This window comes from Heloderma suspectum, chromosome 2 (genome assembly GCF_057233095.1).
Source record: "Heloderma suspectum isolate Gila_16-S chromosome 2, 16-S_ref, whole genome shotgun sequence".
Classification (NCBI taxonomy): Eukaryota; Metazoa; Chordata; class Lepidosauria; order Squamata; family Helodermatidae; genus Heloderma; species Heloderma suspectum.
Window position 1 is genome coordinate 368015198 of NC_139459.1, and position 121896 is coordinate 368137093.

A 121896-nucleotide genomic window follows, 5' to 3' on the forward strand; every position below is an offset into this window, starting at 1 on the left:
GCCGTATGTGGGAACGTTACTCCCGGTGTCAGCTCTTGCACGGGGGGGGGGGAGAAGCGGGCCTTGGCTCGCCTCCCCCTCGGACTGGGCCCACCTGCTGGCCGGCCTCCGCGCTCCCCCGCCTTCTCCCCCGGCTCAGCCTGCCTCGCAGAAGAGAACAAGGCCAGGGAGGTGGCTGCTGCTCCGTCTCTCTGCTCCTGCAGCTGCTCCACCCTTGGACAGGGCCCCGGAGGAGGCCTACAGAGCAAGGGGAAGAGGAGGAGCCGGGCCGAGGGCTTGGCAGGAGCTCCGGTAGGACGTGGCCATGACAGCCGCCCGACAGTCCAGGTGCTGGCGGACTGGATAATGGCAGTGAGAGGCGGTGGCTCGGGGCAGGCGGGCCGGTGTCTCCAGCCCTGGAAGAGGAGGGCCCAGCCCAGGAGCGCTCCTGCGCCCTCTTGCTCCTGGGAACCTGGGGCGACAGCATGACGGAGTGCCTTTGCCCTGCAGCGGAAACATCCCGCTCGCGTTGCTGGCATGTGGATGTGCTGCGGAGGTGCTGAGGGTCACATAGGCGCTGAAGGTCATGTAGGCAAAAGGACTGGAGGGAGTGGCTGGATTGGCGCCGGAGGACGGTGGCGGATTAACTTCCTGTGCGTGAGCCAGAGTGCCTCGCAGGGCCCTTGTCTCTGGGGGCCGGGAGACTTCCTCCGAAGGAAGGGCGCAGCCCCCGACTCCGCACTGCCCAAGTGCCAAGCAAAGATTACGTCACGTGCCGTGTTCACTGGCTTGTAGAGATACCAGCGTCGCCTCCTGTTCGGGGTCCAGACCCGAGGGGCCACGTGGCAACTCTTGACTGCACCACGCCTTGATGTTCTGGCAGTAAACATCCGCCCAAACATCCGCCGAGCCCAGCAGAAGGGTGAAATTCTGCAACACCCCCAGCAGGTACCTCCGATAAGATGGCTGCAACGTCTGCTGGAGGCCTGGCGCCTGGCCTGTGTTGTCCCTGCTAAAGGAAGGCTTTTGATGCAGGGCTGCCTGTAAATATGTTCCAGAAATGTCTGACTCTGCAGGATGAGCTATCCAGAGAGCACAGGACAGTGCAGTTGACTAAGTGGGACGGTGCAGAGATCTGGCAAGTGCTGCTGCCCCGTCTCCTGTTGCCGTGACCAAAGACAGGTTCTGGACACAGTGTCAGTGCAAGACATCCCTCTGCCTGATGCCGGAGGAGGCCTGCTGCCGCTGCCGCAACACAGGACAATAAAGCAATGCCCCAGAAACATTAAGTGTTCGTCCCGTCACTTCACTAAGAACGCAGAGTACAGCCCTCCAGAACACCTTGACCACCGAGCAATTAAGGCACATAAGTGTTTGTGTGCGTCTCTCCCTACACCTATCCTAGGGATGCTGGAATGCCAACGTTGTGCCATTTTTACTGATGTTCCCTGAGTTGTGCTGAGATTAGAGATGTGAAGACCAGAGGGAAAAAGCGCTATTTTCCCATTTTTTTCCAAATGCCTTAAAAAAAAAAATATTTGAACAGTCTTGGACTTTGAAATATTTTCTTTTAGAATGAAATTTAATAGGGATAAATGCCAAGTTCTGCACCTAGGGAAAAGTAACCAAATGCGCAGTTACAAGATGGGGGATACGTGGCTCAACATCACTACAAGCGAGAAGGAACTTGGAATTGTTGTCTATCACAAGCTGAATATGAGCCAACAATGTAATGTGGCTGCTAAAAGGCAAATGCTATTTTGGGCTGCATTAATAGAAACATCGCTTCCAAATCCCAGGAAGTACTAGTTCCCCTCTACTCAGCACTGGTTAGGCCTCATCTGGAGTACTGTGCCCTGTTCTGGGCACCGCACTTTAAGAAGGATGCAGACAAGCTGGAGAGGGTTCAGAGGAGGGCAACAGGGATGATCAGGGGACTGGAAACAAAGCCCTATGAAGAGAGACTGAAAGAACTGGGCATGTTTAGCCTTGAGAAGAGAAGACTGAGCGGAGATATGATAGAGCTCTTCAAGTACTTGAAAGGTTGTCCCAGAGAGGAAGGCCAGGATCTCTTCTTGATCATCCGAGAATGCAGGACACAGAATAATGGGCTGAGGTTCCAGGAAGCCAGATTCCGGCTGAACATCAGGAAAACTTCCTGACTGTTAGAGCAATACGACAATGGAACCAATTCCCTAGGGAGGTAGTGGGCTCTCCCACACTGGAGGTGTTCAAGACAAGGCTGGACAGCCATCTGTCAGGGATGCTCTGACTTGGAATCCTGCATTGAGCAGGGGGTTGGACTCGATGGCCTTGTAGGCCCCTTCCAACCCTGCTATTCTATGATTCTATGAACCGCTCTACCAGCTCCTGCCATTTCTTTCTCTTACTCTCCAAAGATGGTATGAGGCCCATTTGCCATAAAATAACTCGGGTAATAACATCATTCTGTTGAAGGGTTCTACCCACCAGGGGCAGCTTCTGTTTTCCTAGTTTTGTAGTTCAGGTTTAGTACCTGTAATTCCTGGGTTACAATTTATGTTGACCAGCTGGCGAATACCTTTAGGGATAAGCAAACCTCAGTATCTCAAGGAAGACAGCTGAAGAATCACACGAAACGTATTCTGAATCATCGGCAGGGTTTCCTGAGGCACATTTACACACAGCAATGTTGATTTACTTTAGTTGAATAGGAGTCCCTGGGACTTGTGGCATAATCTTATGTCATCAGCAAAGAGGTTTACCAAGTGTTCCTGATCGCAGTTTAAACCTTTCCAGACTGGGATCCTGCCTGGTCATGACTGCTGTAAAGATTTTTGCATCCTGGTTTTTCATCTATTAAAGAGCAAAATCAGGCATTATGATCCCATGTCTTGTGGAACTTTCCCTTGCTTATGAAGGTGCATAACCCTGGCCTTGCTCCATGTATCTAGTAACTTCTGTCCTGCTAGACGATCATATAATATCTGATAAAGCTGCCCAATTCCTGCCATAAAACACTCTCCACATCCCCATGACAGCAATAACTGAAGAATATAAGGCCATTCCATTTGGTCGAAGGCCTTAAAGGCCAGTGACAAAAAGGAAATTTGTGTTTTAGCATATATTGAGAGGGTGGACTTGATTTAGCATTCTGCCTATCGGCATCCCCATATGTCTCCCAAGTATGAAACCTGTTTGATCAGAATATACATATTCATGAATAACTGAGTTCAAACGGTCAGTCGTTACAACCATAAAGCTCATCGCATCCTGTCGGAGATGCAAATCAGGCATTATGATCCCACCTGCTGTAATCTTCCTGTGCTTCTGAAGAAGCATCACTCTGGCCTCCATGCATCTGGCAAGTCCTGTCCTACTACAATATCACTTACCAGGCATTGAAAATGTGGCAGAATGTTGCCACCAAAGATTCTTAAAAAGTCTCCTGTGAACCCATCCATTCCAGGTGACTTTCCTGGCTTAAGTTTCATCATACCCTCTTTCATCTCCTGATCAGAGATTGGTCAGGGTAGATACGCCCTGTGAGCGAATTAATTTTTTGGGGTCACTAATGCACCTGTCTTGTTGTCGACAGTTAGAGTATGATTTCCAGCCTTTTCTGTTTTAGTGCACTGGCCAGCAGTCGAGAGCATTTGTTTCCAAACTCGTAATACCTACAGTTAAGAAAGGCTAGTGACGTTCAGGAGTCATCCGAATCCAGTGCTTGGAGCTCTGCACTTTGGGCCTTCAGGTCTCTACATGGTTGCCACTTGCCTGCCCTCTTGTGTGCAGTTGACAGATGTTCCATCTCTTCAGCAATCTGCTTCTTTGCCTGAGCGTTTTGCATGTTGAGAGGGAATTTTCCTCCAATACAGGAGCCCCTCAGGACCACTCCCAGAGCGATCCCTGAAGAGCCATGGCGGGAATATTCTGAGGAAAATTCTCCTATGGGGGTCTAAACGTATCCACTACTGGTTGGCAGGTAAGCATCCAGTCTCCATACTGCGTTCTGAGTTCGCGAATCACCAAGTTTAAACGTTACCCTTCCCCCTCTCTGCCGTCTGCCTGCCAGAGCAGTGCCTTTCCTCCCCCCCGCTTCTTCTCCTTCTCTGCCCTCCATCTTTCCACTGCCCGTCTCCCCCCACACCTGTTTCGCTGTTTGTCACGATACAGACACCTGCGGTCCTAGGCAGGGTCTGCCCCACCTGGGAAGCTCCGCAGCTCCTCCTGGTGGCCACATACAGAAGGCAGCCTGGTCCACACTGCAGCCCTTGCAGGCCTAGTGCTTAATCCTGCAGGTGCTCACAGGTCCCCTAAGGCGGACCAGGTGGGAGCCTCAGGAAGCCCTGTAAAGGGCTCCCTCTTCCCTCCAAGCTTCGCCGCAGCAACACGAGCCTTCGTGGCGGCAGCATGGTGCTTTCGCCCCTTGTGCCTGATCTTGCTATGCCTTGCCGATACTCGACCCTTGCCTGTCCCCGACGACGCCTTTGCCTCTGGCCTCGCAGCCCCTTGCCGGTAACCGACCTCTGCCTGCTCTGGACACTGCTCTCGCCTCTGGCCCTGCTACGCCGCGCCAGTGGCTGGCCCTCGCCCGAGGAGCCGTGGTTCTCCGCCACCGCCATCCCCCTGGCCCCAGTGTTCTAGTCGAGGCACTTGCCGCTCCCATCCCATCCCATCCCATCCCGGACCTCAGACCCCTGCCCGAACTGGTCGATTCTGCTAGCGAGGTGTCCGGAGGTTTCCTTGCCAGTAATGAAGCATCCTGCCACTCTGCTTGTTGCCGCGCCCCCAGACCAATGGATCCTTCTCTTAAAGAATTCCCCACCCCACCACCGTGCCCCGTTGTGTCAGTCACGGTCGACTCTTCAGTTGTGATGGGATCCCCCTCCCTCCCCTGAGAGAGACCACATATATAATGTGTGCGAGAGTGGTTCCGCTGAAAACAAGCACTTGACACAGGTTTCCATTGGTAGTAAAAAAAATGTACTGGCTAACAGAGCTTACAGACCCCCAATAGGCATCTTTTAAAACATTCTTGCAGCATGAAAGGTCGCAAGACAGATGAGGTAGGGAAGCCCCTTGTCTGTGAATATGGGGGGCAGGCGCTACTAGGCCTAAGTATGCTGCTGGCAGGGAAGTACTAGAGGCTCACCCTGCACGGGAGGTGACCCAGCTAGTGGTACAGGGGGTGAAAATGAGGGGTGCGGCTACAGCGGGGATGCTGATATGGGGCATGCTGCCAAGGGAGTGAAACGGGGAGGGGGCATGCTAGCTCGTGCCACGATTGTAGGGAGGATGCTTATACGGGTTGTGCTACCGCGTGGGCGGGATGGGCAGTGCTCATATGGACTATGCTGACACGTCAGCTGCCTCTGCTGGGGACCAGCACTTATGGAGTAGGCCCTCCAGGAAAAGGAATGCGCAGCACGCTAGACGGGGGTGTGCAATGGTCCCAGACACAGTCAGCGGTAGCTGAGTGGACGTCTCAAACCTCATAGCACAACACAGTTTCTGACGGGGGGATTCAGAGGCACGGAGCGAGGTGGTCTTGCCAGGCGTCGATGGAGCCTGCGTTGTTCTCAGCCCCGAGTCTGAGGAATGGGGGAGTTGTGCTGCAGGAGCGTGTCACCCCTGGATCCACAGGTGTTGCGGAGGGTGCAGCCAGCAACTGTGACATAGGACACGAGGTCTTCCTCCACAACCAGAAGCATGTACAGGGAGCTGCAGTGTGCTCCTATGTGCCCCAACCCTCACTCCACCAGGAGTCTCACTCGGTTGTGTTTGCAGTTATTTGGTTGGGTGTCCTTGGAGTGCACGAACGTGGCATGAGCCACAGTAGCAGCATGTCAGCCTGGGTGCTCAGGATGAGGGGGTGCAAGGGGACGCCATTCACCATGGCAGGGGGCTGCTGAGGAAAGTGCCTGAGTCTAGCTCATCTGCCGCTGCAGAATTCCAGAAGATGGCAGTGTCATGGCTTCCCCTGGAAACACTTATGCACACATCCGTGAGCGAGCCCTTGGTGTTCGCAACTGCCTGCAAGACCATGCTGTGAAAACACTTCTGGTGTGGAACTCAGGACCCCTCCTTTCACGGGTCCAAAAGCGCATGTGCGAAGAACCAAGCCCCTCTACCCCTATCCCCCTGGCTCAAGAAAATGGATATTTTTCATTCAAAAACCCGACCCATCCTATCCCAACCAAGCATCTCAGGTTCCAAAGCAACCCCAAGCCTCTTGCAGCATGGCTGCTGATGGAAATCTCAATGTAGTGGTGAATGAAGGTTTTTCTCTCATTCATCATGGTGCAGTTCAGAAGAAGAAACTTCCACACTCATGCAATGCAGTCTTACTCCAGGGCCACAAAAACTAGCATTAGGATTGTGCAAGCTGCTAGAAGAGGGCTCCCTCTCATTCTTTAACCCCTCCTGCCAGCAACAGATGGAAGCAACAAAGAGGCCTGGATCAACACACAGGAGGATTCCTTCAGCATTGCAGTAAGGCTCAGATATTTCACGAGGCAATACAAAATGGGGCATCTTTGCTAGTCCCAGGGACTCCATCCTGCCCATCTGGATTTGGGCATGAAAGACCAACGGAAAGTGTGGGTGCATGGAGGGCAAGTAGTCAGAAAGCACAATTTGTGGCTCTTCACAACGTCATCACCGATCCTGTGGTATGTCAGTTAAGCTGTGGGCCTTAGATTCCAGTTTTCTGGCTTTGTGGAGCTGGACCCAGCCTGAGAAAGGCTCAACTCTGGTCTTAAGCTAGCAGGTTTTGTGATCGATAAATATATCTTGGCTGAAGCCACACAGGCTGGAAGTACAGGCATGCCCCGTCATCAGCGAAGATGTTGTGCCGTGTCACAAACTCAGCTTGCTATTTAGTCTTCCCCACCCTCAAATACACACACAACTTTCCATATTCTCTCAGGCCCAAATTGAGGTGGGATCAAGCGCCTGGAAGCAGAAAAGATGCCCCATGCTGCCTCCAATTCATTGCATTATAGGTGAGCATTTATCCTTCCACTGTTGCATAATCAACATCTGAATCTGAATCATCATCTACTGCAGTACTAGAAGAAATTTCCATTGCCTCTTTTACGTGTAGAAACATGTGCTTTCTGACAACATAAAATCACGTCTCAAAACTAGAGAAATAGGCATTGCACACAGAATGCACTGGATTTCCTCTGCAACATCACATCCATCTGAAACCAGCTTCACTGGCAGCTTGAGAACGATACCGAGCACGCTTGACTTCACTGGACTGCAGTTGCTGCCATGGGCTTTAATGGTGCAGGAAAACCTTAACAACTTTTGACTTGCTAATTAGAACATCATGAAACCAATGAAAGGCTCCCTTTTTTAATACGCCAAACTACAATGCATGTTTCTGCCTAAGATGGGCAAAAATTTATGGTCTCGCCTTTTCAAAAACTGGAGTTTTACCATTTCTCACCTGTGTGATTTGTTTGATGTCACATGAGATGTTTCTTCTGACTCAAGCTCTTTTCACACTCCAGGAATTTATATGGTTTCTCCCCTGTGTGAGTCCTTTGATGTCGACTCAGACTTTGACTCATATTGAAGCTCCTTCCACACTCCATACAATTATAAGGTTTCTCTCCTTTGTGAGTTCTCTGATGTTGAGTAAGACCTGCCTTTAGTCTGAAGCTCTTTCCACATTTTAAACAAGGATATGGTTTCTCCCCCGTGTGAGTTCTTTGATGTCGATGGAGAGTGACCTTCCAACTGAAGCTCTTTCCACATTCCAAACAGTGATATAGTTTCTCCCCCATGTGAGTCCTTTGATGCTGAATGAGATGAGCCTTCTCAATGAAGCTCTTTCCACATTCCAAACAATGATATGGTTTTTCCCCAGAATGAGTTCTCTGATGTCGACTCAGATTTTGACTCATACTGAAGCTCTTTCCACACTCCAAACAATGATATGTTTTCTCCCCTCTGTGAGTTATCTGATGCTGAATAAGATGAGCCTTCTGATCGAAGCTCTTTCCACATTCCAAACAATGATAAGGTTTCTCTCCTGTGTGAGTTCTTTGATGTTGAGTGAGAGTGATCTTCTGCAGGAAGCTCTTTCCACATTCCAAACGATGAGGTTTCTCCCCTGTGTGAGTTCTTTGATGTAAAGTAAGATGTTCCTTCCTTACAAAGCTATTTCCACTTTCCCAACAATAGGGTGTGAGTTGTTTGATGCCGAGTGAGATTTCCCCACTTAAACTCTTTCCACACTCCAAACAATGATATGGTTTCTTCCCTGTGTGAGTCCTTTGATGACAAGTGAGAATTATCCTCAGAGTGAAGCTCTTTCCACAATCCAAACAATGATATGGTTTCTCCCCTGTATGAGTTCTTTGATGTAAAGTAAGATGTTCCTTCCTTACAAAGCTATTTCCACTTTCCCAACAATAGGGTTCCTCCCCTGTATCAGTTCTTTGATGGTGAGTGAGACTTTCCCTCTTAATGAAGCTCTTTCCACATTCTAAGCTTTTACATGGTTTCTTCAATGTGTGAATTTTGCAATTGGCTTTAACGTTTGATTCGGAACTGAAAGTTTTCCTACACATATGGAATCTATATTTTCCCAGTTTTTTATGTATTCTTTCTTCAATTGTGAAATGTTGGTAGCCATGGCCCTGAGAAGCAAAGGATTTCTTCCTGCTATTGGAATTTACTTCAGCTTTCCTTCTCTGCTGTTTGCTGTTTCTACATTTGTCCCTTTTTGGTGACATCCAACATGGTTCTCTCTTATTCTCACCTTCCCACCTGTCACCTTTTGCAATAAAGGCATGAAATTGGTAGAAGACTGAGTTAGCCATAGAACCTCAAAGAACTGAGCAACCCCAATTAATGATGTCGATAAAGGTAAGAATGGAAAAGACTTAGATGGGATGCAGCTCTTACCATGGAAATGACCGGCTCAGGTGCTCGACTAGGAATTTCTGGGCCTTTCAGGAAAGAGGCAATCCCAAACCATGGCAGGCTTAGCACCTCCTTTACTGGGCACCCATCCCAAATCACCCACTGTTGCATTTGAGATGGCTCTAGCAAGCAGTTGTCAGAACCTCATTGTTTTCAGCCCAGAACAGTTCTTGTCACCACCCGGGAATCTTCCTGTAACTCCTTTGTGGCTTCGGAATATCTGACCTGGGTCCACACTATTGAACCCTCCTTCATTTCCTGCCCATTATCAGCAGGATGCCATCTGCTTTTCAGGGTGTGGCAAACCCCAGAGTTCTGTTGCTCTCAGGCAGAGAGAAAAAGCTCTTTCCCATCGCTGCACCCAGCTAAGGAGCACGTATCCTGGGTGTCTATGTGCGAAATGGGACCGCAGTTTGAGAGAGAGACCAAGAGAGAAAGAGCTGGGCTTGGGCTCTTTAAACTGATGTCATTTTGGGGTGCTGGCTGCTGGGAGTCTATGTTGGGTCTGTTCTGTTTGTATTTGTTGCAGCTCTTAATGTTTCCTGCTGATCTGTTGACCGGATGCTGGCAGTAGTTTTGATTCTGTTGTGATATTTAAAAAAATTGTATTGATGTCTCATCAGTATTAGTTCCTGTGTGGATTGTTATTTAAGGGGATGGCAGGATTATGCCCCTTCATGGATCACTGCCTTGTTGTGGCGAAAAAGCTTGCGTAACTCAGTGTAGCCATAAGCTATGCCGTGCAGGGCCACCCAAGACAGACAGGTCATGGCGGAGAGTTCTGACAAAATGTGGTCCACTGGAGAAGGAAATGGCAACCCACTCCAGTATTCTCGCCAAGAAAACCCCATGAAATATATCACAAGGCTAAAAGATATGACGCCGGAAGATGAGCCCCTCAGGTTGGAAGATGTCCAGTATACTACTGGGGAAGAGCAGAGGGAATTTCCAAGTAGCGCCAGAAAGAGTGAAGCGGCTGGGCCAAAGCCGAAAGGGCACTCAGCTGTGGATGTGTCTGGTGGTGAAAAGAACGAGTCCCATATGCTATGGGTCTTAGATTCCAGGTTTTTTGGCTTTGTGGAGCTTGAGCCAACCTGAGAAAGGCTTACCTCTGGTCTTAAAACTAGCAGGTTTTAGAATACAGTCTTACCCTAGCGCCACACTCACAAAAAGCATAAAGATGGTGAGAGTTGCTGGAAGAGGGCTCCCTCTCAGTTCACCCCATCCTACCAACACCAGATGGAAGCAACAAAGAGGCCTCGGTCAACACACAGGAGGATTCCTCTAGTGTTACAGTAAGGCTGAGATGCTTCATAAGACCATCTTTGCTTCTCCCAGGAACGCCACCCTCCCCCTCTGGATTTGGGCATGGAAGACCGACGGAAAGTGTGGGCGCAGGCAAGGGTGTAGTGACCAGGGGGCAAATGAGCTCATTGCTCCCGCCATTATAATTCTGCCCCCCCCCCCATGAAATTTTCCTTCAGTCACCAAATTTCTAGCATTGCAGTAGCTTAAAACTTCAGTTGAGCTTTTAGAAATACAGTTTAGGCATCCAAAGAGAGGGGGCAAGGCAACGTTACCAAGGGAATGTGAACACAGAAAATGTTTGGTGTCTGTATCAATACCAGGTGGTCTTTAGTTACAACACAGTACAATGAGAATTACATGTAAGTAACGGTAACATGAAGTCGGACTATGTACATTCAGAGAGATAAGAATAATCCACGCACCCATAGTTGAGGCAGAAAACAAACTGGAACATTCCTACAGAAAGACAGCAGGAAAAGTGATGAGCTTGGAATTAATCTGGCCCATTCAGATGAACAGGTGTGAACACAAATCCTGATGGATGGGAGTTTGCAACGGGAGGGAGGAAAGGCGGGAAGGACAGCATCCTTATGCGCTGCAGAGCGTCTCCCCCTCCGCTGTCGTGCTCAGCCAGCCTCAGTTGGAGGTGGGTGTTACTGGTGCATCTGGTGGGTGAGCCGAGGCTCTTGGGCCTACACTGTGCAGCAGCCTAACCGAGTCCAGTGCAGGCCCTGAGAAGCAGAGAGGGGAGTGAACTCACCAGGGCCCAGGACGCCCGATGAGAACCTTACTAACTTAGACCAGGCAATGGGGAGCTGGAATATGACGTGCGAGTACTGGAAGGCGTTTCTTTCCTGGTTTGTTAAAAAGAGGTTGAAAAAAACGTTTGAAAGTTGAACCTCCTTTCAAGCCAGTTCCATTTCAAAATAGTTCTGAAGACCATAATATGGCTTGACCCTTAGTGGCTGTAGTTTCAGGCCTCCACGCAACCGTGCAAGTGAGCATTACAATTCCCCTTATTTAGCTTTTCTCATGCGAACGTATGTACTGCCAAAATAGGGTGTGTGAGATTCGCCGGTGGAGCCATCAGAAGCAGCATTAGTTGGCTGGCCCACGGCCTTTCTGTAGAACAGAGATTGTGTGCTTGTACAACTAATTCTGGCACCTGTAATTGGGCGAGACATACAGTTCCTATGTGACATGCTGTCAAGCGTTTCCTTATGAAAAGTGATGTCTATAGGTATTAATTTTTAAAGTGAAACTTCTTAACTGCTTTCCTGGCATGGCAAAGGAGACCACGGTAGTTAGTTCTGGGAAGCAGCTGCCCCAGGAGAAATGAACTCCCGGTTGTGGGGCAGTTGAGGCCTAGTGGAAAACAGCCAGAATGTGCATTGCTCACAAAATCCACCTTGGGTGCAATCCTGTGGCCGCTAGACAGCGTTTAGATGGCCATAGGGTTTTTTATTTTCGGTTCCCAGAAAACTGCCCCCCTGCCCCCTCCCCCTCATAGGCAGCGCAGTTCGTACCCAGCTCTGTGCTTGTCAGAGCAGTGTGGAGCAGCTGAAAAGGGGGCATTCCTGGGGGTGGGGAGAGGAGGGGACGGCAGAAGCGCCATTACGACGCTTCCTATGCGCCGTCCAGCCTCCCCCCCGCCCCCCGCTCTGAGGCACCCTGGCTAGACAGCTGAAATCTAGCCGCAAATGCAGGGCGGTCGGAGTGCGGGGGAGAAGATCCCCTCCGCATTCCACCCGCCCTGCACTGGATAGTCAGTCACCTCCAAGTTCGGAGGCGGCCAACTATCTCCATAGGATCGCGCCCCTTACAGATTTTTACTACAGAGGCAGATTGCTGCCTTGTGTTGCCCTTGCACTAGTGGCAACAGAATGCAGGACTATATGGAATAACCCTGTGGGCTGTTCCTTTTTAAAATTAAGAATTAAAGTACATTTAATTAAAATTGTTCAACTGTTAAAATTGATACAGCCAGCAAATACGATTCTGCAGTCATTTTCAGTAGATATTTCCCAAACCCTTGATGTCATAGCAGCGGTTTCAGAAGAAATTACATCACTGCAAAATGATGGCAGTTTTCAAAGCATTCTTGAAGAAGCAAGACTGAAGACTATAGATGGAGACCAATCGCATCATGTGAATGAAATAAGACCAATGCCAAAGAGGGTTTGTAAATCATAGAATAGTAGGGTTGGAAGGGGCCTACAAGGCCATCGAGTCCAACCCCCTGCTCAATGCAGGAATCCAAGTCAGAGCATCCCCGACAGATGGCTGTCCAGCCTCGTCTTGAAGGCCTCCAGTATGGGAGAGCCCACCACCTCCCTAGGTAAATCTAGCTCTCTGTACATCAATATGCTGATGTACAAAGGCAACATTGTCCAGGCTGAGAATAAGACCCGTTCCACGGATGATGAGACTTTTAAGAGAATATATTTCAGTGTAATTGATATAGTGAAAGGTGAAATGGCAGCTTGATTTTGTGAAAGGAATATGCACATTTCAGCTGCCATACAAACTCTAAAGAATATGGACACAGATAACTTTCTTGATCCAAGCAAGCTGATATCACTGTGTGAACTTTCCTGATGCACTCCAGAAATCATGGAACTTCAAATAAATCTACTGAAAAAGTATAAGGATATGGCAGAATCCTGCAAAACCACAACACTTCAGAGCTTACTAAAAACATTGTACCTGTACAAAGCCTTTCCACACATGTAGACTTTGTACGCTGCAGGTCTCACCTTTGGCGCATCTACAGCTGTGTGTGAAAATTCATTCTCAGCTTTGACACATATGCTGACACCATACAGGCGTTCAGTGGTTCATCAGAGAAAAGCAAACTTTGTAATCTTGGCTTTTGAAAGTAACATATTTAAAGGAATTCCAAGTAAACAGTTCCTCTGCAAGTTTGCAGAGAAATCATGGTGCATTAGATTTTATTAACAGTTGAGATCATTGTGGCACTTGTACAATATACATTTACTTCCTAGGCACTGTTATTTAGTTTACACAACCATTTTGCATGTGGAAAATATGGCATTTTTAATTATTTGCTTTTTAGTAAACTTCACAACCTAATTACAGTGTAAAAAATTGGGGTCTATTTTTGTCATTGCCTATTTATCTCCAGAAACCTCGTTTATAGTGACTGCTGCCGTAACCATTTTGCCCCCCAATTATTGTCTCTGCGCACCCAATGAAAGTTGTCTCACTACGCCAGTGGGCACATGTAGGGTAAGTTGTAAGAAAGCACAATTTGTGACACTGCACAACATCACTGATCACAGGGCATGTCAGTTAAGCTATGGGTCTTAGATTCCAATTTTTTGGCTTTGTGAAGCTTGAGCCTACGTGAGAAAGGCTTAACTCTGGTCTTAAATTAGCAGGTTTTTTGATCAATGAATATATATTGGCTGAAGCTACACAGATTGGAAGCAAAGGCTGCTGCCTTAACAGACACACCCCGTGATCAGTGAGAATGTTGTGCACTCTCACAAACTGTGCTTGCTTATAATGGCAAGCCCCGCCCCGCCCCGCCCCACCCCAAATGGACACACAATTTTCCATATTCCTTCAGGCCCAAATCGAGATGGGGAGGATTGAGTGCCTGGAAGCAGCAAAGATGCCCCATGTTGTTCTGGTTCTGTGTTGCCTTATGAAGCATCTGGGCCTTACCGTCTTGCAGGAGGAATCCTCAATGAGTTGACCCATGCCTGCTTGTTGTGTGCATCAGTAGCAGACCTGTACATGAAGTACTGTCTGACCTCATGAAATCACATTTCAAAATTGAAGGAACAGGCACTGCACACAGAATCCACTAGTTTTCCTCTGCAAACTGCCAGCTTTCTTGTTGTTGTTCAGTCGTTAAGTCGTGTCCGACTCTTCGTGACCCCATGGACCATAGCACATCAGGCCTTCCTGTCCTCCACTCTCTCCCGGAGTGTGCTCAAGTTCATATTCATTGCATCGGTGATGCTATCTAGCTATCTCATCCTCTGTCGTCCCCTTTTCCTTTTGCCTTCAGTCTTTCCTAACATCAGGGTCTTCTCCAGGGAGTTTTCCCTTCGCATTAGGTGGCCAAAATATTTGAGCTTCAGTATCTGTCCTTCCAATGAGCAGTCAGGGTTGATTTCCTTTAGGATTGACTGATTTGACCTCCTTGCAGTCCAGGGGACTCGTAAGAGTCTTCTCCATCACCACAGTTCGAAAGCATCGATTCTTCGGTGCTCAGCCTTCCTTATAGTCCAGCTCTCGCAGCCATACGTTGCTACTGGGAAAACCATAGCTTTGATTATGCGGACCTTTGTCGGCAAGGTGATGTCTCTGCTTCTTACTATGCTGTCTAGGTTTGCCATAGCTTTCCTCCCAAGGAGCAAGCGTCTTTTAATTTCATGGCTACAGTCACCGTCTGCGGTGATCTTGGAGCCCAAGAAAATAAAATCTGTCACAGCTTCCATTTCTTCCCCTTCTATATGCCAGGAAGTGATGGGGCCAGATGCCATGATCTTCGTTTTTTTTAATGTTGAGTTTCAAACCAGCTTTTGCACTCTCCACTTTCAACCTCAACAAGGGCTCTTTAGATCTTCTTTGCTTTCTTCCATTAGGGTGGTATCGTCTGCGTATCTGAGGTTGTTCATCATTGAGTCTGTTTCCCGCCTCCCAGCTGAGCAGAGCAGAGCAGAGCGAGCTGCTCCAGCTGGTCCAGGGACTACAGAAGCAGGCAAGCTCCCAGAGAGCGAGCGAACAGAGCGAGCGAACAGGGGGAGCAAACAGGAGTTGGCCAGGGGAGTACGGCAGGGGAGGTCAAGGGGGAGGCCCCTAACATTTTTTTTTTTTATTATTTTATTTTTTTTTACTAACTTTTTTTCATTTATTTGTCTTGTAACACACACTTCCACACCAGTGGGACTCTGCTTTTAACCTCTACTGAGTAGAGGAGCAGGCACAGGCTAGTCTAGAACAATCACAAAGCTAGACACAAAAAGGGAAAAGAGGCTATGGAAGGACAAGACTCTCCAGTGGTGGTGACCTGCAAGGTGTGTGCAATGTTTGTTTTCTTGCCTGAGAACAACATGGCCTACACCTGCAACAAGTGCAAGTTGATCACGCTGCTGGAGGAAAAAGTAAGTGGACTGGAGCAGCGACTGTCAACCCTCCGGGGAATAAGAGAACACGAAGAGTTCTTGGACAGAATGGGGGAACTACAGCAGCAAAGGGCAGACCACAAGCTTGAAGAGCAACAGCAAGATGAGGCAGTGGGAAATTCTGAGGTGAAGAAAAATGGAGTAGAGGATACTCCTTGGAAAACGGTGACAGTTAGGAGAAGAAGAACTAGACGACACTCTGCACCAGTGGAAGCGGTGGAGCTGTGGAACCGATTCCAGGTACTTGCAGATGAGACTGGAGGACAGCCTGCAGAGGAAGAATCACAGGGGAACCTGCATGAGAGTGAGCAAGAGGCTAAAGGTCAGTCAAACAGAGGCGATGAAACCCAGGCCTACAAGAAGAAGAAGAGAAGAGTGGTAGTAGTGGGAGACTCCTTGCTGCGTGGGATCGAGACCCAAGTATGTCGCGAAGACCCGTGGACTCGCCAGGTATGTTGTCTCCCGGGAGGACAGATTAGAGACGTGACTGAAAGGTTGCCTGCACTCATAAAGCCCACTGACAGGTATCCCTTTCTTCTCATCCATGTGGGAACAAATGATACCGCCAAGCGGAGCTACGAAGAGATCACGTCAGACTTTGAAGCTTTGGGAAGGAAACTCAAGAACTTTGGGGCCCAGATAGTTTTCTCATCCATCCTTCCAGTAGTTAGAAGAGGGATAGAAAGGGAACGAAAAATACTCCGGGTGAATGACTGGCTACGAAGGTGGTGCCGACGAGAGAGATTTGGATTCTGGGACCACGGGCTATACTTCCTGGAAGATGGGCTGTTGGCTAGGGATGGGTTGCACCTCACAAAGGCTGGGAAGAATGTGTTTGGCCACAGCATGAAGAACTTCATCAGGAGGGCTTTAAACTGAATCCTACGGGGAAGGGAGATGTAACGTTGGGGGTAACAATGGACGTAGGCGCATGCACTGCAATGGAGAGAACAGCTCTGATAGCGTCCAATAATAGTCTTCAGACACAGGTAGGAAGAAAGCCAGACTATGAAGCACATGGTCTTCGATGTCTATATACTAATGCCCAGAGTATGGGAAACAAACAGAACGAACTTGAACTCTTAATACAGGAGGGAAATTATGACTTGATAGGTATAACTGAGACTTGGTGGGATGACTCTCATGACTGGAATACAGCAGTTGAAGGATATAACTTGTTCAAAAAGAACAGGAGGAACAGAAAGGGAGGCGGGGTTGCACTGTATGTGAAAAATACATATCTCTGCACAGAAATACAGGAGGAGGAGCTTGGTAGCCCCATCGAGAGCATCTGGGTTGAAATAAATGGAGCAAAGAATAAAAGGAACCTGGTGGTCGGAGTCTACTACCGGCCACCCAATCAAGGAGAAGACAAGGATGAAACTTTTGAAAAGCAAATAGCCAATGTTTTAAGGAAGCATGATGTAGTAGTAATGGGGGACTTCAATTTCCCCGATATTTGTTGGGAGACAAATTCTGCAAAACATGGCCCCTCCAGGAAATTCCTGACTTGTGTGGCGGATAACTTCCTCCTACAGAAAGTAGAGGAAGGAACTAGAGGATCGGCTATCCTTGACTTGATCCTAACCAACAGAGATGACTTAGTGGATAAAGTAGCAGTTACAGGAACTCTGGGGGAAAGCGACCATGTTGTACTTGAGTTCTTGGTTCTAAGGGAAGCAAAAGCCGAGTGTACTCAAACGCGTACCCTGGATTTTAGGAAAGCTGATTTTAATAAACTCAGAACAATGATCAGTAAGGTCCCATGGCAAGCAATGCTAGCGAGAAAAGGAGTCCAAGATGGGTGGGAACTTTTAAAAAAGGAAATTCTCAAGGCACAATCACAAACAATTCCAACAAGAAGAAAAGGTGGAAGACAACAGAAGAAGCCAATGTGGCTTCACAAAAAGCTTAGGGATGACCTGAAAACAAAAAAGGACACATATAGGAAGTGGAAAGAAGGCCAAGTAACAAAGGAAGAGTACAGGCAGGTAGCACAGAATTGCAGGGATGGCGTCAGGAAGGCTAAAGCGGAGAACGAGGTGAGGTTAGCGAGGGATGCTAAAAACAACAAAAAGGCTTTCTTCAGCTACGTGCATAGTAAAAGGCAGAGGAAAGAAATGGTGGTTCAGCTATTAAATAAGGATGGCAAAATGATAACAGAGGACAAAGAAAAGGCAGAGGTGCTCAATTCCTACTTTGGCTCAGTCTTCTCCCAAAAGAGGGTCTATGACCCCCCTGGCAAAGGCGAAATACAGGCTGAAGGGGCAGGATTGCAGCTTGAGATCGACAGGCATATGGTCAAGGAACACCTCATTACTTTGAATGAGTTCAAATCTCCAGGGCCAGATGAACTGCATCCTAGAGTCATAAAGGAACTGGCAGAAGAACTCTCAGAACCGCTGTCTATTCTCTTTGAGAAATCATGGAGGACCGGGGAAGTGCCAGATGACTGGAGGAGGGCTAACGTTGTCCCTATCTTCAAAAAGGGTAAAAAGGAGGAACCTGGGAACTACAGACCAGTCAGTCTGACATCAATCCCTGGGAAAATTCTGGAGCAGATCATAAAGCAATCCATCTGGAAGCACCTTGACAACAATGCCGTGATTACTCGAAGCCAACATGGATTTGTCAAAAACAAGTCCTGCCAGACAAATCTGATCTCATTTTTTGATCAAGTCACCTCCCTTGTAGACCGTGGGAATGCTGTAGACATCATATACCTCGACTTCAGCAAAGCTTTCGACAAAGTGCCCCATGATATCCTGATGAGCAAACTAGCTCGAAGTGGGCTAGATGAAACAACGATCATGTGGATCCACAGTTGGCTACAGAATCGGACTCAAAGAGTGCTTATCAATGGGACCTTCTCAAGCTGGGGAGAGGTAACGAGTGGGGTACCGCAGGGCTCAGTCCTGGGCCCAGTGCTCTTCAATATTTTTATTAATGACTTGGAGGAGGAGGTGCAGGGAATGCTGATCAAATTTGCAGATGACACAAAATTGGGAGGGATAGCTAATACTTTGGAAGACAGAAACAAAATTCAAAGTGATCTGGATAGACTGGAGTGCTGGGCAGAAAACAACAGAATGGCATTTAATAGGGACAAATGCCAAGTTCTGCACCTAGGAAAAAGAAACCAAATGCGCAGTTACAAGATGGGGGATACGTGGCTCAACCACACTACGAGCGAGAAGGATCTTGGAATTGTCGTCGATCACAAGCTGAATATGAGCCAACAATGTGATGTGGCTGCAAAAAAGGCAAATGCTATTTTGGGCTGCATTCATAGAAGCATTGCTTCCAAATCCCGGGAAGTACTAGTTCCCCTCTACTCAGCACTGGTTAGGCCTCATCTGGAGTACTGTGTCCAGTTCTGGGCACCACACTTTAAGAAGGATGCAGACAAGCTGGAGAGGGTTCAAAGGAGGGCAACAAAGATGATCAGGGGACTGGAAACAAAGCCCTATGAAGAGAGACTGAAAGAACTGGGCATGTTTAGCCTTGAGAAGAGAAGACTGAGGGGAGATATGATAGCACTCTTCAAGTACTTGAAAGGTTGTCACAGAGAAGAAGGCCAGGATCTCTTCTTGATCATCCCAGAGTGCAGGACACGGAATAATGGGCTCAAGTTACAGGAAGCCAGATTCCGACTGAACATCAGGAAAAACTTCCTGAGTGTCAGAGCAATACGGCAATGGAACCAATTACCTGGGGAGGTGGTGGGCTCTCCCACACTGGAGGCCTTCAAGACGAGGCTGGACAGCCATTTGTCAGGGATGCTCTGACTTGGATTCCTGCATTGAGCAGGGGGTTGGACTCGATGGCCTTGTAGGCCCCTTCCAACCCTACTATTCTATGATACTATTCTATGATACTCCCGGCAATCTTAATTCTGAGCTGTGATTCATCCAACCCGGCGTTTCTCATGATGTACTCTGCATATAAGTTAAATAAGCAGGACGACAATATGCAGCCTTGTCGTACTTCTTTCCCAATTTTGAACCAATCAGTTTTTCCTTGTCTGGTTCTTACTGTTGCTTCTTGACCCTCATTCAGGTTTCTCAGGAGACAGGTAAGGTGGTCTGGTACTCCCATCTCTTTCAGAATTTGCCAGAGTTTGTTGCGATCCACACAATCAAAGAATTTAGTGTAATCAATGAAGCAGAAATATACGTTTTTCTGGAATCCTCTTGCTTTCTCCATGATCCAGCGAATGTTGGCAATTTGATCTCTAGTTCCTCTGCCTCTTCGAAACCCAGCTTGTACTTCCAGTAGTTCTTGGTTCACATACTACTGAAGCCTAGCTTTTAGGATTTTGAGCATAACCCAGAGAGCTTCGGCTACTGGATGGTACAGAAATGAAATAAATAAAATAAAACCTTGCTGGCATGTGAAATGAGCACAATTGTACGGTAGTTTGAACACTCTTTGGCACTGCCCTTCTTTGGAACTGGAATGTAAACTGACCTTTTCCAGTCTTGTGGCCATTGTTGAGTGTTCCAAATTTGTTGGCATATTGAGTGCAGCACTTTAACAGCATCATCTTTTAGGATCTTAAATAGCTCAGCTGGAATACTGTCATCTCTGCTAGCTTTGTTGTTACTAATGCTTCCTAAGGCCCACTTGACTTCACTCTCGAGGATGTCCGGCTCAAGTTCAGTGACCGCACTATCATGGCTATCGGGGACATTAAGATCTTTCCTGTATAATTCTTCTGTGTATTCTTTCCACCTCTTCTTAATCTCATCTGCTTCTGTTAGGTCCCTGCCTTCTTTGTCCTTTATCATGCCCGTCTTTGCACAAAATGTTCCCTTGATATCTCCGATTTTCTTCAAGAGATCCCTAGTCTTTCCCATTCTGTTGTTTTCCTCGATTTCTTTGCATTGTTCATTTAAGAAGGCCTTCTTGTCTCTCCTTGCTATTCTCTGGAACTCTGCATTCAGTTGGATATATCTTCCCCTTTCTCCCTTGCTTTTCGCTTCCCTTCTTTCCTCAGCTACTTGTAAAGCCTCATCAGACAGCCACTTTGCTTTCTTGCATTTCCTTTTCTTTGGGATGGATGGAGTTGCTGCCTCCTGAACAATGTTACGGACCTCCGTCCATAGTTCCTGAGGCACTCTGTCTATCAAGTCTAATCCCTGAAATCTATTCACCTCCACTGTATATTCATAAGAGATATGATTTAGGTCATACCTGAATGGTTTAGTGGTTTTCCCTACGTTCTTCAATTTAAGCCGAAATTTTGCAAGAAGCAGCTCATGATCTGAGCCACAGTCAGCTCCAGGTCTTGTTTTTACTGACTGTATAGAGCTTCTCCATCTTTGACTGCAAAGGACATAATCAATCTGATTTCAATATTGACCATCTGGTGATGTCCATGTGTAAAGTCACCTCTTGTGCTGTTGGAAAAGCGTGTTTGCTGTGATCAGCGTGTTCTCTTGGCAAAACTCTATTAGCCTTCATCCTGCTTCATTTTGTACACCAAGGCCATGCTTGCCTGTTATCCCGGTGATTTCTTGACTTCCTGCTTTAGCATTCCAATCCCGTATGATGAAGAGGACATCTGTTTTTGGTGTTAGTTCTAGAAGGTGTTGTAGGTCTTCATAGAACCGATCAACCTCAGCTTCTTTGGCCTCAATGGTCAAGGCATATACATGAATTACTGTGATGTTGAATGGTTTGCCTTGGATTTTTACTGAGATCATTGTATCGTTTTTGAGATTGTACCCGAGTACTGCTTTTCCCACCCTTTTGTTGACTATGAGTGCTACTCCATTTCTTCTAAGGGATTCTTGCCCACAGTAGTAGATATGATGGTCACCTGAATTAAATTCGCCCATGCCTGTTCATTTTAGTTCGCTTGATTCCCAAGATGTCGACGTTCAATCTTGCCATCTCATGTTTGACCACCTCCAGCTTACCTTGATTCATTGGCCTTACATTCCAGGTTCCTAAACGATATTGTTCTTTACAGCATCAGATTTTCTTTTCACCACCAGACACATCCACAACTGAGTGTCCTTTCGGCTTTGGCCCAGCCGCTTCACTCTTTCTGGCGCTACTTGGAAATACCCTCTGCTCTTCCCCAGTAGTATATTGGACACCTTCCGACCTGAGGGGCTTATCTTCCGGCATAATATCTTTTAGCCTTGTGATACGGTCTATGGGGTTTTCTTGGCAAGAATACTGGAGTGGGTTGCCATTTCCTTCTCCAGTGGACCACATTTTGTCAGAACTCTCCGCCATGACCTGTCCGTCTTGGGTGGCCCTGCACGGCATAGCTTATGGCTTCACTGAGTTACGCAAGCCCCTTCGCCACAACAAGGCAGTGATCCATGAAGGGGGCCAGCTTTCTAGCTTTAGAATAATATAGAGCATCCACGACATAAGTTCGACAGCAGTTATCGCCATATGCATTAATGGCGCAGAAAAACATTTAATAATTTTTGATCCCTACTTAGAAAATCACCAAAATAATAAAAACTTCCCATCCTTAATAAGCCAAAGCACAGTGCATACATTTTCACCAAAGTTTTACAAAAATATGATTTTGCCTTTTCAAAAATTGGAGATTTACCATTTCTCCCCTGTATGAGTTCTTTGATGCAGAATGAGGTGTTCCTTCATCCTGAAGCTCTTTTCACACTCCATACCACAATATGGTTTCTCCCTTGTGTGAGTTCTTTGATGACAAGATTTTTCTTCTCACTGAAGCTCTTTCTGCATTTCATACAACGATACATTTTCTCCCTTGTGGGAGTTATTTGATGACAAGTGAGATTTTGATTGTTGCTGAAGCTCTTTCCACACTCCAACAATGATTTGATTTCTTCCTTAGATATATGAAGGCCAGGAAAAACATGGAAAAATTTGGTAAAAAGGGGTTTTCCTCGTTTTTTTCTGAGGACTGTTTTTGTTTTTTACGAAACACTGGAAAAAATTTGAGAAGCTTTGGATTATGAAATACTTCCTCTTATAATTTAAAACAAAGTATTTATATATTGTTACCCAGTCTTTACTCCCCATAAAATGATTTCTAAAAATGATTAAGTTTTTAATTAAGAATACTTTTAAAGAAGGACTAGAGATGTAAAACGTCTGGAAATAATGAAGCCATGGGGAAAAATATTTTTATAATCCTCTCTGTAAGATTCTCAGCATACTTAGTTCTTTCATTCATTATTAAAATTATTGATCTAAACTATATTTTACTGGTAGATATTTATGTTCACTTTCCCAACATGTAAGTAGAATCACCATTGTGCATTCTTGACATTAAATGTGCATTCTTGACAGCTTCAATTTTGTTCTATACAGTCCTGTGTTTCTGATGCTATAGCTGTTATGTAATGGAGTTCTAATTTATTCAGACAATAATTACACATTTAATGAGTTTACTTTTTAAAGTTTTAAAATATAATGACAATTTTATGAGCAAACTAAGTCATACATAAAATAACCTTAGGAACAGAAAGGCTGCTTTATGTTCCTAAAGGAGTCCTCCCCAACCTGGAGCCCTCCAGAAGTTTTGGACTACAGTGCCCAGCATTCCTGACTACTGGCCATGCTGCCTGAGGCTGAAGTCCAAAATATCTGGAGGGTGCCAGGTGGGGAAGGCTATCTCAAAGCAAGAAAGTGACTTCAGATCTGTAAAGAACACCAACAAAAAGTAATGCTTCTTTTTCAATTTTTCCAAAACTTTCCAATTTTTCCACAACTCCCCCACCGGTTTTTTTCAATGGCCTCAAAATTTCCAGAAATGTTAAGCCTCTATTTCTCCCCTGTGTGAGTTCTTTGGTGAAAAGTGAAATCATGATTGTTCCTGAAGCTCTTTCCACACTCCAATCAATGATATAGTAGTCGTCCGACCTCATGAAATCACATTTCAAAACTAAAGGATAGGTATTGCACACAGAATCCATTAGATTTCCTCTGCAACATGAAATACATCTGAAAACAGTAGAGTACTGGCACCACTCTAGTTTTAGAATGATACGGAGCATACATGGCATAACTTCGACAACAATTGCTGCCACAGGCATTAATGGGGCAGGAAAATCTTAATAACTTTTGGCCTGCTTCTTAGAACCCCATTAAACGAATGACAGCCTTCCTTCTGTAATAACCCAGCACACGATGCATAGGTTTTGACCAACGTGGGACAAAAACATATGATCATACATTTCAAAAATTGGAGATTTACAGTCTCTACCCTGTGTGATTAGTCTGATGTTGAGTGAGATGTTTCTTCTGACTGAAGCTATTTCCACACTCCAAACAATGATATGGTTTCTCCTTTGTGTGAGTTGTTTGATGCCGAGTGAGATGTTCCTTCCTCCTGAAGCTCTTTTCACACGCCAAACAATGGTACGGTTTCTCCCTTGTGTGGGTTCTTTGATGTTTAGTGAGATTTGTCTTTGTTATGAAGGCCTTTTCACACTCCAGGCATTTATATGGTTTCTCCCCTGTGTGAGTTCTTTGATGAGTTGTGAGATCTATCTTCCGACTGAAGTTTTTTCCACACTCCAAACAATGATATGGTTTCTGCCCTGTGTGAGTTCTCTGATGTTGAGTGAGACTGATCTTCTGACGGAAGTTCTTTCCACACTCCAAACAATGATATGGTTTCTCCCCTGTGTGAATTCTTTGATGACAAGTAAGAGTGTTCTTCTCTCTGAAGCTCTTTCCACACTCTAAACAATGGTATGGTTTTTGCCCTGTGTGAGTTCTTTGATGTCGACTGAGATTGATCTTGCACCTGAAGCTCTTTCCACACTCTAAACAATGGTATGGTTTCTCCCCTGTATGAATTCTTTGATGCCGAGTTAGAAGTTCCCTGTCCCTGAAGCTCTTTCCGCACTCCAAACAATGATATGGTTTCTCCCCTGTGTGAGTTCTTTGATGTTCAGTAAGATATTTCTTCCAACTGAAGCTCTTTCCACACTCCAAGCATTGATATGGTTTCTCCCCTGTGTGAGTTCTTTGATGCTGAGTCAAAGTGATCTTCCAACGGAAATCCTTTCCACACTCCAAACAATGATATGGTTTCTCCCTTGTGTGAGTTCTTTGATGTTCAGTAAGATTTTTCTTCCAACTGAAGCTCTTTCCACACTCCAAGCATTTATATGGTTTCTCCCCTGTGTGAGTTCTTTGATGTTGAGTCAAAGTCATCTTCCAACGGAAATCCTTTCCACACTCCAAACACTGATATGGTTTCTCCCCTGTGTGAGTTCTTTGATGTTCAGTAAGATTTTTCTTCCAACTGAAGCTCTTTCCACACTCCAAGCATTTATATGGTTTCTCCCCTGTGTGAGTTCTTTGATGTTGAGTCAAAGTCATCTTCCAACGGAAATCTTTTCCACACTCCAAACACTGATATGGTTTCTCCCCTGTGTGAGTTCTTTGATGTTGAGTCAAAGTGATCTTCCAACGGAAATCCTTTCCACAGTCCAAACAATGATATGGTTTCTCCCCTGTGTGAGTTCTTTGATGCTGAGTCAAAGTCATCTTCCAACGGAATTCCTTTCCACACTCCAAACATTGATATGGTTTCTCCCCTGTGTGAGTTCTTTGATGTTGAGTCAAAGTCATCTTCCAACGGAAATCCTTTCCACACTCCAAACATTGATATGGTTTCTCCCCGGTGTGAGTTCTTTGATGTTGAGTCAAAGTGATCTTCCAACGGAAATCCTTTCCACACTCCAAACAATGATATGGTTTCTCCCCTGTGTGAGTTCTTTGATGAGAAGTAAGAAATTTCTTCCGATTGAAATTCTTTCCACACTCCAAACATTGATATGGTTTCTCCCCGGTGTGAGTTCTTTGATGTTGAGTAAGTTGGTCCTTCTTCCTGAAGCTCTTTCCACACTCCAAACAATGATATGGTTTTTCCCTTGTGTGAGTTCTTCGATGACAAGGGAGATTTATCTTGCGACGGAAGCACTTTCCACATTCTAGGCATTTATATGGCTTCTTCAGTGTGTGAATTTTGCAATGAGATTTAACGTTTGATTCAAAATTGAAAGTTTTCCTACATATATACAACCTATTCTTTTCCGGTCTTTTGTGTCTTTTTTCTTGGATTGTGATATCATGGGAGCCAGTGCCCTGAGAAGCAAAGGAATTCTTCCTCCTACTGCAACTTGCTTGAGTTTTCCTTCCCTGCAGTTTGCTATTTTTACATTTTTCTCTTTTCAGTGACAGCCCACATAGTTCTCTCTTATTCTCCCTTTCCCTCCTGTCACCTCCTGAAACGAAAACATGAAATTGGTAAAAGACTGAGGTAGCCATAGGACTTCAGACAATTGAGAACCCTCCATTAATGATTTTGATAAAGGGAAGAACTGAAAAGACCTAGATGGGATGCATTTCTTACCATGGAAATTCCCAGGTCAGGTGTTCAAAAAGGAATTTCTGAACCTTTCAGGTAAGAAGGAATCCTAAATCGCTGCAGGTTCAGCACCTCCTTTACTGAGCACTCCCAAATTGTCCACTTTTGAGATGACTCTGGCAAGCAGTTGTCAGAACCCCATTGTTTTTAGCCCAGAACAACTCTTGTCACCACCCAGGAATCTTCCTTTAACTGCTTTGGGGCTTTGTAATATCAGACCTGGGTCCACACGACTGAGCCCTCCTTGGTCTCCTGGCCTGTCCACTATCAGCTGGGTGAAGAGAGACTCCAATTTGAGAGAAAGAGACTCAGAGAGAAACAGCTGGGTTTGGGTTCTGCTACGTTCATTTTGGGGTGCTGGCTTATATGGCGGGTCAGTTCAGTGTTTGTATTTGTTGCAACTCTTAATGTTTCCTGGTGAACTGAAAGAAGGGATCTGGGGGTGCTGAAAGAACTGCACATGCCCCCCTCCAAGTGGAGTGTTAATTATTTGATGATTTTAATATGACACGGTGTATCCTATTTTATTTTTTTAATTCTGCCTTCTGAGAGCGGTTGCCTAAAAGACAGCCTCAAAATGCTAAATAAATGCGTAATATTGGATATGTGCACAAAACTGCTAATATTATCTTCCTCATCATTATTGCATTTGAAATGCAACAGAAACATTATCAGGAAAACAGGGATCCTTACCCAGAGAGGCCACGATCCCACAGTTGTCCTCCATGGTTTGCCGGTGCAGGGCTCTCTGGTCAGGATCCAGCAGTGCCCACTCCTCCTCCGTGAAGCACACGGCAACCTCCTCAAAAGTCACCAGACCCTGGAGGAAAAAAGAAAATGTTTGCTTCTCGAGGAGAACATAAAGTGAAATGGGCTGGGGATTATACTGAAGGATTTAAACTTGCTTGCTCTGAAAACCAGTTGCTGGGGAAACAAGGGCAAAAAAGAGCTATAGCCCCCTGTCCTCCTTGTGGGCTTCCCAAAAGGCATCTGGTCAGCCATTGTGAGAAACGGGTTGATGGACCAGAGGGGCCTTTGTTCCCATCCAGCAGGGCTCTCCTTAGGATCTTTGTTTGCGAGAAGGGAAACTAAGAATACAGGTTCATTTCGGCCCAGGAGGTGAGCAGGGAACAGATGGATCCAGGCTGCCCCCTGCCTGTGTTCACAGTGATCCTTCTGCCTACCTGATCCGGTTCCACTCCATTACAAAGAAAAATAGATGCCTCAGTATCCATTCCAGGTGTCATTCCAGCCCCTGCGAGAGACAAAAGTAATGGGAAGCCAGGAGTCCATGGTGTCTCAGAGACGGAGATTACAGTCCTACCCGCCTCAGAAGTAAGCCCCTTGGAACACAAGAGGACTTACCGCCAATTCAGATAGATAGAATTGCACTGGAAGTAATGCAATCTTAAGTACATTTGGGCGTTACAATATATACGCCTTATCTTCAATTTGCATGTTGGCAGTTCAGTTGGGTAAAAATGCGTATGTTCCCCTTTGTGCTCTTAGCTACAAATCACACTGTTGGTTTCCATGTCTAAAGTCGTCAAGTGTTGAAAAATAAACATAGTTTTGAATTGTGGAAAAGGCTGGAGACAAGCGTCTTCTCCCTGAAACGATCTGGGGCGGGGACATATAAGGAGCCCAAGGTTCTCTTCTCCAGAGAGCAAGGCCAGGTTGAACTGCACCCACCCCAAATTAATCCTCACCCTGCAGGGCAACGTGTCCAGCCCCATCCTGCCTGCTCCCTCTTCGTGGGGGGCTCTGCCTGGTGTCTGATGGAGCCTGCTGTGCCGCAGGGAAATCGGGTCCCACTTCTGCAAACAGACTCTGCACCTGAAACAGCAATGAAAATGTTGGGCATGAGATATGGGGCAACCGTCCATGGGTGGCTTCCAGAACAGCTTGTGCACTTAACAGAGTTTTAGACTATCGCCCCTCACATTCCCATCCCCTTGGATGCAATGCTCTCACCTGCTGCTGTTCCTGCTTCTCCTCTTCTGCCTGGCTCAGGAGGAAGCCTTCTGCCAGGGCCACCGCCTGGGAACTGGTCTCCACTCCACATTCGCTCACCCAGCTCGCCACCTCCACGGGCAGGATGGCCAGGAACTGCTCCAGGATCACCAGGTCCAGGATTTGGTTTTTGGTGTGTCGCTCTGGCTTCAGCCACCGACGGGAAAGATCGTGGAGTTGGCTGCAGACCTCTCGGGGCCCCTCAGCCTCCTGGTAGCGAAACTGTCTGAAACGCTGGAGCGGCAGCGGCACGTCTGAGCTGACCATGTCCTCACCTAGGATCTTCTGCCCTGTCCTTTCCCAGAACTCCCCGCTGCTCCTGGTATTCATGGCATCGGGGTCTCTTTGTGCTTCAGGGCCAGCGGAGCCTTGCTTGGCCATCTTTGACCTGTGTTCCAAAAAAACTTCAAAGAAAGTCTGCCTTGTTCTGTATCTGGGCAAAGACTGCTGTACGAGGCAGTGCTACCAAGGCTCTGTAAAGGCAGAACATGGTTCTGTTCAAGTATTATTACACTGTCAGGAAGAGATGAAATGTGCAGGGCTGCAACAGGAAGCAGTCTTGTCCCAGAAGGAAAGGCAGGCAAATGCCAAGACTGAAGGAGAAACTAGAGACTTTGAGAAGATCCTTAACCTGAGAGCCACTGAGCAAAATCCTTCACTTGCGCAAGTATCAGAACATGTCTCCTCCCCTCCCCACACACAGGTCCATCTCTCACCATTCATCCCCCTAAAACTACATTCCTTCTCTCGGCCTCTCTCTTCCCTGTTCTTCATCCTAAAGCTCCCAACTACACACCCCCTCTGTGACACCTTCTGCTGCTGCCATCTTCTCCTTATGCCTCTCTTTCATTAATCTACCTTAAAATTGGTTTAAATTAAGGCTGTCAGTCCTTCATGGAAAGCTTTGTTGATTAGCCATCTCATTTTTAAAGGTCAATGTATTAATCAACAGAATTCATGAATGCATACAAACTAAAAATTCTGATGAACACATTCATTTCTCTTTACTTTAGGCAGACGTTGTTTTACATGATACAATTTAAAAGGACCCATAACATTTCTCCCTGATTTTCTTAGGTATACTGCCTCAGCAGATGGAGGCTCCATTCATAACTATCTTAGCTAGGAGCTGCTTCACTGGAACAGATCAAGTTTTGTGCCCCACAGTAAGCTCGAGTCATTGCTCTGTTGGGGTTTCCTTTTTTTTTGTTCAGACTTTCTAACACCACTTTTCATTCTCTCTTATTTCCCTGCACCCCTTTTTCTAACTCAGTTATTATCAGCTTTCTCCTCCTTCTCAAAAGGACTCCTCCCCAGCCGCCTTCCTCTGCAGGACTGCATCACAGGGTTGGCCCAAGATCTTTTGCTGCCTTTAGCAAAAAAATCCCAGTGGAAGAAGAGTCGCTGGAACCTTGTGTGAGTGAGTTTTCCTCCCTCCTTCCATGATATGAGCTAGTCTGTAAGGCAAGACACCCTGAATAAGCCATTCCTGAATGAGCGGAGATTGCAGTGAGCGATCAAACCCTTTCCTTCACTCCCTGCCACGGTATGAGCTCCCTTGACCGTGAGTGACTGATTGTGTCTCCAATTTAGTGAGAGTCGGTCTCTGACTGTACCTTGGAATTTGGCAGTGCCTTTCGTTTCTCGCAACCTGTGGAGACCTCCTGATTGTTTTCCTATGTGTCCTGGTGTGAATTGAGGATGGGGTCAGATTCTTCCAAAGAAATTCCACAGCCCCCAAAAGGGACACCTGCAGTCTACATGTGCAGGAATTACGGACCTAAGACTTGCAAGTTTTGGAGAAATGGAACTTGACCTATCCAAACAATTTCCCTTGGTTGGACCTTGGATTTGGACAGAACTGTGCATTTAAGGGGAGTCTTGGAATCTCAGGGTTCCAAGGTGGCACAGGGTCCATGGGAATGCATTGTTTGATGGCATGCCGAGAAATCAAAGAGGTCACCTAAGTCTCGGGGAGCGGAGTCTTAAGGACTCCCAAGAAAAACTGAAAGACCAGGTCAAATTTTGGAACATCAGAAAAGAGCCCATGAAAGTTAGAGAAGAATTGCAAACAGTGATCACTTGTTATAATCCAAATTGGGCTGGCATAAGCCAACTCATGTGAGTTATTGTGCCCCAAGAAGTGCACATTAGATTAAAGGAACAAGCAAACTAGACAAATCAAGAACCCGTTGATCTTGATACTTTAGACCAAGCATGCATCAGACTCCTAGGAGCAAACCATGAAATTTGTCTGCAGAAAACTGATGAGGCTAAAATCAACAACTGTAAAGAAAACAAAAGTGAGACTCCAGCAGACTACATGGATCATCTAAAAGACACTTTTGAAAATCATTCTGGCATTGCTGCCACTTTTGGAGGACCAAGTTGGGCATTAGAAAAATAAGTGTCTTATTTCCATCCACAGCCTGGCTAGTGGATGGAAACACTTCACACACCCCAGCCGCTTCCCCCTCTTCCCCTTCCTCCTCAGAACTTTTGTGACTTCATCAATGCCCCTTTTCTTCCTATTTTCACCAGAGACCTTTTGTGTAAACTTGGCTGCACTATCTGTGTTCCCCTGACAGATATATTTAGATTTTCCTGAGCCACTTCCCTGATCTTCCGAGCTGAATCTGCTTCCACTGCTCCAAAGCTAGCACTGTTCTAAAACAAATTGGGCTTCTTGATTACTCTGTTCACTCTCTTGTTATGAAAAAAAATTATTGTGCTCTTAGTGTGCTTACCCAAAAGCACGGAGATAAGAACTGACCGGTGGCATATTACAGTACTTTCCTTGATTCTGTAGCCACAGGATTTTCTCCCTGCCTGCAAGCAGTTGCAGCCGCTGCCCCCCTTGTTCAAGCTTCTGAAAATATTGTGCTGCGTTCTCCTTTAACTCTTTGTGTGCCTCACTCAGTGGCAGCTCTTTTACCTATGACAAGGACTCAGCACCTATCTCAATCACACCTCTCCAGGTATGAAGTTTTGCTTCTTTCTAGCAGCCATACTACAGTGCAACGTTGTTCCACTATATTTCCTGGTGCTTTGCTGCCTGATCTTTCTAAATGTATCCATTATGATGGTTTGAAAGCAGATGAGCACCTAGCAAAGCCATATCCAGTCTTGTCAGACGCATATTTTGTAGATGGGTCTTGACAAAGAAATGCTGAAGGGATATGCTGTCGGTACTTCCCATATTGTAAAGAACAAAATCTTTTGCCTATCTGTACTTCTGCTCAAGTGGCAGAACTTTTGGCCTTAATGAGGCTGCTGCTTTATTCCTTTCAGCAATAAAATAGTCTCCCGTGGCAACTTTTGAAGATGTTGCACAACTCTCCAATCAAGCCCAAATATTGAAAAAGAAAAGTGGAGACTGGCTGGTTGTTCCCCAGACAGTTGCCTGGTAGCACCCATGGTCCTTCCCCACCTTGTAGTAGCAGATGGGAAAGGGAGAATTGACTTGAGTGATTCCCTGGGGGTGAAGGTGCCACATTAATTTAGATCAGGCAAGTTGCATAAACACGAATGTGTGCAATGTACCCAGTAACTGTGTTTTAGTTTTGCTTTAGAGAAATGTCTTCATATCTGTATTTGCGCCTATGATTCCTGCCATTTGGGGGGGTAAAATTTCTTATTCCTCTTAGTCATCAAATGCCTGTCCTTTGGGTCAGCTAGACAGATGGTCCTATGTGACACCCGAAAGTTACAATAGCAGAAACTTCTCCCATGCAAAGACAAGATGCGATGTCTGCCAATGTGACTAGCAATGAGAGGTGGGTGCCGGCTAGAGACCATCTGTATTGTTATGTGTTGGCTAATGTGTTTGAACATGTATCATAGCTTAGGCCCAACCTTCTGTGTGTACCAGTAAGTGTTGCTTCACAAAGAAGAAAATGCAACCTCAGCTGAATGTTTGCTGAGGGATGCTGTATGTGCTAAAGTGATGCTTTCGAGATGGGAATGACAGACAGAGCCAAACTGAAGGATTACAACACCTGCCATCAGCCTCTTTTATGCAGTATGGCTGGGGCACCACTTTTTAAAGTGGTCTAAGCAAGTGTAAACTTTTATTGAAAGTCACTGGTGGGAAACAGTTGTACTCTGAGCTAACAGTGGATTTAAAATCCTATGTATTATGCTTTATCCCATTGTAATGGTTAGTTATTTTCTTGCTTTGTCTTTTTACTTTGTATGTAGCCTAGTAAGCTTCATAGAATCATAGAATAGTAAGGTTGGAAGAGCCTACAAGGCCATTGAGTCCAACCGCCTGCTCAGTGCAGGAATCCAAGTCAGAGCATCCCTGACAGATGGCTGTCCAGCCTCATCTTGAACGCCTCCAGTGTGGGAGAGCCCACCACCTCCCTAGGGAATTGGTTCCATTGTCGTATTGCTGTAACAGTCAGGAAGCACGGGAGGGTGCTGTTGTGCTCATGTCCTGCTTGTTGGTTCCTGGTCAACAGCTGGTTAGCCATTGTGTGAACAGAATGCTGGACTAGATGGACACTTCATCTGATCCAGCGTGGCTCTTATGTTCTTATGATATGATTTGGGACCATTAGTGAGGGGATGGTGTTCGCCCCATTTTTGGGCTGCGACTGGGAGCAGCTGGAGGTTAGAAACTGCAGTTTCCGAATGGAGGTGGTGGCAGAGCTACCCCTCGCACAACGCGGACCAATCAGGAAGTGGCTGCTGCTGCGGCAGTTGCACAAGGGATGGCAGGAGCTGTTTTCCACTGCAAGAGCTGCTGGGATGTGTGGTTGGCCAGCCGGGAGGACTACAGAGGGGGTGGGGCGAGGGGTGGGTAAGTGAACCGTGCTGGTCACAGTTGCATGATGGTCAGTACGGAGCATGGGGCGTTGTTTGTGTTCCCCTCTTCGCAGAGTGGCTACCTAACCACCATGGATTTCCGTAACACGCCAACACGCTCAATGTCATCTAAGGTGCATTAACATAAACTGAAAGGGATTTATATTAAGGACAGAATCTACCCACACCAAGCATTATGTGTGTGTGTGTGTATAATACACACACACACACACACACACGCATACATGTAAGAATTTATCAATTTGCAAATCTCTCTCTCTCACATACACACACACATACACCCAAACTACAAAGCATGTCAGCACAAACTTCAAATTATTCCTCTAAACCCTACTTATTCAGTCACAACCCCAATGGAAAGGTTTTTAATCAATTAATTGGGCTCTGATGGGAATGGATTTTTAAAACAAAATTATTTGTGCTGAGGGAAACAATCCACCACTGCAGGAAAATGATCTCCTACCCACCCAGAAATGAACAAACGAGATCAGCAAGAAATATTAAAGAGGAGCAGTAAGATAATCCCTGGATGATGATGATATTCATGAAATTGTCTGAGCCGCCCCGCCCCGCCCCGCCGCCTTGAGGAGTCAGTGTACACTGCTGCTACAGCAGCCAGGCACTCGCAGAGCACTGGCCCAGACTGAGCTGGCCAGGCCGGCAAAGACTACGGGAGATGGTCAGGGCACTGATTCACTCTTTCCTTGCCCAGAAGGGCTCCTTGCCCACAGCCCTTCTGACCCTCGCGGTTTTACAGGGGGCAGGGTGGCATTTGATTGGCTGCCCAGCAGTGCTCCCTCAAAGCTGCTGCTGCCATCTTCTCCTTGAACCTTTATTTCATTAATCTACCTTGATTATTTATCTGATTTTTAAAGGTATTAATAAACAGAATTCATGAATGCATGGAAGCCAGAAATTCTGACGAATGCACACATTTGTTTCCCGCCTCCCAGCTGAGCAGAGCAGAGCAGAGCAAGCTGCTCCAGCTGGTCCAGGGACTACAGAAGCAGGCAAGCTCCCAGAGAGCGAGCGAACAGAGCGAGCGAACAGGGGGAGCAAACAGGAGTTGGCCAGGGGAGTTGCAGTGGTTGAAGAGACAAAGGAGACAAAGGAGACAGAGGCTAAGAGGTAAGTGGGTTGCAGGAAGCCCAGGGCACTGCCCTTTATCCTTCTGACTGGCTGTGAGCTCACCAGGAGCTTCTGAGAGCTCCAACTGAATTGGAGGGGTGTGGCCTGAGTACTCCCAGCAGCTGACTGGGCGGGAAGCTTCAGTCTGTTTCCCGCCTCCCAGCTGAGCAGAGCAGAGCAGAGCAAGCTGCTCCAGCTGGTCCAGGGACTACAGAAGCAGGCAAGCTCCCAGAGAGCGAGCGAACAGGGGGAGCAAACAGGGGGAGCAAACAGGAGTTGGCCAGGGGAGTTCGGCAGGGGAGGTCAAGGGGGAGGCCCCTAACATTTTTTTTTTTTTTACTAACTTTTTTTCATTTATTTGTCTTGTAACACACACTTCCACACCAGTGGGACTCTGCTTTTAACCTCTACTGAGTAGAGGAGCAGGCACAGGCTAGTCTAGAACAATCACAAAGCTAGACACAAAAAGGGAAAAGAGGCAATGGAAGGACAAGACTCTCCAGTGGTGGTGACCTGCAAGGTGTGTGCAATGTTTGTTTTCTTGCCTGAGAACAACATGGCCTACACCTGCAACAAGTGCAAGTTGATCACGCTGCTGGAAGAGAAAGTAAGTGGACTGGAGCGGCGACTGTCAACCCTCCGGGGAATAAGAGAACACGAAGAGTTCTTGGACAGAATGGGAGAACTACAGCAGCAAAGGGCAGACCAGAAGCTTGAAGAGCAACAGCAAGATGAGGCAGTGGGAAATGCTGAGGTGAAAAAAAATGGAGTAGAGGATACTCCTTGGAAAACGGTGACAGTTAGGAGAAGAAGAACTAGACGCCACTCTGCACCAGTGGAAGCGGTGGAGCTGTGGAACCGATTCCAGGTACTTGCAGATGAGACTGGAGGACAGCCTGCAGAGGAAGAATCACAGGGGAACCTGCATGAGAGTGAGCAAGAGGCTAAAGGTCAGTCAAACAGAGGCGATGAAACCCAGGCCTACAAGAAGAAGAAGAGAAGAGTGGTAGTAGTGGGAGACTCCTTGCTGCGTGGGATCGAGACCCAAGTATGTCGCGAAGACCCGTGGACTCACCAGGTATGTTGTCTCCCGGGAGGACAGATTAGAGACGTGACTGAAAGGTTGCCTGCACTCATAAAGCCCACTGACAGGTATCCCTTTCTTCTCATCCATGTGGGAACAAATGATACCGCCAAGCGGAGCTACGAAGAGATCACGTCAGACTTTGAAGCTTTGGGAAGGAAACTCAAGAACTTTGGGGCCCAGATAGTTTTCTCATCCATCCTTCCAGTAGTTAGAAGAGGGATAGAAAGGGAACGAAAAATACTCCGGGTGAATGACTGGCTACGAAGGTGGTGCCGACGAGAGAGATTTGGATTCTGGGACCACGGGCTATACTTCCTGGAAGATGGGCTGTTGGCTAGGGATGGGTTGCACCTCACAAAGGCTGGGAAGAATGTGTTTGGCCACAGCATGAAGAACTTCATCAGGAGGGCTTTAAACTGAATCCTACGGGGAAGGGAGATGTAATGTTGGGGGTAACAATGGACGTAGGCGCATGCACTGCAATGGAGAGAACAGCTCTGATAGCGTCCAATAATAGTCTTCAGACACAGGTAGGAAGAAAGCCAGACTATGAAGCACATGGTCTTCGATGTCTATATACTAATGCCCAGAGTATGGGAAACAAACAGAACGAACTTGAACTCTTAATACAGGAGGGAAATTATGACTTGATAGGTATAACTGAGACTTGGTGGGATGACTCTCATGACTGGAATACAGCAATTGAAGGATATAACTTGTTCAAAAAGAACAGGAGGAACAGAAAGGGAGGCGGGGTTGCACTGTATGTGAAAAATACATATCTCTGCACAGAAATACAGGAGGAGGAGCTTGGTAGCCCCATCGAGAGCATCTGGGTTGAAATAAATGGAGCAAAGAATAAAAGGAACCTGGTGGTCGGAGTCTACTACCGGCCACCCAATCAAGGAGAAGACAAGGATGAAACTTTTGAAAAGCAAATAGCCAATGTTTTAAGGAAGCATGATGTAGTAGTAATGGGGGACTTCAATTTCCCCGATATTTGTTGGGAGACAAATTCTGCAAAACATGGCCCCTCCAGGAAATTCCTGACTTGTGTGGCGGATAACTTCCTCCTACAGAAAGTAGAGGAAGGAACTAGAGGATCGGCTATCCTTGACTTGATCCTAACCAACAGAGATGACTTAGTGGATAAAGTAGCAGTTACAGGAACTCTGGGGGAAAGCGACCATGTTGTACTTGAGTTCTTGGTTCTAAGGGAAGCAAAAGCCGAGTGTACTCAAACGCGTACCCTGGATTTTAGGAAAGCTGATTTTAATAAACTCAGAACAATGATCAGTAAGGTCCCATGGCAAGCAATGCTAGCGAGAAAAGGAGTCCAAGATGGGTGGGAACTTTTAAAAAAGGAAATTCTCAAGGCACAATCACAAACAATTCCAACAAGAAGAAAAGGTGGAAGACAACAGAAGAAGCCAATGTGGCTTCACAAAAAGCTTAGGGATGACCTGAAAACAAAAAAGGACACATATAGGAAGTGGAAAGAAGGCCAAGTAACAAAGGAAGAGTACAGGCAGGTAGCACAGAATTGCAGGGATAGCGTCAGGAAGGCTAAAGCGGACAACGAGGTGAGGTTAGCGAGGGATGCTAAAAACAACAAAAAGGCTTTCTTCAGCTACGTGCATAGTAAAAGGCAGAGGAAAGAAATGGTTGTTCAGCTATTAAATAAGGATGGCAAAATGATAACAGAGGACAAAGAAAAGGCAGAGGTGCTCAATTCCTACTTTGGCTCAGTCTTCTCCCAAAAGAGGGTCTATGACCCCCCTGGCAAAGGCGAAGTACAGGCTGAAGGGGCAGGATTGCAGCTTGAGATCGACAGGCATATGGTCAAGGAACACCTCATTACTTTGAATGAGTTCAAATCTCCAGGGCCAGATGAACTGCATCCTAGAGTCATAAAGGAACTGGCAGAAGAACTCTCAGAACCGCTGTCTATTCTCTTTGAGAAATCATGGAGGACCGGGGAAGTGCCAGATGACTGGAGGAGGGCTAACGTTGTCCCTATCTTCAAAAAGGGTAAAAAGGAGGAACCTGGGAACTACAGACCAGTCAGTCTGACATCAATCCCTGGGAAAATTCTGGAGCAGATCATAAAGCAATCCATCTGGAAGCACCTTGACAACAATGCCGTGATTACTCGAAGCCAACATGGATTTGTCAAAAACAAGTCCTGCCAGACAAATCTGATCTCATTTTTTGATCAAGTCACCTCCCTTGTAGACCGTGGGAATGCTGTAGACATCATATACCTCGACTTCAGCAAAGCTTTCGACAAAGTACCCCATGATATCCTGATGAGCAAACTAGCTCGAAGTGGGCTAGATGAAACAACGATCCGGTGGATCCACAGTTGGCTACAGAATCGGACTCAAAGAGTGCTTATCAATGGGACCTTCTCAAGCTGGGGAGAGGTAACGAGTGGGGTACCGCAGGGCTCAGTCCTGGGCCCAGTGCTCTTCAATATTTTTATTAATGACTTGGAGGAGGAGGTGCAGGGAATGCTGATCAAATTTGCAGATGACACAAAATTGGGAGGGATAGCTAATACTTTGGAAGACAGAAACAAAATTCAAAGTGATCTGGATAGACTGGAGTGCTGGGCAGAAAACAACAGAATGGCATTTAATAGGGACAAATGCCAAGTTCTGCACCTAGGAAAAAGAAACCAAATGCACAGTTACAAGATGGGGGATACGTGGCTCAACCACACTACGAGCGAGAAGGATCTTGGAATTGTCGTCGATCACAAGCTGAATATGAGCCAACAATGTGATGTGGCTGCAAAAAAGGCAAATGCTATTTTGGGCTGCATTCATAGAAGCATCGCTTCCAAATCCCGGGAAGTACTAGTTCCCCTCTACTCAGCACTGGTTAGGCCTCATCTGGAGTACTGTGTCCAGTTCTGGGCACCACACTTTAAGAAGGATGCAGACAAACTGGAGAGGGTTCAAAGGAGGGCAACAAAGATGATCAGGGGACTGGAAACAAAGCCCTATGAAGAGAGACTGAAAGAACTGGGCATGTTTAGCCTTGAGAAGAGAAGACTGAGGGGAGATATGATAGCACTCTTCAAGTACTTGAAAGGTTGTCACAGAGAAGAAGGCCAGGATCTCTTCTCGATCATCCCAGAGTGCAGGACACGGAATAATGGGCTCAAGTTACAGGAAGCCAGATTCCGACTGAACATCAGGAAAAACTTCCTGAGTGTCAGAGCAATACGGCAATGGAACCAATTACCTGGGGAGGTGGTGGGCTCTCCCACACTGGAGGCCTTCAAGACGAGGCTGGACAGCCATTTGTCAGGGATGCTCTGACTTGGGTTCCTGCATTGAGCGGGGGGTTGGACTCGATGGCCTTGTAGGCCCCTTCCAACCCTACTATTCTATGATTCTATGATTCTATGATTTCTCCCGACTTAGAAAGGCTGTGTCTTACATTACGTAATTAAGAAGACCCATAGCATTTCTCCAGTTTTGGGAGATACACTGCTGCCGCAGATGGAGTCTCCACTGCTGTCATATCTAGGAGCTGCCTCACTGGAGCCGAGCAAAAGTTCTCCCAGGACGAGACACACGTCTGGTGCCCCGCAGAAGCCCGGGCTCGCCGGCTGCGAGGGCTGCTCGTTGCCTGGCCGGGCGCATCAACCCCTCTCTTCCGTGCCCGCTTCTTCCCCCCTCCCCATTCTCTTCCCGCTGTCCGCCGCCCCCTGCTTCCCGAGGGGCCTTCCCCCAGCTGCCCCTGCTCGGACGCGCGTTGCAGGGCTGCCCAGCCCAACCCCGCCGGCGCCTCGCCGCGCAGCCCGCCGGCAGTGCGGGGCCAAGCCCGCCGCGCGCAGGCTGCGGCTTCGCTGCCCGCGCAGGGCGCCCGACGCCAGCTGTCCCGCGGGCCCGGCGAGGCCCCTCCGCCCTCCGCCCGCGCGTGCTTGCCCCGGCCAGCCGGCCAGGGGCGCCCCGGCCGCACGCGGAAGGCACGGGGGCCCGCTCCGGCCGACTGCGGCAGGGAGGGTTTGGGCGCGCACGGGGGAGGGCGACGCACGGACCAGCTCGGCGGACCGCCTCGCCGCTTCGGCCCTGCGGCCCCCGGCCCGAGGGGCCCGGGCTGCTGGGAGGACGGCGGGAGCCCCGCGTCTGGGCCCGATCGGATCGGCGCCGGGCGCCTCCCGCTGCGGAGGTGCGGGGTCCAGCGCCCCCGCCCGGAACCAGGTGCGCCCCGACGCGCGGGGGGAATCGGCGCCTCCCGGATCTCCCCCCTCTGCCCGTGCCCCGCCGCCCGGGAGCCCCCTCCCCACGGCGCGCCAGGCGGGGCGGGGCGGGGTCTCACCTGATCCCTCGGCGGGCGCGGAGCAGCGCCGGCGGGCCGCCAAAGCCCCTTCGCCGGGCCGGGGGAGGCGGGGCAGGAAAGGGCCCGGGGAAGTGCCTCTCCCGCGGAGGGCGCGGCCCTCCCCCCCTCCCCTGCTTCCCGAGCCCCCTTCCTTTCTAGGAATCGCGTTCGCTTCTTTAACCCTCGGCTGCCTCTCCGCGCCCCCGCGCGCCAGCGGGCAGGACCTTGCTCGCGCCGCGCTGGGCCGGGCTCCCCTCGGCTGCCCGCGCAATGATTTCTTCGTTAGGTTCCGGGCGTTCCCTCTCCCTGCGGAATGGCATGAGAAGGAGCGGCTCCCTGAGGCAAGGGGCGCGGGTCCCGCGCGAGGAAAGCATGGGGACAGGCAGCATCCAGCCGAGCCACGCTGGGGGACCCATTTGGCTCCGGGCCTTCCCCAGCAAAACCGGACTCGGGGGCTTGAGGGGGAGGAAGCCGCTCTCTCTTGCCTCTGATGCTTCCTTTGTGGTCGGTGCTGGGCCGAGGGATGAGGCAGGGAAGAAATACATGGGATGGATAAGGAGGAAGCAGAGGAGAAGAAATGCTGTTGGCCCTATGAAGAATCATAGAATAGAATCATAGAATATTAGGGTTGGAAGGGGCCTACAAGGCCATCGAGTCCAACCCCCTGCTCAATGCAGGAATCCAAGTCAGAGCATCCCTCACAGATGGCTGTCCAGCCTCGTCTTGAACGCCTCCAGTGTGGGAGAGTGGTTCCATTGTCGTATTGCTCTAACAGTCAGGACGTTTGTCCTGATGTTCAGCCGGAATCTGGCTTCCTGTCACTTGAGCCCATGATTCCGTGTCCTGCACTCTGGGATGATCGAGAAGAGATCCTGGCCTCCTTCTCTGTGACAACCTTTCAAGTACTTGAAGAGTGCTATCATATCTCCCCTCAGTCTTCTCTTCTCAAGGCTAAACATGCCCAGTTCTTTCAGGCTCTCTTCATAGGGCTTTGTTTCCAGTCCCCTGATCATCCTCGTTGCCCTCCTCTGAACCCTCTCCAGTTTGTCTGCATCCTTCTTAAAGTGTGGCGCCCAGAACTGGACACAGTACTCCAGATGAAGCCTAACCAGTGCTGAGTAGAGGGGAACTAGTACTTCCCGGGATTTGGAAACAATGCTTCTATTAATGCAGCCCAAAATAGCATTTGCCTTTCTTGTAGCCACATCACATTGTTGGCTCATCTTCAGCTTGTGATCGACAACAGTTCCAAGATCTTTTTCACTTGTAGTGTTGTTGGGCCACGTATCCCCCATCTTGTAACTGTGCCTTTGGTTTCTTTTTCCTAGGTGCAGAACTTGGTATTTATCCCTATTAAATGTCATTCTGTTGTTTGCTGCCCAGTGCTCCAGTCTATCCGGATCACTTTGAATTTTGTTTCTGTCTTCCAAAGTATTAGCTATCCCGCCCAATTTTGTGTCATCTGCAAATTTGATCAGCATTCCCTGCACCTCCTCCTCCAAGTCATTAATAAAAATGTTGAAGAGCACTGGGCCCAGGACTGAGCCCTGCGGTACCCCACTCGTTACCTCTCCCCAGTTTGAGAAGGTCCCATTGATAAGCACTCTTTGAGTCCGATTCTGTAGCCAACTGTGGATCCACCGGATCGTTGTTTCATCTCGCCCACTTTGAGCTAGTTTGCTCGTCAGGATATCATGGGGCACTTTGTCGAAAGCTTTGCTGAAGTCGAGGTATATGATGTCTACAGCATTCCCACGGTCCACAAGGGAGGTTACTTGATCAAAAAATGAGATCAGATTTGTCTGGCAGGACTTGTTTTTGACAAATCCATGTTGGCTTCGAGTAATCACGGCATTGTTTTCAAGGTGCTTACAAATGGATTGCTTGATCATCTGCTCCAGAATTTTCCCAGGGATTGATGTCAGACTGACTGGTGTGTAGTTCCCAGGTTCCTCCTTTTTACCCTTTTTGAAGATAGGGACAACATTAGCCCTCCTCCAGTCATCTGGCACTTCCCCCGTCCTCCATGATTCTCAAAGAGAATAGACAGCGGTTCTGAGAGTTCTTCTGCCAGTTCCTTTATGACTCTAGGATGCAGTTCATCTGGCCCTGGAGATTTGAACTCATTCCAAGTAATGAGGTGTTCCTTGACCATATGCCTGTCGATCTCAAGCTGCAATCCTGCCCCTTCAGCCTGTACTTTGCCTTTGCCAGGGTGGTCATAGACCCTCTTTTGGGAGAAGACTGAGCCAAAGTAGGAATTGAGCACCTCTGCCTTTTCTTTGTCATCTGCTATCGTTTTGCCATCCTTATTTAATAGCTGAACCACCATTTCTTTCCTCTGCCTTTTACTATGCACGTAGCTGAAGAAAGCCTTTTGTTGTTTTTAGCATCCCTCGCTAACAGCTCTCGTTCTCAGCTTTAGCCTTCCTGAGACATCCCTGCAATTATGTGCTACCTGCCTGTACTCTTCCTTTGTTACTTGGCCTTCTTTCCACTTCCTATATGTGCCTTTTTTTGTTTTCAGGTCATCCCTAAGCTTTTTGTGAAGGCACATTGGCTTCTTCTGTTGACTTCCACCTTTTCTTCTTTTTAGAATTGTATGTGATTGTGCCTGGAGAATTTCCTTTCTTAAAAGCTCCCACCCATCTTGGACTCCTTTTCTAGTTAGTGTCGCTTGCCATGGGACCTAAGAGAGAACACATACCTGAGATTATCATTATTTCAATTATATGGAATTCAAAATAATATATGTGTGTCTTTGTAATCCTTAGAACAAGCTTGTAAAGTAATCCAGAATTATTATATCCATATATCAGATAGGGAGACTGAGGGTGAGAGATTGATGAAGACCACTTAGTAAGTGTATGGTTGAGGTGAGATTTGAAGTAGGTCCTTCCTGGTTCAACATTTGACCACTATGCTAAGCTAAAACCACATATGTTATATTTCCTTTTAACTCCCTTTAAACAGCAGCATAGTCATGACTAGAGATCGCAGCCTTGTGCAGTAATAGCTATGTGCCAGGCAGGTATTTAAAAACTACGCTTTACCCATCATTATGTTATCATTTTAGGAAAGGCACTCCAGGAGAGAGCAGAGGACAGGAAGGCCTGGCATGCTATGGTCCATGGGGTCACGAAGAGTCGGACATGACTTCACGACTGAACAACAAATACCTGCTCATATTCTGCCTTGCATCCAGTGTGGCAGATCAAGCAAATCTTTCATATTTGCATCATCTTACCCCTGCTGCTCAATTAAGACATTCTATAATCAAATGCCTCCAAGGGAAGTCTGGAATTAGAAATGAGATCCCAATTGCTAATACCACCTATTATGACCTTCTGACCCATGAGTAATTAAAATGCCTCATCTTTGAGATTTGCCAGATGAGAGGCAGTAGTACCAGGCCATTAGAAATAGATCATGGACACCCTTTTACTGATTAGAAAGGAATCCAGATAGCGTTAAATGTAGGGTTAAATCCAATGTTAAATTTAGGGTTACGACTTTCACTCAGCAGAGCACCATAAAACAATCAGGCCAGATGGGCTATCAGATAAGTGACAAGAGGCCTTATTCCAGACTTTAAATATGTTTTAAAAACAGCTTACAAGACAGGATGTTATCAAGGAAATACGTTTGTGTCAAAAGCATACCTGTAGCATGTCAAAGGAAGCTAAAATGTTTGGCTAACTATGTTAGTATGTGGATTAATCTCAATAAGATGCTTCAAAAGTCAGTAATTTATTTATACATATGAAGATTTAAAGTAGAAAGGTTATCATTGGAATTCTTAGGGAAAAAATATAAATTGTAGTAAAAATAGTTTGGACATATTTTATAGCATCCACAAAAAAGTATATAAAGGAGACTCAGAACATGCAACACTGGAAGCTATCCTTTAGGATCAGCTTTTCTTAATGTGTTGTCTGTAGAATCAACCTGGTAACCTTGAAATTGATTCCGATTGAGAATCAATTCCTCAATAAAAACTAACAAATGTACTTGACTCTGCTTAGAAGCCTTGTTTAAGAATGATGTTAGATGTTTCATGCGTTTGAATTTATGTATGCATAAGCTCCTGTATTTAGTGCTGTTATGCTAATACTTGGTAGTAAAAAGACAACTCTTGTCTGAGAGAGTGTTTCTTAAGAAACAGAATTCTGTATCACCTGTATCAAGAGTGAACTATTGAGCTTGTTGTTGTTCAGTCGTTGAGTCATGTCCAACTCTTCGTGACCCCAATGGACCATAGCACGCCAGGCCTTCCTGTCCTGCACTCTCTCCCGGAGTGTGCTCAAGTCCATATTCATTGCATCGGTGATGCTATCTAGCCATCTCATCCTCTGCCGTCCCCTTCTCGATATCTAGTTTTAAGGGAAATCTGACTGTATACACAGTAAACAGGTGATCCAGTGGTTGCCAACGTACTGATAATATAGTTTGAGAGAATCTCTGAACCAGGGCATATGCCAGAGCAGTTGTTAAGAACAGAGGAGCCAAGCCAGCAAAGATGGTGGCAACCAGGTGTCTTTGTTAAGATTTCAAGGTGAGAAAAGGAGACTGTCAGGAAACTTTAAAGACTTTGTCTTGGATATAGTAATGACAAGTGGGGAGCTATAAAAAGCTTCTCTGTTTTACCTACCTTTTTTGTTTATATCCCACCTAATCCCATATATATACAGTGCATATAGATAGATAGATAGATAGATAGATAGATAGATAGGGAGAGAGAGAGGGAGAGAGAGAGAGAGGGAGAGAGAGAGAGAGAGTGTGTATGTAACATGGAGGGGGGGGAATCAAACCATTGATTAGGCTGGCACAGATTCTTCAACACATTATGTTTGCTATGTTATGACACATTATTTCCTGTATTCAGAAACAATGTACTCCTCAAGGTTACGGTCTAAAAGATAAGACATAAAAAGAAGGAAAACTCAGGTGCCAGTTCTTCGTTTTGAAGTTCTTACAGGTGTTCTTTCTGGTAGGGTAGGGCAAAACAAGCTCCCTACGGCTTCCTTCTGTGGTCCCCCCCTTGCTGTGACTTTTATCCTGCGGGGCGGCGGTGGTGGTGGTGAAGTCTTCCAATGGCACTTGGTTCATCTATATGGTGGCCACTTACGATGAGATATGATGAATACCTGCTGTAAAGTTACAAATTTAGTACAAATTGTACTAAAGAGTGATGACACAGTGTGATTTTATTTTTCCTATTTTTCTTCAAGTTGTCTTTCTAATGTCTCCTCATATCCACTTATATTTCCCTTACATATTTAAGTTTACATCTTCTACTATCTTATCACTTTTATTAATTTTCCTCATTTCTTAAATCCACTTTTGTCAATGAAGATTGCTTCCCTCTATAACTTCTCTCCCTGCTCCTAGTAGGTAACCTTGTAGACTTCAGGTGCCACAATGAACTCTTGTTTTCTTTTGCAATGTAACAAATGTGGCGGGAAAAGAAATAGAATGCAAAGTTTGACCCTGAATGCAAGCCTGAATTGTAAACATCCTGAAATGTATTTTGTAACCCAAAAACGTTTAAGTGTCCATTGAGAACATTATGAAATGTGAAAAGGTTAACTTTTAACCATTCCATGTCATGTGCATATGAAGTATTCTAGCCCAGGTCAGGAAGGGGGTGTGTGAATGGAGAATGAATGGCTTTGTTGCAGGAAGGCCAAACAGGGGTGCTCTGGTATGTGCTGAAGATTGCCAAAGTATCAGTTACAGAAGATGGAAACGGGCTAATAAAAGAGAAGGACGGCACGTTATGACCACAGAAACAACCTTGAGAAATGTTGGAGAATCGGAAGGAGATGTCAATCTGTCAGTAACAACGTCAGTCCTGGAATTGGGAACATGATGTATTATCGACAAAGAACATAATGAGCCCCTCTTTGCTCTCATGAGCCCCAACGAGGGAAAAGGGGTATAACCCCCCCATCTTTCCATTGTTCAGGAGGGGCGTGGTTGCATCTGGATCGTTTGTATGTGCACATACCAACAGTACCCTCAATCCACGGGACACGTATTAAGTGCTCTGGCCAAGTATTGGATAATGCTGTGGTATGTGTTGAGTAAAATTCAGGGAAAGGATTTTACTGTCCGGGGCTTAGATAAGGGCCAGTTATCTTTGTTCTGTCATATTTAACCATTTGGGTTTAAGATGTAAGACAGCAGGCTCAGGCTTGGGCCTGGCTGACACCGTATCACTGTTGTCTCAGTGGGCCATTTGTGGCATGGACCGATCGGGAGCTGAGCAACAAACAGGGACTAACTGTATATGTAGTCAATTAATGCACCACATTTGGGTAACCAAGTTCCTACCTAAGAGGCGTGCACCTCTTAAACCTCAGAGAAGGGCGCATCTTCTTGAGGATTGTTAGTTTTGGGCTCTTATCTAAGAGGCGTGCAACCTCTTGCGCTTCAGAGAGCCTGAAACTCTTTGAGATTCCTTTATAATTAAGTTTGTACCTGAGAGGCGCGTAACCTCTTCAGCCTCAGAGAGCATGCAGCTCTCTGGGGAGATTCTACTTTTGCTTATTTCTTTTATTTCAATAAATCTCCTTTTCTTTCATCAACATTGGTTGTGTGCATGTTCTCCACCTCATAAGATCCCAAACCTCTCAGCCTGATCAAGTGAGTGGTCCTGGGTAAATACGGTAAATCCGTATTTCACAGTGATCTTCCCAGTATGACAGCATATTATGTAATGGTCTCCACTTTTATCACACAGGAAAAGTTTGGTTGAACAATGTTGATCCTTAGGTTCCAAACTGCCTATGCCAACTTTGTGTGTGGCTTCTGAAGAGCTCTAGGTTTCTCTTTAGGTGTCTCTTTTAAAAAAAAAATAGCAAAAATCTACTGCAGGCTCCAGCAATTCTTTCTATAAACTCATTCTAAACGCATCGATTTTCTACCTTGTCGTGTTTTTTACTCAATGACATCAAATCTGTTCAACTCTTTTTCTTTTCTCCTTTTCATAATAAATCTGAGTTCTTATCCTCCCCTTTGTCAGTGACGTTGTGGTTAGAGTGTTTGTCTGGGACTGGGGATACCTGAGTTCAAGTCTCCACGTGTCCATGAAGCTCACTGGATAACTCTGGGCCAGTGACTGACTCTCTGTTTAATCTACCTCGCAGGTTGTTGTAAGGATAAAATGGAGAGGAGGAGGATCATGTTCATTACCTTGGGGGAAAAGGTGGGATATACGGGTAAGAAACAAAACAAATGCACACCTTGGATATCCCCTCTTCTTCACTGGTGACATTTCCTGCCTTTTTTACCATGCTTTTGGGACATAAAAAGCTGCTTTAACTTCCTGTGCTACCCTCAGTTTATTATATAAACACTTCTATATGGTTGCCTAACGTTTACAGTCTGTATGAAAATGCGGTTTTAATGTTTTTCCTCAGTCTATTTCAGAAATGCCCATCCTTATTTTTCCCCCCCACATCTTTATATCACTCTGTTCTGAACGGTGATTAATGCCTGGTGCCTTAACATTAGGCTTTTTGCTCTATGTTCCCGCCTTTTTTGTGGGTATGAAAACACCAAATCTTACATTTGCTTTATTGGACTGCTTATGGATTTCTCCCACTTCTTTTTGTTTTCATGATATGTCTCTTCATTGCTTCTTCCTGCTTCTCTTCTTAGTACCATATGAACTTTTACATTGTTGTTGGTATTTCTCGTTGTTGTTTATCCTCTTTTTAATACATTTTGTTCTGTCACTGGTCCTCAGTACATTTCCTACATTGCTAGCTTTTACTTTTCTTCAGCGCAGGCACTGCAGTCTGTTGTATGTCCTCTGGCAAAATGTCTGTTCACATTCACAGTCATCGCTTTCATTTCTCTCTTCTTGCATTCTTTTACTAATTAAAGAAAAAAAACTTGGGACATTGGATGCATAGTTTTCTAACTGCCAGTGCCTAATTTTCCTCCCTTTCTTCTTAGAGATAATTCTCATGGAAGTCTCTCCGTATGGCTTTTCATTCTCCTTTCTTACTACCTATATTAGTTTGCTGCTACGTTTTTCCTTCAGTCTAGGAATTGGTCTGTACTTCAGTCTGTCTCCCACTTTTCTCTCGGAGGAAAACTGTCTGGGACAGTTCTGAACAGTCAGCGGCAGTTTTTCACACCAACAGCCATTTTCAGCTGTCACAGCAGGCTCCCAACTGCCAACCCCATCCATCATCTTTCTTTTATGTTGCTTCAGTTATTTCTAATTTCCCCCAGAAGGGCTTCGCTCAAGCACTTCGCGTTTAATTTTTAAAACAAAGGGTGTTTCTTTCATACCTACAGAATCCTCTAACTTTGCCAAATCCCAGCATCCTCCCCTGGTCTGCATTTGGCCCTGGTTAATGGCCCCGGTTAATGGCCCCAGTAGCTCAGAGGCCTGTCTAGAGCGGGAAAGTTTAAAAGAGGCTTGTCTAGAAGAGGTGAAAATCACCTATGTCACTCCTCCTGCCTTGCTGGAAGCCTTCGAGTGCCGCTTGTGCACATTACTGTGGGAAAAGATATGCTAGGGCCAGATGCAGAAATATGTGTGATAACAGCAAACGACAAAAAGGGTTGAGTTTCTGCCGCAGGAAGTTTACAAATGGTGTTTTTATTGTGAGGAGTGAATGGGTGGAAAGCTAACAAAATGGTTTCTCTGGGCTGTGTTTGTGGGTCACTTGAAAGTGTTAAACTTTGATTTCTAGTACTCTGGGAAAAATTGAGAGGGGGGTTGGCATGTCGAAAGGGACAGCCCCTCTTTTTTTGCAGGGAATTTTGCTTCTCAGTGGCTGCAGGAGAGGTGAGTTAAAGGGGCCTTTTGGGGAAAAGAGGGGGAGCCGTCAATGGAGATGTATAGGCTGAGTATGAAATAAGAGGTGCATTCACTAGCCCCCAGATAAAGGGCAATGGGGAAGTTTGTTTTAATTCAAACTCTCCTATTCCATGCAGCCGTTGGCTTAACCCTTTAGTGTCCCTATTCTGCCACAGGAAATCTAATGTGGATATTTTCTTGCATCGATGCCATCCCTTCTCTCCCCACCCCCACCCCGCCAAAATTTCATAAGGTCCTTGAGGCAAAGACCAGCTGGATTTCCTGGTTAGCACCCAAAACCCCCTATGTTGTTCTTTCCTTTCAGCTACTGCTGACATCCAAGAACATCACAGTAGGGGATTCTTCCACCACTAGTCCGGAGAATTGCATTCTTGACCATAATTCTCTTTGTGTTTGCTCGGGTCATTTGCTAAGAACCCCTTCCCTACTGGATATGGCAAGTATACACTTGTAGGTGGCAGCAGAAACTTGGGGTTTGTGGCAAAACCAGCATACTAATAGCACAAAGCTGGTGCTGGGGCTGTGAGGCGACACGATAAGAATGTCAGTGTTTGGGGTGTTATCTAGGGAACCTGACAGGATGTATCAGGTAGGTGGTGACAGAAACGTCCAGGTTTGTGGCATGTCACACAGGCTCAGCCAGTGTGTTTTTCCTTGTAAAACTTTGTTCTCTGTTTAGAGGCTGTTCTTGCCTGGAGGCTCAAAAGGTCGCAAGAGCTTCAACAAGTCAGTCCAGGGCTCTGAAACCTGAAGGGGTTTGGGGGAGAAAGGGAGAAAGCTACAGTACCATCCTGTACGTGTATCCTCACAAATAAAGCCCTTTCAGTTCTATGGGGCTCATTCCCCTGTAAAAGCATATAGCAGCCATTCTCAACACATAAATGTTTTTATGTTGCCATTATTGAGATGTGTATTTTTACCTTTAAAATTGTTTTATGATTTTAACGTGAACCACCTGAGAAGACATTCTGCCCTGACAGGCTGTATAGAAATACTTAATTTATGTATGGGACTTGCTTTAGAAAAATAATCCCAATCGAAATACAAAGTTAAAGGCTTTTAGTGTCCTGTTTACTTCCCTGAAATCGACTTGGATTACCCATTTAATTGTCTTGTCTGAAAAGGTGGTTAATATCGACTCAGTTGTATCCCAAGTATGATTATTACACTCATTGTTGGCTCTAAAGGGGGGGGGGGGTCAAATAAGAGGCCTCAGTGTGCCTCCCCCTCAGATTGGGCCCACCTGCTTGCTGGAATCTGCACTCTCTTGCTTTCTTCCCTGGGTCCAATCTGCCTAAGATAAGAGAGCAAGGCAAGGGGAGGCGATGGCTGCTCCCTCCCTCTGCTCTTGTGGCTGTTCCATGCTTGGAAAGGGCCAGGACTGGGCCTAAAGAGCAAGAGGAAAGAGGAGGAGCTGGGCCAGAGGGCTTGGAGGGAGTTCCCTGCTAGGGTGGGGCCTCAGCAATTGCCAGACAATCCAGGCATTGGTGGAATGGCTAAGAGCGGTCAAAGGTGGTGATGCAGGGCAGGTAGATTTGTGTCTCCTAGGAAGGGTCACGCTCCATCCCTGAATGAAGAGTGGCCAGTCCAGCAGGGCTCCTGTTCCCACTCTTGCTCCTGGGAATGAGGTGGCAGCAGCGTCATGGAGTGTATTCCCCCCCTCCCCAGCAGGTGCCTCTGATAAGATGGCTGCAACTTCTCCTAGAGGACTGAGATCAGGCCTACGTCAGCCCTGCTCAAAGAAGGCAAAAACAATCCCAACACAGAAAACTCCCACCCGAAATGACCCAGTCAGGGCTTAAGGCTGGGAGACGGTCCCTAAATATGGAGAACTCACATCCCTGGTCTTTCTGAAGGGAAGACGTGGAGAGGGCCAGTAAGCAAACCCAACCGCCCTCCCCACATCCGTCATAAGCTGAGAGCCCCAAAATACTTGCAGGTGACCCCACAGAAGGGATTGACTAGGCCTCAAGCCCCTGAAGATGGAGTACCAAAGGCCAGAGTCACAAAGAAAAGGGCTTGAGGGCTGAGATCCGGAGCACGAATATGGCCACTCTCCCATCAATGATCATGTTCGCTGGAGACATGCAGTTGTTAGGGTTGTTACAAGATGGCTGATTCATCTTTTCCTTTCACCTAAGAAGTGGTTCCATGTTCTCACACTGCCCAGGCAGTGGAGGATTGTTCCTCCCTCCCTATTTCTTCTTCCTCCCAGTGTCCCAAACATTTTGCCAGCCCACATCTGTTTGATGGTACAGTAAGTGACTTTCCTCATTATCATCTTCGGAAATTTCTTCTGCTTTCTTTACAAATGGCTGCCGTTCTCCTGTAGACTGTGGTGAAAAGGCCTTTCACAGTAGCTGACAATGCCATTTTGGGGGGAGAATTAATATTATTATGTATTTATTTGAACAACAATCCACAACAATCCATTAGAAAAATACAAAAACGACAACATTATAAACATTATAATACAATAGTATAATAAAATGTCATCTAAAACGGCCAATATAAAAAATTTAAAACTAACAGCTAAAACCAATTTCAGTACACTATTTCAACAACAGATCTAGTCAAGACAGTTGACATAAGTGCCCCATCATACGGCATGAAATGCCTGGGAATAGAGGGCAGTGTTAACACACAAGCGGGGCTAAAGCGCCTCACCCAGTATCAAACCCTGCTGTTAGAAGCCATGAGGGCAAGTATGAAGAAGTCAGTTAATATGACCAAAGTGTCTAAAGTGCTGCAAGGTGCCACCGAGGCCCCAGAGTGTACTTGGAGCGTCTTTTAAATGCCTATTGCCAGTATACCCCCCTCGACCCAGAGGCCCCAGATAATATGAAAATGGTCAATATGACCTTGGTAGCTCAAAGCTGTTCCGATATTCAGAGAAAACTACAGAAGCTCGATGGCTTTGCAAGAAAGAATCTAACGAAATTATTGGAAGTAGCTCAGAAGGTATACGTGAACAGAGATCAAGAAGAAAAAAAAAGATCAAAGAATGTCCAAAAAGGCGGAATTGCTCGCTGCAGCGTTAGCGGAGCAGCGTGGTGAAAGACGAGGAAGAGGTAGATGCCCAAAAGGACGTGGACGAAAAAATAGAAGACCCGGCAGAGGCAGAAGATTCTTAGGAAAGAACCAGTGTGCCCAGTGCGGACAAGATAGACATTGGTGGCATAAATGCCCAAATGAAATGAATCAAATACATAAAGGAGAAAACCAAAGAGGCCTGAACGGGCAAGGGAGGGGACAGCTTGGTTGGCAACCAAACTGGCAAAAGCAGGGGTCTGTAGAAATGTATGAAGTAGCCCCCTTCATTAAAATGGCTAAAGCCAAAAGTCTTAAATAAGACAGACCGGGCCCCCTTAATCTCAGCCCCGGGGAGCCCCTCGTCACTGCCACTGTGGGGGGCTGTTACATTGCCTTCATGATTGACACTGGAGCGGCATCAAGAGCAAGCAAACCTTAGCCTTAGACAAGAGGTCCAAGCACTAGGCAAAGTTCTTCAAGCCCAGCGTCGCTTTGTCTTAAAAAATAGGCCCCCAATTCCCATCACAGAAGTTCATCCTTTCCAACCAGGAGATGAAGTATGGGTTAAAGAGTGGAAAAATGACCCTTTAACTCCCAGGTGGAGAGGACCAAAAACTGTCATACTTTCCACCCCCACAGCTGTGAAGGTAGCTGGAATTAAACCCTGGATACATTAGACTCGAGTCAAGAAAGCAAAGGGGGGGGGGGTGGACCGTAGCTGAAAATCCTTTAAAAGTCATTCTGAAGAAACAGTAAGAAAACTCAGGCTAGACCCTACCGTGGGCGCACCTAGAGACCGCCCACCCGGCGTACGGTCAGACCTGCAACTGGAGAGAATTGAAGAACGGGACTAGACCCTACTGCAGCTAGCCAGGTGATAGCTGCCCGGTGTACGGTCAGATCTCAAAGAAAACCAAACACTTTGATCAGCACTGGCTGATGGTATAAAAATTAACAAGTTAGCCTGCGCCTTAGTCAAAAACATAAACGCCACCTCACGAGCACTGTCACTATTAAATAAAGAGTTGCGTGACCTAAGAGGTGCCATCCTAGAAAATAGAACCAGTATAAATTATCTTTTTCTCCTCCATCATTTAGGCTGTGAAGTACACCAGACACTTTGTTGTTTTAATTTGACTAATAATAGTAATGCTATAAATGTTCAAATCAATAATCTGCATAATATAGTAGCTGACATAACAATGAGACAAAACAATTAGCTAAATTGGTTAACCTCTTGGCTCCCAAATTTTAGCTGGCTTAAAGCATTGTTCATCCTAATTCTACCAGTGTTATTCATAGGGGTACTGTTATGCCTTTGCATTCCTTGTTTTATGCGCTGTTTAACCAATCTATTTTATGTCTCAGCTAGTAAAACTGCCGCCCTCTACACTCTAATAGCCCAACAGAAAATTAAGTAATATGTCTGTTATAAAAAGTTTGTATTGTGCTTCGCAGACTATCATGAGCATTCGCTTATCAGAAATGCTATAATTGTAATAAAATTATGCATTTAAGGGGGGCAATGTAGTAGCAATGTAGAGGGTCAGACTAAGTAGCCTCATGCCTCATGTTTTTGCTGAGCTCTTTCTCTCTCTAATACATTTTGCAAGCTAAAGAGACGCAGGAATTTCTTATCTTGTCAACAAGGCTAAGGTCAGAGTTGTTTATCATGTTCTCTGCTTATCATGTCCTATAACCCATTTTCTGTGCTATAAACAATTGTGCTAGAAAAAGAAATGCTGAATACTGCAAAACCACACGGAGGGGGGCGGAGGAGTTTTTTCCTGTCTGTCACAAAATCTATAAAAACAATTTGATGATGTACTTCGGGGCTTTTTGGCACTTTGGAAGTTATTCCAGCCATAAAGCCCGCGCGTTAAATAAAGAAAAACTCTTTTTCCTTCACTCCGTGATCTCTCAGACTCTGATTTCTGCAACACACCCAAAAGATGATAGTGTTGGTGCCAGGCGGGCCTCGGTAGGGAGCTCGTTCCATATCGGGGGGGGGGGGCACTGAGAAGGCCCTCTCCTTTGCTGCCACCTTCTGAATCTCCCTTGGAGAGGCATTCAGAGGAAGCCCCAGATATTGATCAAAGTATCCGTTTAGGTTTATGTCAGGAGAGGTGTTCAGTCAGGAACTGAGGTCCCGACCACTGTAAGGCTTTATAGATTAAAACCAGCACCTTCAGTCAGGCTTGGAAGCATATAGGCAGCCAATGCAAGAGGGCCAGAATCGGTCCTACATGCTCAGACTTCTAGTCCCACTTATTAATCTGCCTGCTGTATTTTGCACAAGCTACAGCTTCTGAACAGCCTTCGAAGGCAGCCCCACACAGACTGCATGGCAGTAATCTACCTTGAAGATGACCAGAGCATAGATTACTGAAACCAGGATTGGAAGCAGAGGCTGCTGCCTTAACTGACATGCACCATGACCAGTGATGATGTCACAGTGTCACTGATGTTGCTGTGTCCCAACTTATGCTTACTTACATCTTAGCCTCCCTAACACCAAATTCACACACAATGTTCCATATTCTTTCAGACCCAAATCGAGATGTGGAAGATCAAGTCTTATGAAGCACCTGAGCCTTAGCGTTTTGCTAGAGGAATCCTTGACGAGTTGACCCATGCCTGCTTGTTGTCTACATCAGTAGCAGACCTGTACATGAAGTGTTGTCTGACCTCATGAAATCACATTTCAAAGCTGAAGGAATAGGCACTGCGCATTGAATCCACTGGAGTTCCTCTGCAACATGAGATGCATGCAAAAACAGTGGAGTACTGCCAGCTTTCTAGCTTTAGAATAATATAGAGCATACATGACATAAGTTCGAAGCCACGATATGCTTTAATGGAGCAGAAAAAGCTTAATAACTTTTGACCTGCTACTTAGAAACTCACCAAAACAATGAAAGCCTCCCTTCCTTAATAAGCCAAAACATGATGCATACATTTTCACCAAACTTTTACAAAACATATGATTTTGCCTTTTCAAAAATTGGGAGATTTACCACTTCTCCCCTGTATGAGTTCTTTGATGCAGAGTGAGGTGTTCCTTCATCCTGACACTCTTTCCACACTCCAAACCACGATATGGTTTCTCCCTTGTGTGGGTTCTTTGATGACAAGATTTTTCTTCTCACTGAAGCTCTTTCTGCACTTCATACAATGATACAGTTTCTCCCTTGTATGAGTTCTCTGATGACAAGTAAGATTTTGATTGTTGCTGAAGCTCTTTCCACACTCCAAACAATGATATGGTTTCTTCCTAGAGATATGAAGGCCCAGGAAAAACCCGGAAAAATTCAGAAAAAAAGGTTTCCCCCCATTTTTTTCTGAGGACTGTTTTTATTTTTTTCCCCCAAAACTGGAAAAAATTGAATAGCTTTGGATTATGAAATACTTTCTTTTAGAATTTAAGACAAATTATTTATATATTTTACCCAGCCTTTACTCCCCATAAAATGATTTCTAAAAACTATGTATTAAGACCACTCTTAAAGAAGGACTAGAGATGTAAAATGTCTGGAACTAATAAAGCGATGAGTAAAAATATTTTTTATAATACTCTGTAAGATTTTCAGCATAGTTCTTTCATTCATTATTAAAATTATTGATCTAAAATATATTTTACTGGTAGATATTTATGCTCACTTTCCCAACATGTTTAAGTGGAATCACCATTGTGCATTCTTGACGGTAAATGTGCATTCTTGACAGCTTTGGTTTTGTTTCACAGAGTCCTGTGTTTCTGATGCTGTAGCAGTCATTTAATGGAGTTCTAATCTATTCAGACAATTACAAATTTACTGAGTTTACTTTTTAAAGTTTTAAAATATAATGATAATTTTATGAGCAAACTAAGTCATACATAAAATAACTTTAGGAACAGAAAGGCTGCTCTGTGTTCCTAATGAAGCCCACCCCAACCTGGAGCCCTCCAGATGTTTTGGACTACAGTGCACAGCATTCCTGACCATTGGCCATGCTGCCTGAGGCTGATGGGAGCTGAAGTCCAAAATATCTCGAGGGTACTGAGCTGGGGAAGGCTGTCTTAAAGCTACGAAGTGACGTTCGATTTGTAAAGAGTGCTAAAAAAATAAATGCTTATTTTTCAATTTTCCCAACATTTCCAATTTTCAAAAACAAACGAACAAAACCAGTTCTTTTTGATGGCCTCAAAATGTTCAGAAATTTATACCTCTATTTCTCCCCTGTGTGAGTTCTTTGATGAAAAGCGAGACATGTCTTCTGACTGAAGCTCTTTCCGCACCCCAAACAATGATATGGTTTCTCCCCCATGTGAGTTCTTTGATGAGAAGTGAAATTATGATTGTTCCTGAAGCTCTTTCCACACTCCAAACAATGATATGGTTTCTCCCCTGTGTGAATTCTTTGATGACAAGTGAGATATTTCTTCTGACTGAAGTTCCTTCCACAGTCCAAACAATGATATGGTTTCTCCCCTGTGTGGGTTATTTGATGTTGAGTGAGATATTTCTTCGGATTGAAGCTCTTTCCACACTCCAAACAATGACATGGTTTCTCCCGTGTGAATTCTTTGATGACAGGTTAGAGTTATCTCCTGATGGAAGCTTTTTCTGCACTCCAAACAATGATATGGTTTCTCCCCTGTATGAGATCTTTGATGCAGAATGAGACATTTCTTTTGACGGAAGCTCTTTCCGCATGCCAAACAATGATATGGTTTCTCCCTGTCTGAGTTCTTCAATGACAAGAGAGTTATTGTTGGATGGAAGCTCTTTCCACACTCCAGGCATTTATATGGTTTCTTCAATATTTGAATTTTGCAATGGCCTTTAACACTTGATTCAGAATTGGAGGTTTTTGTACACATAAGGAACCTATACGTTTCCAGTCTATTATCTATTGTTTCTTGGATTGTGATATGGTGGGAGACACTGACCTGAGAGGAAAAGGAATTATTCCTCATATTCTGATTTGCTTGAGTTTTCCTTCTCTGCTGTTTGCTATTTATGCGTCTTTCTCTTTTTGGTGACATCCCACATGGCTCTCTCTTATTCTTCCCGTTCCACATGTCACCTTCTGCAATGAAGACATGAAGTTTGTAAAAAATTGAGTTAGCAATCGAACTTCAGATAACTGAGCAAGCCCAATAAATGATTTCAAAAAAGGGAAGCACAGAAAAGATCTATATGGGATGCAGTTCTTACCATGAAAATCGCCAGCTCAGGTGCTTGATTAGGAATTTCTGAGCCTTTCAGGAAAGAAAGAACCCTGAATTGCTGCAGGCTTAGTACCTCCTTTACGGAGCACCTTGCCCAAATCACCAACTTTTATATTTGAGTTGGCTCTGGCAAGGAGTTGCCAGAACCCCATTGTTTTCAGCCTGGTCACCACCAAGGAATGTTCCTGTAACCCCTTTGTGGCTTTGTAATATCAGACCTGGGTCAACACTACTGAAGCCTCCTTGGTTTCCTGGCCTACCCATATGGTCAGGATTCCACCTGCTTTTCAGAATGTGGCAAACCCTGGAGTTCCTCTGCTCTGAGGCAGATGGAATCAGTTCTCTTTCCCATCCCTCCACAAGTCCTAAGGAGGACTTATCTGGATGTCTATGTGGAAAGAGACTGCAGTTTGAGAGGGAGACTAAGTGAGAAAGAGCTGGGTTTGGGTTCTGCAAACTAATGTCATTTTGGGGTGCTGGCTGCTGGGATTCTATGTTGGGTCAGTTCTGTGTTTGTATTTGTTGCAACTCTTAATGCTTCCTGATGATTTGTTGACCAGTATTAGGTCCTGTGTGGATTGTTCTTGAAGGAATGGCAGGATTATGAATGTTTTAGTACATAAAAATAGATCCTGGTAGACTGGAAGAAGAGATGCGGAGGTGCTGGAATACGCAGTCCAACTCCACATGGCACCTGCAGGGCAGGCCTTCAAGTATGCCTTGGAAATGTGCCTGTTTTAGGCTGCCTTTCCCTAATCAGTGTTTTACTGATGCTGTTTTGGGGGGACTGAGCTGCCTTAATGTGTCTTGTGAGAATTTTATGGCATCTTTGAGGACTGTGTCTTTTAGCTGCTGCCTTAAAATAGTGTTAAGTATTTGATGATTTAAATATGACTCAATGTATCTTATTTTCTTTTTGAACTGTTCCATCTGAGGGCAGTTTCCTCAGAAGTAGCCTCAAAATACTAAGTAAACGAATAATATAGGATATGTATCCAAAATGGTAATATTAGCTTCCTCATCATCATTGCATTTGGAACCTGATATTATCGTGATCAGGAAAACAGGGAGCCTTACCAAGTGAGGCCATGATCCCACGGGTCTCCTCCATGATTTGCCTGTACAGGACTCTCTGGTCAGGATCCAGCAGTGCCCGCTCCTCCTCAGTGAAGCACACAGCAACCTCCTCAAAAGTCCTGGGACCCTGGAGGAAAAAAGAAAATGTTTCCTTCTCAAAGATGACGTAACGTGAGGTGGCTGGGCATTATACTGCAGGCTTTAAATTTGCTTTGGGTGAAAACGACTTGCTGGGGATCAACAGCAAGAAAGGCTGTGGCCCTCCTGTCCTGCTTGTGGGCTTCCCAGGAGGCATCTGGTTGGCCACTGTAAGAAACTGGACTAGAGGGGCCTTTGGTCTGATCCAGCAGGGCTCTTCTTAGGATCGTAGCTTTGCTAGAAGCAAACAGAAGGAGACAGATGTATTCTGGCCCTGGGAGGAGAGTAAGAGATGAAGGCCCATAGGCTGCTGCCTGCCTGTCATCCTTCTGCCTACCTGATCCGCTTCCGCTCCATCAAAAAGAAAGAGAGATGGCTCTGCGCTTATTGCCAACATCGTTGCTGTCCCTGTGTGAGACAATGAGGATGGGAAGCTAGTAGAACATGTTTGTTCAAGAGATTGAGATTACAAAATCCCAAGGTCCTGGGAAGTGAACCCCTTGGGACACAAAAGGACTCACTTCCCAGCCAAATAGATTGAAGTGCACTGAAAGTGATGCAAGTGTAAGTACCCCTGGTCATAACAAGACGTCTCGTCTTCAGTTTGTATCGTGATAGTTCAGTTGGCAAAAATGCGTATTTCCCCGTTTGGGCTCCTGGCCACAAACCACACTGTTGGTTTCCATGTACAGAGTCTTCAAGTGTTGAGAAATAAACATAGTTTTGAATTGTGGAAAAGGCTGGAGACAAGGCCCTCTCCCCCTGAAACAATCTGGGCATACACATAAAGGGAGCCCCAGGATCTCTTAAATTCTCCAGACAGCAAGACCAAGTTGAACTATAGCCACCCGCAAATGAATCCCTACCCTGCAAGGCAACATGTTTGACACCCTCCTGCCTGATCCCTCTATGAGGGGGGCTCTGTCTGGTGTCTGAAGGAAACTTCTCTGCTACTGGGAAATCCGATCCCACGTCTGCAAACAGACTCTGTACCTGAAAGAGCAATGAAGATCCAAGACATGCAACGAGGAGAAGGAACAGAAAAGGAATGAGGCAAAAATGTTGGAAGCAAGCTATGGGACATCTCTCTTCGGGTGACTTCTAGAACAGTTGGGCAATTAGTCGAGAGGTTTAGGATAACCTCCCTCACATGGGATGAAATGTTCTCACCTGCTGCTCTTCCTGCTTGTCTTCTGCCCGGCTCAGGAGGAAGCCTAGTTTAGGCAGGCTTTGTTTTACATGATATAATTAAAAAGACCCATTCATGCAGTCATTCATTATGTTTCTATACCACCTTATAGCCGAAGTTCTGTGGACGGTTCACAAAAATTAAAAAACCATTAAAATACATTATATAAGTATAAAACCATTCACATAATGCCATCAAACACACAGCACACACAACAAGATATATCTAAAACAATTTAAAGCAATTGGTTATTATCAGCCTTCTCCTCCTTGAAAGGACTCCTCTCAGCCGCCTTTCTCTGCCAGACTGCATCACAGGGCTGGAGCAAGAACTTTTGCTGCCTTTAGTAAAAAAAAACCCACCTGCGTCTCTCCCCTGCAGCTCCCCCATCATAAAATGTCAATAATAGTTATTTAAGTAATGGAGGGAACAATCCTGTGGCTAGACAGCCATAGGATATCCTGATTTCTGGGAACCGACCTCCCCCTACGTCTGTGCTGCCTCTGAGGCAGTGCGGAACAGCCCCATCCTCCGCGCTCGCATGAGGAGCGCAGAGCAGCTGAAAAGGGGTGTGTCTGGCGGTGTTCCGTGTGGGGAGGGCGGAAATGCCTGTATGACACATCCAATGTATCGTACAGCAGCCTCCTCCCCTGCTCAGCCCTCCTGCAGCTAGACAGCCGCAATTGGCTGTCTAGCCAAAAATGCAGGGCTGGAGAAGCATGGAGGGAATGATCCCGTCCGTGCTTCTCCTGCCCTGCTTTGGATAGGTGGTCGCCTCCGAATTCGGAGGCGGCCGCCCATCTGGATAGGATTGCGCCCTAAGAATCTTTGATCTGGGTTCCAAAAAAACTTAAAAAGGGGTTCAAAAAAAGTCTTCCCTCTTCTGTATGTGGGCAAAGATTGCTCGATGAGTCAGTGCTTCTAATGACAATTATGGATATGTGTGCAGAAAGACTGGACTCAAAATGCTACAGTCAGGGCCAGAAATATTGGAACAAGGATAACTGTTTTGGCAGTTGGTCTCTGCACACCACCACATTGAAGCTGAAAGGAAGCACACCCAGATGGGAGTGAAGTCAGGACTTCAGCTGTAATCAAGGGGTTTGGCAAAAGTGGGGCACCAACCATGCAGGAAGGACAGCCAGTGGCATACACTGCCATCGTTGGTGGCTCATAAGTAATGGAACGAATGGCTGACAAGCAGCTGCATGGCCAGGTGTTGCCTGTTTCCTGGGTGCCCCATGACCAATCAAGCAGATAAAAGGCCTGGAGGTGGTTCTGAGTGTTACATTTGCATTTGGTAGCTGTTCACTGGAACCCCCAACATGAGGTCCAAAGAGGTGTCCATGCGAGTGAAGGAGGCCATCATTAGGCCGAGGAAACAAAATAAACCCATCAGAGAGAGAGCAAAAACATTGAGAATGGCCAGCACAACAGTTTGGAACATCCTGAAAAAGAAGGAATTAACTAGCAAGCTCAGCAACAGCAAAAGGCCTGGAAGACCACAGAAGACAACTAAAGTGGATGACCGCAGAATTCTGCTCATGGTGAAGAGGAACCCTTTCACAACATCTAGCCAGGTCAAGAATGCTCTTGAGGAGGTAGGCATGTCATTGTCAACATCTACAGTCAAGAGATGGCTTTATGTATGTAAATACAGAGGCTTCACAACAAGGTGCAAACCACTGGTAATGCTCAAGAACAGACAAGCCAGATTAGCCTTTGCCAGCAAACACCTAAAAAGATTCTTTGGACTGATGAAGCCAAGATTAACTTGTACCAGAATGATGGGAAGAGAAAAGTATGGAGAAGGAAAGGAACAGCTCATGATCCAAAGCATACCACATCATCTGTCAAACATGGTGGAGGGAGTGTTATGGCATGGGCATGTATGGCTGCCTATGGGACCGGGTCACTGGTGTTATTGATGACCTGACTGCTGATAAAAGCAGCAGGATGAATTCTGAAATGTATAGGGCTATACTTTCTGCTCAGATTCAGCCAAATGCTGCCAAACTGATAGGATGCCATTTCATATTGCAGATGGAGAATGACCCAAAATGTACAGCAAAAGCTACCCAAGAGTTTCTCAAGGCAAAGAAGTGGACTGTTCTTCAATGGCCAAGTCAGTCACCTGATCTCAACCCAACAGAGCATGCTTTTCACTTACTGAAGACAAGACTGAAGGCAGAAAGACCCACAAACAAGCAGCAGCTGAAAGCAGCTGCAGTAAGGGCCTGGCCAAGCATCTCAAGGGAGGAAACTCCGCATTTCGTCATGTCCGTGGGTTCCAGACTTCAGGCAGTCACTGACTGCAAAGGATTTTCATCCAGGTATTACAGGCGATCCTTAAGTTTGAAATGATGTTGGTTTGTTCCATTACTTATGGGCCACCAACGATGGGTGTGTGTGTGTGCCACTGGCTGTCCTTCCTGAATGGTTAGTGCCCCACTTTTGTCAAACCCCTTGAATTACAGCTGAAAGTCCTGACTTCCCTCCCATCTGGGTGTGTTTCAACTTCAGTGTGGTGGTGCCAAAACAGTTATCCTTGTTCCAATATTTCTGGCCCTGACTCTATATGCCCCAACTCTTTGAATTGCTTTTCTTAATACTGTTTTATATATTATTTCATGTGTACTCTTTCATTCACCTAATCAAACTTTCTTACTATCAATAAAGATTGCTTCCTACTGAAATCCTTTCTAAAAGCTTGCTATCTATCCCCTCCTCCTTCTTTCTAATCCATGGAATTGGCCTGGATCACTGTAACAGCAAAAGTGATCCTTTTAGCCAAAATCAATGGAAACATTGTAGCCTAGGTCAGGAAAGCAGGGAGGGAGAGTGTGAATGGAGAGTGGATGGTTTTAATACAGGAAGGCCTAATGGAGGGTGCTTTGGTATGTGCTGGAAGATTGCCAAAGTATCAGTTACAAAAGATGGAGATGAACCAATAAAGAGGGGCATCAGCAGATGTTTTAATAACAAAGGACAGTACTTTATGACCAGGGAAACAACCTTGAGAGGTGTTGGGAAATCAGAAGAGTCAGTCTGTCAGTAAACAACCATCAATCTTGCTGGTTTTCAGGTAGGTCGGTAAAATGAGTACCAAGCTTGCTGGGGGAAATGTAGTCATGACTGGGGAAGGCAATGGCAAACCACCCCACTATACAGTCTGCCAGGAAACCGCCAAGGAAAAACGGCATCCCTCTAGGGGTCAGTAATGACTCGGTGCTTGCACAAGAAGAACCTTTCCTTTCCTAACAAAGAACACATCAAACCAGTCTTTGATGCCATAGGCCCCAAAGAAGGAAAAGAGTGTAAAACCACTAAACCATTCAGGTATGACCTAAATCATATCTCTTATGAATATACAGTGGAGGTGAATAGATTTCAGGGATTAGACCTGACAGACCGAGTGCCTGAGGAACTATGGACGGAGGTCCGTAACATTGTTCAGGAGGCAGCAACTCCATCCATCCCAAAGAAAAGGAAATGCAAGAAAGCAAAGTGGCTGTCTGATGAGGCTTTACAAGTAGCTGAGGAAAGAAGGGAAGCGAAAAGCAAGGGAGAAAGGGGAAGATATATCCAACTGAATGCAGAGTTCCAGAGAATAGCAAGGAGACACATGAAGGCCTTTTTAAATGAACAATGCAAAGAAATCGAGGAAAACAACAGAATGGGAAAGACTAGAGATCTCTTCAAGAAAATCGGAGATCTCAAGGGAACATTTTGTGCAAAGACGGGCATGATAAAGGACAAAGAAGGCAGGGACCTAACAGAAGCAGATGAGATTAAGAAGAGGTGAAAAGAATACACAGAAGAACAAAGAGGAAAGATCTGAATGTCCCTGATAGCCATGACAGTGCGGTCACTGAACTTGAGCCGGACATCCTAGAGAGTGAAGTCAAGTGGGCCTTAGGAAGCATTAGTAACAACAAAGCTAGCGGAGATGACAGTATTCCAGCTGAGCTATTTAAAATCCTAAAAGATGATGCTGTTAAAGTGCTGCACTCAATATGCCAACAAATTTGGAACACTCAACAGTGGCCACAAGACTGGAAAAGGTCAGTTTACATTCCAATTCCAAAGAAGGGCAACGCCAAAGAGTGTTCAAACTACCATACAATTGCGCTCATTTCACATGCCAGCAAGGTTATGCGCAAAATCCTACAAGCTAGGCTTCAGCAGTATGCAAACCGAGAACTACCGTAAGTAGTTCAGGAGGATGAGCTTGGTAGCCCCATCGAGAGCATCTGGATCAAAATAAATGGAGCAAAGAATAAAAGGAACCTGGTGGTCGGAGTCTACTACCAGCCACCCAACCAAGGAGAAGACGAGGATGAAACTTTTGAAAAGCAAATAGCCAATGTTTCAAGGAAGCATGATGTAGTAGTAATGGGGGACTTCAATTTCCCCGATATTTGTTGGGAGGCAAATTCTGCAAAACATGGCCCCTCCAGGAAATTCCTGATTTGTGTGGCGGATAACTTCCTCCTACAGAAAGTAGAAGAAGGAACTAGAGGATCGGCTATCCTTGACTTGATCCTAACCAACAGAGATGACTTAGTGGATAAAGTAGCAGTTACAGGAACTCTGGGGGAAAGCGACCATGTTGCACTTGAGTTCTTGGTTCTAAGAGAAGCAAAAGCCCAGTGTAGTCAAACGCATACCCTGGATTTTAGGAAAGCTGATTTTAACAAACACAGAACAATGATCAGTAAGGTCCCATGGCAAGCGACGCTAACAAGAAAAGGAGTCCAAGATGGGTGGGAGCTTTTAAGAAAGGAAATTCTCCAGGCACAATCACATGCAATTCCAACAAGAAGAAAAGGTGGAAGTCAACAGAAGAAGCCAATGTGCCTTCACAAAAAGCTTAGGGATGACCTGAAAACAAAAAAGGACCCATATAGGAAGTGGAAAGAAGGCCAAGTAACAAAGGAAGAGTACAGGCAGGTAGCACATAATTGCAGGGATGGCGTCAGGAAGGCTAAAGCTGAGAACGAGCTGAGGTTAGCGAGGGATGCTAAAAACAACAAAAGGCTTTCTTCAGCTACATGCATAGTAAAAGGCAGAGGAAAGAAATGGTGGTTCAGCTATTAAATAAGGATGGCAAAACGATAGCAGATGACAAAGAAAAGGCAGAGGTGCTCAATTCCTACTTTGTCTCAGTCTTCTCCCAAAAGAAGGTCTATGACCCCCCTGGCAAAGGCGAAGTACAGGCTGAAGGGGCAGGACTGCAGCTTGAGATCGATAGGCATATGGTCAAAGAACACCTAATTACTCTGAATGAGTTCAAATCTCCAGGGCCAGATGAACTGCATCCTAGAGTAATAAAGGAAGAACCGCTGTCTATTCTCTTTGAGAATCATGGAGGACGGGGGAAGTGCCAGATGACTGGAGGAGGGCTAATGTTGTGCCTATCTTCAAAAAGGGTAAAAAGGAGGAACCTGGGAACTACACACCAGTCAGTCTGACATCATGTCAAGGGCTCCTTGGAGGGCTGTCTCAGTCTAATCCAGTAGCCAAGTCCAGACGCAGACAAAGGGATTCTTTTCAAAGCTTTATTCTTCTTTTACAACTTACAACTCTACAGGTAGCAACTAGATCTGAGCAGCAGCATCCCTATGCCCTAAGTTGGAACAGTTGGTCCCCGTCTGAAAAGCAATTACTGGCAGACCCCTGAATATAAGGACTAGGGAGAATCCCTCCCCTTTTCCCTTGGATCCTCTGGGCGCAACCGTTCTTTGAGCACCAACCGGGCGCTACGCCTCCTTTCCGTGCTCTCCATTTGGCGCCGCTCTCTGCGTCTGCGCCGTGCATCCAACCAGTCTGCTATCGGTGCTGGGACACTCCCTGGACTGCTTTCTAATCTAGGAATGTGGGTGGGAGGAATCTCTGTCAGCTGCGGGCCCTGGGAAAAAGGGGCGCGCTCCTCTCCCAGGAGCGACTGCTCTTCCTCCGAATCAGAACCACTCTGGGATTCTATGGGCTCAGTGTCCACCCTGACACATCAATCCCTGGGAAAATTCTGGAGCAGATGATAAAGCAATCCATCTGGAAGCACCTTGAAAACAATGCAGTGATTACTCGAAGCCAACATGGATTTGTCAAGAACAAGTCCTGCCAGACGAATCTGATCTCATTTTTTGTTCAAGTAATCTCCCTTGTAGACCATGGGAATGCTGTGGACTTCAGCAAAGCTTTCGACAAAGTGCCCCATGATATCCTGATGAGCAAACTAGCTCAAAGTGGGCTAGATGAAACAATGATCCGGTGGATCCACAGTTGGCTACAGAATCGGACTCAAAGAGTGCTTATCAATGGGACCTTCTCAAACTGGGGAGAGGTAACGAGTGGGGTACCGCAGGGCTCAGTCCTGGGCCCAGTGCTCTTCAACATTTTTATTAATGACTTGGAGGAGGAGGTGCAGGGAATGCTGATCAGATTTGCAGATGACACAAAACTGGGCGGGATAGCTAATACTTTGGAAGACAGAAACAAAATTCAAAGTGATCTGGATAGACTGGAGCGCTGGGCAGAAAACAACAGAATGACATTTAATAGGGATAAATGCCAAGTTCTGCACCTAGGAAAAAGAAACCAAATGCCCAGTTACAAGATGGCTCAACAACACTACAAGCGAGAAAGATCTTGGAATTGTTGTCAATCACAAGCTGAATGTGAGCCAACAATGTGATCGGGCTGCAAAAAAGGCAAATGCTATTTTGGGCTGCATTAATAGAAGCATAGCTTCCAAATCCTGGGAAGTACTAGTTCCCCTCTACTCAGCACTGGTTAGGCCTCATCTGGAGTACTGTGTCCAGTTCTGGGCACCACACTTTAAGAAGGATGCAGACAAACTGGAGAGGGTTCAGAGGAGGGCAACAAAGATGATCAGAGGACTGGAAACAAAGCCCTGTGAAGAGAGACTGAAAGAACTGGGCATGTTTAGCCTTGCGAAGAGAAGACTGAGGGGAGATATATCCTGTCTTCTCATGATGTGGCCAAAGTACTTCAGTTTTGCCTTTAATATCATTCCCTTAAGTGAGCAGTCTGGCTTTATTTCCTGGAGCATGGACTGGTTTGATCTTCTTGCAGTCCAAGGCACTCTCAGAATTTTCCTCCAGCACCACAGTTCAAAAGCAACTATCTTCCTTCGCTCAGCCTTCCTTATGGTCCAGCTCTAGCAGCCATAGGTTACTATGGGGAATACCATTGCTTTAACTATGCGGACCTTTGTTGTCAGTGTGATGTCTCTGCTCTTAACTATTTTATCAAGATTTGTCATTGCTGTCCTCCCAAGAAGTAAACGTCTTCTGATCTCCTGGCTGCAGTCAGTGTCTGCAGTAATAATCTTTGCGCCTAGAAAGACAAAGTCTGTCACTGCCTCACCGTTTTCTCCCTCTATTTGCCAGTTATCAATCAAGCTGGTCACCATAATCTTGGTTTTTTTGAGGTTTAACTGCAACCCAGCTTTTGCACTTTCTTCTTTCACCTTCGTCATAAGGTTCCTTAGCTCCTCCTCGCTTTCAGCCATCAAAGTGGTATCATCTGCATATCTGAGATTGTTAATGTTCCTTCCAGTGATTTTAACTCCAGCCTTGGATTCATCAAGCCCAGCCCGTCGCATGGTGTGTTCTGCATACAGGTTGAATAGGTAGGGGGAGAGTATACAACCCTGCCGTACTCCTTTCCCAATCTTAAACCAGTCCATTGTTCCGTGGTCTGTTCTTACCGTTGCTACTTGGTCGTTATACAGATTCCTCAGGAGGCAGACAAGATGATTTGGTATCCCCATACCACCAAGAACTTGCCACAATTTGTTATGATCCACACAGTCAAAGGCTTTAGAAGAGTCAATAAAACAGAAATAGATGTTTTTCTGAAACTCCCTGGCTTTCTCCATTATCCAGTGGATATTGGCAATTTGGTCTCTAGTTCCTCTGCCTTTTCTAAACCCAGCTTGTACATCTGGCAATTCTCGTTCCATGAATTGCTGGATTCTACCTTTCAAGATCCTGAGCATTACCTTACTGGCATGTGAAATAAGTGCCACTATTCGATAGTTTGAACATTCTTTGGTGCTTCCCTTTTTTGGTATGGGGATATAAGTTGATTTTTTCCAAACTGTTGGCCATTCTTGTCTTTTCCAAATTTGCTGGCATATGGCATGCATCAGCTTGACAGCATCATCTTACAAGATTTTAAACAGTTCAGCTGGGATACCGTCATCTCCTGCTGCCTTGTTATTAGCAATGCTTCTTAAGGCCCATTCAACCTCACTCTTCAGGATGTCTGGCTCTAGCTCACTGACCACACCGTCAAATCTATCCCCGATATTATTATCCTTCCTATACAGATCTTCTGTATATTCTTGCCACCTTTTCTTGATCTCTTCTGCTTTTGTTAGGTCCTTGCCATCTTTGTTTTTGATCATACCCATTTTTGCCTGGAATTTACCTCCGATGTTTCTAATTTTCTGGAAGAGGTCTCTTGTCCTTCCTATTCTATTATCTTCTTCTGCTTCCGCGCACTGCTTGTCTAAAAATAATTCCTTATCTCTTCTGGCTAACCTCTGGAATTTTGCATTTAATTGGGCATATCTCCCCCGATCACTGTTGCCTTTTGCTTTCCTTCTTTCTTGGGCTGCTTCCAGTGTCTCAGCAGACAGCCATCTTGCTTTCTTGCTTTCCTTTTTCTTTGGGACGTTTTTTGTTGCCGCCTCCTGAACAATGTTGCGAACTTCTGTCCATAGTTCTTCCGGGACCCTATCTACTAAATCTAGTCCCTTAAATCTAGTCTTCACCTCCACTGCATATTCATGAGGAATATTCGTGAGCTCATATCTAACTGATCTGTGGGTCTTCCCTATTCTCTTTAGTCTGATTCTAAATTGTGCAATAAAGGTGACCATTAGGGGGTCACTATCCCTAATCTCTGATGCAGATTTTTTTTGAGGTGCAAAAAACCTCTCTTCCCCCTACTTTTCTTATCTGCTCTTACATGCCCACTGTTGGAAGCTTGCCTGCAATGAAATTTTGAAGAGGGAGAAGGAAGGGAAGAAAGAGCTCCACCGCATCTGATTTTACTGCCCCAACCTGGAACCTTTGGATTGTGCAGAAGTTTGGTAGCTTTAGTACAGCAAAGGATCCAAGCAGCCTCCACAAATGTCTTTCTCCCCCTCCACTTTAATTTATCCTAAATAGCTGTAGGACTCAAATAATCTGAAAGGGAGGGTTAGGACTATGTGGTGGCATGATCGAGAAACTGCTGGGGCTTTTAAATAGGTTCTACAGTTTAAAAAAAAGCTAGAAAAAGCCCACAGCCACCTCACCTCCTAAAGTTCATTTAAGTATGTGCAATCCTTACAAACCCTCCACAGCCTCCTAAATTCCTCTAGCTCTCTGAAGTACTACCGCTCTGAAAGGAGCCACTTGGCTTAGGGAATTCTCTCTGCCCCCCACCCCCATGCACATTTCCAATCACCATTCTTCTTCCCTCCCCTAGCCTTTTCTTTCTTTCTTTTTCTTTCTTTCTTTCTTTTTCTTTCTCTCTCTCTCTCTTTCTCTCTCTCTCTCTCTCCCTCCCTCCCTCTCTCTCTCTCTTTCTTTCTTTCTCTTCTTTATTCCACCCAGAGCATCTCTTGGGGAATTCTTAAGGAGAATTCTCTTTGGTGGGCAAGAAAAGTTCTGAACTGTATTTGACTTTATAAAACAGACAAGAGGGTTGGTTTTTCTCCTTCTCACTCAAGCCTTGGAGAAAAGTGGGTTCACGTGGTTGCAGAGAAACAAATCTGGGGCTGTTCTGTTTGTCAGTTGCCATTACCCAGCAATAGGAAGGGCTGCAGCTCAGTGGCAGAGCACACGCTCGGCATGCAGAAGGTCCCGGGTTCAATCCCTGGCATCTCCAGGTAGGGCCAGGAAAGAACGCTGCCTGAAGCCCTGGAGGGCCGCTGCTGCCAGTCAGCATCAACGATACTGCGCTAGATGGACCCAGGGTCTGACTCAATATAAGGCAGCTTCCTGTGTTCCTCTGAACAGAAAGCTTTAATAAAAACAGGAGTTTGGGGTTTGTTTTTTAAGTGGAGGGAAGACAAATATTGCTAATTTATGCAATCCTATGTATGCCTACTGAGAAGTCCCATTATGTTTAATGGGGCTTACCCTCAGGAAAGTGTGCATAGGATTCCAGCACGAGTTACTTTTGCAGGGAGGTTTGCACCTTGATGTTCTGCATGTTTACTCAGAAATAAGTCCTGAGTTGTGAGCATGGTACTGCAGGCTTAATACAGTGCCTATCCAATTCCGTCTAATGAATTGACTGCCCTTTCAGCTCAGTCCTGTGCATGTTTTGTCATTTGTGGGTCTGGGTTCATTTGGTTTTTTGCATGAACTCTAGCTTCAGTGGTGAGGGAAAGGCACTTAGTGCATGCTCAGAGTTTCTCCATAACTTAGCCCTAGTTTTGAAGACAGGCTCATTGGCTGAATCCTGGTGAAGTCTTGGCACAAATGAAGTTATGGGGAGGAAGATACAGTGAGAGCTTGTGCATAACAAGGAGGAGGTAGAGAGGAGTTGCACAAAACAAGACATCTGTTTTTATGAAGAGTTGCTGGGGGATGGTAGGATGAGGAGGGATGGTTGCATGGATGGAGGGGAATAGAGTTGGTAGGGGGAGAATGTAAGTGCTCAGTGGTGAAAGAAAAACAAAGAAGTGCTCCCAGGTCCTCTAATGCAGACCAGCTGGGAGCTTCAGGGAGCCCTATAAAGAGCTTCCTCTTACTTTCAGACTTTGCCACAGCAACGTGAGTCATCCTGGTGGCAGCACTGTGTTTCAGTTGCTTGCCCCAGATCTTTGCCACACCTTTCCGGTTCTGGTAACTGACCCCTGCCTGTTTGGACTCTGTTTTTGCCTTTTCCCCTGCTATGCCTTGTTTGGGTCTGACCCTTGCCCGGGGAACCTCTGCTCTCTGCCCATCTCCATCCCTCCTGGTCCCAGTGTTCTTGCCAAGGACACCTGCCGCCTACGCCCCGGACCTGACAGGACTGACCTTGGAGCCCATGCTTGGAGGTCAGTTCCTAAAAAATCGCCTCACTGCCCCCACCTTGTAGGCAGCGTGGTTCACCTCCTGCTTGGAAGTGCAGTATGGAGCAGGGCAAAGGGGGCTTTCCTGGGGGCAGGGAGGGCGGAAGTGCCAGTACGGCACTTCCTATGTATCATCTGTCCTTCCCCCCACACACACCACTGTCCTGTGGCTAGACAACCAAAATCAGTCATCTAGCCACAAAGGTAAGGTAGCCAGAGCATGGAGGAGAGGTTCCCCTCCGTGTTCCACTCACCCTGCAATGGATAGTTGGTCGCCTGAGTTCAGAGGTGGCCGACTATCTGCATAGGATTGCGCTCTAAAGCAGCCTTCCTCAACCTGGTGCACTCCAGATGTTTTGGACTACAATGGCCATCATTCCTGACCATTGGCCAGCATGCCTGAGGCTGACAGGAGCTGAAGTCCAAAACATCTGGAGGGCACCAAGTTGGGAAAGGCTGTTCTACAGCAACAAAGTGACTTTAAATCTGTTGTTCTTGTTGTTCAGTCATTAAGTTGTGTCCGACTCTTCATGACCCCATGGACCATAGCACGCCAGGCCTTCCTGTCCTCTGCTCTCTCCCGGAGTGTGCTCAAATTCATACTCATTGCATCGGTGATGCTATCTAGCCATCTCATCCTCTGCCGTCCCCTTCTCCTTTCGCCATCAATCTTTCCCAGCATCAGGGTCTTTTCCAGAGAGTTTTCCCTTCGCATTAGGTGGCCAAAATATTTGAGCTTCAGCTTCAGTATCTGTCCTTCCAATGAGCAGTCAGGGTTGATTTCCTTTAGGATTCACTGATTTGACCTCCTTGCAGTCCAAGGGACTCGTAAGAGTCTTCTCCAGCACCACAGTTCGAAGGCATCAATTCTTCAATGCTCAGCCTTCCTTATAGTCCAGCTCTCACAGCCATACGTTGCTACGGGGAAAACCATAGCTTTGATTATAGGAATTTTTGTTGGCAAGGTGATGTCTCTGCTTCTTACTATGCTGTCTAGGTTTGCCATAGCTTTCCTCCCAAGGAGCAAGCGTCTTTTAATTTCATGGCTACAGTCACCGTCTGCGGTGATCTTGGAGCCCAAGAAAATAAAATCTGTCACAGCTTCCATTTCTTCCCCTTCTATATGGCAGGAAGTGATGGGGCCAGATGCCATAATCTTAGTTTTTTTATGTTGAGTTTCAAACCAGCTTTTGCACTCTCTATTTTCACCCTCAACAAGAGGCTCTTTAGATCCTCTTCGCTTTCTGCCATAAGGGTGGTATCGTCTGCGTACCTGAGATTGTTGATAATTCTCCCAGCAATCTTAATTCCAACCGGTGATTCATCCAACCCGGCGTTTCTCATGATGTTCTCTGCATATGAATTAAATAAGCAGGGCGACAATATACAGCCTTGTCCTACTCCTTTCCCAATTTTGAACCAATCGGTTGTTCCATGTCCAGTTCTTACTGTTGCTTCTTGACCCTCATTCAGGTTTCTCAGGAGACAGGTAAGGTGGTCTGGTACTCCCATCTCTTTAAGAATTTGCCACAGTTTGTTGTGATCTGCACAATCAAAGGCTTTAGGGTAGTCAATGAAGCAGAAATAGACGTTTTTCTGGAATTCTCTTGCTTTCTCCATGATGCAGCGAATGTTGGCGATTTGATCTCTAGTTCCTCTGCCTCTTCGAAACCCAGCTTGTACTTCCGGTAGTTCTCGGTTCGCATACTGCTGAAACCTAGCTTGTAGGATTTTGAGCATCACCTTGCTGGCATGTGAAATGAGTGCAATTGTGCGGTAGTTTGAACACTCTTTGGCGTTACCCTTCTTTGGAATTTGAATGTAAACTGACCTTTTCCAGTCTTGTGGCCACCGTTGAGTGTTCCAAATTTGTTGGCATATTGAGTGCAGCACTTTAACAGCATCATCTTTTAGGATGTTAAATAGCTCAGCTGGAATACTGTCATCTCCACTAGCTTTGTTGTTACTAATGCTTCCTAAGGCCCACTTGACTTCACTCTCTAGGATGTCCGGCTCAAGTTCAGTGGCCACACTATCATGGCTATCAGGGACATTCAGATCTTTCCTGTATAGTTCTTCTGAGTATTCTTTCCACCTCTTCTTAATCTCATCTGCTTCTGTTAGGTCCCTGCCTTCTTTGTCATTTATCATGCCTGTCTTTGCACAAAACGTTCCCTTGAGATCTCTGATTTTCTTAAAAAGATCTCTAGTCTTTCCCATTCTATTGTTTTCCTCGATTTCTTTGCATTGTTCATTTAAGAAGGCCTTCTTGTCACTCCTTGCTATTCTCTGGAAATCTGCATTCAGTTGGGTTTATCTTCCCCTTTCTCCCTTGCTTTTCGCTTCCCTTCTTTCCTCAGCAACTTGTAAAGCCTCCTCAGACAGCCACTTGGCTTTCTTGCATTTCTTTTTCTTTGGGATGGATTGAGTTGCTGCCTCCTGAACAATGTTACGGACCTCCGTCCATAGTTCCTCAGGCATTCCCTTAAATCTATTCCTCACCTCCACTGTATATTCATAAGGGATATGATTTAGGTCATACCTGAATGCTTTAGTGGTTTTCCCTACGTTCTTCAATTTAAGCCGAAATTTTGCAACAAGAAGCTCATGATCTGAGCCACAGTCAGCTCCAGGTCTTGCTTTTACTGACTGTATAGAGCTTCTCCATCTTTGGCTGCAAAGGACATAATCAATCTGATTTCGATATTGACCATCTGGTGATGTCCATGTGTAGAGTTGCCTCTTGTGCTGTTGGAAAAGCGTGTTTGCTATGATCAGCGTGTTCTCTTTGCAAAACTCAATTAGCCTTTGTCCTGCTTCATTTTGTACACCAAGGCCATGCTTGCCTGTTATCCCAGTGTTTTCTTGACTTCCTGCTTTAGCATTCCAATCCCCTATGATGAAGAGGACATCTTTTTTTGGTGTTAGTTCTAGAAGGTGTTGTAGGTCTTCATAGAACCGATCAACCTCCGCTTCTTCGGCCTCAGTGGTTGGGGCATAGACTTGAATTACTGTGATGTTGAATGGTTTGCCTTGGATTCGTACTGAGATCATTCTATCGTTTTTGAGATTGTACCCCAGTACTGCTTTTCCCACTCTTTTGTTGACTATGAGTGCTACTCCATTAAGGGTTTTTTGCCCACAGTAGTAGATATGAGGGTCACCTGAATTAAATTTGCCCATGCCTGTCCATTTTAGTTTGCTGATTCCCAAGATGTCGATGTTCAATCTTGCCATCTCATGTTTGACCACCTCCAGCTTGCCTTGATTCGTTGTTCTTACATTCCAGGTTCCTAAACAATATTGTTCTTTACAGCATCGGATTTTCTTTTCACCACCAGACACATCCACAGCTGAGTGTCCTTTCAGCTTTGGCCCAGCCGCTTCACTCTTTCTGGCGCTACTTGGAAATACCCTCTGCTCTTCCCCAGTTGCATATTGGACACCTTCCGACCTGAGCTATCTGGCAACTCCTGCCCTATTAGAGTATCATTTAAGCAACACTGTGTTTATGTGTGCCCAAAATTGGGGATGATCCACAAAAGGAATTAGAGGTAAGAAGGGGGCGAAGAATATCTTGGCCCAAGATCTCCATGATCTGCATGGGGTTTTCTTAAAAGTATTCTCTACGTTGGCCATGGGTAATTTTGTAGTGTTCATAAATTGATTAGCCTCACAGTGTGGGATGTTCCGCAGTATCTCCATTTCCACCCATGGGACTGAGACATTGCCCTTGAGAGCCTGTTCCTTTTACCGGTATTACTAAACCACCCTGCCAGCTCCTGCCATTCTTTCTCTTACTCTCAGAAGGTGGTATGGGGACCATTTGAGATAAAAACAACTTGGGTAATAACATCATTTTGCTGAAGGGTCCTACCCAACAGGGGCAGCTTCTGATGCAAAATCAGGTGTTATGATCCCACCTGCTGTAGATCTTCCCATGCTTATGAAGAAGCGGCACCCTGGCCTTCCTCCACGCACCTGGCAAGTCCTGTCCTACTAGAATATCATTTAACAGGTGTTTAAAATGTGGCAGAATGTTGCCACCAAAGATTCTTAAAAAGTCTCCCGTGAACCCATCCATTCCAGGTGACTTTCCTGGTTTAAGTTTCATTATAGCCCCTTTTATCTCCTGATAAAGTTTGGTCAGGGTAGATACTCCTTGCGACCTAATTATTTTTGAGGGGGTCACTAATACTCCTGTCTTGTTATCGATAGTTACAGTATGATTTCTAGCCCTTTCTGTTTGAGTGCACTGGCCAGCAGTCGAGAGCGTTTGTTTCCAAACTCGTAATACCTACAGTTAAGAAAAGCTAGTGACGTTCGGGAGTCATCCGAATCCAGTGCTTGGAGCTCTTCACTTTGGGCCTTCAGTTCTCTACATGGTTGGCTCTTGCCTGCCCTCTCGTGCGCAGTTGACAGATGTTCCATCTCTTCAGCAATCTGCTTCTTTGCCTGAGCTTTTTGCATGTTGGGAAGGAACTTTCCTCCAATACAGGAGCCCCTCAGGACCACTCCCAGAGCGATATCCCTGAAGAGCCATGGCAGGAATATTCTGAAGATTATTGGAGACCCCCTCACCACACGTATCCCACAGGCCTTTGCAGCACAACTCACATCAGGCAAGTCTTTGTGGTCGCATTATGTCAACGGCCTTTCCGCTACTGGTCTGCTGTGTGTTCTGGGCATGTTCTGCCTTTGCCAGCTCCTCAGGGGAATTTCTCAGCTGCCTTCCACCCCCCTGACTGAGTGCTGCCAGAAGAGAATGCTCTGAGCAACAAAGAAGAGTTAAACCCAACGTGCCCCTTCATTTTTCACTTAAGGTCGTCTTGCACTATGATCTGGGTCAGCACAGGGCTTGCTGCGCTGGCCGGAGAAGTGGCTTTTGTTCACTCCCCCTCTTTGCCGTCTGCCTGCCAGAGCAGCGCCTTTCCTCCCCTCTGCTTCTTCTCCTTCTCTGCCCTCCATCTTTCCACTGCCCGTCTCCCCCGCACCATCTGTTTCCCTACGTTTGTTGCCATATAGACACTGTGCCCCTAGGCAGGGTCTGCTCCACCTGGGAAGCTCTGCAGATCCTCCTGGTGGCCACATACAGAAGGAGCCCGGTCCACACTGTAGCCGTTGCAGGATTAAGCACCCGGCCTGCAGGTGCTCACAGGTCCCCTAAGGCGGACCAGGTGGGAGCCTCAGGAAGCCCTGTAAAGGGCTCCCTCTTCCCTCCAAGCTTCGCCGCAGCAACAAGAGCCTTTGTGGCGGCAGCATGGTGCTTTCGCCCCTTGTGCCTGATCTTGCTACGCTTTGCCAATACTCGACCCTTGCCTGTCCCCGACGACGCCTTTGCCTCTGGCCCCGCAGCCCCTTGCCGGTAACCGACCTCTGCCTGCTCTGGACACTGCTCTCGCCTCTGGCCCTGCTACGCCGCGCCAGTGGCTGGCCCTCGCCCGAGGAGCCGTGGTTCTCCGCCACCGCCATCCCCCTGGCCCCGGTGTTCTAGTCGAGGACACTTGCCGCTCCCATCCCATCCCGGACCTCGGACCCCTGCCCGAACTGGTCGATTCTGCTAGCGAGGTGTCCGGAGGTTTCCTTGCCAGTAATGAAGCATCCCTCCCCCCTGCAAAGAGACCAATGGATCCTTCTCTTAGAGAATTCCCCACCCCACCCCCATACTCCCTTTGTCAGTCAGTCTACAGTTGTGATGATATCCCCCTCCCTCCCACTGACCGATCCCACATATAGAGTGTGTGTGTGTGTGTGTGTGTGTGTGTGTATGTGTACCACTGAAAACAAGCACCTGACTCAGGTTTCCATTGGTAGTGAAAAAAAATGTATTGGCTAGGAAAGCTTACATATCCCGAATAGGTACCTTTTAGAACATTCGTGCAGGATGAACGGTCGTAAGATAGATGAGGTAGGGAAAGCGAATATGAGGGGCAGGCGCTACTAGGCCGAAGTATGCTGCTGGCAGGGAATTAATAGAGGCTTGCCCTGCATGGGAGGCGACCCAGCTAGTGGTACAGGGGGTGAAAATAAAGGATGCGAGTGACATCGGGTGGACTTGCTTCCATGGGGCATGCTAGCTAGTGCTACAGTGGGGGTGCTTATATGGGGTATGCTGGTGAGGAGGCATGCTAGTTCGTGCCACGATTGTAGGGAGAATGCTTATACGGGTTATGCTACCGCGTGAGTGGGATGGGCAATCCTCACATGGACTATGCTGACATGTCAGCTGCCTCTGCTGGGGACAAGGACTTATGGAGAAGGCATTCTAGGAAAAGGAAAGTGCAGCACTTAGCCACGCTAGACGGGGGTGCGTGATGGTCCCAGACACAGTCAGCAGTAGCTGAGTGGATGTCTCAAGCTTCATGGCACAACAGTTTCTGATGGGGGGATTCAGAGGGCACGAAGCGAGGTGATCTTGCCAGGCGTCAATGGAGCCTGCATTGCTCTCAGGCCCGAAGTCTGAGGAACGGGGGAGTTGTGCTACAGGAGCATGTCACCCCTGGAGTCACAGGCGTGGAAGATGCATCCGGCAACTGTGACCTCGGACACGAGGTCTTCCTCCACTACCAGTAGCATGTAAAGGGAGCCCCAATGTACTTCTAGGTGCCCCCACCCTCACTGCACGAGGAGTCTCACTCGGTTCTGTTTGCAGTTACGGGTTTTTTGGTTGGGTGTCCTTGGAGTGTGTGATGGTGGCATGAGCCATAGTGGAAGCATGAGAGCCTGGGTGCTCAGGATAAGGGGGTACATGGGGACGCCATTCACCATGGCAGAGGGGCTGCTGAGGAAAGTGCCCGTGTCTAGCTTATCTGCTACTGAGGAATTCCAGAACATGACAGTGTCATGTCTTCTCCCGGAAACACTTGCGTACACATCCATAAGCCTACCCTTGGTGTTCACAACTGCCAGCAAGACCATGCTGTAAAAACATTTACAGTGGTAGAACTCGGGACGCATCCCTTCGGGAGCCAAAATGTGCAAGTGTGAAGAATCAAGCCCTCCACCCAGCCACCTGCTCGAGAAAATGAGTATTTTTCAGTCAGACACCCAATCAATTCTGTCCCAACCAAACATCTCAGGTTCCAAAGCACCCCCAAATCTCTTGCAGCATGACTGCTGATTGAAATCTCAAAGTAGTGGTGAATACTTTTTCCTCATTCATCATGGTGCAGTTCCGAAAAAGAAACACTCATGCAATTCAGTCTTACCGCAGTGCCACAAAAACCAGCATAAGGATTGTGAACGTTGTTAGAAGAGGGCTCCCTCTCATTGTTTAACCCATCCTCCCAGCGACTGATGTATACAAAACGCCTCGGCTAACACATAGGATTCCTCTAGCATTACAGTAAGGCTCATATGTTTCATAATGAGGGCATACTGTTGAGCAGACCAGAACACCTAAAAGGGGTAGGCTCTTCCACAAAAGCACTGTGGGTGACGATACTAGGCTCCAAAACTAGTTTAGTGGTAGGAACATGCTATTGTCCCCCAGACAGGAATGCTCAGAGTGACCTTGAGATGGAAAACGAAATCAGGGAGGCCTCCTAACAAGGAAGAGTTGAAATAACAAGGGACTTCTTCAATTACCCCCCACACTGATTGGGCAAGTGCATTTTCCAGCCACCACCAAGAGGTTAAATTTCTTGATGCCCTAAACAATTGTGCCCTAGAACAGTTGGTCATGGAACCGACCAGAGGGGAGGCAACCTTGGATTTAATCCTAATTGGTGTTGCCCAGAACCTAGTATGAGATGTAAATGTTGTTGAACCAGTTGGAAACAGTGACCACAAAGTTATCAGATTTAATATATATTTAAGTGGAAAATTGCCCAGGAAGTCCAACACTTCCTGTTGGAAGTGTTTGACTTCAAAAGAGGAAACTTCTCTTAAATGAGGGGACTGGTGAAAAGGAAGTTAAAAGGGGGAGTACAGGGGGAATACCCCTTCATGGATCACTGCCTTGTTGTGGCGAAGGGGCTTGCGTAACTCAGTGAAGCCATAAGCTATGCCGTGCAGGGCCACCCAAGACGGACAGGTCATGGCAGAGGGTTCTGACAAAATGTGGTCCGCTGGAGAAGGAAATGGCAACCCACTCCAGTATTCTTGCCAAGAAAACCCCATGGAACGTATCACAAGGCTAAAAGAGATGACGCCGGAAGATGAGCCCCTCAGGTCGGAAGGTGTCCAATATGCAACTGGGGAAGAGCAGAGGGTATTTCCAAGTAGCGCCAGAAAGAGTAAAGCGGCTGGGCCAAAGCCGAAAGGACACTCAGCTGTGGATGTGTCTGGTGGTGAAAAGAAAATCCGATGCTGTAAAGAAGAATATTATTTAGGAACCTGGAATGTCAGATCAATGAATCAAGGTAAGCTGGAGGTGGTCAAACATGAGATGGCAAGATTGAACATCGACATCTTGGGAATCAGCGAACTAAAATGGACAGGCATGGGCGAATTTAATTCAGGTGACCATCATATCTACTATTGTGGGCAAGAATCCCTTAGAAGAAATGGAGTAGCATTCATAGTCAACAAAAGGGTGGGAAAAGCAGTACTGGGGTACAATCTTAAAAATGATAGAATGATCTCAGTACGAATCCAAGGCAAACCATTCAACATCACAGTAATTCAAGTCTATGCCCCAACCACTGAGGCCGAAGAAGCTGAGGTTGATCGGTTCTATGAAGACCTACAACACCTTCTAGAACTAACACCAAAAAAAGATGTCCTCTTCATCATAGGGGATTGGAATGCTAAAGTAGGAAGTCAAGAAATCACCGGGATAACAGGCAGGCATGGCCTTGGTGTACAAAATGAAGCAGGACAAAAGCTAATAGAGTTTTGCCAAGAGAACGATTCAATTTAATTTCGATTCAATTTAATTTCGGCTTAAATTGAAGAACGTCGGGAAAACCACTAAACCGTTCAGGTATGACCTAAATCATATCCCTGATGAATATACAGTGGAGGTGAGGAATAGATTTCAGGGATTAGACCTGATAGACAGAGTGCCTGAGGAACTATGGACGGAGGTCCGTAACATTGTTCAGGAGGCAGCAACGAAATCCGTCCCAAAGAAAAAGAAATGCAAGAAAGCCAAGTGGCTGTCTGATGAGGCTTTACAAGTAGCTCACGAAAGAAGGGAAGCGAAAAGCAAGGGAGAAAGGAGAAGATATACCCAACTGAATGCAGAGTTCCAGAGAATAGCAAGGAGAGACAAGAAGGCCTTCTTAAATGAACAATGCAAAGAAATCGAAGAAAACAACAGAATGGGAAAGACTAGAGATCTCTTCAAGAAAATTGGAGAACGTTCTCAAGGGAACGTTTCGTGCAAAGACGGGCATGATAAAGGACAAAGAAGGCAGGGACCTAACAGAAGCAGATGAGATTAAGAAGAGGTGGCAAGAATACACAGAAGAACTATACAGGAAAGATCTGAATGTCCCTGATAGCCATGATAGTGCGGTCACTGAACTTGAGCCGGACATCCTAGAGAGTGAAGTCAAGTGGGCCTTAGGAAGCATTAGTAACAACAAAGCTAGCGGAGATGACAGTATTCCAGCCGAGCTATTTAAAATCCTAAAAGATGATGCTGTTAAAGTGCTGCATTCAATATGCCAACAAATCTGGAACACTCAACAGTGGCCACAAGACTGGAAAAGGTCAGTTTACATTCCAATTCCAAAGAAGGGTAACGCCAAAGAGTGTTCAAACTACCGCACAATTGCACTCATTTCACATGCCAGCAAGGTGATGCTCAAAATCCTACAAGCTAGGCTTCAGCAGTATGCGAACCGAGAACTACCAGAAGTACAAGCTGGGTTTCGAAGAGGCAGAGGAACTAGAGATCAAATCGCCAACATTCGCTGCATCATGGAGAAAGCAAGAGAATTCCAGAAAAACGTCTATTTCTGCTTCATTGACTACGCTAAAGCCTTTGATTGTGTGGATCACAACAAACTGTGGCAAATTCTTAAAGTGATGGGAGTACCAGACCACCTTACCTGTCTCCTGAGAAACCTGTACGAGGGTCAAGAAGCAACAGTAAGAACCAGAGATGGAACAACCGATTGGTTCAAAATTGGGAAAGGAGTACGACAAGGCTGCATATTGTCACCCTGCTTATTTAACTTATATGCAGAGTACATCATGAGAAATGCCGGGTTGGATGAATCAGAGGTCGGAATTAAGATTGCCGGGAGAATTATCAACAACCTCCGATATGCAGACGATACCACCCTAATGGCAGAAAGCGAAGAGGATCTCAAGAGCCTCTTGTTGAGGGTGAAAGAGGAGAGTGCAAAAGCTGGTTTGAAACCCAACATTAAAAAAACTAAGATCATGTCATCTGGCCCTATCACTTCCTGGCATATAGAAGGGGAAGAAATGGAAGCAGTGACAGATTTTACTTTCTTGGGCTCCAAGATCACCGCAGACGGTGACTGTAGCCATGAAATTAAAAGACACTTGCTCCTTGGGAGGAAAGCTATGGCAAACCTAGACAGCATAGTAAGAAGCAGAGACATCACCTTGCCGACAAAGGTCCGTCTAATCAAAGCTATGGTTTTCCCAGTAGTAATGTATGGCTGTGAGAGCTGGACTATAAGGAAGGCTGAGCGCCGAAGAATTGATGCTTTCGAACTGTGGTGCTGGAGAAGACTCTTACGAGTCCCCTGGACTGCAAGGAGGTCAAATCAGTCCATCCTAAAGGAAATCAACCCTGACTGCTCATTGGAAGGACAGATAATGAAGCTGAAGCTCCAATATTTTGGCCACCTAATGCGAAGAGAAAACTCCCTGGAAAAGACCCTGATGCTGGGAAAGACTGAAGGCAAAAGGAGAAGGGGATGGCAGAGGATGAGATGGCTAGATAGCATCACGGATGCAATGAATATGAACTTGAGCACGCTCCGGGAGAGAGCGCAGGACAGGAAGGCCTGGCATGCTATGGTCCATGGGGTCATGAAGAGTCGGACACGACTGAACGACTGAACAACAACAACAACAGGGGGAATAACAGAAGCCCAGCTAAAAGGTATACCACAGGTTAGGAAAGGTAGCACCAAGCCCAAGAGGTCGCCAGCCTGGTTAATGGCAGTGTTAAGGGAGCTATTAGACAAAAGAGAGCTTCCTTCAGAAAATGGAAGTCTTGCCCAAGTGATGAAAACAAAAGGCAGCACAAGCTTGCACAACGGAGATGCAAGCAAACAGTAAGAGATGCAAAAAAACATTTTGAAGACCATATCGCTAACAACATCAAGGCCAAGAATAAAGAATTCTTTAAATATATCAGAAGCAGAAAACCAGCTAGGGAGGCAGTTGGACCACTGGATGACAATGGAGTTAAAGGAGTACTGAAGGAGGACAAAGAGATTGCAGAGAAGCTGAATGAATTCTTTTCATCTGTCTTCACTGCAGAAGATAATGGACAAAAACCTGTGCCTGAACTGAAGTTTTCAGGGAGTCTGAGGAACTGAGGCAAATAGTGGTGACAAAAGACGAAGTTCTCAACCTTATTGATAAATGGAAAGCAAATAAATCACCAGGCCCAAATGGGATCCATCCTAGAGTTCTCAAAGAACTCAAATATGAAATTGCTGATCTTCTAACCAAAATATGCAACATGTCCCTAGGATCAGCCTCTATACCAGAGGACTGGAAGATGGCCAATGTAATACCAATTTTCAAAAAGAAATCCTGGGGGGATCCCAGGAATTACAGGCCAGTTACCTTAACGTCTCTTCCGGGTTAATTGGTTGAAGGCATTATTAAAGATAAAAATAGTGAGCATATTGAAGGACAAGCTCTGCTGAAAAAGAATCAATACGGACTCTGCAAAGGTAAGTCCTGTCTCACTAACCTTTTAGAGTTCTTTGAGAGTGTCAATAAACATGTAGACAGGGGTGATCCAGCAGACATTGTTGACTTGGACTTCCAGAAAGCTTTTGAGAAAGTCCTTCACAAAAGACCCCAGAGCAAACTTAGCTGTCATAGAATAAGAGGACAGGTCCTCTTATGGATCAGTAACTAGTTAAAGAACAGAAAGCAGAGTAGGAATAAATAGTAAATTCTCCCAGTGGAGGGAAGTAAATAGTGGGGTCCTACAGGGATCTGTATGAGGACCCATGCTTTTCAGCCTGTTCATAAATGATCTGGAATTAGGAGCAAGCAGTGAAGTGGCCATGTTTGCGGATGGCACCAAATCATATAGGGTGGTTAAAGTAGGATCTCTCCAAACTGGGAGAGTAGGCATCTAAATGGCAAATGTGGTTCAATGTAAGCAAGTGTAAAGTGATGCACGTTGGGGTAAAAACTCTCTACTTCAAGTATAACCTGATGGGATCTGAGCTAGCGGTGACTGACCAGGAAAGAGACCTTGGGGTTGTAGTGGACAGCTCAATGAAATGTCAACCCAGTGTGCGGATGCTGTAAAAAGGCAAACTCCATGTTAGGCATAATTAGAAAAGGAATTGAGAATAAAGCTGCCAATATCACACTGCCCTTATACAAATCTATGGTGCGACCACACTAGGCATACTGTGTACAGTTCTGGTCACCACACCTAAAAAAAAGATACTCTAGACCTGGAAAAAGTGCAGAAAAGGGCAACTAAAATGATCAAGGGGCTGGCGTATCTCCCCTATGAGAGAATGTTATAGCAGCTGGGGTTGTTTAGCTTGGAAGAAAGGAAGTTAAGGGGAGACATGGTGGAGGTCTACAAAATTATGCATGGTGTAGAGAATGTGGATAGGGAGACATTTTTTTCCCTCTCTCAAAATACTAGAACCCGGGGTCATCCAGTGAAGCTGATTGGTGGGAGATTCAGGACAGATCAAAGGAAGGACTTCTTCACACAGCACAGAGTTCAACTATGGAATTCACTACCACAAGACATAGTGATGGCCACCAACTTGCATGGCTTTAGAAGGGGATTGGACAAATTCCTGGAAGAATTTCCTGGAAGAAAAGGCTATCAAGGGCTACTAGTCTTGATGGCTATGTGCTATCTCCAGTACCAGAGGCAGTGAGCCTCTATGTACACCAGTTGCTGGGGAACATGGGTGGGAGGGTGCTGTTGCTCTCATTTCCTGCTTGTGGGTTCTTGGTCGACAGCTAGTTGGCCACTGTGTGAACAGAATGCTGGACTAGATGGATCCCTGGTCTGATCAGCATGGCTGTTCTTATGGTTCTTATAGCAATTCATTGGGGGGAATCTTTGCTGGTCCCAGGGACTCCATCCTCCCTGTCTGGATTTGGCCATGAAAGACGAACGGAAAGTGTGGGTGCATGGGGGGCAAGTTGTCAGAAAGCAGAATTTGTGGCACTGCCCAACATCATCATTTTAATACGTGCCTGGGAAGTCCATCGAGCAACTCAGGGGGTCGGGGAGGTGCCACCATAACTGTGGTCACGGGTAGGGGGAGGTATGGCGTTGGGGGACTAACAGGCCAGCTGAGGAGAAGAGGGGCTAGACACCTTATGGCTAGCCCCTCTTCTGGTTCTTCCCCCAACTAGATGGTTCCTGGCAGCCTTACCAGCTTGCCCTCGGGTCTGGTGCTGCTGCTGCTGCTGCTGAATGCCAGATCGGCCCAAAATAAAATCTCACTCATCCATGATTCGATTGTGGATGAGGGGGCTGACCTGGTATGTATTACTGAGACCTGGGTGGGGGAACTGGGAGGGGTCACTCTCTCCCTGCTGTGCTCTCCTGGGTACTCAGTGCAGTACCAACACCGACTCAGGGGTCGGGGAGGGGGGGTTGCCATGGTCTATAGGAATTCAATCCCTCTCTCCAGGCTTCCTGCTCATTCAAGTGCAGATCTTGAGTGCTTGTACCTTGTGTTGGGTACCAGGGACAGATTAGGGATTCTGTTGGTGTACCACCCACCCTGCTGCCCATCAGACTCCCTGCCTGAGCTGACGGAGGTGGACTCGGACTTGATGTTGAGGACCCCTAGGATGATGGTCCCAGGGGAACTTCCATGCCGAGGCCGCTGCATCCGGGGCGGCTCAGGACTTCATGGCTGCCATGACAGCCATGGGGCTGTCCCAGCATGTCATCGGCCCAACACATGTAAAAGGACACACACTTGATCTGGTTTTCTTGACTGGGCAGGATGGTGATCTGAGAGTGGAAGAATTAACATCTGTCCCTTTGTCATAGTCAGATCACTTCTTGTTGAGGTTGACTCTTGGCAGCCTTCCCCCTCTGCAAGGGTGGGGGCCTATTAAAATGGTCTGCACCCAGAGGCTAATGGATTCCAATGGATTCCAGAGGGCTCTGGGGGATTTTCCTGCTGGTATGGCTGGTGCTCCTGTCAAAGCCCAGGTCGCTCTGCGGAATGCCGAGATTACTCAGGCGGTTGACACGATCGCGCCCAAGCATCCTCTCCCTCTGAGCAGAGCCTGGCCAGCTCCTTGTATACACCCAAGCTGAGGGCAAAGAAGCAAGAGGGGAGACGGCTAGAACGCAGGTGGAGGAAAACTCGTGCTGAGTCTGACCGAACACAGGTAAGAGCTCACTATCGAGCCTACTCTGTGGCAGTGAGGGTGGCAAAGAGACAGTTCTTTTCCACCAGTATTGCATCTTCTCAGTCTCCTCCAGCGGAGCTTTTCCAAGTGGTTCATGGCCTGTTACATTCTGGGCCAGGGAGAGAGACTGTGGAACCCTCGGTGGTACGCTGTGACGAGTTTGCACAGAACTTTGAAGATAAAGTTGCTCAAATTTGCCATGAATTCGACACCACGGTTAATGCAGTTCCATTGGTAGAGGCATTCAGAGCACCATCTGGTCCAGTTCTTTTGGATGAGTTTCAGTGATTGAGGCCTGAGGATGCGGACAAGGTGCGTGGCCAAGTCCAATCGACTACGTGTGTGCTTGGCCCTTGCCCTTCATGGCTTATTGCATCAAACAAGGAGGGGATGTCTGGCTGGGTCCAGGAGGTTGTAAATTCCTCCTTGAGAGAGGGAGTGGTGCCTGCCGCTTTAAAAGAGGCAGTAATTAAACCACTCCTGAAAAAGCCTAACCTAGACCCGGAGGATGTTAACAATTATAGGCCAGTGGCCAACATCTCCTTCCTGGGCAAGGTGCTTGAGCGGGTGGTCGCGGGACAGCTCCAGGCACTCTTGAATGAAACGGATTATCTAGATCCATTTCAGTCAGGCTTCAGGCCTGGTTTTGGAATGGAAACTGCCTTGGTTGCCCTGTCGGATGACCCCTGATGGGAGAGGGACAGGGGGAGTGTGATCCTGTTGATTCTCCTGGACCTCTCAGCAGCTTTTGATACCATCAACCATGGTATCCTTCTGGATAGGCTGTCTGGGTTGGGAGTTGGAGGCACTGCACTACAGTGGTTCCGCTCCTACTTGGATGGCCGATGCCAGAAGGTGGTGCTGAGGGATTATTGCTCTGTGCCATGGCACTGCTGGGGGAGGTTATCCAGAGCTGTGGGCTGAGGTGCCATGACACCCAGCTCTATCTCTTTCTCATCAAACCCAGGTGAGGAAGTGGCTGTTCTGAATCAGGGCCTGGGCACGGTAATGGACTGGATGAGGGCCAATAAACTGAAACTCAATCCAGACAAGATGGAGGTTCTGTTAGTGGGTGGTTTGTCTGCCTGGCTAGGTGATATTCAACCTGCTCTGGAGGGGTTTGCACTCCCCCTAAAGGATCATGTTTGTAGTTTGGGGGTGCTCTCGGATCCAGAACTGTCACTTGAGGCACAGGTGAACTCAGTGGCACAGAGCAGTTTTTATCAGCTTAGGCTGGTATACCAACTACGCCCTTATCTGGACAGACATAGCCTAGCTACAGTTATCCATGCTCTGATAACTTCTCGACTGGACTAGTGCAATGCGTTGTATGTGGGGCTGCCTTTGAAAACGGTCCGGAAACTTCAGCTGGTCCAAAATAGGGCAGCAAGATTGTTAACAGGGACTGGCCAGCAAGCTCATATTATGCCAGTACTTTTCCAGCTGCACCGGCTGCCAGTCCATTTCCGGGCCCGATTCAAAGTGCTGGTATTAACATTCAGAGCCCTTAACGGCTTAGGCCAGGTTATCTGAAGGATCGCCTCCTCCCATATGTGCCTGCCCAGACCTTAAGATCATCCTCAGTGGCCCTTCTCCATGAGCCCCTGCCAAAGGAATGAGGCGGGTGGCTACTAGGAGGAGGGCTTTTTCTGCTGTGGCACCCCGGCTATGTAATGAGTGAAGACCTTTATATTTTCCCAGGCATTTTAGCATTTTAGCTTTCTAGACTTTTAGCTTTGCTGTTTTAAATCTGCATTTTAAATCCCTGCACTGCTGCTAGGTTTTATTCTGGTTTTATTCTGGTTGTATTGTTTACTGTGGTTATTGTGTGCTTCTTTGTTTTAATTTTTGTGAACTGCCCAGAGAGCTTCAGCTATTAGGCAATATAGAAATGAAATAGATAAACAAATAAACAAATCACCGATCCCGTGGCAGGTCAGGTAAGTTGTGGGCCTTAGATTCCAGTTTTCTGGCTCTGTGGAGCTGGAGCCAGCATGAGAAAGGCATAACTCTGGTCTTAAACTAGCTGGTTTTGTGATCGATGAATTTATCTTGGCTGAAGCTACACAGGCTGGAAGCACAGGCATGCCCTGTCATCAATGAAGATGTTGTGCAGTGTAACAAACTGAATTTGTTGTTTAGCCTTCCCCACCCTCAAATGCACACACAACTTTCCATATTCTCTCAGGCCCAAATTGAGGTGGGGAGGATTGAGCTCCTGGAAGCAGCAAAGATGTCCCATGCTGCTTTCAATTCATTGCATTATGGGAGGTGAGCATTTCTCCTCCCACTGTTGCACAATCAACATCTGAATCCTACCGCAGTGCTAGAGGAAATCTCCATTGCCTCTTTTACATGTAGTAACATGTGCTTTCTGACAACATAAAATCACATCTCAAAACTAGAGAAATAGGCATTGCACGCAGAACGCACTGGATTTCCTCTGCAACATCACATCCATCTGAAACCAGCTCCACTGGCAGCTTGAGAACAATACCGAGCACGCTTGACTTCACTGGACTGCAGTTGCTGCCATGGGCTTTACTGGTGCACGAAAACCTTAACAACTTTTGACTCGCTAATTAGAACATCATGAAACCAATGAAAGGCTCCCTTCCTTAATAAGCCAAACTACAATGAATACGTTTCCGCCTAAGATGGGCAAAACTATATGATCTTGCCTTTTCCAAAGTTGGAGTTTTACATTTTCTCACCTGTGTGATTCGTCTAATGTCACATGAGATGTTTCTTCTGACTAAAGCTCTTTCCACACTCCAAACAACGATATGGTTTCTCCCCTGTGAGAATTCTTTGATGGGAAGTGAGGTGTTCCTTCTGAATGAAGCTCTTTCCACATTCCAAACAGTGATAAGGTTTCTCCCCTGTGTGAATTTTTTGATGTCGACGGAGACTGATCTTCACTCTGAAGCTCTTTCCACACTCAAAACAATGATGTGGTTTCTCCCCTGTGCGAGTGCTCTGATGTCAAGTCAGACAGATCTTCACTCCGAAGCTCTTTCCACATTCCAAACAATGATATGGTTTTTCCCCAGTATGAGTTCTCTGATGTCGACTCAGATTTTGACTCATACTGAAGCTCTTCCCACACTCCAATGATATGGTTTCTCCCCTGTATGAGTTCTTTGATGCAGAGTGAGGTGAGAATTCTGATTAAAGCTCTTCCCACACTCCAAACAATGATATGGTTTCTCCTCTGTGTGAGTCCTTTCATGACTAGTGAGAATTCTCCTCTCAGTGAAGCTCTTGCCACACTCCAAACAATGATATGGTTTCTCCCCTGTATGAGTTCTTTGATGCAGAGTGAGATGTTCCTTCCTCATAAAGCTCTCTCCACACTCCAGACAATGGTATGGCTTCTCCCCTGTATGAGTTCGTTGATGTCGAGTGAGATGAGTTTTCTGACTAAAGCTCTTTCCACATTCCCAACACTGATGAGGTTTCTCCCGTGTGAGCCCTTTGATGACAACTAAGAGTTTTCTTCTCACTGAAGCTCTTTCCACACTCCAAACAAGTATGTTTTCCCTCCTGTATGAGTTCTTTGATGATGGGTGAGATTTCTCTTCTGACTGAAGCTCTTTTCACACTCTAAGCATTTATTTATTTATTTATTGCATTTATACCCCGCCTTTCTCCCTCTCGCAAGGAACTCAAGGCGGCTTACATTATCCTCCTCCTCACCGTTGTATCCTCACAACAACAACCCTGTGAGGTAGGTTGGGCTGAGAGTCTGTGACTGGCCCAAAGTCACCCAGTGAGCTTCCATGGCCAAGTGGGGACTAGAACCCGGATCTCCCGGCTCCCAGTCCGTCACTCTCACCACTACACTACACTGGCTCTCATACTGGCTCTCATTTATACAGTTTCTTCAATTTATGAGTTTTGCAATGAGCTTTAACGTTTGATTCAGAATTGAAAGTTTCCCTACACATATGGAATCTATATTTTTCCAGTTGTTTATGTATTCTTTCTTGGATTGTGATATGTTGGTAGCCATGGCCCTGAGAAGCAAAGGAATTCTTCCTGCTATTGGAATTTACTTCAGCTTTCCTTCTCTGCTGTTTGCCGTTTCTACATTTGTCCCTTTTTGGTGACATCCAACATGGTTCTCTCTTATTCTCACCTTCCCACCTGTCACCTTCTGCAATAAAGGTATGAAATTGGTAAAAGACTGAGTTAGCCATAGAACCTCAAAGAACTGAGCAACCCCAATTAATGATGTCGATAAAGGTAAGAATGGAAAAGACTTACATGGGATGCAGTTCTTACCATGGAAATGACCAGCTCAGGTGCTTGACTACGAATTTCTGAGCCTTTCAGGAAAGAAGCAATCCCAAATCGCTGCAGGCTTAGCACCTCCTTTACTGGGCACCCATCCCAAATCGCCCACTGTTACATCTGAGATGGCTCTGGCAAGCAGTTGTCTGAACCTCATTGTTTTCAGCCTAGAACACCTCTTGTCACCACCACGGGAATCTTCCTGTAGCGCCTTTGTGGCTTCGTAATACCAGACCTGGGCCCACCCTACTGAACCCGCCTTGGTCTCCTGGCCTACCCACCATCGGCTGGATTCCACCTGCTTTTCAGGGCATGGCAAACCCCGGAGTTCTGCTGCTCTCAGTCAGAGAGAAACAGCTCTCTTTCCCATCGATCTAAGGAGCACGTATTCTGGGTGCAAATAGAGACTGCAGTTTGAGAGGGACACTAAGGGGAAAAGATCTGGGTTTGGGTTCTGCAAACTAACGTCATTTTGAGGTGCTGGCTGCTGGGAGTCTATGTTGGGTCTGTTCTGTGTTTGTATTTGTTGCAACTCTCAAAGGTTCCTGATGATCTGTTGACCGGATGCTGAACTGATTCTGTTGTGGTTTTTTAGTATTTTGCATTGATGTCTCATCAGTATTGGCTCTTGTGTGGATTGTTGCTTCATGGGGTGGCAGAAGTATGAATGAGTTAATACATACAAATTGACAAGTCCTGGTAGACTGATAGAAGGGATCTGGAGGTGCTGAGATATGCAGTTTAACTCCACGTGGCCCCTGCAAGCCAGCCCTTCAACCATGCCTGGAAAATGTGCCTGTCCTACGCTGCCCTTCCCCAGTCAGCGTTCTGCTCCTCCAATTTCAGAAACGGAGCTGTCTTAATGTGTCTTGTGAAAATGTTCTGGCATGTTTGGGCCTGTGTCTTTTAGATGCTGTTTTAAAATAGTGTTAATTATTTGATGATTTAAATGTGACTCAAATGCAACTCTTTTTTGAACTCTGCCTTCTGAGGGCAATTTCCTCAAAGTCAAAATACTAAATAAATGAATAATATAGGATAGTGCCAAGAACATATTATCTCCCTCAGCATTATTGCATTTGAAATCCAACAGCAGCATTATCAGGAAAACTGCGAGCCTTATCGAGAGAGGCCACAATCCCATGATTCTCATCCATGATTTTCCTGTGCAGGGCTTTCTGATCAGGATCCAGCAGTGCCCACTCCTCCCCAGTGAAACACACAGCAACATCCTCAAAAATCACCAGAGCCTGGAGGAAAAAACAAAAATATTCTTTTTCAAGGATCACTTAAGTGGGGTTCCTGGGCTTTGTACTGCAGGACTGAAAGTTGCTTGCTGCGAAAACCAGTTGCTGAGGGAACAAGAACAGCTGTGGCCCTCCTGTCCTGCTTGTGGGCTTCCCAAGAGGCATCTGGTTGGCCACTGTGGGAAACAGGATGCTGGACTAGAAGGGCCTTTGGTCCCATCCGGCAGGGCTCTTCGTATGCTCTTCGCTCTGCCAGAAGGAAAGGGAGCGATGCTGGCCCTAGGAGGTTCCCAGTGACCCTTCTTCCTACCTGATCCACTTCCACTCCATCGGAAAGGAAGAGAGATGGCTCTGCACTTCTTGCCAGCATCATTGCTTTCCCTGGGTGAGACAAAGATGATGGGAAGCCAGTAGGACATATTTGTCCCAGATCTTTAGATTACATCCCTAACGTCGTGAGAAGTAAGCCCCTTGGAACACAGAAGGACTCACTTCCAAGTCAAAGAGAGAGGATTGTGAGGGAAGTGATGCAAGTCCAAGCACACCAGGTGTTTCCCAGATATCTCACCTTCAATTTGCATTTTGCCAGTTCAGTTGGATAAAAATGCGTATTTCCCCATTTGGGCTCCTGGCCACAAATTGGATTGTTGGTTTCCATGAATAAAGCCTTCACGTGATGTAAAATAACCATAGATTTGAATTGTGGGAAAGCCTGGAGACAAGCGCCTTTCCCCTGAGCATGTGGGGGTGGCCAAGGATCTCTTACATTCTCCAGACAGCGTTACCAGGCTGAAATACAGCCACCCTAAATTCATGCTTACCCTGAAAGATGGAACATCCATTGCCCTCCTGCCTTTGTGGGGGGCTCTGTCTGGTGTCTGATGGAGCCTTCTCTATTACAGGGAAATCAGGCCTCATTTCTGCAAACAGACTCTGTACCTGAAAGAGCAATGAAGATCCAAGACATGGAACGAGGAGAAAGATAAGAAAAGGAACGGGAGAGGCAAAAATATTGGGGCAAGGTATGGAAAATCTCTCCTCGGGCGATTTCCAGACCAAGTTGGACGATGTGTAGAGAGTTTTAGGATATCCTCCCTCACATTGGATGAAATGCTCTCACCTGCTGCTCTTCTGGCTTCCTGTCCTCTGCCTGGCTCAGGAGGAAGCCTTCTGCCAGGGCCACCGCCTGGGAACTGGTCTCCGCTCCACATTCTCTCACCCAGCTCGCCATCTCCCCTGGCAGGATGGCCAGGAACTGCTCCAGGATCACCAGGTCCAGGATTTGGTTTTTTGTGTGTCGCTCTGGGGGAAAGATCGTGGAGTTGGCTGCAGACCTTTCGGGGCCCCCGAGACTCCTGGTAGCGAAACTGTCTGAAACGCTGGAGCAACAGGTCTGAGCTGACCATGTCCTCACCCTGGATCTTCTGCCCTGTTCTTTCCCAGAATTCCCCACTGCTTCTGGTCTTAATGGCATCAGGGTCTCGTCGTGCTTCAAGGCCAGCTGAGCGTTGCTGGACCATCTTTGATCTGTGTCCCAAAAAACCTCAAACTGGTCCAAAGACACTCTTCCCTCCTCTGTGTCTAGGCAAGGAATTCATATGAGGCAGTGCTGCAAAGGCTCTGTAAAGGCAGAACATTGTTCTGCTGAAGAATTATCCTACTGTCAGGACAAAATGAAGTGTGCAGGACTCCAGCTAGTAAGCAGGTCTTGTCCTGGAAGGATAGGCAGGCGCATGCCAAGACTGAAGGAGAAACTAGAGACTTTGAGAAGATCCTTAACCTGAGAGCCACTGAGCAAAATCCTTCACTTGCATGAGAGTCAGAACATGTCTCCTCCCCTCCCTGCAGTCAGGTCCATCTCTCTCCATTCATCCCCCCAAACGTACATTCCCTCTCTTCCCTCTCTCGGCCTCTCTCTGCCCCATTCTTCATCCAAGCCCCCAGCCACACACTCCCCTCTGTGACACCTTCTGCTGCTGCCATCTTCTCCATAAGCCTCTCTTTCATTAATCTACCTTAAAATTGGTGTAAATTAAGGCTGTCAGTCCTTTAAAGAAACCTTTGTTGAGTTGTCATCAGACTTTTAAAGCTCAACGTATTTTAATCAACAGAATTAATGAACACATAGAAGCTAGAAATTCTGTTGAACACATACGTTGCTGTTTACTTTAGACAGACTTTGTTTTACATGATATCATGTAACATTTCTCCCTGATTTTGTGAGGTATAGTGCCTCAGCAGATGGAGGCTCCATTCCTAACTGTCATAGGTAGGAGCTGCCTTACTGCAATAGAGCAAAAGTTCTTACAGGAGGAGCCAAATTCCTGTTTACATTCTCTTTTACTTCTTCTCTCCCCTTTTTCGAAACCCCCACAAAGTGTCTCCCCTCCACCCCCACTGGTAGTGAACGAGTGGAGCGTCTCAGCGACATGCAGAACTGCATCAGGGGAACTATGTGTGTGTGTGGGGGGGGCACCTCCCCATTAATGGGGGCAGGATTGGAGTCAATGACAACGTTGCAGGTCTCCTTTAGCCCCCTTTCCCCAGATCAAAGGGGCCACCTGGTCTGCTGGACGTGGGAAGGAAGGGAATTCGCGGATAGGCCGTGTGTGTGTGAGAGAGAGCGGGCTGGGTGAGCAAGCGAGTATCCCGAGTGGATCACCCACCGAGCTCTCCTCCTTGTGGGGTGGAGTGGGGGGGTCCCCCTCGACGCGAAATCAGACCCTCCTCTGAGTCGCCGAGCGTCGAATTTGGGCGTCTCCACCGAGGGGGTCTCCCCACCCCACCTGCCCCCATCACTGCAGCACAGGGGCCCCCTCCCCCTGCACAAGGCGGGGTCTCACCCGAGCCCTCCCGGGGGGCACCGGGGCAGCACCCCAGGAAGCCCCAGTGCCCCTTTCCTCTGGAGGAAGGGGCGGGGCAGGAGGGGCCGGGGGGAAGGGCCTTTCCTGGGGGGGCGCCGGGCCCTCCCCCCCATCCCCCTCCAGGCAGCCAGCTCGGTCCCCGTAACCCGAAGACGCCACGCAGCGGGATCCGTCCTCTGCGTCTCCACGGCCGGGCCAGGGAGGCGTCTCGCGTGTGCGCCGCCCCGGTCTTCCGCTTCCCCTCGGCTGCTCGCGGCCAAGATTTCCCTTCTCTCTTCTGGACGCTTCCTCGTCCTGCTGCAGGAAACTGTTCTGTCCTCTGTTTCGGCTTGTAACATCTTGTTCTCCCCTGACAGACAGTCCGGGCGCTGGAACCTCAACAGGGCGCGGGGGAAGCCGCTGCCATCCTCCCGCGCTGCTCACGAGTAGGGCCCATTTCGCTCTGCGGGGCTTGCTCCCGGGCAAACGTGTGTAGCAGCCTCCCCCAAGGGGTCGTACATGTGTCTATGTTGCCCTTACTGGGATCGGTAGTTTTACCTTTGCAGTTTTTTTATGGTTTTTGTGTGAACCACGAAATTTGTATTTATATTTCTATTCATAGGTTTTAATTGTAGAAGTTTTAACGTTGTAAGGCCGCCTTGAGTCCCAGTATTGGGGAAAAAGGCGGGATATAAATAAATATAATAAGAACAACAACAACAACAATTACCTGAGATGATTTCTGCCCTGAAAAGCAGTAGTCAGAATTAAGATTGCCGGGAGAATTCTCAACAACCTCAGATACGCAGACGATACCACCCTCATGGCAGAAAGCGAAGAAGATCTAAAGAGCCTCTTGTTGAGGGTGAAAGAGGAGAGTGCAAAAGCTGGTTTGAAACTCAACATTAAAAAAACGAAGATCATGGCATCTGGCCCCATCACTTCCTGGCATGTGGAAGGGGAAGAAATGGAAGCAGTGACAGATTTTATTTTCTTGGGCTCCAGGATCACCGCAGACGGTGACTGTAGCCATGACATTAAAAGACGCTTGCTCCTTGGGAGGAAAGCTATGGCAAACCTACACAGCATAGTAAGAAGCAGAGACATCACCTTGCCGACAAAGGTCTGCATAATCAAAGCTATGGTTTTCCCAGTAGTAATGTATGGCTGTGAGAGCTGAACTATAAGGAAGGCTGCACGCCGAAGAATCGATGCTTTCGAACTGTGGTGCTGGAGAAGACTCTTGCGAGTCCCCTGGACTGCAAGGAGGTCAAATCAGTCAATCCTAAAGGAAATCAACCCTGACTGCTCATTGGAAGGACAGATACTGAAGCTCAAATACTTTGGCCACCAAATGTGAACTCCCTGGAAAAGACCCTGATGCTGGGAAAGATCGAAGGCAAAAGGAGAAGGGGACGGCAGAGGATGAGATGGCTAGATAGCATCACCGATGCAATGAATATGAACTTGAGCACACTCCGGGAGAGAGCAGAGGACAGGAAGGCCTGGTGTGCTATGGTCCATGGGGTCATGAAGAGTCGGACACGACTTAATGACTGAACAACAAAAATACTGCCTTTCAGGGCGGAAGACCTCTCAGGTGCTTCACACTAAAACTATAAAACAATTTCAAAGGTAAAAATACAAATCCCAGCAATGGCAACATAAAAACATTTTGCTCCACACCAACATGAAAGTAGCAGCAGTCCTTATAACAGGGAATATAGAAGGTGCCTCTCTATTATAGGCTCATGTATATTTGGTCACTTCAAAAATGCCTCCAGTGCAGCCATACAACTGGTACCGCTGTTCATTGGTTTGGGGTGTTTTTCCCACTGGGGTTTACATTCTCATGGGCCAGACGTGGCCCATGGTCCCCCTCTGAGCTCAGCACCCCAGCTCCGCAATTTGGCATGTTAACTGCAGTAACTGCAAGCAATGATTAGGATCAGGCGTTTTAGCCCCAAAGTGACTAGGTGTCGGTCAGGCTGTACCGTCAACAATACTGGCTCCAAGGGGGGAGTCTTGGCGAAGGCTGCGAAACGCATTTACTGGGGAGTAAACCCCATTGAACTGAATGGGTGTTACTTGTGAGCAGACACATACAGGATGGTACTGTAGCTTTCTCCCTCACTGGGATGGTGTAAAAGTTGGATTGGGCCGGAACGGCCCTTTTATATTAAAAAGTGCCAAAAATAGTGGCATGTTTTAGAAGCACTTGAGAACAATATTTTAGGACTAAAACCTTGCAATATTATATTGTTATTAGCCCCAACATGTCCAGAATACATCCGGAACAGGGAGATGAGGTGCCCCACCACTGCCAGCCCTCCCATGAGGCAGCTGATTTGGGGACCCTTGAAAGAGGAGCACGTTCACTGTTATTTAAATGACTATTATTGACATTTTACTACCACTGGGAGCAAAGCGGAGAGGTATTCATGGGATTTTTTGCTGAAGGCAGCAAAAGTTCATGGCCCAAACCTATGATTCAGGTCTGCAGAGAGAGGCAGCTGGAGAGGAGTCTATATTTATATACTGCTCCACATCAGAAGATTTTGGAGCAGCAAACAAGGTAAAAGAATAAAACACCAGGTTAAAAGAGTTAAAACATTTTTATAAAAGAGAAATCCCAATAAGGGATCTACATCTACTTCTGTGTTGCAGCTGTTGCTCCAAAGTGGCAACATGTACCCTCCTGCTTCAGGACATCTTGCACTGCCAGAAGCACCCTCCCCTGCCCCCGAAAACAGATTGGACGGGTGGCGTCTCCAGAGTGGTGCCCGGGCCTGAATGCCATGTTTTGAGGCATCTTTTGAGGCGTCTTTCCTCAAAGCACAGCATTGTGAGTCAGCCCTGGAGGTGGCCTGTACAACGGCCGCCCTCTCAGGAGTGGCCGCCGCCTGCCCACCCGATCTCTCACTCTGGGCAAGCCCCACAAACAAGAGATCGGAGAGGCAGTCTCTCCAGAGGGTTGTCAGCCACTTTGTGGGGCTGATGCGGCTCTTCGGGAAGGCCACTCGCCCACCCAATCCCTTATTTGGGGGATGCTCCCAGAGTGAGAGATAGTGTGGCAGGCAGATGGGCGGCTTCTCCAGAGAGCCCACCTGCCCATTCTGTCACTCTGAGTCCCCACCCAAAACAAGAGTTTGGATGGGCGGCCTTTTCCACTGTAATGTTGGGAAGATGCAATTTGAAACAAAGTATTAGTTTGCTGGAAGAGGGTGCTTAAGCTTTCCACTTCTTGCTGTTTATTTTAACTTGGGATAAATCTGTCCTCACCCAGGGATTTGATGAGATGGAATTCCGGGATTTAGCTGGCCCTAGACCAGGAGGCAAACACTCCCACTCATTTTCCCCAGGGCAAAGTGTCACCAGGAATGCATAAGAACAATATAAGAAGAGCCCTGCTGGATCAAACCAAGCGTCCATCTCGTCCAGCATTCTCTTCAAACACTGGCCAACCTGCTGTCTGTGGAAAACACTCAAGCAGGACATGAGTGAAACAGCGTCCTCCCACCCATGTTCACCAGCAATTGGCGTGCATAGGCATACTGCCTCTGATACTGGAGGTGGCATATAGTCATCAGAACTAATGCAGGTTTTTACTGACTTCTGGTATTAAACCCACAGAGTTTTGGTTCAGGAATAACTCTCTGAGACCAAGCTTTTGTCTTTTCTGTCTTTTAAGTATTTCAAGTAGATCCCTAGTACAGAATAAACACTAAACATACAATGCTGGTACCAGCAGAAATCAGAACGCATATCTAGGAACAAGGCAAACAGCAAAACACGAAGAGCAAGACAGCACAGTAAATAAGGCATCCTACCAGTCTTCCCAAATCAAGCAAAGATATCAAGTTGTCCCAGGGAGAACTGAAGTATGATGACTGGGGTGCCCTTTATACATGTTAAGCATTTGTACGTGTATTCATCTGCTTATGTACATTACATACATCTGCTTACATATAAGATTTTATGTTTCCTCTTGATTCAACAGAGACATCAACGCATTACTAAATCTACTCCTAAGAAGTTGTATCCCCTGGTCTAAAAACCAGATTTCTAGCTACAAAAGCATGTCTGTGAAACAACATCCATGATCATCACAACATGCAATTGATATCTCAATGACGAATGAATCAATTGTCTCAAAATGCATATATTTTTCTTTTAGGCTGGGAGACACAATGTGTCCAGTTTCAAGCATCCCTCCCTGGGTTGATAACGTTCCTAGTTTATGGCAGTTACTTCTCATGACATAAAGCATTGTGACCCCCTTGATTTACACTGCCCATTTTTTCTGTTTCTGTTTCTTTTCCTTTTTTAAACATGGTTTTATTAGAAACAATTAAAGTAAAATATGGTTCAGAACATAACCACATATTGGTACAGATAAAGTTTTTCCACAATTAGTTCAATGTTTCTCCAGTATTTACATTTTGCATTAGGAGGACCCCTTCCCCCACAGTCCTTATTAACATATGCTATGAAAGGAAACTACTTCTCAATAAATTTGTCACGAGTTTATATCCCTCTCATTATCCTTATTTTATGTGTTAATTTCTCTGACAGTGCCAAGACCCATACTCTGAGAGCCTCCCTCTCACCCCCATTTTTCCAGTGTGTTACCACTTCCATTGTAGCTGCAGCAAGGAGAAGTCTCATCAGGTCTTTGTGGATTACCTGTTCATTTTCTTTAGAACAGAATGCTGGACTAGATGGACCCTTTGCCTTATCCAGCATGGCTCTTCTTAAGGCAAAGGGTCCATCTAGTCCAGCATTCTGTTCACACAGTGGCCAACAGCTGTTGACCAGGAACCCACAAGCAGGAAATGAGAGCAACAGCACCCTCCCACCCATGTTCCCCAGCAACTGGTGTACATAGGCATAATGCCTCTGGTACTGGAGATAGCATATAGCCTTTTATCTGTCCTGGCCCACCAATCAGCATCATGGTATGACCCTTTGGGTTCTAGTATTACGAGGGAGAAAAATGTCTCCCTATCCACATTCTCCACACCATGCATAATTTTGTAGAGCTCTATCTTATCTCCCCTTAGCTTCCTTTTCTCCAAGCTATACAATCCCAGCTGTTGTAACCTTCCCTCATAGGGGAGATGCTCCAGCCCCTTGATCATTTTAGTTGCCCCTTTCTGCGCATTTTTCAGCTCTTTAATGAAGATGGACAATAAAACAATGCACTACAAAAGTTAACTGTTTGTCCCATCATTTCACTATAAGCCTGGAGTGCAGCCCACCAGAAGACCTTGACCACTGAGCAATTAAGCCACTTATGTATTTGCGTGCCCCTCTGCTCACACCCACTCTAACATAAAAGAAGAAAACTCCAGAATAATTCTACAAAGCTGTACGTGGGATAAATCCTGATACAGTACAGTTTTCATAGATTTTCTTTGACTTGTGCTGAGATGGTTTTAAAGGGGGGGGGGCGTAGACCAAATTTTATTCCATTCATCTTCTGAAATCTGCAAGTCAAGATCTGATTCTCATTGAAGTTTGAGTCCTTAGGAGGTGCTGTATCTGTTGTGAAGTAACCAGTCAATGAATCCATTCCCCTTGGCATGCTGTTTTGATCTACACATCGATTCTCAAATGAAGTGAGTGACCTGGGTGCGCACCTGCTCTGTACAAACTCCATGTGAATGCACCAACCTGCACTTGTTGCATCCAAGTCAGTCCCCCCCTCAGGGAAAATCTGTACCAGGTATGCCAAAGAGATATGTTTGCTCCCTAGAACGAAAAATACCTTTGGCTTTCCATAGGCAATACTGTGATTGTTTATGTGATTCGCAAAATTGGGGATGATCAACAAAAGGATTAGAGGCAAGAAGGGTGGTAAGAGTACCTTGGCCCAAGGTCTCCGTTAACTTAATCGGGCTTTCTTAAAAGGGTTCTCTATGTTGGCCATAGATAAGTATCACCATCCATTCCCAATGACTTTCCCGATTTAACTTTCATCACAACCTCTTAACTCTCCAGGATATTTGAGTTCTTTAAGAACTCTCGGATGGATACCATCTGGGCCCACTGATTTATTTACTTTCATTTTGTCAATAAGGTTGAGAACTTCTTTTGTCTCCACTGTTTAACTCAGTTTCTAAGACTCCCTTCCTGAAAAGATCAGTTCAGACACAGGTATCTGTCCTATATCTTCTGCAGTGAAGACAGACAAAAAGAATTCATTCAGCTTCTCTGCAATCTCCTTATCCTCCTTTATTACTCCTTTAACTCCATTTTCATCCAACAGTCAAACTGCCTCCATAGCTGGTTTCCTGTTTCTCATTTATTTCAAGAATTCTTTATTATTGCCCTAGATGTTGTTAGCAATGCGCTCCTAAAAATGCTTCCTTGCATTTGGTATTGTCTGCTTGCATCCCTTTGTGTGCTCCCATTTTTTTGCCACATTTGGGCAAGACTTCCATTTTCTAAAGGAAGCCCTTTTCTCTTTAATAGTTTCCTTGACACGGCATGTTAACCATGCTGGTGACTTCTTGGACTTGGTGTTACCTTTTCTAACCTGTGGTATACATTCTAGCTGAGTTATTATTGTGGTTTTGAGTAACCTCCAAGCATTTTGAAGGGATTTAACCCCCTTTCAAATTCCTTTTTACCAGATCGCTCATTTTAGAGATGTTCCCTCCTTTGAAGTCAAATGTGACTTTGTTGGACTTCCTTGGCAATTATCCACTTATATATTAAACCTGATAGCACTGTGGTCACTGTTTCCAATTGGTTCAACAACATTTACATCTCATACTAGGTGCTGGCCAACACCACGTAGGATTAAATCCAGGGCAGCCTCCTTTCTGGTCAGTTCCATTATTAACTGTTCTAGGTCACAGTCATATAGGGCATCGAGAAATGTATGACAACATTTCCTTGTTTGGAGGTCTCCCCAATTTCATTTTCCATCTCAAAATCACTCTGCGCATTCTGGTCTGGGGGCCAATAACATGTTATTTGTACTGAATTAGTTTTGGAGCCCAGTATTATCACAGACAGCATTTCTGTGGATGAGTCTGCCTTGTTTAGGTTTTCTAGTCAGTCTATTATTATGCCCTCTTTGATGTACAGAGCAAAACCACCTCCAGAACACCCTTCGCAGTTGTTCCTATAGAGCAGAGCTTTCCAAACTGTGTGTCGCGACACATTAGTGTGTCGCCGGCAGTGTGTAGGTGTGTCGCGTGAAAATTGTGCGGAAGGGCACCGCAGAGTTCCCTTACTCACATTTGCTTCGCTTGGTCCCTCCCCTGGAACTTCCTAAAGCAGCTAATGTTAAAGCAGCTTAGCTGCTAAGGCTTAGGTGCTTTAACACTGGCTGCTTTAGGATCACGTGGCGTCTTGATGCAGGACGCACGTGACTGGCGGTGTTGGAGCGGTACGGCAAGGAGTGCGGTAACACTGGCTGCATGAGGAGTGTGGAAATGCTGGCTGCATGAGGAGTGTGGAAACGCTGGCTGCACAAGGAGTGTGGAGAATTCCAAGTTAGCAGAGCAATTAGTCGAGCAATTTGCAATCAGCTCGGGCGAGAGGCTTCCCCACATCCTTGGTGTGGCTGCAGGGCAGCAGGGGAGAACAACGGCCCGTTGGACGCCCCCAGAGCAGGGAGGGCTGCGCCGCACAGGCGAGGAGCTTCGAGCCTGCGCTCCACAGAAAGGTAGAAGCGTGGGGCGAAGAGAGGGGAAGGGAGGCACTGCCCTGGGAGCAGAGCTCGGCCGACATCGGCGTGGAGAACTGGCAGTGGCCACCAGCGCTGCGTGGTTTCGGGCGTGCCCTTCGCGGACTTCTGGCCAAAGTACCACACAGGTGGAAACGCCACCTGGGACTGCACCGAGCGGGCCATCCGCCATCTTGGCCAGTCGGAACAGAGCTCAGTTGATTTCTGCCATTTATTTTTATTTTTACTCTGCTGTAATTGTGGATTAACCACCCACTGGCAGTGTACCACCGGAGAGTGCTGGAACTGGACTCTGGACATAGGCATTGCAAATATTTACAGCAGTATAGCCTTGTAGTGAGACATATATATTTACACCATTTTTGTTGGACTTTTGCTTCTCTACTTCATGTGTTTTTGCAGCTGAGCTCCTACCTGGACCTATGTGTCCTAATATGTATTGTAAATACTTTAGTTAATTTTGTTTATTTTTCACATTTTCTCCTGGTCCTGATTCCTATCTTTATCTCACTTTATCGCTGTGGGAGTGGAGTGCAGGTGCTGTTATTTTCATAAGAAAAAACAGAGAAAGATAAGCACTAAAAACATGAAAGTATGGTACCAAATAAATTGAAGTGTCATTTTACCTCAAAACACTGTCATTTGTCAGAAAAACCAGTAGGATACTTTATTGAGCTTTCAAAATCTATAAAGAAGCAGTCTGCATCATTCACAAAGAGAATGAAGACATCAGAGAAAGCTCAAAAGGCAAGTTACTTGGTTGCTCAAATAATTGCCAAAAACAAGGACCCACACGCTATTGCCAACACCACCATAAAGGAATCTTGCTGTGCTATTGTTCAAACAATGTTTGGGCCCGAATTTGAGATAGAAGTTAATAAAATCCCTTTGGCAGATAACACAATCGGAAGACGTATTCAAGACATGTCTGATGACATTAAGCAGCAAATGAAGGATATTTTTCAAGACGATAATATGATCTTTACATTGCAATTAGATGAAGCAACAGATGTCAGTGGGTTAGCACAATTATTGGTTTTTATACACTTCATTCATACTGACAGAATTATTGAGCAATTCTTGTGTTGTCTAGAACTTCCAATGAGAACTAGAGGTGAAGATATATTTAAAACTTTTGATTGCTTCATGAAGGAAAATAATTTGCAATGGTTAAATTGTGTAGGAATATGCACAGATGGCGCACCCTCAATGGTTGGTTCAACAAAAGGTTTTATAGCTTTAGCAAAGAAAGAGAATGAAAATATTATAATTACTCATTGCTTTTTACATCGCGAAGCACTAGTCGCGCAAACCATTGGAAATGAATTAAGAAAAGTTTTGGACAAAGTGGTTCAAATGGTCAATTACATTAAAAGTAGACCTCTTCAATCAAGATTATTTGCTCATATTTGTGAAGACATGGGGGCAAGGTTTAAAAAGCTTCTACTACACACAGAAGTTCGTTGGCTCTCAAGAGGTCGAGTGCTTTGTCATGTATATGAATTGAGGGAAATGATGCTTAAACTTTTTGAGGAAAATCAGCAGAATGAATTCTGCGATCTAATTCAAAGCAAGCTTTGGTGCACAAAATTGGCATATCTTGCTGACATATTTGAACATTTGAATAAAATAAACACCAGTATGCAAGGAAAAGGAGAAAATATCTTAACAGCAGTAGATAAAATTTGTGCTATGAGAGACAAAATAGCAATTTGGAAAAGGAAAGTGAAAGAAGGAAATTTTGAAATGTTTTCCAAAACTGCTGAGTGCCAGCTAAAATGTGGTATCAGCTCGCTAATTGTTGACCATTTAACATTGCTTGGAGAGAAAGTTCATCATTACTTCCCAAATGTTGAAATCCAGGACTATGATTGGATCAGAAATCCATTTATTTCAACTGCAATGAAGAATTTTTCACTTATTGAAGAAGAAGAATTAGCTGACATAAAAAATGATCGAAATCTGTTAATGATGCATGAACAGGGTGACTTAGACAGCTTTTGGATTCACATTTCAAAAATGCATCCAAACATAGCTTTAAAAGCGTTAAAAATTCTTCTGCAGTTTTGTACTACATACATTTGTGAAGTATCCTTTTCAGCGATGGCAAACTTAAAGACACTGAAACGTGGAAGCTTAAAAATGCTTGATGACGAAATGCGAGTGTCTTTATCTAATATTCCACCAAATATTGAAAAGCTGTGTTCATCCCATCAACGTCATACATCCCATTAAAATGGTAAGTAGTTATTGGTGTTATTCAACTTTTTTAAATTCTTGCACATATTTACATACTGTTACTCATAAATGACAACAATGTATGTTATTATCTTACAAATCATATATTTTTAAAAATATAAATGAAAGGTTTTCATGAGATATGTTTTATCCCCATACATTTCGTTATTACAATTTATGTATGTGTCCGTATCTCTAATAACAGGTTAGTTTAACCTCCGGTTTGCTAGTAAAACTGAGTTACCGTGTCACGAAATGATGCATGTCTAAAAAGTGTGTCACCAACACAAAAAGTTTGGAAAGCTCTGCTATAGAGTTTATATCCAGAGATGACCGTATTCCACTGGCTCCCTCCATTCTACCAGGTTACCATAATGCCAACTATATCCAGGTTCTCCTTTAAAACCCAGCTCTCCATCTCTCCCATTTTGGCTCGGAGGCTTCTAGCATTTGCAAAGAAACACCTATACACTGTGTCCCTCCCCAGATGTCTCTGGCGTGTGCATCTTCTTCTGCGTCACCTATGTCTCCTTGGCTTTAATGTTTCACCATATGGTCATGGCCTATTTCCTTCCCTTCTACATTTGGGCAATCATAATTTTCATTTTTATCTCCTGGGGATGATTTAACCCAAACTGGGTGCTTCCCAGCTCCTGTCAGCTTTCCCCCAGAGTTTAGTTTAAAAGCTGCTCTGCCACCATCGTTATGTTTAGCACCAGCAGTCTGGTTCCATTTTGGTTCAAGTGGCGCCCGTCCCTCTTGTACAGGCCCGGCTTGTCCCAAGATGTTCCCCAGTGCCTAACAAATCTGAACTCCCTTCACCACTATCTCATCCACGCATTGAGACTCCTCAGCTTCACCTGTCTAGCTGGCCCTGCGTGTGGAACAAGTAGCATTTCAGAGAAAGCCACCTTGGTGGTCCTTCTACCTAGCAACCTAAATCTGGATTCCAGGACCTCATGACTGCATTTCCCCATGTCACTGGAACCAGCATGGACCATGACCACTGTCTCTATCCCAGCGCTATCTACAAAGCTATCTAGAAGGCATGTGATATCCACACCAGGCAGGCAATTTACATTGTGGTCTAAATACCCATCACAAATCCTGCTATTTATCTGTCCAGTGACTGAATTTCCCACTTGCATACCCTCCCCTACTCCCCAGAGGCACATCCTTGGTGCAAGTGGATATTTGCTCATCTTCTGAGGAATGGGTCCCTTCTAGAATGGGTCCCTTCTAAGGGATCATTTCCCTCTTCCTCAAAAAGACGGCCTGCTTCCTCAAGAGCCTATTCTCCATGCCAGAAGAGATGTCTCACAGGGATTGGGGTACCAGTTTGGTCCCCGAAGGTCTTGTCCACCAACCTCTGAGGCCATCCAGGTCAGCAACCTTGGCTTCAAGAGAACAAACTTGTTCCCTGAGAGCCAGGAGCTCATGACTTGGAGCACACACCCGTGACTTCTGTCCAGCAGGCAGATAGTCATACACGGGGCACTCAGTGCAATGCACTGGAAAGCCCTCACATCCTTACTGGTTTTCTCCCTTCAGAACTGTTTTTTTAATTGGTATTATTGCATTTGTTAACTTGTAGAAATGAGGAAAAACCTAATTGTTTACTTGGAGAAGGTGGGGAGGGTTCTCTATACTTATTTGTTTATATTTATTTACACTTACTATGAGAAGGGAGCAAAGCGTAGATCGCTCTGGCCTCCTTGCCCTGTCGCTAAACTCACATGGGCACATTAATCACTTGTGTGCTGATGCTTTCTCACTGGAGCTGAGACGCTTTGTCATGGGGGCTCCTCGATCTTGGAGACTTGGCTCTCTCACCAGCCTGCCTTTTCATGTAGCTCTAGCTGGCTTGGCCCAACTGCTGCTGCAGCCAATCTGCTTACAGGGCCTCGTTTGAAAAGCAAGGAAGGCGGTGGCTGAACTACAGTCTGCATTAGCTTTTGTGAGCAGGAATAAAGATCAAATGAGCCCCCTAGGAGTGGAGATTTTCTATTTAGGGGAAAGGACAATAGTTAATGGGTCGTCAGAGGGGACAACAGCCAAAGGGTAGGTGATTTGGGAAGGGATGTGGTCTGCAAGGGCCGAGTCCTTTGTTTGTTTTTTCAAATTAAATGATAAAGTGAACTTACACACTTGGGATGAGTCTTTTTCTGAGGTGCTTTGTTTCTGAGATGCTCTGTAAGGTGTAAAACCTGAGCCTACACCAAGCCCAAAGTGAAGCTAGCCTGCACAGTGGCTCTTGTCAATATACAGCTATTTAATGCTTTTATTCCCCCTTTCTAAGCTTGGATTTAGCTTAAATATGTGGCTGAGGTACTCTTCAGCCACTCTGGAATCTCTGTTAGAGCAAGGCTGCAAGAAGTGTAAGTTCCTGCTGGATTTCCCCCCTGGGATTTAGCTCCCAACTGTAAGTTTGTAAAGGGTTACCCTTCTGGGATTTAGCTCCCTTTGGTGTGCCCTTGTTTTGGCTTCAGCTGATAATGAGTTTTAAAAGATTAGCTGGAGTAATTTCATAGCTAAGTAAGTAAATATCACTTACCTTCTCCGTGTGTGGGTGTTTAAGTTGCATGTGTGCCAGGCTTTTTTGCTTATAAGCAGACCCATTTCCTAGGCCTGCACAGTGGCTCACTGCACTGAGGCTTGCTGATGAGTCCCTTCTAGGAGCACTATATCTGGGATATCACTTTTAACACTTTTGACTATTTTGTATCTCTTTGTGACAGATCTTAACCCTATTAACACAGAGAGAGAAAATCCTTAGATCAGTCATATGTTCATTACTATTTTAGAGTTGAAGTCTCTGTACCATCCTCAGAACATACACAGCCAAACATAACACGAAATGGAAAAAACAATCCCAACACAGAAAACTCCCACCCAAAATGACCCAGTCAGGGCTTAAGGCTGGGAGACCAAATACTGAGAACTCGCATCCCTGGTCTTTCTGAAGGGGTGAAGCGGAGAGGGCCAGTAAGCAAACCCCAACCGCCCTTCCCACACCTGACACCAATGCTGAGAGCCCGCAAATACTTGCAGGTGACCCCACAGAAGGGACTGACTAGGCCTCAAGGCCCTGATGATGGAGTACCAAAGGCCAGTGTCACAAAGAAAAGGGCTTGAGGGCTGAGATCCGGAGCACGAATATGGCTGCTCTCCCATCAGTGATCATGTTCGCTGGAGACATGCAGTTGTTAGGGCTGTTACAAGATGGCTGACTCATCTTTTCCTTTCACCTAAGAAGCAGTTCCATGTTCTTACACTGCCCAGGCAGTGGAGGATTGTTCCTCCCTCCCTATTTCTTCTTCCTCCCAGTGTCCCAAACATTTTGCCAGCCCAAGTCTGCTTGAGGAGGCAGTAAGTGACCCTCCTCATTATCATCTTCGGAAATTTCCTCTGCTTTCTTTACAAATGGCTGCTGTTCTCCTGTAGACTGTGGAGAAAATGCCTTTCATAGTAGTTGACAATGCCATTTTGGGGGGAGAATTAATATTATTATGTATTTATTTGAACAACAATCCACAACAATCCATTAGAAAAATACAAAAATGACAACATTATAAACATTATAATACAATAGTATAATAAAATGTCATCTAAAACGGCCAATATAGAAAATTTCAAACAAACAGCTAAAACCAATTTCAGTACACTATTTCAATAACAGATCTAGTCAAGACAGCTGACGTAAGTGCCCCATCATACGCCATGAAATGCCTGGGAATAAAGGGCAGTGTTAACCCGGCACCGGAAAGATGATAATGTTGGTACCAGGTGGGCCTCAGTAGGGAGCTCATTCCATATTGGGGGGGGGCACTGAGAAGGCCCCCCTTCATGGATCACTGCCTTGTTGTGGCGAAGGGGCTTGTGTAACTCAGTGAAGCCATAAGCTATGCCGTGCAGGGCCACCCAAGACGGACAGGTCATGGCAGGCAAAATGTGGTCCACTGGAGAAGGAAATGGCAACCCACTCCAGGATTCTTGCCAAGAAAACCCCATGGAACGTATCACAAGGCTAAAAGATACGACGCCGGAAGATGAGCCCCTCAGGTCGGAAGGTGTCCAATATACTACTGGGGAAGAGCAGAGGGTATTTCCAAGTAGCGCCAGAAAGAGTGAAGTGGCTGGGCCAAAGCCGAAAGGATACTCAGCTGTGGATGTGTCTGGTGGTGAAAAGAAAATCCAGTTCTGTAAAGAACAATATTGTTTAGGAACCTGGAATGTAAGATCAATGAATCAAGGCAAGCTGGAGGTGGTCAAACGTGAGTTGGCAAGACTGAACATCGACATCTTGGGAATCAGCGAACTAAAATGGACAAGCATGGGCAAATTTAATTCAGGTGACCATTATATCTACTACTGTGGGCAAGGATCCCTTAGAAGAAATGGAGTAGCACTCATAGTCAATAAAAGGGTGAGAAAAGCAGTACTGGGGTACAATCTTAAAAACGACAGAATGATCTCAGTACGAATCCAAGGCAAACCATTCAACATCACAGTAATTCAAGTCTACGCCCCAACCACTGAGGCCAAAGAAGCTGAGGTTGATCGGTTCTATGAAGGCCTACAACACCTTTTAGAACTAACACCAAAAAAAGATGTCCTTTTCATCATAGGGGATTGGAATGCCAAAGTAGGAAGTCAAGAAATCACCGGGATAACAGGCAAGCATGGCCTTGGTGTACAAAATGAAGCAGGACAAAGGCTAATAGAGTTTTGCCAAGAGAACATGCTGATCATAGCAAACACGCTTTTCCAACAGCACAAGAGGCGACTCTACACATGGACGTCACCAGATGGTCAATATCGTAATCAGATTGATTATGTCCTTTGCAGCCAAAGATGGAGAAGCTCTATACAGTCAGTAAAATCAAGACCTGGAGCTGACTGTGGCTCAGATCATGAGCTTCTTATTGCAAAATATCGGCTTAAATTGAAGAACGTAGGGAAAAGCACTAAACCATACAGGTATGACCTAAATCATATCCCTTATGAATACACAGTAGAGGTGATAAATAGATTTAAGGGATTAGACCTGATAGGCAGAGTGCCTGAGGAACTATGGACGGAGGTCCGTAACATTGTTCAGGAGGCAGCAACTCCATCCATCCCAAAGAAAAAGAAATGCAAGAAAGCAAATTGGCTGTCTGAGGAGGCTTTACAACTAGCTGAGGAAAGAAAGGAAGCGAAAAGCAAGGGAGAAAGGGGAAGATATATCCAACTGAATGCAGAGTTCCAGAGAATAGCTAGGAGAGACAAGAAGGCCTTCTTAAATGAACAATGCAAAGAAATCGAGGAAAACAATAGAATGGGAAAGACTAGAGATCTCTTCAAGAAAATCGGAGATCTCAAGGGAACGTTTTGTGCAAAGACAGGCATGATAAAGGACAAAGAAGGCAGAAGACCAAAGAAGACAAAGACCTAACAGAAGCAGATGAGATTAAGAAGAGGTGGAAAGAATACACAGAAGAATTATACAGGAAAGATCTTAATGTCCCTGATAGCCATGATAGTGTGGTCACTGAACTTCGGCCAGACATCCTAGAGGGTGAAGTCAAGTGGGCCTTAGGAAGCATTACTAACAACAAAGCTAGCAGAGATGACAGTCTTCCAGCTGAGCTATGTAAAATCCTAAAAGATGATGCTGTTAAAGTGGTGCACTCAATATGCCAACAAATTTGGAACACTCAACAGTGGCCACAAGACTGGAAAAGGTCAGTTTACATTCCAGTTCCAAAGAAGGGCAATGCCAAAGAGTGTTCAAACTACTGTACAATTGTGCTCAAAATCCTACAAGCTAGGCTTCAGCAGTATGTGAACCGAGAACTACTGGAAGTACAAGCTGGGTTTCGGCAGAGGAACTAGAGATCAAATCACCAACATTCGCTGGATCATGGAGAAAGCAAGAGAATTCCAGAAAAATGTATATTTCTGCTTCATTGACTACGTGAAAACCTTTGATTGTGTGGATCACAACAAACTCTGGCAAATTCTTAAAGAGACGGGAGTACCAGACCACCTTACCTGTCTCCTGAGAAACCTGTACGAGGGTCAAGAAGCAACAGTAAGAACCAGACATGGAACAACCGATTGGTTCAAAATTGGGAAAGGAGTACGACAAGGCTGCATATTGTCGCCCTGCTTATTTAACGTATATGCAGAGTACATCATGAGAAACTCTGGGTTGGATGAATCACAGGTTGGAATTAAGATTGCCGGGAGAATTATCAACAACCTCAGATACGCAGACAATACCACCCTAATGGCAGAAAGCAAAGAGGATCTAAAGAGCCTCTTGTGGAGGGTGAAAGAGGAGAGTGCAAAAGCTGGTTTGAAACTCAACATTAAAAAAACTAAGATCATGGCATCTGGCCCCATCACTTCCTGGCATTTGGAAGGGGAAGAAATGGAAGCAGTGACAGATTTTACTTTCTTGGGCTCCAAGATCACCACAGACGGTGACTGTAGCCATGAAATTAAAAGACACTTGCTCCTTGGGAGGAAAGCTATGGCAAATCTAGACAGCATCAACCCTGACTGCTCATTGGAACAACAGATACTGAAACTGAAGCTCAAATATTTTGGCCACCTAATGTGAAGAGAAAACTCCCTGGAAAAGACCCTGATGCTGGGAAAGATCGAAGGCAAAAGGAGAAGGGGACGGCAGAGGATGAGATGGCTAGATAGCATCACCGATGCAATGAATATGAACATCTGGGAGAGAGCGGAGAACACACTCTGGGAGAGAGCGGAGGACAGGAAGGCCTAGCTTGCTATGGTCCATGGGGTCACGAACAGTCCGACACGACTTAACGACTGAACAACTGAGAAGGTCCTCTCCCTTGCTGCCACCTTCTGAGTCTCCCTCAGAGAGGCATTCAGAGGAAGCCCCAGATATTGATCAAAGTGTCTGGGTAGGTTTATGTCAGGAGAGGTGTTCAGGCAGGAACTGAGGTCCCGAACCCTGTAAGGCTTTATAGCTTAAACCCAGCACCTTGAGTCAGGCTTGGACACATATAGGCAGCCAATGCAAGCGGGCCAGAATTGGTCCTACATACTCGGACTTTGTCTCTCTTATTAATCTGCCTTCTGCATTTTGCACAAGCTACAGCTTCTGAACAGCCTTTGAAGGCAGCCCCACATAAAGTCCATGGCAGTAATCTGCCTTGGAGATTAGCAGAGTATAGATTACCGAAACCAGGTTATTCTGTCCAGGTAGGGGCAGAGAGAATGAATATTTTTCAGTCATGCACTCAGGGCATTCTATACCAACCAAGCATCTCGGATTCCAAAGCAACCCCAAATATCTTGCAGCATGATTGCTGATGGAAATATCAATACAGCAGTGAATTATTTTTTTTGTCGTTCAACATCACGCAGTCAAAAATCCAGAAGAAAACACTGATTGCTCACAGAATACCAGCTTACCCTAGTGTCACACACACAAAAAGCATAAAGATGGTGAGAGTTGCTGGAAGAGGGCTCCCTCTGACAGTTCAACCCATCTTACGAGCGACAGATATAAGCGACAAACAGGCCTAAGTCAACACACAGGAGGACTCCTCTAATATTACAGTAAGGCTCAGATGCTTCATAAGACAATAAACAGGAAAACATGGGCCATCTTTACTGGTCCCAGGGACTCCACCCTCTCCCTCTGGTTTGGGCATGAAAGACCCACGTCTGTGTGCATGGAAGGTAAATTGTAAGCACGCACAATTTGTGAGATTGTGCAACATCATCGCTGATCATGGTGCGTGTCAGTTATGCTATGGGTCTTAGATTCCAGTTTTTCTGGCTTTGTGGAGCTTGAGCCAACCTGAGAAAGGCTTACCTCTGGTCTTAAAACTAGCAGGTTTTAGAATACAGTCTTACCCTAGTGCCACACTCACAAAAAGCATAAAGATGGTGAGAGTTGCTGGAAGAGAGCTCCCTCTCAGTTCACCCCATCCTACCAATACCAGATGGAAGCAACAAAGAGGCCTCGGTCAACACACAGGAGGATTCCTCTAGTGTTACAGTAAGGCTCAGATGCTTAGATGTCAGATGCTCAGATGTCAGAGCAGTGTGGAGCAGCTGAAAAGGGGGCATTCCTGGGGGTGGGGAGAGGAGGGGACGGCAGAAGCGCCATTACGCTTCCTATGCGCCGTCCAGCCTCCCCCCCGCCCCCCGCTCTGAGGCACCCTGGCTAGACAGCTGAAATCTAGCCGCAAATGCAGGGCGGTCGGAGTGCGGGGGAGAAGATCCCCTCCGCATTCCACCCGCCCTGCACTGGATAGTCAGTCACCTCCAAGTTCGGAGGCGGCCAACTATCTCCATAGGATCGCGCCCCTTACAGATTTTTACCACAGAGGCAGATTGCTGCCTGTGTTGCCCTTGCAGTGGTGGCAACAGAATGCAGGACTATATGGAATAACCCTGTGGGCTGTTCCTTTTTAAAATTAAGAATTAAAGTACATTTAATTAAAATTGTTCAACTGTTAAAATTGATACAGCCAGCAAATGCGATTCTGCAGTCATTTTCAGTAGATATTTCCCAAACCCTTGATGTCATAGCAGCAGTTTCAGAAGAAATTACATCACTGCAAAATGATGACAGTTTTCAAAGCATTCTTGAAGAAGCAAGACTGAAGACTATAGATGAAGACCAATCACATCATGTGAATGAAATAAGACCAATGCCAAAGAGGGTTTGTAAATCATAGAATAGTAGGGTTGGAAGGGGCCTACAAGGCCATCGAGTCCAACCCCCTGCTCAATGCAGGAATCCAAGTCAGAGCATCCCCGACAGATGGCTGTCCAGCCTCGTCTTGAAGGCCTCCAGTATGGGAGAGCCCACCACCTCCCTAGGTAAATCTAGCTCTCTGTACATCAATATGCTGATGTACAAAGGCAACATTGTCCAGGCTGAGAATAAGACCCGTTCCACGGATGATGAGACTTTTAAGAGAATATATTTCAGTGTAATTGATATAGTGAATGGTGAAATGGCAGCTTGATTTTGTGAAAGGAATATGCACATTTCAGCTGCCATACAAACTCTAAAGAATATGGACACAGATAACTTTCTTGATCCAAGCAAGCTGATATCACTGTGTGAACTTTCCTGATGCACTCCAGAAATCAAGGAACTTCAAATAAATCTACTGAGGAAGTATAAGGATATGGCAGAATCCTGCAAAACCCCAACACTTCAGAGCTTACTAAAAACATTGTACCTGTACAATGTATCTGTACAAAGCCTTTCCACACATGTAGACTTTGTACGCTGCAGGACTCACCTTTGGTGCATCTACAGCTGTGTGAGAAAATTCATTCTCAGCTTTGACACATATGCTGACACCATGCAGGCGTTCAGTGGTTCATCAGAGAAAAGCAAACTTTGTAATCTTGGCTTCTGAAAGTAACATATTTAAAGGAATTCCAAGTGGACAGTTCCTCTGCAAGTTTGCAGAGAAACCATGGTGCATTAGATTTTATTAACAGTTGAGATCATTGTGGCACTTGTACAATATACATTTACTTCCTAGGCACTGTTATTTAGTTTACACAACCATTTTGCATGTGGAAAATATGGCATTTTAAATTATTTGCTTTTTTGTAAACTTCACAATCTAATTACAGTGTAAAAAATTGGGGTCTATATTTATCATTGCCTATGAAAACTTTTATCTCCAGAAACCTCGTTTATAGTGACTGCTGCCGTAACCATTTTGCCCCCCAATTATTGTCTCTGCGCACCAAATGAAAATTGTCTCACTACACCAGTGGGCACATGTAGGGTAAGTTGTAAGAAAGCACAATTTGTGACACTGTTGTGCACTCTCACAAACTGTGCTTGCTTATAATGGCAAGCCCTGCCCCGCCCCGCCCCGCCCCACCCCAAATGGACACACAATTTTCCATATTCCTTCAGGCCCAAATCGAGATGAGGAGGATTGAGTGCCTGGAAGCAGCAAAGATGCCCCATGTTGTTCTGGTCCTGTGTTGCCTTATGAAGCATCTGGGCCTTGCTGTCTTGCAGGAGGAATCCTTGAAAAGTTGACCCATCCCTGCTCGTTGTTAGCATCAGTAGATTGTGAGCATTGTGTGCATCAGCAGACCTGTACATGAAGTGTTGTCTGACCTCATGAAATCACATTTCAAAATTGAAGGAACAGGCACTGCACTTAGAATCCACTAGTTTTCCTCTGCAAACTGCCAGCTTTCTAGCTTTAGAATAATATAGAGCATCCATGACATAAGTTCGACAGCAGTTGCGCCAGACGCATTAATGGCGCAGAAAAACATTTAATAATTTTTGATCCGCTTTGATCCGCTAATCACCAAAACAATGAAAACTTCCCATCCTTAATAAGCCAAAGCACGGTGCATACATTTTCACCAAAGTTTTAGAAAAATATGATTTTGCCTTTTCAAAAATTGGAGATTTACCATTTCTCCCCTGTATGAGTTCTTTGATGCAGAGTGAGGTGTTCCTTCATCCTGAAGCTCTTTCCACACTCCAAACCACGATATGGTTTCTCCCTTGTGTGGGTTCTTTGATGACAAGATTTTTCTTCTCACTGAAGCTCTTTCTGCACTTCATACAATGATACAGTTTCTCCCTTGTGGGAGTTCTTTGATGACAAGTGAGAATTTGATTGTTGCTGAAGCTCTTTCCACACTCCAACAATAATTTGATTTCTTCCTTAGATATATGAAGGCCCGGAAAAACCCGGAAAAATTTGGTAAAAAGGGTTTTTCCTCATTTTTTTCTGAGGACTGTTTTTGATTTTTACAAAACATTGGAAAAAATTTGAAAAGCTTTGGATTATGAAATACTTTCTCTTATAATTTAAAACAAAGTATTTATATATTGTTACCCAGTCTTTACTCCCCGTAAAATGATTTCTAAAAATGATTAAGTTTTTAATTAAGAATACTTTTAAAGAAGGACTAGAGATGTAAAACATCAGGAAATAATTAAGCCATGGGGAAAAATATTTTTATAATCCTCTCTGTAAGATTCTCAGCATAGTTAGTTCTTTCATTCATTATTAAAATTATTGATCTAAACTATATTTTACTGGTAGATATTTATGTTTACTTTCCCAACATGTGAGTAGAATCACCATTGTGCATTCTTTACATTAAATGTGCATTCTTGACAGCTTCAATTTTGTTCTATACAGTCCTGTGTTTCTGGTGCTATAGCTGTTATGTAATGGAGTTCTAATTTATTCAGACAATAATTACAAATTTACTGAGTTTACTTTTTAAAGTTTTAAAATATAATGATAATTTTATGAGCAAACTAAGTCATACATAAAATAACCTTAGGAACAGAAAGGCTGCTTTATGTTCCTAAAGGAGTCCTCCCCAACCTGGAGCCCTCCAGATGTTTTGGACTACAGTGCCCAGCATTCTTGACTACTAGCCATGCTGCCTGAGGCTGAAGTCTAAAATATCTGGAGGGTGCCAGGTGGGGAAGGCTACCTCAAAGCAAGAAAGTGACTTCAGATCTGTAAAGAACACCAAAAAAGAGTAATGCTTCTTTTTCAATTTTTCCAAAAATTTCCAATTTTTCCACAACCCCCCCCCCCCGGGTATTTTTCAGTGGCCTCAAAATTTCCAGAAATGTTAAGCCTCTGTTTCTCCCCTCTGTGAGTTCTTTGATGAAAAGTGAGATGTGTCTTCTGACTGAAGCTCTTTCCGCACCCCAAACAATGATATGGTTTCTCCCCTGTGTGGGGTTCTTTGATGACAAGTGAAATTATGATTGTTCCCGAAGCTCTTTCCACACTCCAAACAATGATTTGGTTTCTCCCCTGTGTGAGTTTTTTGATGACAAGTGAGATATTTCTTCTAACTGAAGCTCCTTCCATACGCCAAACAATGATATGGTTTCTCCTGTGTCAGTTCTTTGATGAAAACTGAGATGTGTCTTCTGATTGAAGCACTTTCCACACGCCAAACAATGATATGGTTTCTCCCGTCTGAGTTCTTTGATGGCAAGTGAAATCATGATTGTTCCTGAAGCTCTTTCCACACTCCAATCAATGATATGGTAGATCAATAGCTGTTGTCCGACCTCATGAAATCACATTTCAAAACTAAAGGATAGGTATTGCACACAGAATCCATTAGATTTCCTCTGCAACATGAAATACATCTGAAAACAGTAGAGTACTGGCACCATTCTAGTTTTAGAATGATACAGAGCATACATGGCATAACTTCGACAGCAGTTGCTGCCACAGGCATTAATGGGGCAGGAAAATCTTAATAACCTTTGGCCTGCTTCTTAGAACGCCATTAAACGAATGACAGCCTTCCTTCTGTAATAACCCAGCACATGATGCATAGGTTTTGACCAACGTGGGACAAAAACATATGATCATACGTTTCAAAAATTGGAGATTTACAGTCTCTACCCCGTGTGATTAGTTTGATGTTGAGTGAGATGTTTCTTCTGACTGAAGCTATTTCCACACTCCAAACAATGATATGGTTTCGCCTTTGTGTGAGTTGTTTGATGCCGAGTGAGATGTTCCTTCCTCCTGAAACTCTTTTCACATGCCAAACAATGGTATGGTTTCTCCCTTGTATGGGTTCTTTGATGTTTAGTGAGATTTGTCTTAGTTATGAAGGTCTTTTCACACTCCAGGCATTTATATGGTTTCTCCCCAGTGTGAGTTCTTTGATGAGTAGTGAGAGTTATCTTCCGACTGAAGCTCTTTCCACACTCCAAACAATGATATGGTTTCTGCCCTGTGTGAGTTCTTTGATGTTGAGTGAGACTGATCTTCTGACGGAAGTTCTTTCCACACTCCAAACAATGATATGGTTTCTCCCCTGTGTGAATTCTTTGATGACGAGTAAGAGTTTTCTTCTCACTGAAGCTCTTTCCACACTCTAAACAATGGTATGGTTTTTGCCCTGTATGAATTCTTTGATGTCGACTGAGATTGATCTTGCACCTGAAGCTCTTTCCACACTCTAAACAATGGTATGGTTTCTCCCCTGTATGAATTCTTTGATGCTGAGTTAGAAGTTCCCTGTCCCTGAAGCTCTTTCCGCACTCCAAACAATGGTATGGTTTCTCCCCTGAATGAGTCTTTTGATGACGAGTGAGATTTTCCTTCTTACTGAAGCTCTTTCCACACTCCAAGCATTTATATGGTTTCTCCCCTGTGTGCGTTCTTTGATGTTCAGTAAGATTTTTCTTCCAACTGAAGCTCTTTCCACACTCAAAACATTGATATGGTTTCTCCCCTGTGTGAGTTCGTTGATGTTGAGTCAAAGTGATCTTCCAACGGAAATCCTTTCCACACTCCAAACAATGATATGGTTTCTCCCCGGTGTGAGTTCTTTGATGTTGAATGAGATCTCTCTTCCGTCTGAAGCTCTTTTCACACTCCAGGCATTTATATCTTTTCTCCCCTGTGTGAGTTCTTTGATGTGAAGTAAGAAATTTCTTCCGACTGAAACTCTTTCCACACTCAAAACATTGATATGGTTTCTCCCCGGTGTGAGTTCTTTGATGTTGAGTAAGTTGGTCCTTCTTCCTGAAGCTCTTTCCACACTCCAAACAATGATATGGTTTTTCCCTTATGTAAGTTCTTCGATGACAAGGGAGATTTATCTTGTGACGGAAGCACTTTCCACATTCCAGGCATTTATATGGCTTCTTCAGCGTGTGAATTTTGCAATGAGATTTAACATTTGATTCAAAATTGACAGTTTTCCTACATATATACAACCTATTCTTTTCCGGTCTTTTGTGTCTTTTTTCTTGGATTGTGATATCATGGGAGCCAGTGCCCTGAGAAGCAAAGGAATTCTTCCTCCTACTGCAATTTGCTTGAGTTTTCCTTCCCTGCAGTTTGCTATTTTTACATTTTTCTCTTTTCAGTGACAGCCCACATAGTTCTCTCTTATTCTCCCTTTCCCTCCTGTCACCTCCTGAAACGAAAACATGAAATTGGTAAAAGACTGAGATAGCCATAGGACTTCAGACAATTGAGAACCCTCCATTAATGAATTTGATAAAGGGAAGAACTGAAAAGACCTAGATGGGATGCATTTCTTACCATGGAAATTCCCAGCTCAGGTGTTCAAAAAGGAATTTCTGAACCTTTCAGGTAAGAAGGAATCCTGAATCGCTGCAGGTTCAGCACCTCCTTTACTGAGCACTCCCAAATTGTCCACTTTTGAGATGACTCTGGCAAGCAGTTGTCAGAACCCCATAGTTTTTAGCCCAGAACAACTCTTGTCACCACCCAGGAATCTTCCTTTAACTGCTTTGGGGCTCTGTAATATCAGACCTGGGTCCACACGACTGAGCCCTCCTTGGTCTCCTGGCCTGTCCACTATCAGCTGGATTCCACCTGCGGTTCAGGGCATGGCAATCCCCGGAGCTGTGTTGCTCTCTGGCAGAGAGAATCGGCTCCCTTTCCCATCCATCCACCCCAGCTGAGGAGGATATAATTTGGCTGTCTCTGGGTGAAGAGAGACTCCAATTTGAGAGAAAGAGACTCAGAGAGAAACAGCTGGGTTTGGGTTCTGCTACGTTCATTTTGGGGTGCTGGCTTATATGGCGGGTCAGTTCAGTGTCTGCATTTGTTGCAACTCTTAATGTTCCCTGGTGAACTGAAAGAAGGGATCTGGGGGTGCTGAAAGAACTGCACATGCCCCCCTCCAAGTGGAGTGTTAATTATTTGATGATTTTAATATGACACGGTGTATCCTATTTTATTTTTTTAATTCTGCCTTCTGAGAGCGGTTGCCTAAAAGACAGCCTCAAAATGCTAAATAAATGCGTAATACTGGATATGTGCACAAAACTGCTAATATTATCTTCCTCATCATTATTGCATTTGAAATGCAACAGAAACATTATCAGGAAAACAGGGATCCTTACCCAGAGAGGCCACGATCCCACAGTTGTCCTCCATGGTTTGCCGGTGCAGGGCTCTCTGGTCAGGATCCAGCAGTGCCCACTCCTCCTCTGTGAACCACACGGCAACCTCCTCAAAAGTCACCAGACCCTGGAGGAAAAAAGAAAATGTTTGCTTCTCGAGGAGAGCATAAAGTGAAATGGGCTGGGGATTATACTGAAGGATTTAAACTTGCTTGCTCTGAAAACCAGTTGCTGGGGAAACAAGGGCAAAAAAGAGCTATAGCCCCCTGTCCTCCTTGTGGGCTTCCCAAAAGGCATCTGGTCAGCCATTGTGAGAAACGGGTTGATGGACCAGAGGGGCCTTTGTTCCCATCCAGCAGGGCTCTCCTTAGGATCTTTGTTTGCGAGAAGGGAAGCTAAGAATACAGGTTCATTTCGGCCCGAGGAGGTGAGCAGGGAACAGATGGATCCAGGCTGCCCCCTGCCTGTGTTCGCAGTGATCCTTCTGCCTACCTGATCCGGTTCCACTCCATTACAAAGAAAAATAGATGCCTCAGTATCCATTCCAGGTGTCATTCCAGCCCCTGCGAGAGACAAAAGTAATGGGAAGCCAGGAGTCCATGGTGCCTCAGAGACGGAGATTACAGTCCTACCCGCCTCAGAAGTAAGCCCCTTGGAACACAAGAGGACTTACCGCCAATTCAGATAGATAGAATTGCACTGGAAGTAATGCAATCTTAAGTACATTTGGGCGTTACAATATATATGCCTTATCTTCAATTTGCATGTTGGCAGTTCAGCTGGGTAAAAATGCGTATGTCCCCCTTTGTGCTCTTAGCTACAAATCACACTGTTGGTTTCCATGTCTAAAGTCGTCAAGTGTTGAAAAATAAACATAGTTTTGAATTGTGGAAAAGGCTGGAGGCAAGCGTCTTCTCCCTGAAACGATCTGGGGCGGGGACATATAAGGAGCCCAAGGTTCTCTTCTCCAGAGAGCAAGGCCAGGTTGAACTGCGCCCACCCCAAATTAATCCTCACCCTGCAGGGCAACATGTCCAGCCCCATCCTGCCTGCTCCCTCTTCGTGGGGGGCTCTGCCTGGTGTCTGATGGAGCCTGCTCTGCCGCATGGAAATCGGGTCCCACTTCTGCAAACAGACTCTGCACCTGAAACAGCAATGAAAATGTTGGGCATGAGATATGGGGCAACCGTCCATGGGTGGCTTCCAGAACAGCTTGTGCATTTAACAGAGTTTTAGACTATCGCCCCTCACATTCCCATCCCCTTGGGTGAAATACTCTCACCTGCTGCTGTTCCTGCTTCTCCTCTTCTGCCTGGCTCAGGAGGAAGCCTTCTGCCAGGGCCACCGCCTGGGAACTGGTCTCCGGTCCACATTCGCTCACCCAGCTCGCCACCTCCATGGGCAGGATGGCCAGGAACTGCTCCAGGATCACCAGGTCCAGGATTTGGTTTTTGGTGTGTCGCTCTGGCTTCAGCCACCGACGGGAAAGATCGTGGAGTTGGCTGCAGACCTCTCGGGGCCCCTCAGCCTCCTGGTAGCGAAACTGTCTGAAACGCTGGAGCGGCAGCGGCACGTCTGAGCTGACCATGTCCTCACCCTGGATCTTCTGCCCTGTCCTTTCCCAGAACTCCCCACTGCTCCTGGCATTCATGGCATCGGGGTCTCTTTCTGCTTCAGGGCCAGCGGAGCCTTGCTTGGCCATCTTTGACCTGTGTTCCAAAAAAACTTCAAAGAAAGTCTGCCTTGTTCTGTATCTGGGCAAAGACTGCTGTACGAGGCAGTGCTACCAAGGCTCTGTAAAGGCAGAACATGGTTCTGTTCAAGTATTATTACACTGTCAGGAAGAGATGAAATGTGCAGGGCTGCAACAGGAAGCAGTCTTGTCCCAGAAGGAAAGGCAGGCAAATGCCAAGACTGAAGGAGAAACTAGAGACTTTGAGAAGATCCTGAACCTGAGAGCCACTGAGCAAAATCCTTCACTTGCGCGAGTATCAGAACATGTCTCCTCCCCTCCCCGCACACAGGTCCATCTCTCACCATTCATCCCCCTAAAACTACATTCCTTCTCTCGGCCTCTCTCTTCCCTGTTCTTCATCCTAAAGCTCCCAACTACACACCCTCTCTGTGACACCTTCTGCTGCTGCCATCTTCTCCTTATGCCTCTCTTTCATTAATCTACCTTAAAAATGGTGTAAATTAAGGCTGTCAGTCCTTCATGGAAAGCTTTGTTGATTAGCCATCTCATTTTTAAAGGTCAATGTATTAATCAACAGAATTCACGAATGCATACAAACTAAAAATTCTGATGAACACATTCATTTCTCTTTACTTTAGGCAGACATTGTTTTACATTATACAATTTAAAAGGACCCATAACATTTCTCCCTGATTTTCTTAGGTATACTGCCTCAGCAGATGGAGGCTCCTTTCATAACTATCTTAGCTAGGAGCTGCTTCACTGGAACAGAGCAAGTTTTGTGCCCCACAGTAACCTCGAGTCACTGCTCTCTTGGGGTTTCCTTTTTTTTGGTTCAGACTAACACCACTTTTAATTCTCTCTTATTTCCCTGCACCCCTTTTTCTAACTCAGTTATTATCAGCTTTCTCCTCCTTCTCAAAAGGACTCCTCCCCAGCCGCCTTCCTCTGCAGGACTGCATCACAGGGTTGGCCCAAGATCTTTTGCTGCCTTTAGCAAAGAAAATCCCAGCGGAAGAAGAGTCGCTGGAACTTTGTGTAAGTTTTCCTCCCTCCTTCCATGGTATGAGCTAGTCTGTAAGGCAAGACACCCTGAATAAGCCATTCCTGAATGAGCGGAGATTGCAGTGAGCGATCAAACCCTTTCCTACGCTCCCTGCCACGGTATGAGCTCCCTTGACCGTGAGTGACTGATTGTGTCTCCAATTTAGTGAGAGTCGGTCTCTGACTGTACCTTGGAATTTGGCAGTGCCTTTCGTTTCTCGCAACCTGTGGAGACCTCCTGATTGTTTTCCTATGTGTCCTGGTGTGAATTGAGGATGGGGTCAGATTCTTCCAAAGAAATTCCACAGCCCCCAAAAGGGACACCTGCAGTCTACATGTGCAGGAATTACGGACCTAAGACTTGCAAGTTTTGGAGAAATGGAACTTGACCTATCCAAACAATTTCCCTTGGTTGGACCTTGGATTTGGACAGAACTGTGCATTTAAGGGGAGTCTTGGAATCTCAGGGTTCCAAGGTGGCACAGGGTCAATGGGAATGCATTGTTTGATGGTATGCCGAGAAATCAAAGAGGTCACCTAAGTCTCGGGGAGCGGAGTCTTAAGGACTCCCAAGAAAAACTGAAAGACCAGGTCAAATTTTGAAACATCAGAAAAGAGCCCATGAAAGTTAGAGAAGAATTGCAAACAGTGATCACTTGTTATAATCCAAATTGGGCTGGCATAAGCCAACTCATGTGAGTTATTGTGCCCCAAGAAGTGCACATTAGATTAAAGGAACAAGCAAACTAGACAAATCAAGAACCAGTTGATCTTGATACTTTAGACCAAGCATGCATCAGACTCCTAGGAGCAAACCATGAAATTTGTCTGCAGAAAACTGATGAGGCTAAAATCAACAACTGTAAAGAAAACAAAAGTGAGACTCCAGCAGACTACATGGATCATCTAAAAGACACTTTTGAAAATCATTCTGGCATTGCTGCCACTTTTGGAGGACCAAGTTGGGCATTAGAAAAATAAGTGTCTTATTTCCATCCACAGCCTGGCTAGTGGATGGAAACACTTCACACACCCCAGCCGCTTCCCCCTCTTCCCCTTCCTCCTCAGAACTTTTGTGACTTCATCAATGCCCCTTTTCTTCCTATTTTCACCAGAGACCTTTTGTGTAAACTTGGCTGCACTATCTGTGTTCCCCTGACAGAGTATATTTAGATTTTCCTGAGCCACTTCCCTGATCTTCCGAGCTGAATCTGCTTCCATTGCTCCAAAGCTAGCACTGTTCTAAAACAAATTGGGCTTCCTGATTACTCTGTTCACTCTCTTCTGTTATGAAAAAAATTATTGTGCTTTTAGTGTGCTTACCCAAAAGCATGGAGATAAGAACTGACCGGTGGCATATTACAGTACTTTCCTTGATTCTGTAGCCACAGGATTTTCTCCCTGCCTGCAAGCAGTTGCAGCCACTGCCCCCCTTGTTCAAGCTTCTGAAAATATTGTGCTGCGTTCTCCTTTAACTCTTTGTGTGCCTCACTCAGTGGCAGCTCTTTTACCTAAGACAAGGATTCAGCACCTATCTCAATCACGCCTCTCCAGGTATGAAGTTTTGCTTCTTTGTAGCAGCCATATTACAGTGCAACGTTGTTCCACTATATTTCCTGGTGCTTTGCTGCCTGATCTTTCTAAATGTATCCA

General features: G+C 45.9%; 3 protein-coding genes across 3 annotated transcripts; all 3 read right to left on the reverse strand.

Annotated features, from left to right (window-relative positions):
- Positions 1–7436: 7436 nt before the first annotated feature.
- Positions 7437–8546, reverse strand: LOC146355948 (uncharacterized). Its single transcript, XM_084829984.1, has one exon. It carries the CDS (start codon positions 8544–8546, stop codon positions 7437–7439), a length of 1110 nt encoding a protein of 369 aa, XP_084686110.1.
- Positions 8547–22738: 14192 nt separating this feature from the next.
- Positions 22739–39261, reverse strand: LOC146355949 (uncharacterized). Its single transcript, XM_084830680.1, has 6 exons — positions 39155–39261; positions 27736–28247; positions 27471–27597; positions 26946–27016; positions 26455–26581; positions 22739–25618 (listed from the first exon to the last, which is right to left on the reverse strand). Exons 2-6 carry the CDS (start codon positions 28153–28155, stop codon positions 23580–23582), a joined length of 2784 nt encoding a protein of 927 aa, XP_084686806.1. The 5' UTR covers positions 28156–28247; positions 39155–39261; the 3' UTR covers positions 22739–23579.
- A 15977-nt stretch (positions 39262–55238) lies between these two features.
- Positions 55239–121670, reverse strand: LOC146355950 (uncharacterized). Its single transcript, XM_084829985.1, is given in 16 exon segments — positions 55239–55501; positions 86975–87214; positions 87379–87735; positions 88743–88854; positions 89648–89806; positions 90114–90184; positions 90625–90742; positions 91023–91384; positions 93377–93393; positions 113033–113125; positions 115015–116545; positions 117504–117630; positions 117996–118066; positions 118521–118647; positions 118786–119212; positions 121567–121670. Coding segments are annotated over 16 exon segments (4110 nt in total). The 5' UTR covers positions 121602–121670.
- Positions 121671–121896: the final 226 nt, after the last annotated feature.

Bases quoted from the DNA above. Each gene is read 5' to 3' on its own strand.
- LOC146355948 (XM_084829984.1), bottom strand. From the start codon at position 8,546: ATGTGTAGGAAAACTTTCAGTTCCGAATCAAACGTTAAAGCCAATTGC.
- LOC146355949 (XM_084830680.1), bottom strand. From the start codon at position 28,155: ATGGCCAAGCAAGGCTCCGCTGGCCCTGAAGCACAAAGAGACCCCGAT. The intron at 27,598-27,735 runs GTGAGAGCATTG...TTGCTGTTTCAG, and splicing joins AGAAGCAGGAACAGCAGCAG to GTGCAGAGTCTGTTTGCAGA. The intron at 26,582-26,945 runs GTAGGCAGAAGG...TTTTTCCTCCAG, and splicing joins ATGGAGTGGAACCGGATCAG to GGTCTGGTGACTTTTGAGGA.